Raw genomic sequence first — 138,741 nt, 5'->3', positions numbered from 1 at the left:
GTGTAGATTCAAAGTTATGAAAATCATGATCCCCACGGGTAGGGTGGTGCCACAATGGGGGGGGGGGTGGGGTCAAAGTTTATCAAAGGAATATATAGAGTAAATCTTTAAAAATCTTCTCAGTACTAATCAGCCTGATGATTCTTTATAATTGTTAAGACTTTGGCCCCAGGACAGTTCTTTGGCCTCACAAGAAGGTTCAGAGTTTGATGTAGGTTTATATCCCATATATAAACTATTGTTAAGGATTTTTTTGAGAACTGCAATACTCAACATATGATATAACTATAAAATCACCCTGTTAAAAAGGGACTAATGATTATAAACATAAGAATATCCTGGGGAAAAATGGATTTTATTTATACAGGATCTACATGTATTATTGTACATTGTCCAGATAGTTTGTATAATGACTCAATTAAGCTGATTTTATCATACCTATTGTTCCTCAGGTGAGCGATGTGGCCCATGGGCCTCTTGTTTAAAAAAAAAGTTTTGAAGAAAGAAACCTAGTTTTACTAACGATAAAATATACAGAACCGAATCAATTTCAAAGGAAATATTTGAACTCCGAAAAATACTACTTTTAGTATAACAATATTATTCATCTTAAAAAAGTGTAACAAAACGAAAGGTTTGATATGACATTTCATTTTGGTAACGTGGCGACATTGTAGGCACAGCTGTAAAAAAAATATTTAGGCAAATCAAATATCAACATGAGCGATGGGTATCAAACAAAGAGCATGTCCCAAAAACATGCATATACAATATTACAGCTACACATGCAAGGCAATGTAAGTTAAATTGAAAGGCTAAAGTTCAAACAACATACACGTTAGAAGTTCACGTTTAGCAAACAACAAATTCCTGTTCAACATGTAGGAAGCCTTGGAGGTGCAGAGGTCACTGCTTGGTAATTTGCAGCTTTTATGCCAGTATGCAAAATCAGTGTGGAGAGCAAAACAGCCGAACTTCCAGCGAATGTGATACACAAAACAACAGCTGAAGTAGAAATCATTAGCTGTGATATTTTATAATGTTATGTAAGAAACTACTATTTAGTTGACAAAATGACTCGTGGCAAGCAAGATAAACTGATTCAATGTGTTCATGAATAATATCAGAACCCTATCATTGAAACTTATACCAATACAACATCTATTTAAACAATAACAAGTCACGAACTTTGTTTACAAAACAAAAAAAAATTCAAATTCTGTATCTTGCTCGTAACTCGATATCGGACTTTCAAATTTGGAGGAAGCATTAAAAATATTCATTTTAACCATTCTAGACATTAAAGTGGAAAAGTAAATTTTAAAAATTTGAGTTCAAATCGTCTCCAAGTCCATTTAACTTGGTTGCTAAATGATCGAATCTTATGAGAAGCCTTTTGGACTTTTGGACATAAATTTATCAAGTGACCAATCAAGTTTGTATCCCGGTGAAATTTTGCTTGTCATTTATTTCAAAAATACGAAAGCCCATTAAGCTCATTTTCGTAAAAAAATATTTTTTTCGCAAATAAACGCGAAACCTTCGCGAAAAAACGCGAAACTTTCGCGAGTAAACGCGTAACTATCGCGATATAACGCGTTACTTTCGCGAATAAACGCGAAACTTAAGTACAAATATTGTTATTTCATAGAAGAACCCCTATGAAGAATAATTACTGAAAACAAATATATCAATTTAAATAAAACAAAATAATATTATATAAAGATGTAAATGAGTTAGATTTAACCTTATACAAATTAACATAAATTCAAACGTAGGAAATCTTTAAAATCTTAGTACTGATTTTCAAAGGACATAATGCATTGCGCTTCTCACATTCCAATGGACGCTATATTATTAGTCCCCTACGGGTTTTCACCGGAGGGGACTATAGCTTTCCTCTGCGTCCGTCTGTCCGTCCGTCTGTCCGTCTGTCTGTCCCACTTCAGTTTTCCACACTTTTTTTCTTTAAGCGTTTGAGGAATAATATGAAATTTGCTGAACAGCTTCAAAATGTCAAACTACAGATCAAGTTTACACTTTTGTGGCGTCTGGTTGACATATTTTTGAGAAAATTAATTTTTTATACTCAAATTTTTTAATGTTCGGGTTCGATATTCTGCACAACAGTGCATTGTTTTCACAAATTTCTACAAACCGGTAGGGGACGTGTATTGCTTATGCAATACTCTCATAATGCTTGTTGAAAATTAGGCAGCAACATATCTTAATTATCACAATTCTAATTCGAATTAAACGTTTTATTAAGTATCATTTTAGAATTTAAAGGATATCATTGTTTAAAACGTTATAATATAATTATATCGCTGCGACATAAATTGACGTCTAGTTTAATCTCAGAAAGATAAGTCAAGCTGTGAATTGAAATTTTTAAGCTTTTGTTCAAATCTAGATGACGTAAATTCGTCCTCCAAATTTATCACATATGTAATTTAAAAATTAATACTAAGATTTTAAAGGTTTCCGATGGTTGAATTTATATCAATTTTATAAGAAAAAGATAATCAATGAATGCCTGTTCGAACACAGGGTCGGCGACAAATGAAAATCGTAATATGATGCTCAAATTATTATCTACTTGGGACATATAACATATAAAATGCTATAAAGTTTTATCAGATTTATTAATATCTATATGAAAAAAAAGATAATGTTGTCCTCAAAAATCAACGTAACACGGATATTATAATAATAAGTATTCTATGATATAAAACTTAAATGTGTTTATTTTAATCGGCTTTCTTCATAAAGACTTTGTATGAAATGACAATATTTATATAATGGTTTCGCGTTGATTCGCGGGAGTTTGGCGTTAATTCGCGAAAGTTACGCGTTCATTTGCGAAAGTTACGCGTTTATTCGCGAAACTAACGCGTTTATTCGCGAAACTAACGCGTTTATTCGCGATAATAACGCGTTATATCGCGAAAGTTTCGCGGTAATTCGCGAAAGTTTCGCGTTTATTCGCAAAACTAACGCGTTATATCGCGAAAGTTACGCGTTTCTTTGCGAGAAAAAAAAATTACCTACGAAAATGAGCTCAATGGGCTTTTGCACAAAAGAAGTCTAAAACGAGATCGAAATAATGCATTTGGCTAATACAACTTTTCAACTTCGTGGTTTAAATGTTTATTATTTGAATCTCAATTGGCATTCATTACGATTTATTATACTTTGTATTATCCAAGTAGTCTTAACATCGTACGAATAGTTGGGGAAAAAATGAATGCGGTCTTCCCGTGTATCATACATGTATAAGTCAATTACCTGATCTATGTAAGCAAACAAGAGAAAAACGTATTTAGTCCAGATACTACAAAGGATTATATACTTGCTTACTACAGAGTGCAGTCAAGTTTCTTTTACCAAGCAAATTATTATTCAAGTAAACAAATTCCATTATAAATTTTCTAATAATTTCTTTAATAAATTGTGAAAAAATCCTGGAAACACACAAAATAAGATGCAATATAATATCAATTTTTACAGTCTTTAATCCGATGTCCAAGTTTTACTCAAAAGTTAATATAAATTTTTTAGCAATGTTTAGTTACTGATTGACGTTTACACTGTTCTTAATCCGATTGCCATTTTTGTTTATACATCGGAAAAGTTTAATACTTTCACATCCCGATCAGATTAAAGGTCAACGCACTCTATCATAAGTACATTGTAAAGTGATTAAAATGTTTATTATTATCAGGTTAAAATAATTGTCTTGAACTTTATATATTTACATTTTCCAGTGTCTTTGCCTTTGATAACACTACGTATCGATTTTTTACTACCGGTATATAACTAATAAAGGCAAATTGAGGCGCTAGCGGGGTCTGCTTATTTATCTTTAATATATATAAAATTATATAAATATAAGTAATAAGGAATCATTCTTTGAATATCATAAGGTGATAATTTCGGTCGGAACGTGATCAAATCTATCATAAAGCCCTTCGGGCTTTATTTGATTTGATCACGCCCCGACCACAATTATCACCTCATGATTCCTTATTCCTTATAGAATTACATCAGATTCTGTAAAGAAAGACAACAACTACATTTTTAATGAAAAGGGACTGCAGTGTTCGTAAAAAAATATCGGATACACTGAAAGAGATTACAACAGGAACTGGTAGTCCCAGTGCGATAAATATAAATTAACATTGGGCAGTGGGTATGGTTTGTTTTGGGATTTTTTAATTTGAAGGGGGGGTGTCTCATGGTACTTCTGAAATCTTGATTCACGTTTTAGTCACAAATACTTATTACAATAAAGTATTATTACATATCGGAAATTTTACATTGTTGTTGATTTATCACTGGTCAAGAAACATGTTTTCCAATGCGTCGTTAATTCATTTTGGTTTTTAGTTTTTTCTTTGTGTATGCAACAAATACAAATGACATAATTAAGGGGATAGACAACATACCGTAGGTAATATATGTCTTGCGTTGCTTGACAACTGCTTGTTCACCCTTCTTTTTGGGGAAGCTCGGCTACTACTGTCGGGCATCTTTTTCTGTCCGCCACAGTCTGATGACAACGATTATTTATAGTGAAATGTAAAGTTGACACACACATTATAAATGTAGGAACATATCAAATCGGTTTAATGCAAAAATGCAATGGTTAAGAATGTTAAACACACTTTAAATTAATGATTATAGATTAAAACTTGGTCATCATTGCAGGGTTTAAAACATGTGTAGTCTTCGGAGCAACATTGTTGTAGAGCTCTAGGCAGAAAGTTTGGTGTAGAGGGCACAGTCTGGATACATATGAACTAGTAAGCGAGATAATTTATACCCGCACATGGAATCAAAGTACTGAAGTACTGAAACCCGGGCTCTTTTGGTGTGTCTTCATGCTTATTGTGTAGTAAAGACTGAAACTCTCTCTCTCTCTCTCTCTCTCTCTCTCTCTCTCTCTCTCTCTCTCTCTCTCTCATGCTTTTAATGTCGGCAAAGCATCAGAGAGCGACCAAATTTTGTAAGCGGCTATAAACAAAAAATAAGTCTGTCTAATAGAAGTTAAAAAGTTTAACAGTTTGCAACAAGCATTATATTTTCAATCCCCGTTTCTTCATCATGCAGCAAAGTAGTTCATGGAAATTCATGCGCATTGTATGTGTCCAAAATGCATAGTAATGTTTTTAAAACACTTTATTAATAAGAAAACTAAAAAAGAGAGACACTTCATTCGAAATTTAAAAAAAGAAACAAAATGCCAACACTTTTGACAAAATGTGGCTCTTTGGGTTACTATTTGGTATAGCGGAAGCTTTACATTGACGCTGTTTGGTTTTTTGTTTATTTGTGCTATTTATAGTAACATTGGTGATTAGCCTGCCTATAGCCAGGACTCTGCTTTCAGCAGAGCCCGGCTAAAAATAACTTCTGTATGCCTCACTGCAGGCGGTACCTGATCGCTACAACCTGTAAAAAATTATTACGGGTTTGCTTGTATAATTAGAACTTATACATATGTAGCTAGACAATTGATTGCATTTAAATGGTTACAATATCTATTAGGTCATCGTAGTCACTGAGTGATCTGTTGCCATTGGTCTTCGTCTGTCGCCTTGCGTCGTGCGACGTCTGGTATTGAGTTTAACTGCTTCTTAAACTACATGGCCAATTGTTACTTTTTTGGGTTGACCTAAGGATTTACTCGGGGACTGCTTTTTGAAAATTTGCGTCCACTCGGTGTTTATTTTGGGGGCAGAAGTCTGAAGCAGACCTCTCTTTTATCTTACCGCCAGTAATTTCCGCCCATTGTATATTCCAATAGGAAATCCTTATACTCAATTTCCCAGAAAAGCATAAACAAACTTTTTTAATAAATCATCAGTTTTATTATTTTTGTACGATCAGTTTTATAATTTTTGTACGATTGCTATACCTTCTTTTAGCCCATCCGTCAAGATAACAAAGAATATTTGTAGCGGGCGGCCGAATTTCACCAGTGACTGTTTAATGCCAAGTGTAATACCGCAAATTTGAACTCGTGAAATCTATGTTAGGTTGAGAAAATTAAAGTGATCTTTTCAAGTTCTTTTTTGATTGTTTCTTCATATTATAAAACAAATGTTGACTGTGTTTTCGGGCAACATTAATTATATTGGTTCCCTTGAATATTTTTATTTGAATAATAATTTGTCCCTCAGTTGTTTTTTGGCTATTATAATATATGGTTTGCACAGTGGCCGCTCAGAGCAAGGGTTCCAGATGTCGTGAGTTGAAGACCCGGCGGGGGCGGAGACGGAGTTCCAATAATATCTGAAATACTTAAATATAAGTAGGTACATTTGTATATGCCAAATTGAAAACGATTGCAATGTTTGTGTGTAATATATATGTATTTATCTATGCAGTGTGTATCGTACTGATCCTCTCAAATTGTCGTTTAACTGTATTCAACCTCTATCTCAAAACGCGCTAGATTTCGTTCATAATCGAAAGCTAGAGTTTTAGCTCACCTGAGCTGAAAGCTCAAGTGAGCTTTTCTGATCACCTTTTGTCCGTCGTCCGTCTGTCTGTCCGTCCGTCTGTCTGTAAACTTTTTACATTTTGAACTTCTTCTCTAAAACCGCTTATCCAATTTCAACCAAATTTGGCACAAAGCATCCTTATGGGAGGGCAAATAAAAATTGCAGAAATAAAAGTCCAATCTATATTCAAAGCGGAGAAAACCTTGAAACTGTAGAAAAAGGGGGGTGCATTTTTAAAAATCTTCTACTCAAGAACTACTGATTCCAATTCAACGTAGTTTAGCGTAAATTATCCTTATGGGAAGGAAAATATAAATTGCAAAAATTAAGGTCTAATTCTGTTTCAAATCTGAGTTATTACGAAAATAATAATAAAGGAAAGGCGTGTTTCAATCGGGTTCGGCATCCGGTCAAATGGGTAGACAAGACTTGGCCTGAGCAAAACAAAAGATTGGCAGTTATTAATCTGCCAATCTCATTAAAATTTCAGGATATTTGATGGACCAGTATGTATTGTTTACAAGATTTTGTATGATTGTGTATTTTGCTGAAGTTTAATTATTATCTAAAAACATTTAGAGTTATCTTCCATTATTATATTGATATGTATTTTCTGCAGTTATCTTTCTTTTTTGAACCTAGAGTTATCCTTTCATTATATGATTTAGAGTTACTTTTCCTAATTGTTGACTTCCTGTTTTGTTGTTTGTGTGACCCACACAAGGACACTTAGTTCACCCAACATGTTTTTTGTATTCCTGTGCTGCCACACACTGCAAGTAGTTTTCTGTTGATTTATATTACATACGCGGCTATTCATTTATATGTTTACTGTTTCGTATTTTTATATAAATGCAGTTTATAAGTAAATTTCTCATTATCTCTAAAAAGTATGGAACGCCATTATTGTCATTGTCAATCTAAGTAAATAACGTACGTTTGTTACAATTTTCTATGGAAACCCATTTGTGTTAAAATTCATTGTTTTGGACCTTATCTTCAATACTGTTATTTTTTCATTTCTATTCTTTCATTACAAACTATTATTATATGCATTTTGTCTTTACATGTACATTGTTTTTGAGAACGTATGAGTAATTCATACTTTGTTTTTGTTTCAGTTTTTTACCGCATACACAATAAATACGAAGCACTGGATTGTTGTGTTGGTTAACTATCTGTAGGCAAAGGCAGAATAGTAAAAAAAGTGTTCAGCTATGGATTACATGGACAGAAGGATGCGTACATTGACTTCTGGAGGCCAAGCCATGTACCAATCGAATCTGGACTACTACCTACGGAATCTCAAGAAGGATTGGAGAGAATTCGAAACTATTTTGACCGACTTTGATGATTCTTGCACCGACATCAAATATCTACGGAACGTGGAGAGCAGAGTAGAAATGGCCAAATATGGATATATGGATAGCTATCAGTCACTCATTTCATTTCTTAATCGAACACGCATCGATGAAAGTGAACTTGAGCTAGATAATCAGATGATACGTCACCAGAAATGTTTAGGCATTATCAACAACTTCGAGAGGCAACTTGTTGGCCTTCTTCTAGATGCGGCTGAAATTCTAACAGAGAGTTTTGAATACCGAACAAGATCAGAAGCATCCATTTCGACTACCAGATCAATGGAATTCAGGAATAAACATATAAGTCCTACACGTAAACCTGAAAAGACGAAATATTCTTTCAATGAAAAAGAAAATCTTAAAATACAAAAGGAATTAACTGAAGCAAAAATGGAACAATTGGAACTTGAAGATCAAAGATCACATGTGCCATTGTCAAAGCAACACCTTCTCAGTAACTATGAGTCCCCAAGAAGAGTAAGACAACAATACACTGAGAGATACGTTAGTGAACAATCAGTTCTAAGTGAACCGAAAAGCCACTAGGTAGATAATCTGTGTAACGATTGACCAAGAAGAATTCTACATGCTGATGATGCATATTAAACAATTTTACTTATAGTTATATTTATACAATTGATTCATTTTACTGCGTTCTTTAACCGCTAAACGTGTTTAAGATGTTCCTTCCCGCAAAAAACCTCCATTATAAACTAAACAAGAGAAAAAAAAAACCACAACGAATTAAACTTTCCAAACACAGATTATCAAGCATCACGAACATTGTAAAAAACTTAACTGTTAGACATATTTCTTATTTTCTTTATTTGAAATAAAACTAATAGAACGAAACGGAACACGTGGTAGAGCTTGCGGGCTGATTTGATTGACAGGTGCAGCACGTGGACTTAAATCTGAAATTGCATGATGGATTCAATCACAGTGTACCATATTCTTTTATGAACACTACTTTTATGAGTATTTTGTATTGGATATTTATATATTTCACTTAAGTGTACGTTAAATTACGCCTAGACGCCCCCCCCCTCTCTCTCTCTCTCTCTCTCTCTCTCTCTTTCGCTCTCTCTCCTCTTCTGTAATGTGTTGTGCGATTAGACGAAGGCGTATGCGATTTAGACTTTTTCTTTTGTCGTGGATAGGTGTGAAAACCCTCAAGGGCATGTCGTTTTCTACCCTGGGTTTTTTAATCACTACATGTATACACAGGAAATGATCGTGACTTAAACTTTATATGTATACACAAGAACGCAAAATGACAAAACAATGTCCTTTAAGGCAGCACCAACTTTATATATGAATGATAATTTTACTATTGAATGGAAAAATATATTTGTTAGTTGATTCCCGACATTTGTTCATTTCTCAATTAAAAACATACACATGTATTGACATTTTACGGCGCTATGCGTGTCAACTAATAAACCGAGAAGATGAAATTGCTCTGCATTGGTACAAGTTTATCTAATGAAAATATTCAATTTTAAGATTGTTCTAAAAACTACTTATAGAAGAAATAACTGAAATGAGCACGTCAAATAAAAAGATGTGTTCTTATGTACACATTACAAAATTTAACAACGTAATCATCATGTTATGTTGTAATTCGAATGTAGTTTCCAATTTCATGAAATTCTATTTCATAAAAATGATTTATTTATTTTATATCATTATGAACCACAATATATTTACAATGCAGCTGTTATGCTTAAATCTGAAGTAGCATATTTGACGTGGATTTACGCGACCCGCATTGCCTGTAATGTACAGTACAGGTAAAATAACAACAACAAGCAGCAGCAGGAATAACGGTAAATCACACCGTCGCGGTGTCATCACGGTCGCAATCCATACCGCGATCAAAAACCGCGATGGTGTATCGCGGGAACGATAAAAATACCGTGACGGTAACGCGGGCCAATACGGGATCCGCGTTGCCTGTACTGTATCATTTGAGGAATTGGACAAGCAGAGCGACCTAGATGATCATTTCCATAGTAACACCAGAAACAGTATACCAAGGAAATCTGCAAGTGTACAAGATAACAACAGACCTTGTGCGACAGCTCCAGAAACTCTTCCAGTTTCATCTCCTGGAGTAGTTGAAAACTTGACGCCGTTTCTCCTAAAGAAAGACCTCCTGATGTCACGATTTAGTCCATTTAACGACAGACCTGACTCGTACCAGACGTGGAAAGCCAGCTTTACAAGCATAGTGAAAGAACTGCACTAAACATCTCCGCGTTTGAAGAAATGGATTTGTTGATAAAATGGTTGGGACCAGAGTCAAAGAGATTTGCAAGCAGCATTAGAGGATCCAACATCAACGACCCAGTGAAAGGACTCTATCGTATATGGGAACGTTTAGAAGAGCGCTATGGAAGACCCGAAATGATTGAATCCGCCCTAAAGAACAAACTCAACAAATTTCCCAAGATAACTATGAAGGACCCAAAGATGCTGTATGATTTGCTTGATATATTGACCGAAATAGAATCAGCGAAGGAGAATGATCAATATGCTACACTCCTCTCATACTATGACTCATCTTCTGGCGTCATTCCTATTATCAGCAAGCTTCCCCCAAATCTTCAAGAAAAATGGGTATCTCAAGCATCAAAGTACAAGAAATATTACGAAGTTCCATTCCCCCCATTTAAATTCCTTGTGAGTTTTATCCGGGATCTCAGCATTGTAAAAAATGACCCAGCTTTTCATACCGATATTTCATCTACACTAACTACATCGGAGAAAAGAACTTACGAACCAAAGCGATCGTTTCCTGTCAACAGTCGAAAAACTGATCTTGAAGCTGATGACGGAAACATACAAGAAACACAGGAACGAACATCAAGATGTCCAATACACAAAGCAAGTCATTCCTTAAATCAGTGCAGAACCTTTCGAGCTAAACCTATACAGGAGAGAAAGGATTTATTGCGGGAATTTCAATTTTGTTATAAATGCTGTGACTCTAAACATCTGTCAAGAAACTGTACAGCTACCATAAAGTGTGACGTGTGTGGAAGTTCTCGTCATGCCACAGCGTTGCATATCGACCAAAAGAAGTTTGAACCCAAAGCATCTTGTGGATGGGAGAAGACAGAATCAGGATCTGGACGTGTTGACGGCGGGGAGAGGTCTGCAAGGAGAACTGACGTTTCAAATAAATGTACTGAACTCTGTGGCAATAACTTTAATGGTCGATCATGTGCAAAAGTTCTACCTGTCAATGTTTATCCTTACGGCAAAAGGGAATGCGCTATCAAGGTGTACGCAATCATCGACGAACAGAGCAACTGTACCCTTGCTAGATCCGAATTATTTGACTTCTTCAACATCCAAAGTGAATCAGAAGCATACACCCTGTTTTCTTGCAGTGGTCAATCTACATGCAGTGGAAGAAAAGTCAATGGATTAGTTGTTGAATCTATAGATGGAAGTTGTCGTTTCAATCTTCCTTCAGTTATCGAGTGTGACGAAATTCCTGCTAATCGACAAGAGATAGCAACCCCAGAGGTAGCAGACACTTACCCTCATCTACAAGACATAGCAATTCATATGATGCCACTTGATGAAGACGTCAACATTCTTCTCTTGATCGGACGTGACCTTGGAGATGTACATCATGTTCTCGAGCAAAGAGTTGGACCTCCAAATACACCACATGCACAGAAACTTCATTTTGGATGGGTGATTGTTGGAGAGGTTTGTCTCGGAAGAACTCACAGACCAGATGTTGTTGTTGCAAACAAAGTCTCAGTTATGTCTGATGGAAGGAATACTTTGGCTACCCCATGTCCAAACAATATCATTGTCAAGGAGACCCTACCTAAACAAATACAGTGTGATGCACTCCTTAAACATCGAAAAGGAAACGAACCAATTGGACAGAACATTTTCCAGACATCTCCTGACGATGACAAGCCAGGACTGTCTGTGGAAGATAAAAAATTCCTAGCCATCATGGACAAGGAGTTCTATCGTGATGAAAGTGGCCAGTGGGTTGCCCCATTACCATTCCGAGAACCGAGATACAGACTTCCAGATAATAGACAGCAAGCATTGAAAAGAGCAACGATACTAGATAATAGCCTGAGGAAGAATCCAATTAAATGTGAACACGCACTCACCTTTTTGTATATTTGATGCAAAACATGCAGAGCTAGCACCACCATTAACGGAAGATGAAGAGTGTTGGTTCTTACCTATTTTCAGTGTATACCACCCGAAGAAACCTGATCAAGTTAGGATGGTGTTTGACTCATCAGCCCAGTGTAATAGTGTGTCACTGAACAATGTTCTTCTGACAGGCCCGGATTTAACAAACAGTCTTCTTGGTGTTCTACTGCGGTTCAGACTTGATAACATCGGTGCCATGGCTGACATACAACAGATGTTTCACTGTTTTAAAGTCCGAGAAGACCACAGAAACTATCTACGTTTCTTCTGGTACTTAGACAACAATCCACAGAAGCAATTGGTGGAATACAGAATGTGCATTCATGTTTTCGGCAACAGTCCATCACCCGCAGTTGCAACATATGGACTTAGAAGGACTGCACATGTTGCCGAAGATAAATACGGAAGTGACGTTCGAAGTTTCGTTGAACGCAACTTCTATGTTGATGATGGTTTGCTCTCGATGTCATCCCCAGAAGAAATCGTCAGTTTGATGGAAAGAACAAAGCAAGCGCTACTGGAAGAAGGAGGGCTTAGGCTTCACAAATTTGTGTCTAACAGCAGTGATGTTATGAGCCACTTTCCCACTGAAGACTTAGCCAAAGACTTGATGTCTTTAGATCTCATTAAAGAGAATCTTCCTATACAGCGAAGTTTAGGGTTAAGCTGGAATCTCCGAACAGATTCATTCACCTTCAGACTTTCCTTAGATGAGAAACCATATACACGCCGCGGAGTACTTTCCTGTTTAAACAGTTTCTACGACCCTATAGGATTTGTTGCCCCAGTTCTCGTTAGAGGTAAACTGCTGTTAAGAAAGTTCATTGAGGAATCTACTGACTGGGATCAACATTTACCTGAACAGTATCAAGTGGAATGGGACCAGTGGAAACAGCAGCTACCATTTCTAGAAAACCTGGAAATCCCTCGTCCTTATCTCCCTTTATCTCCTGAAAAGCTTTTCAAGAGAGAAGTCCACGTGTTTACAGATGCGTCTGAAGAGGCAGTTGCAGCAGTTGCTTTCCTCAGAGCGGAGGACCAAGATGGCAATCTACATTGCGGCTTCATTATGGGAAAAGGAAAAGTTGCACCTAAGAAAGCAGTCACCATCCCTCGTTTAGAGTTATGCGCTGCAGTGCTTGGAATTGAGATATCCAAGATCATCAAAGAACAGCTGGATATTGATCCCAAAGAAATGCATTTCCATACTGACAGCAAAGTTGTTCTTGGTTATATCTACAACAGAACCAGGAGATTCTATACCTATGTTAGCAACCGAGTTGAAAAGATACATAAAGTTTCTTCACCGGAACAATGGAGCTATGTTCCTTCAGAACGCAACCCCGCAGATCAAGCGACCAGACCAGTCTCAGTTGAAAGCATGAAAAACAGTCTGTGGCTTTGTGGTCCAAAACAATGGTTCCATCAATACCAAAACACAGTGAAGACAGCCGACGAAACAGTTCCACTAGAGCACGAACTCGTAGACTCAGAGAGTGACAAAAAGATTCGACCAATACTTACAGTGAAGAAGCTACACATTGGAGAATCATCTCTTGGAACTGGGAAATTCACTAAATATTCAACAAAGAATGGTTTGGTAGCAGGAATCGCACGCCTGAAACACATAGCTAGGGCTTGGAGTGGAACATCACAGTGCAGAGGTTGGCATTCCTGCAATAAGGCAAAGGATGTCAAACTGTATCTTGAGACAGAGAAACACATCATTAGAGAGGTCCAAAATGAAGCATTCCTAGAAGAAATTAGATGCATTAGAGAAAACAAAGATCTCAACAGAGGAAGCTCGCTCTTGAAATTACACCCCTTCTTAGATAGCGATGGTATCGTACGTGTTGGAGGCCGATTGTCCAAGTCAGATTTGAGCAACCATGAAAGGAACCCCATCATTATTCCTGGGAAACATCATATTGCTACACTGTTGGTGCGCCATTACCATCAGCTCACGAAGCATCAAGGACGCCACTTCACTGAAGGCTCGATTAGATCAGCCGGTTATTGGATAACCGGAGCCAAGCGAATCGTATCTTCAGTAATATACAATTGTGTGACATGCAGAAAGATGAGAAGAAAACCTGAGCATCAAATAATGGCGGACTTACCTCAAGATCGGTTATCTCCAGGACCTCCATTCTCAAGCGTGGGAGTGGATACCTTTGGACCCTGGGAAGTTGCTGCACGTCGCACCAGAGGAGGACTGGCTCACGCAAAACGTTGGGCAGTGATGTTTTCTTGTCTTTCCTCAAGAGCTGTCCATATAGAAGTGGTCGAAGAGATGAGTTCCTCGTCTTTCATTAACGCTCTGAGAAGATTCGTCGCTATACTAGGCAGAGTACAGGAATTTAGATCGGATCGTGGCACAAACTTTGTGGGTTCAACCGAAAGTCTAGGAATTCATACCATTAATGTAGAAGATGGACCCGTTGGACAGTTTCTGTTGGATAACAGAGCTGTATGGATATTTAATCCTCCACACTCATCCCACATGGGCGGTGCATGGGAGAGGATGATAGGCCTTACAAGACGAATTCTAGACTCTTTATTGATTACTGGTACAGCAAAGAAGTTGACACACGAGACCCTCGTAACGTTCTTAGCTGAAGCTTGTGCCATTATTAACTCAAGACCATTAGTACCAGTTCCAACCGATCCAGAATACCCATTCATTCTCACTCCATATACCCTTCTGACCCAGAAAACAGACAAAGGAGGAGAACCGCCTGGACCATTTGATGAGAAAGATGCCTTCAAAGCTCAGTGGAAAAGAGTTCAACTACTTGCAGACCTCTTCTGGAAACGATGGCGTAGGGAATATTTAGTCACCCTTCAAAGTCGACAAAAGTGGACACAGCACCAAAGAAACCTATCCGTCGGTGATGTCGTTTTATTGAAGGACAGTTCAGCCCATCGCTGTGACTGGAAGATGGCAGTAGTGGATCAAGTGTTTCCAAGCGCATCGGACAAGAGAGTCCGTAAAGTACAACTTCGTGTGAACAAGAATGGCATTAACACATTCTATACGCGCCCGGTTACAGAGACTGTACTCTTGATGGCAATTTGAATATTTGTAACAGTGCTTCATGTTATTCAGAACTGTTTGGTATTTCGTTTGTTTGGAATATTTTGGTTATTTTGTAAATATGTTGGATAGTGATATCTAAAGATATCAGACGGGGAGTGTATTGTTTACAAGATTTTGTATGATTGTGTATTTTGCTGAAGTTTAATTATTATCTAAAAACATTTAGAGTTATCTTCCATTATTATATTGATATGTATTTTCTGCAGTTATCTTTCTTTTTTGAACCTAGAGTTATCCTTTCATTATATGATTTAGAGTTACTTTTCCTAATTGTTGACTTCCTGTTTTATAGTTTGTGTGACCCACACAAGGACACTTAGTTCACCCAACATGTTTTTTGTATTCCTGTGCTGCCACACACTGTAAGTAGTTTTCTGTTGATTTATATTACATACGCGGCTATTCATTTATATGTTTACTGTTTCGTATTTTTATATAAATGCAGTTTATAAGTAAATTTCTCATTATCTCTAAAAAGTATGGAACGCCATTATTGTCATTGTCAATCTAAGTAAAGTTACAATTTTCTATGGAAACCCATTTGTGTTAAAATTCATTGTTTTGGACCTTATCTTCAATACTGTTATTTTTTTCATTTCTATTCTTTCATTACAAACTATTATTATATGCATTTTGTCTTTACATGTACATTGTTTTTGAGAACGTATGAGTAATTCATACTTTGTTTTTGTTTCAGTTTTTTACCGAATACACAATAAATACGAAGCACTGGATTGTTGTGTTGGTTAACTATCTGTAGGCAAAGGCAGAATACAGTATATTTGTATTTGCTGTTAATATTGCTGCAAAAAAATGCGTATTTGGAATTGACGATTGCCGATCTGCCCCGGCTTTTATTTTGCCACGGCCCGGGTTTGCATACCCATTTTACCAAGACTCGTATTCCATACTTCTTAAACGAGGTTCTTTGTTTAAAGCAGCCATGACACTATACGAAAAAGGGTCGATCTGACTATGATGAAATTGCTTGTTGTGCAACAGTTCGCGAATGAAGGGAAATTTTGAAACATGCAAAATATATCTGTGCCGATTTTGTGAAGTAAATTGAGGCTAAATATTTCAATGCGTTGACAGTTTTCACACATGACGTTGGTGTTAGCTTGTTCTGATTTTCGTTTCGTTTTTCATTATTTATGCTTTGTAACCTGGGAACTATCGTCTGTATTTCGTGATTTTTACGTATCAAATCAAACAGGGACTTCGGTAAATCAAACAGTTAACTGTTTACCTGCGCAAATTAAGCAAAATCTGATATATCAAAAACGTACTGAAATACAATTCATTCTATCGGTAATTCGGCATTATCTTTTGCGTAATGGTAGATTAATGCAATAGGTTTTGTTGAGATGCTCGGCATTTTCTCGAGTTTATTCAGTTTAAATAGAGTTTGATATCGCTCTCGGAAATACGTAGGTACATACATGTATATATATGATTCATTTCGAAAAAATAAATTGTGTTCTTTATTTGTTATAGTGCATGTTTCTTGTGTTTAATTGTTTACAATTTCTATTTACTAACCATGTTTGAGTGTTAAGCTTCGAATTATAAGCAAGATACAGAGATTTGCTCACAATTTTATGTTTGTACACAGATCTTAGATTAATCTTAGAATTAACTAAAGATTAAAAAAGTAAAAAAAAATTGTCAATATTTATTAAGAAAATTTTCAAAGTCTGTTCTTCCAGAAACCAACTTTAACAACTTATTGTATTGTAAATTTAACTTTTTTTCGTCATTATTATTCCTACTGTACATGTGATCCTTGACTAATTGTATACATTTGTTTAAACTGATTTCGAACCTCAAATACCAGTGAACTGGTCTTGAGTGAATAAATGAATTGAAAATCTTAGGCCATTCTTTTTTTTCCATTTTAAATGCTGAATAGGAAATACCAAGTTAAAAATCTTAAGCTGAATGTAATAAACTCATGTGAACAAAATATGACTCAAATCTAGGCGAACTGTGAGCTCTGTATCTTGCTTATAATTCTACGATTGACGCTGAAATTTTGGTTGAACATTAGAAATTTTATATGAATTAGAGTATGTTAAATACTTGTACAAACAAAATAAAGAATGATATTCTGTATATACCTACTCTCTTGGGCCCCTCTTTATACAGTAAATTATGTGAAATCTACATCAATTTTGATAGTTTTTTCAGACACGGGTAAATAAAAACGACATCTTTTAAAACAGTTTCTATAGTTCTGACACATTTCTGTTGCGGGGATAAAGTTATTATCGCTATTCCTAAGAAAATATCACAGCGGAAAATTATCCTGGTTTGTACGCGAAGTAAATAACAGTCATTTAATTATAATGGAGAAGACAAATAAAATTTTTGAAGGTTTTAAATTTGAGGAATTGAGCACATTGAGGTACAATTTTCTTCTTCACATCTATACATGTAGGATTTTTAAAATAAAAAAACAATAACTATTATATTTTTTTTAAGAATACAATAACTAGTAAGTAGTTGATGAAAAAAATGTACCTATATGCTTTCATATATTTTGTTCGCTTTACAAAGTGGGGGGGGGGGGGGCAGAACGAAAATATAGGGAATTGGAAGTTAACAAATTAACAGTGTACCCCTACCAATTGTTTAGTTTTATATCTTGCGTAGGATTTCTTATTCTGGTAAAAAAAAAATAGTATTTCATGAAAGTACAATGTCAAAGATTACGTGTATGCAAAAATAAGTGTAAAATTCGAATACTAGTACTTTACAATATTTATTTTTTGTTATTCTACCGAGGGACCATACGGCACAATATCTTTTGAACGCCCATTGTTGCTCAGGTGAGCGATGTGGCCCCATGGGCCTATTGTTTCTTGCCTAGATTGTCCAGTGGTAGGCGTGGTAGCCGTCTCAGCTAGGAGAATTGGTTCCAGAGATTGAAAGTATAAGCCTCGGCCGGGGCGGAGGTGGAGCAATAGTGAATTGCACAGTGCTTTATGTATATCTAATATACTTCACTATGGGCAGGTATATGTAGTAAAGTAGTAAATTTGAGAGTTCTTTAAATGTTTGTGCATTATATATATATATATATATATATATATATATATATATATATATATATATATATATATATATATATATATATAATTATAATAAGCTCGAATGGGTTCCAGAGGTCGTGAGTTCAAGCACCGGCCGGGGCGGAGGTGGCGCTCCAACAAGGTGAATTTCTCTGTGCTCTCTCTCTCTCTTTCTCTCTCTCTCTCTCTCTCTATATATATATATATTGGAAATCCACGGAGAAGTATAGGAAGCAAATTCATAACACCAAAATAAACTCAATTAGTTTCGTTTTAAATCATCAGGATTTGATGATTTAAAATGAAACTACATTGTAGTTGAGTTTTTTTCGGTGTTGTGCTTTTTTCATATATATATATATATATATATATATATATATATATATATATATATATATATATATATATACTCGATGATTTAAATGAAACTTTGGACCCTGTTCAAATCAAATAACTACCACATACATTTTATCTAAAACTAAAAAAAAAATTCAAAAACTTATGATAATACATGTATATGCTAGAACCATTTTAACAAGAGCTTGGACGTTGGGTAGTTGTGTCAAACAGCAATGTGACGTAGGCATGTTTATTACATTTCTGGCCATTCAGCCATGGCTCTTTGAGATCATCAAGTTAAGACTGCGCAATCGGTGTATATTTCGCTTGAAACCGGCTTCATTTCGAACTTGTTTTGACGCAAGAAATAGATAGTTACATCCTACTGAAAGTCCAAGACCTTTTTGAATTGTTCTAAATGTATTCTATTATAAATAAATAAAACAGTATTCTATATTAATTTCCGGTAGAAAATGTACTGTGCTTTACTTTTTTCTTGTAATGCTTACACATTAATAAGCTCTATATCAACTTAGGCAAATCACATGTGACCAATTCCACAGTAAGTCATTGTCCGTGCCTAATCAACAATCAAACATTACTGGTCATAAAAACAAACGCCTTGAGTTAATTATTGATATGATTAAACTGTTGATTATACAAACATTTTATTCAATGAATAATTGAAGAAACGGAAACAAGAAGAAAATAAATAATATTTTTTAATTATATTCACTTTACTACGAGTTATCGACTAAGAAAATTTTATCGAGGAACGGTGTGACCAAGCGATTGTCGAGTACTCGTTAACACCTCAAAGAACAAAACTAACGAAATATATATCCTTATCTAAACTAATCAAAAATGTATATGCATTTTATTACTTCAACCAGTAAAACGTATATTGATATGTTACAATACAAACAATATTAAAGTATTGAATATGTAAAAGATTAGTGAAGGTACTCCAAAAGCTTTTGAATGAATAACATATGTCGAGTACTCGTTGAAACCTCAAAAAACAAAACAAACGAATATATATCCTTATCTAAACTAATCAAAAAAGTATATGCATTTTATAACTGCAACCAGTCAAACGTATATTGATATGTTACAATACAAACAATATGAAAGTATTGAATATGTAAAAGATTAGTGAAGGTACTCCAAAAGCTTTCAAATGAATAACATATGTAAGTTTTTCATTATATAAAATATGTTAATCTTCAGAAGGTATTTCTTTCGTTGCAGATATTTAATTCGAATAAAGAGCCACCACATATCAGTAACACAAGTTTTGTTCACTCTTATTTGTGCGTATGTACTAAACTGGCGTTGAAACTAAGCTCAGTTTGTCTTTACATGAAAGCACTTGAACAGAGTCGCGTATGGCCTGTTTTAGTTCTGTGCCGATTCTATCCGTATATGGTATATATTTTGGTTTTATAGCAGGCAACTCTGAAGATGGGCATTTTTTAATACAATCTTTTATTGCTTTCCTCATTGTTGATTGAGAATATGAATTTCCCCTCAATAACGCTGTTACGGATGGGAAACTTTCGTCAATAGTATTGAAGTCCAAATAAGCAGTTTTTGTTGGCGATTTGGTATTTGCTAAAATGATACAAATGCGAACAAGAAACTCAAGTTCCAGGTGTATATCATAAACAGTACATGACTTTATCTGTGCAATGACCCTAGATATATCCACTTTTGTTTTCCGAGATAGTGTTTCATTTCGCTTTCGAAGTATTTCGAGTAAACAAACTATTCTACTACGTCTTGTTTGTTCTAATGCACAGTTGAGAAAATCATTATTTTGAAACACATTATCCCAATCTGTGTCATTAAACAATCGGGAAATAATACAATGTGCCTCATAGTCTGACCTTTCTGAACATAGAACAAGGTGCAAAATGGATTTTCCATCTGAAGATCTAAAGTCCCAAACTTTTTTTTTCAAACTTTCAAGATCTATTTTTGCGGTATCGTCATCAAGATATTTTTTTTCTTTTTCGCAACATTCACCGTATCTTGATTGGTAAAACTGGTAACCCGAATGTTCTTCTTCAAGACATGATGCAATCTCTGTTAATTCTCTTCGACCAAACATGCTCGTCCAAAATGTGAAGCGTAGCTCTTCATGAAAAAGCAATTTTTTAAAGAGGGATCCTTTTTTCAATTCTTTGCTAAACTCGATTTCAAACCTTTCTTTATCAAATATTTTACAACTCAATATTTCGGGTGTCCTGTTCTTATAGGCACTGTTGTTTAGCTCTGTTTCTTCTATTTTGATACTTTCTTGTAATTCTCTCGTAAATCGTTTAATTATTTCTCTCCACACGACTGTAAGGGCGTCAGGAAATGCATATGGGCGCAGAATATCTAAAGGAAAAAAATGCACAGCAACCTCCGCATGCCTTCTGAAAAAATAGTCACTTGCTCCATCCAAATAAATTTGATGCTTAAATTCATACATCGAAGACTGTTTAATCAATATTGTATATCTTAAGCTTTCTGCTATGTTAGGTAGATTTTCAAAATTTAATGGTTCCATCTTAGTAACAAGATCTTTTGGAGCTACTCTGGGATCTTCCAGATATTCCCGTATATCATTACCATATTTAAGGTCCAATATTTTGTTTGATTTAAAGCTGCTTGGACTTGTATAAAATAATAAAAAAAGGAATAAAGTCTTGACACCATGAGTTTTGTCGTTGTCTATTTCCTTTAGAATATGACGTATAACATAAGTTCTTGGATCGTCAAATACATCTGTAGTTCTCATGTCCTTTTCAAAAGCATATAAGTGAGCACACAATGGGAACCCCATCAAACTATATTTGTCTTTAATGTCTTCATACGTCGAATTTATCTCAGGTGTTCTTATTCCCATTTTTTCTGCAAGTTGGAACTGGAGTTTAAGAATATCCTTTCGTTCGTCTTCTGTTAAAGGGAACGATTCCACATTGAGATAAAATGTCATCTCAAAAATATTTGCTCCAATATGATCACATGCCTCTTTTATTACATTATCTTTGGCTGTTATCAAAAGACGAATGTTTTTTTCAGGTTGTATTCTTTCGAAATAAAAATAACACAGCGAACACCACCATTTTCGCAATTCATGCTGATACATGTAGCCATCAAGTAGATTGTCAATATACACTAATGTTTTTTTTTCTAGCGCTGTTGTCAAAAGGTCCTCCCAGGAGGAAAATTTTATTTTGGTCCAACTTTCGTATGTTTTAGACATAATGTAGGCTGCATTAAAAGTTTTTCCAGATCCTTGTGGACCAATTAAAATAGCAATCCCATTATTTTCAAGTGATTTGACGCTTTTTGTGAACAAACTTGTTTTTGCAAAACATTCCTCTACGTCCTTATAAGCTAGTAGGAAATCATCTGTATCCTCTACAAAAAATGTTTTAATTAAATGGCATACTAATAAAATAACAATTATTGTTTAAAGGTTATTGCAATGTTTAAAGCAGACCGTTTAGGTGAAAAGGAAGACTGTTTTGTTGATTTATTGGGTTTAAATATTTATAAGTTATTTTCAAACAGTCCTGATTATACATTGTATACATGTTTTCGGTGAGATTACATCAGATAAAGAAAATGACATATCCAATCCTCATACATTCACACGATCACAGAGTTGAAGCCTTATAGCAGAAAATAAAATGAAAATAATTCTGACATAGAAATAAATCAGAACACATTTTCATATTCCATGTTACATTTAGCTGTTAGACTTAAAAGAAATCACGATATAATTCTATAAATTGTAACTGAAATCAGGACTAAAACTTCATCAATCCGTTCAGTCATTTTGTTAACCTGCTGATGAGCTTCTTTGGCTTTTGGCGTCAAAGTTGCCTTGACCTTTTTGTGTTTGGCGTTTATTGAAAAGGAGGGTGTATATTAGGTAATATAATAAAAAAATTAACCTCATTAAGTTTTTACATCGTAAAGGATAATCAATTTTGTTTTGTTTATTTTTACGCTTCTTCCGTTAAGTTATTGTTTGTTTTGCAACTTATCGAAAAACTTTTAAGTGTATCGCAGAGTAAATTGAGACCTCATTTGGCTCGTTGACCATACATCTTGGTCACATGGCACGTCATTGCTACTTTTAAAAAAACCGTGATATTTGGATGCACTAAACTTTTACAGACGTTTTCAGTTTCACACTGTTCAAAGCATTTAATTTAAATACAAATATTTAATACACATATATCAAGTTTACGGATTTTAAGATTCAATTGCCGTGTTCAATTATTAAATGAAGAAAAAGGTTCCCTCCCGATTCCTCTAATTAATTAAACTGAAAGTAATGCAAAATCTATATGTTCTGTCTTAGATAAAAGCATGCATTTTTATGTTCAAACTAATATATATGGCGCTGCTTATTTTTCAACTTGCTAGATTTGTTTGTCCTCGTATTGAATGTTGAAAAAGGACGCATGGGTCAGGTACTTAAACTTGGTAAGTATTTTTTGTTACACCGGTAGAAGTCCGTAGGATACATATGATATTACGATATCGGCTACGGTCGAATATTGTTGAAGATTTAATATATATATATATATATATATATATATATATATATATATATATATATATATATATATATATATATATATATATATAGTCCAAAAAGAGTGAAAGGTCATATCACACAGTATAAATAATCAAAAAAAGAAAATGAACAGTTCCAAAGTTTGTACTCACTAGCGTTTTCTGGATTTACATCCTTCTTCAGGTGAACGTAGACAACTTATGTACGTTCACCTGTAGAAGGATGTAAATCCAGAAAACGCTAATGAATAGAAACTTAGGAACTGTTCATTTTCTTCCTTTTTTTTTTATTATATATATATATATATATATATATATATATATATATATATATATATATATATATATATATATATATATTAAATCAAAATCACAATAGTATTTTCTCAGTGTCCGGTAAAAATATAATAAAAGAAAAAAAGGAACACTAACTGCAAAACATAAGCGCTTTCATTGTTAAAAATCTTCAGAACTTGCCAATACATGTATATTTAAGTCGGGAATTTGTTCAAGTTTGGGGACAAGGACTTTATTGTTAATGCGAACATGTATTGTGCCTCAAACAATGTTATTTACCATATCACGTGTAGCGGATGCAACGAATTTTATATAGGAGAAACTGGAACAACTCTACGCACCCGTATTCGTATACACAAACAACAAGTCAATCAACCAGAGTACAGAAAAATTAAACTTAGTGAACATCATGATATTTGTGGCCGCGGACAATTTTTAAATTTTCCGTTTTATAAACTTTATACCAACAATGCAATTGAACGAAGGAAAAAGAAAAACATTTTATAAAGTCACTTAAATCTTCGTTAAATAGCTTGATATAGACTGTTTCATCGTCTTTGATTTTGTTTTACTATATGTTACGCTAAATAACTTTATTCTGTGATTGTTTTCTTCAATAAGCATTATGACGTCATGGTATTATTGTTAGCGTTATCACTTAGCAACGTACTTACGTCATAATTTCAACGACTGTAAAACGTCTGAAGATTTTTAAGCATTGAATCATTATTTTTTGAAAGATATAGTCTCATAACTGCAGCGATGTGTGCATACAAATTGAGTAACGCGCGCTAGCACGTTATGAAAACTTGTATGCACACACCGCTGCAATCTTTCAACAAAAAATGATTTAATGCTTATATTTACATTTTTTAACTTCTTGCCTTGTCTGCAAATGTGATTTAAACGTCAAAATTTCTGTTTTATCCTAAGGGTAAGTTCAAATTAATGGAAGAGCCACTATAACATCCACAAGCGTGAACTTTGATTTTCGCTTGTGACGTTGCATTTTACAGCGTTCAGCGTTTGTGACGTCATAATAAAACTAATCATTCTAACCTTTGAGTACCCTGTGTGTGTTACGGTCTTATAACTGCAGTCTTTTCACACACTTTACATGCAAAAAATATTTGGAATGTAAATATTTAACAATGAAAGCGGTTATGTTTTACAGTAAGTGTTGCTTTTTTTTCTTTTATATATATATATATATATATATATATATATATATATATATATATATATATATATATATATATATATATATATATATATATATATGAATTTGAAATCCACTGAAGGCGAAAGCGCTCTAGAATAAATTTGAGAGAAATGGATTATTGTGTTATCGTGTACTGAAAACATTTTTCTATATTTGCAAATCCATTGTTCTTTCCCACTGTAAGTCCATACAGAGGAACTGCAATTATTTTCCTATAACCACAATTGCGCAGTCTGTATACTACGACGTCATAAAAGTGTGACGTCGTATATTTTTCCATGACGTTTTAGATGTAAACAACTACGATACATCATGTGTTTTTCTCCAACTCCATAAAATTGATGTTTTTAATTAAAACATGTCTCATAATAGCATTTTAAAGGAATAACTGTTATATCATTGATTCTGTTAACAAATCTATATGAATTAAAAAGATACATTACAGTCTGAATGTTTATTTTTGATGCAATAGCTAAATGTCAAGGTCTAGGCTAATACAGGGTATTTGCGAGTGGTAAAATGCATATATAAGTAATAAACAACGATTAGTTAGTGAACATGGCGTTATGAATAGCAACTGCTCTGCTGGCATACTTTCCATAATGCGCTAGCGCGCATCATGGAATATGCCAACAGAGCAATTGCTAATTTTAACGCCATGTTCACTAAATAACGTTGTTTATTTCTTAAATATCGTTACCTTTACCAAGGACTTATTCGTTTATATATATATTATATATATATATATATATATATATATATATATATATATATATATATATATATATATATATATATATATATACAGTAAACCGTATACACCCTGTTGCGTCTTAAAGAGTAGTCAAAACAATCGTTTTTATGCTGTGTAATTTTTTAAATGTTATTTAATGCTTCAAATGTATTTTTCTTTTCTGAATTTTGCTATAATTTGAAGCACAGAAAATCAAACGCAAGGAATTGCATTCGGTTTTGTCTCAAACTTCTATTTAAAATTGCAAAAATATATTATATTAATAGAATATTTCTAGTTAAACATATTAAAAAAAATGTACCTGGAAAAAGATAGCTAATTGTCAACCTTTAAGCCAGAAACATGTAACAAAAATACGTACTCTTTTTTTGCTCTTGTTTAGCTGTCATCTTTGTATCTAGAAATTAGAGAAACGTATTTTATAATTTTTAAAAATTCTTTATTAATTTTCGTTTAAATCAAATAGCATTATATACACCCGTTATAACTATTTTTAAGTTTATTGGCTACTTAATTCAATCAATGATATTATTCGTATGTTATCTGATAATAATATTCTTAAAAAACACACTATTTATACCTTCACTGGACATAGTCTCAAACAATGCTTTTCCTTTTCTTATTTCTGCATAGAACAAAACAAAAATGTGAACATATACATATATATTTTATTCATATTTATTTCAGACCTTCTTAATTTCAACAAAATACTACCGTCTTCATATTGTTGTTTTTTGCATTCTCTTTTATTTCCTGAAGAACAAAGACTGATACTAGAAAACTAAACATCAAAATGATATTTGCTAATACAAATAGAGACAAGTTACAAAATTTGTGAGTTTTAATAAATGCACATGCAAAATGCGTAAAAATATATATACTTACCTGTATTTTTATTTGAAATTGATGGTTTTATCAGTAGTGGTATTTCTTCTGTGTCCTCATCTAAAACCAAAATAATACATTTTTTAATGTTTTATTAAGGTTTCTCGACACACCATTTTATTTGATGGATCGATAAAGAATCTTTTTTGAAATGTGATTTCACAAAACCGAAGCAAATATCGCCTTTCAATTATTTTATATGAATTTGTTGTATATTTTCAGTAAAAATTAAAAAAAAAATGTTTTGACGGCAAACTGATATTTTAAAGCTTTAAACTTGGTCTCAGTTGATGTGTAAAATAATTATGAATAAATATATGCCCAAGATTGTTCAGTCAAGTTTTAAATTTCTAAGTTAAAAAATATTTCTGAAAACCAAATTGTTAAGAAATTGAAACAAAATAGGAATTATAAAAAAACCGCAATTTATCAAATTTGAACCGATCCCGGTGAAAAAAAAAATGATCCCGATCATAATTATTATAAAATGAATTTCTACAAAAAACAAAACAAAACAAAAAAAAACACCCCCCCCCCCCGCAGTTTACTCTGAGTAATTGTTATACATTATAAAATCAGTAAATGAACAAACCACTTTACAGCTGCATGTAAACAACTTGGGGTTTTTCAAAATTATGATACATTCCAACTTTATTTGATTTTGTTCAGAATCAGTTTAATTATAATAGGGATCGGTTCGAATTTAGGATTTTCCAATTTTTCTTTACGGTATTCAATGTATCACGACCGCATTTTGTACCTAATAATTGAATGGTCCGATATTCTTCATCGTGATATCATTTTGAGGGTGTTATCAAATAAATATACTACACCAAAGGGATTTTCAAAATTGTGATTATTGTCCATTTAATTTCACCTTGAATATTGCATTGAAGTCTATGGGCAACGTATGTTTTATTAAGTTATTGTAAAAAGTAACTTAAAATTTGTAAAACTCTCTTGGTATATACATGCATAAACTTTTTTTTCTTATTAAAATATGAAAAAAAACTGGTTCATTTGCCGCAGATCTTTGATGAGATTAATTTTTTTTTGTTATTAAGGGTAGATAACTCTTTAAAAACATTTAAGGTGCAAAATGATCAGCTTTTTATATGTTGTCAATCATGTTAATTTGGTTCATTTCACTTTCATTGTTATTAAGCGATTCATATTTAAATAGTTTAAAATAATTAAAAATTGTTCAATATCTCTTCATAATACATTGAATACATTAATTTTACTATTTCGTTTCAATTTCTTGTTGAAATATGATTTTTTAGCAATTTTTTAAAGCAAGTGACAGCTGATTTGTATTTTTATCCATAGGTTTAAATAGTATCTACAAATCATGGTTTTTTTAAAAAATTGTTTTTGTTTCAAAAATATTATAAAGCTTATTTTGCCGTCTTTGACATGTATTTATAGATAATTGTTCTGTGCATTATTTGAGCATTAATTGATAACAAATTTTGAGATCGGAAATATCCTGTTCGCAGCTAAAACGATATTTTCGGTTTCTGTATCACAATACAAAAAGAATTCATATAAAAAGAATTGGATGCTGATATTGGTGGCATCATTTTTCAAAAATGTTTCTTTATCGATAAATCAATAAATGCATTGATGTGTCGAGCCCGATACCCGCTAAACTATTTACAATGTACCATTTTTTTTTCTATACCAAGAGTATGATAATACTACAATAAGTACGTCATCATATTGGTCTAAAAAGTCAGGGGGAAAAATTAACAAAACGTGTCTCCGGGGAAAACTATCATAGTCCACCTCTTCAGAAACATCGGTATTTTTCATTTTAATTGTATGAAAAAGCTGAGATGAGGATACGATATTTACGCCTTGATATTGTATGATGATATATAAAGTATTGAATATTATTTTAGTTCTTTATTATCAGGATAGCAATTCAGCTATATATGATTCAAATTTTTGAAAGAAATGAGAGAACATAACATAGAAGATCATACATTCACGACGTTTTTGCTTTTTTAAAAATTGAAAAACTAATAGAGCTTGAATTTTTTTTAATTATTCGAATATTCTTTAGCATAAAAAATATTGCATAAATATTTTGAAAATATGATTATTTATTCCATCAGAAAATAGATTTCCAGGGCGATGCCCTCGAAAAATACGACTTAAAAGAACAATCATTATTTTGCGGAATAATGTAGCATTCAATTTCACAGAACAATAAAGTTTCTCTACCTACCGTAGTTTTTCAATAGGAGGTTCAATAGTATTATACTAGTAAAACAAAACATTCGACTCTAAACATCGTCATATTATACGGAGGATTCTCACAAAACGTTCAGTACAGATTAATTTCTAAAAATTTTAATCAAGGGTACTTTTTCGACCGGAAATGACAAACAGCGTACAAATAAAACAGGATAGCGAGTTGAAAGTATCATTTACCACTGCTGTGAAACTTATTGGCTGGTGTACATGTATGATAACCTGAACTAGTCATTAGAAAAATATCTTAGATATTGCAGAACAATATACCCATTTTGAATATATTATAAAAGATACATGAAATCATTGAATATCAATTTTGGCTAACAGATATTGAAAATATCTAGTTAACATAAGATCATTGTTATAGTAATTGATTGACCTATGTAGGTTTCCTCCGCACATAATTAGACAATATTGAGATGGTGAACATCTCAAAGGGTCCCGATTAAAAAATGAATATGTTGAAAAAGAAATTTAGATAATTTTCCTTCGACCTTGACCAATAACAGAGAAATTTTCCGGCTGGCATAACAATTTTAATTCAATCTCATTATCTCTTACACTCAGGCATTTTTGTTCAATATGAGCAAGATTAAGCAAAAGGAAAATAAACTACGTCTAAAACTGGTTATAAGGTTATCCGCTATAACCTCCACATTGACTTTGTTCAAGGTAACTAAACGCCGTTATTTAAAAAGCTCTTCTTCATTTAAGTATTAGCCAAGTTGATTAAGTGGACTGTATATATAAATGCTTTAAAAAAAGGGACTTGTGTGATCAAATACAACTTTGACACTTAACCTACAAGCATTACTCAAAGTCAATGCATGCCCTTTGTTTAGATGCACCATGTGGGTGAAGTATGAGCCTAATTGTAGGAAAGAGAGAGGAGATATGCTCCGAAAATGGATATTTTTTATCATATACTTCTGATATGACCTTTATATTTGACCTTGAAAATTGGTTCAAGGTCAATACATACCCTTAAATCAAAAGCTGCTCTATTTATGTAAAATATGAGCAAAATGGGGCTAAGTGGAAATTATATTTGCTTTGTAAAAAAAAAAAGATTTTTGTGTGACCCGATATGATCTTGGCCCTTGACCTACACACTTTATTCAAGGTCATTGCACATCCTCTGTCGATAGACACCCTGTACGTGAAGTCACTGCACAACCTTTTTTCAAAGGCACTCTGTTGGTATGAGCCTGTTTGGGCGGTGGGGAGAGGAGATATGCTACACGCGATCTCTGACGGATGGAAGGACGAAAAGACGGGCGCGCAGCAGACTTATTACCATAGGATTTCCGTAGAGCGGGGCCCTAATGAAAACTGAGAACCTGTCTATATATAAAACTTACTTTTAAAAGCTTTTATTTCCTCGTTAACCTTTACCTACTTAAAACACTTTGAAAAAGCTACAAAATTGTTTGTTTTCTCTTATTTCTGTTTCCATGGCAACGGATAACATAAACAACAAACCTATTTCTTCCTAATATTTATTTTTTTACATTTTGAATTCATGGTAAGCAATGTGAGGGGAAAAGTTAAACATGTTTGTCTGTTGCCCTGATAAAACTTTTATTTTATAAGAATATAGTTTATACTTCTACTACTATTACTACTCATACAGCTACTACATCTATTACTACTACTACTTTTACCACTACAACTACTACTATAAGCTATAGAACTCTCTTCAAAAGCACACACAGATAGACTAACACTTGTAAGTCTGAAGTAAATTCCAGGTACTCTGCTCTTCAACTGAAAATGAGAAAGTCGAGATAACTTGAGGCATTTCCTAAAACACTTATGTTAAATTCACCTACCTTCTTCATTAGATGTTTCATTGGATTCTCTTGTACAGCAACCTAAAACATACATTCTACAAGTAACATATTTTTCACACAGTCGACCAAAAAAAGTTTTCAAAATCTCAACTACTGTTTTATGTATTAGAAAAAAATGCAAGTTGAATATCCGCAATTTTCACGGCAAATGCATCAGTATACTATAGTTATCGAAATATATAGGAAATTCTTATTCATCTTGTGTGTGTGTGTGTGTGTGTGTGTGTGTGTGTGTGTGTGTGTGTGTGTGTGTACCCTTTGAAAAATTCCATTTTTTCCTTTTGCAAAAGAAAAACGCCACAACAGTCACAGCAACTCCAAGTAATGGAATTAACACCCCGATCAGAATTGGTAGAAAAACGTTTCTGTAAAACAATTTGAGATATATTTTTAATTAACGCATACACAAAAATCAATCTTTATGGTAGTTGTAATGAGCAATGTTTTTTGTAAATAGAGAACACTGTCTGATTATACCTGCACTTTCTAGAGAAAGTTCGTGTATATTGTTGTTACCCTGTTCCGTCCGTCTGTCCGTATGTCCGTCCGTCTGTTACGTTTTATTTTCTCAAACTGCTCTTACATTTTATAAATCAGCAAACTGAACTCTTGGAGTTTGATTTGGGGTGTCATGTTGTTTAGTAAAAAGTTTTCAAAAATTCTCTGGTAGTTCTCGTGATCAAAGAGTTGTTAAAACTGATGGGTTTTTTTTTTTACAAAAAAAAACCTTCCTCCTCGAACTCCTCCTACATAGACAAGTCATCCCTTGGAATATGTTTTGGGGTGTCCTATAGATTTGCAATAAGGTTTTAGAAATTTCAATTTTGTCCTGGGGGTCATTTGATGGATGAAAAATGACGTTTCAAAAACTTCAACAGTTTTTTGCAGTGGCCAAATGATCGTTTAGAATATGATTGGGGGTGTCATTCTGATGTGTGATCAGGTCTAAGGATTTTTTTGTAACCACGGGGATCGGTAGGCAACAAAACATTTGCCAAAAAAGTGTGATTCCCAGAATTATTATTACATCTTTTGGAGTAGCTACGTCATCTCTTGGAATATGATTGGGGCTGTTATATAGATGTGCAAAAAGGTTTTAAAAATTTTAATTTCATCCAAGGACTATCATTGTAGCAGAAAATTGACGTTTATCTCTCAAAAAAAACCCCACCTACATCCCAGATCTACTCTTATGATTTAATGAATAGACACATCACATTTTTTTGATATGATAGGGGCTGTCTTATTGATGTGCAATAAGGTTTTAAAAATTTAAATTTCAACCAGGGAGTCAAATAATAGCAAAAAATTGACGTTTATCACTCAAAAAAAAAACCTACATCCCAGAACTCCGCTTAGATTTAATGAATAGACACATCATATCTTGGGATATGATAGGAGCTGTCTTATTGATGGGCAATGTGTGGATCTAGAGATGGGGTCAGATGTGGGGGGTGGGGGGTGGGGGGTGGGGGGGGTGTCCAGATCCCCCATCCAAAAATCAAACTTCAAATTTCTTTAAAATAGATTTTAAAATTGCCAAATATGCCCCCTCCCCCCGGCAAACTCAAATAACTGTCCAGGTCCAGATAAAAATATAAAATTGCCAAATATTCTCCTCCCCGGGAGAAAATTTCTGGATCCGCACATGAATCTCTCCTTACACTGTAAATAAAATGACTTTATTTTTTAATTAAAAAAACTTGGCAATGCCATTTATTTTTTCCTTAAAAAAGAATTAAGTTTACACTTTTCTTAGTTGTCGAATGATCTATTAAAATCAAAGTATAATTTGGGGTCTAAAAAGTTATAACCTTGTAAAAAATATTTTTCTTAATAAAAAAAACACATAACATCTTGCATAATTGACAAATGATCTATTGAAATATGACCAGAAGTCTTTATTCCTACCTGGGGATCAGTAACTAACTTTCAAGTTAAAAGTAATAACAATAAAATTAATGATTAAAATCAAATGTTTATCCTCCAGATCCACCCCTTATCTACCTCCCCCCAAATACCTGGTTCTGAAGATTCAAAGTCTTCTTACATGTGTAAGGTAGCAAATTATAAATCATTTTTTTTTATTGGTATTTTTCTCCAGATGCACTTTAAGATTTTGGAAATTGCTCTTTAAATTTTGAGATAAACTTAATATTGTATGTATTCGGGGCAATAGTAAAGTCTCCTAAACACAGCAGGTCCATCATTAGGCTAGGAACTATCCACATGGATCAAACACTGCATATGAATAAGATAAAATACTTTATTATTTCTAGTTCTAGAAAGTCATAGTGTCTCCAAGGGGGCATAACCTATATATCATTTAATGTGCAATGACACAAAGAGCCGAATAAATATGCTTTAGGGATGGGGATCTCAAAAAGTTACAAAATATATAATCATTTCCTATTTCAGTGAGGGGGATGGTTTAAAGACAACACCTGGGGGTCATGTACTTAACTGCATTTGATGCATCATAATGACATTAGAAACAATAAATATGATATATGGTTTTGTGGTGGGGATCTCAACAGTTTTCAAGATATTTGGTATTTTCCTGTTTCTTGGGGTCAGAACAATCCCATAGGGTCATGGCCTTCATTGTATTTGATTCAACATAATGCACTAAAAAAAGACCCCTTTCTTCCTATTATAACTCATATAAACATGCTAATAAATCTCTACACTTACTTATATACATGTCATATCCAAATTTAATACAAAATGTCACAAGGTCAATATGGGATCAACTCAAAAGTGTAAGTCTGACAAATGAAAAATTAGCTTTGCAATTAAAATGAAAGAAACTACAAATGCGAAAGGATAGGTAATGATGATAAGCTTATTCAAATATTAAAAGATGAAAACATGAGACCAAAGGGGAGTTTATATTCCTCTTATCCTACAGAAGCTTAAAACCTGCAAATGGTAACAATTGAATTTGTATTTTTTGAGATGTCAAAATTGTTAAAGGACGAGGACCAACCGCAATCAAATGACCTAAAAATGTTGAACAACTTACTTATTTATTATTTTTCTGTGGATAATGGTTACTTAATTATATTCATCTGTTGTTATTTTTTAGCGCAATGATTAATTAATTTAAAAAAGAAAAAAAAAACAGTAGACACAATAAAATGTGTATAAACGTTTACTTTTACATTGATTAAGATATGTTTTTGCAAGAATCTAAGCGCTCGATAACTAGCGTCGAACAGAAATATGATTGACTTGAAACCCTAAGATAAATAAGTTTTAACGGCTGGTTTTAAAATTTAATGATGCTTGCTATTGAACAATCATCTTAGAATAAAATTATAATTGAGGGTTTATGATATTTCATGCAGTTTCTTTATATCTAAATAACTACTTACTTTGAAGACCCACTGCCAATGTTTTCATAACTGGAGTTCATCTCTTTGGAAGTAATTGCATTGCTATGAATGGTGCTGGGTTCCGTTATAGACATATTCCATAAATGTGCATCTGTTGATGACCGTTGTCTTTTTCTGTACACTACATCATAGCAACCTTGGTCTTGAAATATATAACACAAGGAATAATTCAATCAGACATATCGTATTGTCACAAAAAACCCAGAAGTTAAAAGATATATCAAATAGGTTAAACAAAAATTATGATATTATATTTATAAAATAGTGTTGTGTTGTGCATGTACTATGCTGTTGAGTGTTACGATATTAGGGTCGTGAGTTAAAAACCTACCGTCGGCGCTTGAAAGATTTTCTTTGAAAACTATTGCCGTGCTCTATTTCGGTATAGTATGTTTACCTTATATAAACCCTTTGTAAACTATGCAAAAATAGATGAGCATTGAATATATAGAAAGAAACTGACAGGAGGCATAATATTTCGGCATACTACATGCACAGCACAACACACTTGTTATTATTATGCGAACTGTTGTATATACTTATGTGCCTTTCTATAAGTAGTTGTGACGTTTGAGAGTTCTCTAATCCCAAAAATTATCACCGGAAAGGCAAGCGTTTGTTCTTTCAAATAAATAAGTTGATTTCGTCGATTATTTAATCAACAAGTTTTTGTACAGTAACAAAGATCAACAAACGATTTTGTTCTTTTCAAGAAATGAAACATGATTGACCTTGCAGAGAAAACTATAGTTGTTTAGCAGACGAAATTTCATAGAATTTGTTTCTTGTTAGTTCTTTATCAAGGCTTAGCGTTTTAAAAATCATTTTCGTGATTCTTATATTCAATTTTGTTTGTAAAAAGTTTAATAAATTTGTTTCAAAAGTTTATAAGAAACTATAGCTTTAAAATTCCCGTCCAGAATGAGACATTTTAGAAAGCATAATACTTTTAATTGCTTGATGTCAATCGCATGTATCTACGTTTTATCTATATATAAAAGCCGTCAATTAAATCATCGACTGCTGTGGCGCAAGGGTTAAGCGTTTGGCTGTTGCACGTAATGATTTTAGGGTCTTGGGTTCGGAACCCGTTGACGGCGCTTGTAAGAATTTGGTTGAAAACATTTGCCATGCTCTATTTCGGCATAATATGCTCACGATATATAAACCCTTTGTATTCTTTGCGAAAATATTAACTGCAATTCTATAGCTCCCGGTCTGACCTTGGAGTTACAGCTCCTCCCATTGTAAAAAACTACAATTTACGGCGCACACAAATTTGCGCTAATTTTTGACTGATTTACCTTATTTTCACACAAATTATGTGGAATAAATTAGTTCTATTAAATTTTTCAGTCAATTTACTACTGATATCGGTACATTACTTGGTTCAAAGAACTAGGTACAGTTTCAATCATATTTTGCCCTGTTTTAAAGTGATTTTTAATGATATCTTAAGAAATTGAAATGCAACGTTTATTTACACAAGAATACCCATAGATTAAGAATCTGTATATAGTTACCCGATTAGACTTCCACAAGTTTACTTGTGACGTCACAGACAGTGCATTTTCCCGTAATTTTCATAAAACTGAGCAGAAGACACCAATTCCTTAGTGGTTTTTTGAATAGAAAAATATATCCGCAGCTGCCGCCCACGACAAATCTTAGAAATATGCCAAAATGTTTAAGTCATAACTAGTTGTTGAAACAAGATAAAAGTGTATAACTTGGTAATTTGTATGGACATATGTTCAAGATGGTACATGTGTATTTTGATGAGATTTAAACAACTTTTGAATTTTAGGGCAAATATTGAAAGAAATTGTACCGTCTTCTTTCTCTTTAACGCGCTAATCGACCTCCGAAAACGAAGTACGCTGTATGTTAAATTCACGTCGACATCGAAATTTGACCGTCTTCTTTCTCTTTAATGCGCTAATCGACCTCAGAAAACGAAGTACGCTGTATGTTAAATTCACGTCGACATCGAAATTTGTCATTTTTACATGTAACAAAACTGCACCACTTCATTTTACGGTGCTTGTGATGGTGTTTAAAAGAATATCAAAGACAAGTAAAGTACTGATATCAGTATTAAATTGACGGAAGAACTTAATGGTACTATTTTTTCACATAATTTGCATGAAAATAAGGTTAATCATTCCAAAACTAGCGCTAATTTTTATGCATCGTAAATTGCATATTTTTACTTTGGGAGGCACTGTAGCTCCCAGGTCGTCCATCCAAAATTTTTTCAGACCGAGGTGCTACAGACTTGCAGCTACAAGAATATATAAGTATTGAAAAACTGACAGGAGGGAGGCATAATAATATTCATTTTACTAGGTTGTTGTAAAAGACTATTTAATAAAAGTGCACCATCAACTCAATGACTCAGAAAAAAATAACTAATGAAAGACATGAGGATTAGGAGCAAAAAGTAGAGTTTAAGATAAAATATCAAAAGGTCAATTTAAGTCACTCCACTGTTATTTTTCTTTCTTACAAAGATAAGCATCAGTTGAGTTGTAAAGTTGAGGACATGGTGGGTTCATTTCGCTGCATTTCAAACCACGATGTTGCTGTACCAGCGCTCCAACAGTATTGTATTCTGCACAGTATCCTTAAAAAGAAACGAGAAAAAAACTGAAAAGGCCTACAAAATCGTCAGTAATCTTACAGCGGCGCTAGAAAATCTCTTACTAGTATAATGATGAATAGTGCAATCGTTTAAAAGGAGAATGGGCACGCATGAAAGCATTTGGTGATATCGTACTACAATAAATAGGCATGCGCTTTTCACGGTAAGAATATTTTTTCAGCGAATAGGTACAAGTCAAAGTACTAAAGTAGTACTGAAAGCCGGGCTCTTTTGATGTGTCATGCATATTTTGTAGTAAAAACTGGCGATATCTCTGTCTCTGTCTGTCTCTCTCTCATGCTTTTAATGTCGGAAATGCGCCAGAGAGCGACTGAATTGTTTTGTTAAAATATGTCTGTCTAGAAGAAAACAATCAACAGTTGCATTCTAATTTGAAATAAGCGTTATAAAATCAACCCCCTTTCCTTTATTACTTCTATGTGCAGATAAAAACCAATGCTTTGAAAAGTAGTTCATGGAAATTCATGCACATTGTATTTGTGCCCAAAACGCATTGTCTTGTTTAAAAAAACACGTAATTAAATATACCAAATGTTTTCTTTTTAACTTTTCATCAGTTGGTTATTCTATATTTTAATTTTTAAAAGTGGTGAATTTTTGCTTATATATTTATGCTGTATAATGATTTGCAATTGAACAATTATGATTTTTATCCTGCGAGATATGACTATGCATTCTACCCCAGGACCTAGGTGATATAAAATCTGTCGTCTCTATCAACCCCAAACGTTGTCATTTCTTGAATCATTAATTATTATGATCACATTACAGCGTCATAATTTTTTGTTTAACGAGACACTACAGCTTTTTCCTCATCTTGGCTATATCTCTTCTTACAAACACAGGTCAGTATCTGAATTCAATAGAAGTTATATATGTAATGAAAGTTTGAATCTTTTTGCTGCATCAATAAGCTCGCTATTGCGTGTTAAAGATGATCCGGAATTCAAAATTTATATTATATTGACTCGAACTTTGAAATTTATATACATCACGTGATTTTGAATGACGGCAGTTATCAATGAAATTGGGGGTAATTTATATAGAAACAAATAAACGGCGAAAAACATTCATTCTCAGGATCATGCACATGACAAAAAAGCATATTTGTTAATTCTTGTTGTTAAGAAACCCAGGTAGCACAAAACGTGTTCATAACATTTTATTCTGGTTGTAAGGTTGATTTCCAAAAACGTTTTTATAAAAACAGTTTTAGAACGTTTTAAAAACTTTTTATTTTTGTTGTAAGGGTGTTTTGAGAAAACATTATCAATGCAACATTTTAAAAACATTTCCGTTTAGTTTTGACAACGTTGTAAAAACATTATAGAAAATGTTATGGTTATTTAGCATAAAAACATTTAAGAATACGTTGTAAAAATGTTTTATTTGTGATTTTAATAACACTGTCAATTAGAAGTGCCTGACCAAAATTGCTTTCACTGTATTGGTATTTCAAATGTATATTTCTTTATCGTCAGAAAACTGCTTATAATACAGAATGAAAATGTTATAAGACAGCATAATCAAAACATTACCTGGCAAAGTTTGGAGAACGTTTTTAAAACATCTAAATAATCTTATTGTTTTTTTCTCTTTTAAATGCTAAAGATTGGCATACCTCAGTTATGCATGCTACGGACAAAATAAAAGTTAAGCAATAATTACATTTTAGAACACTTTATATTAAATATCATTATTTAAAAAAAAACAGATTAATTGATTTTCATATTCATACTGTTTGTTGTTTTTTTTTAATTTAAATATTAAAAAGACAGAGCATGAATTTGATTAAACATGCATCTAACTATGGAAAATATATGAAAATACTGAGAGTGCAGGGCATTGGGTTTTCCCCTTCAATGTGTTTACTGCGAGTTAATTGAAAGTCACAGCGGGATGCCATGGCCAGGGTGAAAGCAGCCGATCCTAGTTATACAGTTTTCGCGCTATTTGTTATCTTACAAAGTCAAAATTTTTGGAAAACCCACGCCATTTTACAAAGAGCAAGGATTTAGAATGGGGGTATTGTTGGTAAATGTAAGTATTTTTTTTATTTTTCAATGCAGAATAGTAACTTTGGTAGTGTTTAACGGCTTTGTGCTAAGCCATATCATATCTGTATACTGCTTGTGTTATTTAATCGGCGATATATGTGTACATATGCTAGCGATATACAACTCATTTGTGGTAATTCCAATACCATGTTGTTTTCAACTTTTAAATACAGTTATATTTTACCATTTACTAGGGTCTGCTCCCAGAGCTTGACTACAGTGTAACATTCCAGAGTGAAAAGTTTAGTTTTATTGTGTTGATGTTAGCCGAAGATATGACTTTCATGGGGTATCAAGCATAGAGGTATTTGAAATTTATTCCCCAGCATTATATATGTATTTTTATATATTTACATTTTCCAGTGTCTTTGCCTGTGATAACACTACGTATCGATGTTGTACTATATAACCCATAATACAAATGACGCCAAAATGAGGCGCCAGCGGGGTTTGTTTATTTTTATTTAAGTATTTAATCGTACGATGGGTAAAAATGATATAAATATAAGTAATAAGGAATCATTCTTTGAATATTATGAGGTGATAATTTCGGTCGGGGCGTGATCAAATCTATCATAAAGCCCTTCGGGCTTTATTTGATTTGATCACGTCCCGACCAAAATTATCACCTCATAATACTCAAAGAATGATTCCTTATTCCTTATATAAACTACATGCAATTGTTGATTGAACTTGCTAAATGCATTACAGGATAAACCATTTTAATGATTGAACTCCACTGACCAGATATTTTATTTTTGTTGTGTTTTTTGTTTCAGGGCTAAGAAATTCAGTGAAACACATCTGTTGCAACTATAACAATCGAAATGTGTGAAAACTTTTCAGACAATTGTGAAACTGTGACCACTGGGATGCTGTGAAGTCTTGATATCTAATGACAATGGATTATACTGTGGATTTATATCGTTCATTTTGTGAAGTATAGTTCTGTGATAATACAGTTTACACGTACAACTATGTTGCTTTCCAACGCGTAAGCTACTTACCTAACAGTATGATGTAAGAAGGGACACACACTTCAAAAAATGCGTTTTCGGCTTCGTTAATCAAGCAGTGGTATTGGAATTTGCTAGCATCGGAACAATTTTGAACCAAAGCCACTGATCCACATTTTTTCATGATTGCCCTGTCATTGATATCATTATTTGACAGTGGACAGGAATCAACTTCAACCGCAGTGGTCCTTGACCATGGGCAGGACCGACCATCCGTCAACTAAAATTATAAATTTACAATTCACTAGTACTCTCAGTACAATTTTAAAACTACTATTTTTAGTATTAGTAATATATGTAGTAGTGGCTGCAGTAGTGATGGATTTTTGATACTGATACAGTTGTTGTTGTTTGCATAGATATATACATATAATAAGCACAAACATTGCAATAACTCTCAAATTTCTTTGTGCTTTATGTATATCTCTATCATTCACTATGGGCAGGTATATGTCAATTTGAGAGTTATTGCAATGCTTGTGCTTATTATATACATTATCTATGCAATGTGTATCGTCCCGATCCTCTCAAATTGTCGTTTAACTGCATTCCACCTGTATCTCAAACGACCGTGTAATGAGTGACCAGCGCGCTAGTTTCCCTTCGTCATCAAAAGCGAGATTTTTGTATTGCTTAGATGGCCCAGTGGTTAGCTCGGTGGCCGCTCACTGCTAGCAGAATGGGTTCCAGAGGTCGTGAGTTCAAGCATCGGCTGGGGCAGAGGTGGAGCTCCAATAAGGTCAATTTCTCTGTGCTTTATGTATATCTTTATCATTCACTATGGGCAGGTATATGTCAATTTGAGAGTTATTGCAATGTTTCTGCTTATTATATATATATATATATATATATATATATATAGAGAGAGAGAGAGAGAGAGAGAGAGAGAGAGAGAGAGAGAGAGAGATCTTTAAAAAAATTTGACCGTTCATTTGTAATAAGGAACAGTGTTACGAAATATTTTTTTTTTCTAATTTGAACATTCCACCTCAAACTGTTTTTTAATTGTGTTATTATTGTATTAGTTGTAACTTACCATGAGATGATTTAAAACCAAGATAATGATTCTTAGCGCCTCCATATTAAGTTGTTCCTTTTTAGTTTCTAGACGATATATCAAAATAAATAGATTTATAACATAAATAACATTTCCTTTCAAATGCATTTTTTAAAAGTTTAGGATAAATCATGATTGTATTTCAAAAATATTTTTAGTTCCTCTCTATTCACTGAAAGGAGACTATTTACTTGGATCTGTCTGTCCGTCCGTCCTTCCGTCTATCTGTCATTCTATAATGTATGTGTGTTGTACTTACGTGTTCAAACGATATATTAAAAATCCTATTTTTGTTAGTAATTGCAATGGACTTTTATATCAATATTGTTTGTGTCCTTATGTATGCCCCTTTTTTATGGCAATAGGAAGGTAAAGATCAAATCTCAAGGCCATAAATTCCCCTATTGTTTTGTGCGTAACAGTTTCTTTTTACTCAATATTTAAAATGAAATTTTGCATTAAAAAAAAACAAAAATAATTATTGACTATAATCTTTCTATGAAGAACTCGTATATTGTCTTGAGGCCAAAAGGTCAAGGCCAGGGTCATAAGGTCTTATTTAGGGTAAAACTGTTTTCAGATTTACTTATATCGTAAATGTCTGTAACTTAGGTCAGTAGTGATGTTTGAGGAATGTGATCGTTATTAATGTTATGAAATTGTGTAGAGTTACAAATCATATCTAAATAAAACTCGAAAAAAGTACAACGTTTTTAAATAATAATCTTATTTCTGGAAGCTTTTAATAAAGCAATTGGTCATGGTCTTAAGAAAGAATACTTTTAACATTAGGGCCTAATTTGAAGGTCAATGTCGATCTTATTTTTATATTTTTCTTCATCTCTATTTTTCTGGACTTTGAACCTCTTTTTTCTCAAGTGGGAAACGCACACTTTCTTATATAGCTTGATCAAGAAATAGAATGTATCAACAATCATTTAAAGTTCTGGCTCGTTTTTTAAATTTACGTATTTTTTTAAATACCATTGCATTGTACGACGGGGTCATATTCTTATTTGAAAGAAACAGAGAATTAAAAAAATAAGAGATTGAAAGTGTTTTGAGTGTTCATAATTTATTTTCAGACTTCAGACAAAACCAACGAATTTGAAGAATGCAAATCGAACAATAATCATTTCAAACAATAATGAATAAAAGTACGCTTCTACTTTCGTTTTAGCCATGAAAACCTTTTTATATAGGTTTGATGTGGGTTTTGGATATTATGCTGTCGCTTTTTATCTGCAAATGTGAATAGGCGCATATTATACAAATAAATCACATTAAGGGTTTTAAACTGATAAAAGGGTAGAGTGCGAACTGTTATCTTTATTTATATTATGAATAAATATACATCGTTTATGTTTCATGTCACTAACACAATGTATTTATCATAAAGTTATTATGTTTTCACCATGTACCTCTGCTACTGAGTACTTCAAAGTCTTATATTGTATTTGACCTTAGGTGTACTTCTTTTCACTTTGAAAAACGCCCAAGGCCATATACATGTAACTTGTTTACAATACGAATATTATTGAAACCGAAAGTGCAAATAAATTATAAGATTCTTTCTTGATTTAAATCCATTTAGTATACTTTCGGTTAAATTCGTTTTTTCTCCATAACTTATAGCTAAGGTTATTTTTACTAAATCAAAGTGTCTTACCAAGAAACAAATATTTGAACTCACAGGTCCATGTTGCGTATGTCTACTGTACCAACTTACTATGTGGATATGCCTGGTCGGGTATTTAAATATTACGTCTTATTAAGTTCATACAGATAACGATTTATGGCGCGTTTAAATGGACCGGTGGTATATCTTTTATATACAAATTTGTTTTATCTTGCATATACATATGTCTATGCAATGCAATTCGAGCGAGTGAGCTTGCGTGTTTAAACCAAGGTAGCACATAACATATTCAGGACATTATATTCTGGTTGTAGAGAGGTTTAATTTTAGAAAATGCCTCAATATAAATGTTTTGATAGCGTAATGATAACGTTTTTAAAACGTTTAAAAATAGATTACGTAGAACCAAACGAAAACACGTTTTAAAAACATTTTTTGAAATGATATTATTAACATTGTAAACATCCTATAGCGTTACTAAAACATTGTTATCAACATTAGATATGATCAATCAGAATTTGTTTTTTCAAAATTGTTTTTAAAACGTTTCAAGAAAGGGTGATTTAACTTTGCTTTTTTTTCTAATTTCTTTTAATATGACAGTAATCTTTTACAATTGTAATTACTTGATGATTATGCCGACCGATTTTCCGCTTTCCTAATTAAATGAATTTTTAAGACAGTGAATATATTTACAGTCATGCGCGGATCTAGAGGGCCGTGGTTGTGGTCGGAGGGGTTCTGATACCCCCCCCCCCCCCCCCAGAAAATGAAAAAAAAATTATATTTACATAGTAAAATTATCGCAAATATTCCTCGAACCCCCCCCCCCCCTCCCCTGGCAAACACAATTTTTCTACGGACCCCTCCCCCCCGGGGAAAATTCTCTGGGTTCGCGCATGATAGCGGAATGTCATATGGCTAAATTTGCGTTCAGCTTTCCGCATTTCCATTTCAATGAAGTTACTGTGGTTATCGAGAGTTTTAAAATTCATAAATCGTGAACAGATGCAAAGAGCTAGAGGCAAGCAGCAGTTTAAAGTGAGTATAGATTTTTGTTGCATTAAAATAAAATGTGAACTTGTCTCAGATATATGCGTTTTTCGGATGTTTTTTTCTCTGTGTCGCTTCTCATTCCGGAAAATTTAGGTCCATCATTAGAATTTTAAAATTCATAAATCGTGAACAGATGCAAAGAGCTAGAGGCAAGCAGCAGTTTAAAGTGAGTATAGACTTTTGTTGCATTTAAATAAAATGTGAACTTGTCTCAGATATATGTGTTTTTCGGATGTTCGCTTCTCATTCCGGAAAATTTAGGTCCATTGGGCTTTGGTTTTATTGGGTAGCGGTAGACAACGTCATTCATTTCTCGAACATTCCAAAGAGAGTAATATAACGTGAGCTATATATTCAAACTGCAACAGTTAACTGTTTTGTTTCATTGTTTGAAGTAAGAATATATCTTGTGTCTATTTTGTCTTTGTGTTGATTATCAGGAAGCCACCAGATAGCCCCTGCATTTAAAACACCAGATATACCAAATAAAATTTAAAAAATTAAATGTCCTCAGAGGTCCATGCAAAGGGGCATGTGTAGAAAAAAAAAACATTGTTAAAAAAGTGGGTACCTCGGGGGAATAATTCCTCCATCAGGTACCCACTTTTTTGACATTTTTTTTTCTACACAATCTCCTGTTGTGCATGACAGCAGATTCCCTAATGAGTCGCTTTGTTAATTTTCGTTATATAATCAATAAATCTATCATAACACATGTAAAAGACTTCTCTTTTATCGTAAGATTTTACAGTATATTCCTTATTTTCCGACGATAATGCACATTGAGGCATGACGCATAACTTGATCTTGAAAGGGGGGGGGGGGGTTCTTCATGAAACCTATTTTCACATAGAAAGATTGGTGAGTATATTTTATTGAATATGTTAGAACCAATAATAGCATCAAAACCCTCATGACAAAAGTTATATTTGAATGGATGTTCTAAATTCAAAAACAAAAACGACACACATGTACACTATGTGATCAGTAGTTTAATGAGTATACAAATGTGCCTACATTAGAAATAATAATCTTACCGTGACCAGGCTACGCCCAGGTCACAGTAAGAATTCGACCAATATACTTGCAATGTAGCAGCCGCGAAGCGGGTCAGCATTGCGTCGATTTTAAGTCGGTTAAAAATATTCTGCATTGGAAAAACACATTTTTATACATTACCGACCTTTATAAACATTCATATGTAGTTTAATCCACAAACTACCCCTTTATTAAGCAGTACCATGGCATTTTGTTAATATACACGCTTGAATTTGCCTGCAATTTTGTCGGAAATCGCATTCGAAATGTCTCTGATTTTATCATTAACATGGCGATCATAAACAAATTTTGAAACGTGATGTTGAAAGTGGCAGTGATTTCGTTGCAAAAACAGTTAATGTGGTAATATGGGATTATAAAAGAGCAAAACTGTAGGCATTTGAGACCAATCATATGAAAATTTAGGCCAGATACAGTGCGATATAATTTTTTATTTACGACGAAGCGAGTATATGGGACGAATTTTATCGTGAAACCGGGTCCGTAGGACATCTGTCATTTTAACGATATAACATTCTATCTATGCCTACATATTTCAATTCAAATATGACATTTCATTTTCACTCTATATATTTCATTCCAGGCTTTAAAATTTCATGATCAGTTACTCTAAACCTGATGTTCATCAACAAGATGGCACAGTTATCTGGTCATGCAGTTAATATATGGATAACACTTTACGGAAGAACTTCGAAACTGGTAAATCCAACTTACATTATCTTATGTCATTGTAGTACTCTCTTGGGAGAATTGATTTCACTTAAGAAAATTACTAATTATAATTATTACATTTTGTCTTTGTTGCCATTACTTGTATCAATTTATTAATCCATGTTAACTTTGTAAAATTTTGAATGAGATTATTACCTAGTCTTCACTTTAAGGGGATAACAATACAGGAGAGTCTGGAGATATTAACCAGGGTGAGCGAGTTAATTGTCACTAAAGAACAAAGGGAAAACACACTTTCATTGGCATCCAGCTCTTCAAAATCCTCCTGTGTATGCCACATGCATTATGTTTCTAAATTAAATTGGACAACTGCAGCTATTCTGGTCATCGCTTTTTGCAAATTTACTAAAATTTATAGTTTCATGGGTAATTGAATTCAGTCAATCATTCTTTAGATATACATGCAATCGAACAGGATATAGTATTGACTATTACAGTTTAATATATATTAGCGGTGAATTCGATCAATTCAAAAATAATATTCACAAAAATTAATTGTTGTTCATGAAATATATATGGTTATGCAAGAAATATTGATGAAACTACATTATCCGACACTTAACATGTTCATTCTAAACATTTGATTTTGTTATTTAAACATTCATTTGATAAATTACATGTACTAATTACTTAATTTTATTTATTAGTCAGCTTCTGTTTGCAGGGTTTAAAAGGGGCATGATCACGATTTTGGTCAAAATTTGTTTTTTCGATTTTAATGTTTACAAGGCTTCAGTAAGGCATTTTTAATAGGCAACCAAAATTTGATGGTCATTTGATGAGTTATAAGCAAGTTACAGAGCTTACAATTCTTCGCCATGTAAACAAAGCGTTTGTTTACATTTTGAATGTTGAAGTGAAAATTCCAGTTTTGGACCTCAAATAAATGTGTAACTCGTTAGGAACTTATGATGAATAAGAAGATAGACAAATCAGCTTTAAAAATATTTTTTAATGGTATATTGAACCTAGTATGTAAACAAAAACAGTGCACGAGCCTTGTTTACATGACGAAGAATTGTGAGCCCTTTATCTTGCTTAAAACTCATCGACTGGCACCCAAATTTCATTGATAATTAGAAATGCATTCCTACAGTATTGTATATAATAAAAGCAGACAAATAAAATTTGACCAAAATCGTGACCATGTCCCTTTAAAGAAAACTATACCCCTGAGACCATAAATGAGAGGTGCTGGATCAGGATGTTTTGTGATTTGCTTCTGAAGCTCTCCAACCCAACGATTTAACTTAAGATATGTACATGCTTATGTACTGATAAACATGTGTAACATAATTACATGTGTGTCGTAATAGAGTAGTTGATGTTCTAATAGTATGACCACATGTACTAATGCTATGTAATTAAAGCTGACATGAATTCATAAAAGCATTTGGTCGCCATATTAGTTTCGATCGCTCCTCTACTGCCACTGGGGTATATATACCGGTTGAGAAAGTTACGGTCGGTTGCTTTCCAATCGAGGCATTCGCGTTACACGGACTTCTAAATGCATGAACTACACATTGTAGTTAAATGTAGTAATAAAGAATAAAGAAAACAACAATCAATGAAATACAAAATATATTTATTCTTTGAAAGGATGTCCAAGGTATCCGTATTATTTTGCACAGACAGTGCTGTCTTACTTCGCATGCACATCGAACACGTGTGTCGTTCATACAGAGTGCAGAACGTCTGCATCTTCTTGAAAATCCCGGCGACACTGCATTCAACACAGTAGCTAAATGATAGTAAATCCAAGAAAGTAACAACGTTTCAACCTGTTCCTACAAAAAAGCCCCGTTTCTAAAATCCATGCGTTTATTGACATTGCTCGATCTGCCACAGTGTGTGGTTTGCGCATGTGCGATGTTATAACATACACAGAAAAACGGTCTACAATTATAGAGGAATTTTCGAAGTATCTGCGCCTTGATTTATAGTCTGTCTTGTTTCGTCGTTTATTGGATATATCTTTCCAGTGAAATGGTTGTCATATTATTGTTTATGTTTTTTTTTTGTTCAAAACGCGTTTTTACAAGTCTTTTCGTCCAAGGTAACGTGTTCTGGTGTATGAAATTCCTGAATGCGGTGAAGCATGAATAGTGCTCTCGGCCTTATATAGGGGGTGTGTAGCGATGAGCAGAACAATAGAAATCGACAACTAATATGGTGGTAGTCGGAGATAAAAGGGAAATAATGCGTATTTATGAATTCATGCCAGCTTTAAGTAAGTAAATATATCATTTATTATACTGAACTGTGTATCTTACACAAAAGAGAATATTTTTAATTTTCATAAATCAAATACCAGGCCCATTGGATGTTTAAGTCAGTTAAAACTAATAAATAATATTTCGTCCATGCAAAAGAGTTGAATACTTTGTCTTATTTTAAAGCAAAGCATATAGAAGCTGTTTGTCTTGAAAGAATAAAAATGAGAGTTTGAAATAGGAGTTGAATAAGAAGTGTTTTGAAAACCGATACTTTGATAAAGCTCACTTCTCAGATTGTTAATATATAGGGTATATTATATTTTAGAAGAAAGTGAAATTCTTCCTCTATTTCGTTCAAGTTGCAGAATTTACATGTAACAGACCCCCCTCCCCCTGAAATTATTCAGTCTCTATCCTCAGCGATAGTACCCTGCACCGAAACTGTGCTATTGTTGATCTAATATGTTTAGGAATGTGCATTGATATGTAATTTTCTAGGCAAATGTCCCATAATAATGAGTATTTTTGTATTTGTTCCAGAAAAAGAAAACCGAAGAACATAAGCCAGATTCAGATGAAACTTACAATCACAGCACTCAATGGACAAGCTCCAACATATATTAGTGAACTAATTAAGCCATACATACAGTGTACCTTTGCCTAGCCTTCGCTCTGAATCATCAATTTTTCTAGTTGTTCTCAATCTGTCAGCAAGTACTGTGACATTTAAGCATTGAATGGTTATTTAAGGATATCGTCGGTCCTATATCACATAACGCCGTGCAGAAAAATTGAATACCGCGCAGTTTTATGGAAGTAGACGATTCAATAAAGCTGGGTCTACCTAATGTAACTCTTTCTGTAGTAAAAGGAATTTTACAGAAAAAGCTAGAACCATTTTTTTTTATTTAAAAAGGAATATGACCTGTAAAAAGACTTTATTTAATTATGGACACTGCATTTTAAATGTTTAACCTATTTATCCTTAATTATTACATTTATTGATATTAATGACATTGAAATTTTAATATCTTTATTCTCATGTTTCATATATGACTGCTGAATATTTTTAAATTTTCTATTACAATGATCATTGTTTGGAAAGGTCAATTTAATACATTTATTGGTCTTCTGATACAATTCTAATGTTATATTTTGTTAGAACAGTATGTATTTTTGAAAACGTTACGGTAGCGCTACAAAAACCATACAAAATTACCTTAGCTTTACATTATAGAGAATGTTTTTTCAACTGTTTAAAAATGTAATTCAAAATGTTAATATTTATGTTATGTGAATGTTATAAAAACATCATTTTAAATAACGTTATTACATCGTAAAAAATGTTCATATTTATGTAATGTTATAAAAACACCATTTTAAATAACGTTATTACATCGTTAAAAAACCATACAAAATTACCTAAGCTTTACATTTTAGAGAACATTTTTTCAACGTGTTCAAAACGTAATTCAAAATGTTAATATTTATGATTTGTTAATGTTATAAATAAAACAATTTAAAAACAAAAACCTTATTACATCGTTAAAAAACTATACAAATTCACGTAATTTTAACGTTATAGATTACGTTTTTTTATCATTTCGATAACGTTTAATAACGTTGTGTGCTATCTTGGTAGTACATGTACATTATAATGTCGAAGCATTCTATAACATATTATAGTTATTGCCCTTAATGAATATCCGTATTGATTTGAATCCCAGACACACTGACTAATAACAACAACAGATACCTAAACCTTAAATCAATTGATGAAACAGTATCGGTATATAGTGACAGATTTTTGTCACAATTAACTGACAGGTATATATTTAATAGTCATGGTTCATTCTTATCAAATGAGACTGCTTAAAATAGGATGTGCAAAATCTTACAATATTCCATGCAGAGTCACTTTCGTTTTGATACACATGAATAAATTGACCAATCTAGTTCAAAAAATCTAACAGTGTGATGGCTTTTATTATAACTGGTGTGCCAAATTGTGTATACAACCTGTTCGATTTGCTATTCTTTCATGAATCAAACAAACAACAAAATCACAAATTTAGAATAGACACGGGCCCTCCTCAATGACTTTGTTTCCTAAGCGAAGCAGCCTGGAGATTAACGGTCATCAGTGATGAAGAAATACATGCCCAGTTTTTCATTGGCTAAACGAAAGTTGACGTGGATTTGACCCCATACAGGAATATAGATTTTTTGTATTTTGTCATATTTTATAATTTAACATAGCAAATGTTAAAAAAACACAGAATAAAAGATCAATGATCTACCACGATACCCCCTTATAACACTGAGCACGTCTTTTTCGCGGGACACCTCGGCCGGGTATAACCTAGCGCCTATTTCTAGTGTTGGCCAAGCCCGTTGCAAAGAATTATGGGTAAAAAAACAACAAAATCGGGTTCGTTCGATATGAACAGTGATTGTCACAATTATATCCTCTAGGTGCAAGCGTGTATTTGTTCTAACTTTACTTTATCCTTACATGCTGTGTTTTCATACTTAGCAGCTGAGTACATACCGTTTATTATAAAAGGTAATATAAATTGCATAATACTACTGCTATTGTATTAAACGACAAACTGTTGTGTCCTTGGCCATTTCTGTTGGCGGGTTTTTGTAACATTAATTACATTAACAAAATCAAAACATTAGTTTAATTATTCAGATACCTGGCCAAACAAGGGAGAGGTAAATTCCTATTTTTTTATTATCTTATGAAGTTTTTTCATGTACAGACACAGATTAGATAATAGTTAAATTTACATTTTTAAATACAAAATTTACTTTTATGACTTTATTAAACGAAATTTTAATCGAAGAGGTCTGGTGGACGCTGGCTTGTTTTGGAATTTTGTTTAGAAAAGAAAGCTGTACAGAAAAACAGACTGGGATGTCAATGGTGATATTGCAAAGGTTAAAGAGTAGTCATCTAAGTCATACAGAGCTGTCATTTTCTCAGAAGAAAATGCCTGGGTGTATATATATATATATATATATATATATATATATATATATATATATATATATATATATATATATATATATATATATATAAATGAAGCGACTGTGTAGTGCGCGGCCAGCGCGCTAGGTTCCGTTCGTCATCGAAAGCATCGTGTCTTGCCTAGATGGCCGAGCGGGGAGCGCGGTGGCCGCTCACTGCTAGGAAAATGGGTTCCAGAGGTCGTGAGTTCCAGCCTCAGTCGGGGCGGACGATGGAGCCCAAAAAAAGTGAATTTCTCTGTGCTTTATATATATCTATATCATTCACTATGGGCAGGTATATGTCAATTTAAGAGTTATTGCAATGTTTGTGGTTGTTAAATATGTATGCAATGTGTATCGTTTCGATCCTCTCAAATTGTCGTTTAACTCAAGCGGCTGTGTAGTGCGCGACCAGCGCGCTAGGTTTCGTTCGTCATCGAAAGCAAGATGTTTGTCTCGCCAAGATGGCCGAGTGGGGAGCGCGGTGGCCGCTCACTGCTAGGAAAATGGGTTCTAGAGGTCGTGAGTTTAAGCCTCAGTCGGGGCGGACGATGGAGCTCCAACAAAAGTGAATTTCTCTGTGATATATATATATATATATATATATATATATATATATATATATATATATATATATATATATATATATATATATATATATATATATATGAAAAAAAAATAAAAACTTCAATGACTTACCTGGTTTATATCTAATTAAATAATTATGTATTTGTAATTGTATCTTAGTACATGTATGTAGAAACCATTTATTATTCAATCAAAGGAAATCCATTAGTACCAATTCTTCATATTAAATGCAGATGTTCCTGGATGTGCGTTTAATAAAAACGTACCGATTCATAAGAAACCAGTCTCCATTTTAAACGGTGTCACGTGATCCCGTCTATTATTTTACTGTCAGTCGAATACTCAAACTGGAAGGCGCGCGTGAAACATATTAATTGAATCTACACTTAAAAGAGCACAGAAGTTGCTATGACCGTTCTGTACACAGATTTGATAAATATGAATCAGTATTTGAAAACAGTTGAATCATTTTTTTCATGTTTCTAAGATTGACCGAACAGTTCTTTCAAATTAAGACAAATAAGGTGATATATGTTTACTCTTACTCTGTTTACATCCAGCCATTCTACGGAATGACCCGATAATGTAGGAATGCATTCAAAGAATTTGTTGACACATAAAAAATAGTTCTAAAACGATTTCAAATTAACGATTTTACCTATGAAAGCTATTCAATGAGTTGTTTTGGAAGTCTAAATTAAATACACATCGAATGTAATATTAAAAGAAATTTAATCATAAGTAACGGAACAAAAGAACAGTGTTCGAGGAATTGCAAGAGTATGAATATACGAAAAGGAGAAGAACTACTTCCAGATAGCATAGGTTAAGAAAATTAGGTCTAGCGTGACAAGTTCAACAAGAAGATTCACAAGGAGTGAATTTTCAAAATAGTCTGTTAACATTCTGTTAAAGTCTTCTAATATGGTACATTTCAATTGGTTAATTAATTGCAAAATTACACGGGAAACAGGGTCAATTGTTTACAGACATTTGTAGGCTATATATGTTTGTTAACACTTTCCTGTAATTAAATTTTATCGTAGCTCTGAAGTGTCTATTTTATAAAACTGTAACGTGAGAAAAGAGAAACAAGTTTGTCATAGTAGTGAATGTTAAGGTGATTGAATATGTTGAATATGTTTCTTGTTGCAATTTGCTGTTCATTGCAGAAAGCAATTTTAAAAAAGCGTTTGTTTTTATTGCAAACACCGCAGCCGGAATGGAATTTCAAGGTTAAATTGAACCTTTACATTGAAATTTGAGGTAGATTTAATCATGCAAACCTAACAATTGCTGTTTTTCAAACCAAATTTCAGATATGTACACTGTGATTGTGTTTTTCTGTCAAAATATTTCCAGGTCACCAGGATAAAATTGACAGATTTCTGTGCATTCATATTTGAATTATATAAACTAGAAATTGTAAAAAAAAAATGCTCACTATTGCATTTCAAATATTTTATAATGATGACTATCGCCAAGGTGATGAATTCATTTTCTACGATTTGTCGAGAGAGGGGCAATGTGTTGCAAATTGTGTTGTATTAAAAGCCATTTATGAGATATGTGAATTTCGAAATTGGCGTAAACATGAATTGCAATATGTTTTATATGGAGGTGATTTATTGAAATATTTTGGGACTATTTTATTAAAATATTTAACCCGAAACTTGATCGAAAATAGATTTATCATAATATATATAATTTTTATATGTATTGTATTATATGTCTATGCATTGCTTAACGGCGTTGATAAAGTTCACGCCATCGCTACCTTGATGTACATTGTGACGTCATAATGAACTTTAAAAACACGACGTCATTGACAACGTTACAAACAACGTTTTTGTATAACTGTCTGAAGAGCCGACATGGCTGAAAGCGCTAACAGTAAACAATTTATTTAATTTGGACTGTCGCATTCCGCGAAGCGGAGGACAATATTTTCGTCCCAAGGGGGCTAATATAATCAATGTTGCCCGAAAACACAGTCAACATTTGTTTTGTTATATGAAGAAACAAACCAAAATTTAAGAAAGTAATTGAAAACAGATCGCCGTAATTTTCTCAGCTCAACAAAGAATTCACGAATTCAATTTTTTGCAAAGTTCATTTCCAAAATATCCTCAGCATCAAACGGTCACTGGTGATATTCCGCCGACCGTAAGAATCAACATACAGATGTTCTACCTGATTTTACTTCACAGTAATTCGCAAATCCTTATATCCGTTATGATAGCAAACCGTTGCATTGCGCGTCCGTTGTTGACTTGACTGACTGTCTTTTATGACGTCACCTTGTTTTGGAGTCGTGAAGAGTTATTTACGTCATCGTTTACAAATCAACAAATCAGAGGCGATTATTTGAAATAAAGGGAATGTTCCCTAGATATTATTCCTAGCCGGTCAATATCAAAAAAATATTGACCGGTCAATATTTTTCGGACGAGCTAATATTACAGTTATTGACTATTTGTCTCTATAGAGTTATATAGTGAGAATATACTACTGAATATAACAATATACAATTATTTAATGCTTGAGCAGTCGATAGACCAGAATATTTTTCCCGAGGTGCAGGGAACAGCTCAGTATGATCTATTGCCCGAGGCCAACGGCCGAGGGCAATAGATCATACTGAGCTGTTCCCTGCACCAAGGGAAAAATTCGGGTCTATTGACTGTTCAGGCATTAAATAATTGTTTTATTACCTAATTCCGTTTTTAATATTTTGTGTTCACAATTATAAATTACGGAAGGTTTTCTATACCATTATGCATTCAGGTCATTGTTAATCAATACCAAGATGATCTAAAAGATAAATATTAAGAACAATAGTAAAATAAACATAATAAAGTTATCTTTTAATCTTGTAGCAATTAAACTTTTTCTAAAATATGTTGCCGGTCCAATAGATCGCGGTCTATTGACCGGCGGTCCAATAGATCGCAGTCTATTGACCGGCAGTCAATAGATCACTTTCAAACCTGAATACACAGACAAAATAGACGAAAATATTTAATCTGCAATAAAACAACAAAATCCCTTTGATTAGGTAATAATATACAAATATTGACTGGGGTTGAGGGCAACATTGATTATATTAGCCCACGAGGGACGAAATATTGCCCGACGCGAAGCGGAGGGCAATATTTTCGTCCCAAGGGGGCTAATATAATCAATGTTTCCCGAAAACACAGTCGGTATTTGTTTTGTTATATGAAGAAACAAATAAAATTGTAAGAAAGTAATTGAAAACAGATCGCCGTAATTTTCTCAGCTCAACAAAGAATTCACGAATTCAATTTTTTGCAAAGTTCATTTTCAATATATCCTCCGCATCAAACCGTGACTAGTGATATTCCGCCGACTGTAAGAATTAACATACAGATGTTCTACCTGATTTTCCTTCTCAGAAATTCGCAAATCCTTATATCCGTTATGATAGCAAACCGTTGCATTGCACGTCCGTTGTTAACTCGCCTTGACCAACTCTCTATTATGACGTCACCTTGTTTTGGAGTCGCGAAAGGTTATTTACGTCATCGTTTACAAATCAACAAATCAGAGGCGATTATTTGAAACAGAGGGAATGTTCATTAGATATTATTCCTAGCCGGTCAATATCAAAAAAATATTGACCGGTCAATATTTTTCGGACGAGCTAATATTACAATTATTGACTATTCGTCTATATAGAGTTATATAGTGAGAATATTCTACTGAATATAACAAATATATATATTTGCTGACAAGGTCATTGTATCGACCATAGAACTTACTAAAAGATTACTTCAAACGACACTGTTGATAATCTTGTTTTATCAACTTGTTTGTCAGTAGCTTGCCTCACCTTAGAAACTGTTCATACGAAGAGCATGCCCTTGTATATCGAATAACTGAGAGACAAAAACACCATATGCAGGTGATGAAGGTATATTGCTACATAAGTAAGGAAATTTGACTACAAAAATTGAAGTCATTGCGTTTATCATAAAGTTTTATTGTTAGGTTACCATCAATGTCCATTTCCATTAAAATACTGTAAACGTTCTACATTTGGCTGTGTATTTTTTTAGAGCTTTTGGGGGAATGCAGCTTCCGCTAAATTAAGTACATCGCTAATGCCATGCATAAATGTATATTCATGAATGGTATACGCTAAATCAAATACACGCCAACTTGTTCAAAAACTAATTTCCGCCAAATATCGTTTACGCCAAATATAATACGTTTACACTATCCAAATATGAAACAGATGACGCAGACTTTGTGGTATCTTTTATTTCATGTTTACTGAGATACATGTATATTGAGTCGACGTAAGTATGGAAATTACAATTGTTAATTGATAATAGGTCGTCGATATACCTGAATGATGAATCGAAGGCCAAAGCGAAACATTTTGTTTTCTTTTTCATGTACAAGTTTTGGGTTTTTTTTATATTAAATTCTGCTTCATAAGAATAGGTCTGCTAGCAATTGGCACCCGTGGGAATTCCAACAGCACAGGATGAATAACCATTTGAATTTTCCTTAAAGATAGCGTAAAGGTGCTTAAAGGTAGCTTTAAGACGATCTTTCAGCCACCTTTAAGCTTTAGTGTTGCTAAAATGTGGCTTAAGGGTGGTTAAAGGGGTCTTAAAGAAAGCAAAAAGATGGCCCTAAGTTGCTTTAAGGCAGCTTAAAGGCTGTCTTTAAGCGACCGTTAAGCAACCTTCAAGGACAACTTATAGCATAGGTCTTTAATGTCCAAACTTCTTTAAGCCGAATTTAAGCCATTTAAAAAAACCCAATTATTTCAATATTGTGCTTAGTTTACCAACACAGTGTATTAACTTCTTGACAATTTAATCAGCTGTGATCAATAAGAAAATATATTCAACCTACATGCGAAGTGTTTTTTTTAAAGCATGGGCGTGCGTCTGGAAAAAAACACACCTGTTGTGTATATCCTGTATATTCTGTGTTAGTTCCAAGAGTTTTTTGAGGTTTAACAAACAATAGATTTTAATAAGATATACAAAAAAGAAATAAAAACATGTCTAGACACTCAACGCAGCGACATTGATTATACATGAACATGTACGGGTTTCTAAGGAACTATCAATCGCTTATGCTTGACATTTTAACATCTTCTCTGTTATGGCATGCAATGTGGAGGGTTTTTAAAACTAATTCTATGTTAACTTCGTATTAAATTTAGATTTTGTCTATTTTGTATATTCATATCACAGCGGAGGTATCACTAATGAACATTGGCTCAAAGATATAATGTAGGTAATAAATTGAATAGTTACTGATAATCTGATTCTTGACTACCTTCTTCCATGTCCAGACACTAATGAAAAACAACTTTAAAGAACAGTCATTATAAGGTTTGCAATTTAACTCATTATTATTTATTTAGATTTTTATGCAAAAGTCAGAATGTCCACCACAGATATAAACACACAAAGCCATATCAGTTTGCATCGAAGGAAAAAGGGTTACCTTCCTTTTGGAAAAGACAATGTCCTAAATGTTCCGTTAGAAATGATGGGGACTGCCTATACTACATGTGGGCAATTGGGATATTGAACAACACTCTCTAGACAAATGTAAACCAAGACTTACTAAGAAAACGTTAATATGTTACTCAAATTTGTCTATGCAGTATGTAAAGATGGGGTGTAGTTTTAGTGTCGAGATTTTACTTGGATTAGGATTAGGAACTCGGACAGGTCATATCGAGTTCAAAATTTTGAAACGCTTTCCCATTTTCTGGTAGAATGATATTGTCATGCATAGTAAAAAGAATAGTGAAAATGTTTACCAAAGATATACATTAACTTTATGCATGAACTTTATCAGGGTGCAGTGTTCGTGTATATATATATATATATATATATATATATATATATATATATATATATATATATATATATATATATATATATATATATATATATATATATATATATATATATATATATATATAACTTTCATGGGATTGTGCATTTGAAATTATGTTCAAACTAATGAGACACATTCATATCGTACATAGAATCCTGAAAACCAGTGAATGATAGTGCAATTAGCTGCTTTACATTTAAAATCCTTTGTCATTTTAACATTCAAGCCACACAAGATAGTTTCATTGCTTGATATTTTTTTGTCTTTCTTTTAATCATTAAGTGCCCTATATGCCTATAAACCACCAATTAATATTATTGTTTTAACTCAGTTTCACAACTTTCTATAAATTTGCTTCTTTTGTCATTGCCTACATTTTTGAAACATTACCGGTAGTTGTTCTTTCTTTGATTTTCTAAAAATTGTGTCTGACTCATGAAAAATCACAAACTATGTAATAGTACCAACATACTGTACTGCCATAATCCTCATCTATAATACTGTACCATTTATATGACCTCAGGTATTACAATGCAGAATTTATGACAAAGTACCATTTTTGATGAAACTGTTATACTTACATTGTATATATCATCATTTTTAATATTGTATATTTAACAACATTTTTAAAATTGGTGTAACCATAATATTTTATGGATTACATTGCTCACAACTATGCAACAATATTACATTTTTGTTACATTGTCAAAATTCAATCATTTTTGTCGCCGGAATAACATCCAGTCAGTATTAGTGCCTTTACATTTCTTAGTTATTCAAATATTGACATGCATTATACTTTAAAATTATATATTTGGAACTATCTACATCATATATTTTCACCCTCAAAGAAAAACGATTTGCTTGTAAACCAGTATGTTTATGTTAGATACTCGCAAGTAAATATTTTCCATTTTTATATAAAACTTGTAGTCACAATGTGATAGAAGTTTGGTTTACCATGTAACCAATATTGTTAAAATGTCTCTGATAGGCAAGTTAGTATTTACAGTTTTTTTTGTATTGGTTAACAGAAGGTTTGAAGTGTTTACATGTTCAATGTTTAAAACTTAGCTTGTGATAAAGACATTTAAGCAGGCAATTCGTTTATTTTATAATAATCTAGCATTTTATGTTTGATACAAATGGCAATATCTTTTTAAGTAATTATACATAAAAGATGCATAGCTTACAGTACAAAGTCAAAATTGTGACTCTAACAATAAACTAATAATTTTCCTGACCTAAATTCTACAAAGATGAACAGCTCCAAAACATATTACAATTTCTTTTTAAAACAAACGTATGAGCTTATAAAGCTTTATATATGTTTATTATAAATATATGAAAAAAACATTAATAGATATTTAAATTACCCAATATATAGAGATTAGCAGCGTTCCCGACAGTAGAGAGACTACAAACACCGTAGGCTTTATGCCTCTAATTACAAGCCTTCCTCCAAATGTTTGTACTACTAAACATTTTAAAAGGAAAACATTTCAAAAAAAAAAAAATACAAGGAAATGAACTTAACACATCAATCAGAACCCCATTTCATAAACGAGTGTAGAAATTTGGACAGGCCATTCATAGGTTAAAAATATTTTTAAAAAATGGAATTACTTCTCATGTCTGTTAAAATTTTACAGTCCGGAGACCTTTCACATCAACATTAAATCTCCACTAGTGCTTAAAGTATAAAATTGATTATTTTGACCACGTCTTGAAATTTTTTACATATAGGGGAACACTGACGTAATTATATTTTTATTAAAATGCAACGTAGATAAATGTGCGATGTGACCATGTGATAACTTAAACAGAATTTCCTGTTTGAGTATCGATTTTGGGAAAAAATAACTTTAACGTTAAGCTTATATTGACAACAGTCTGGATACTAGACATTTGACAAAATGATTTGTGCTCCATTTCTTTTTACTTTTACATGGAAAACGGCGTTATCGATATGTGGAAGGTATCTTTTAAATCAATCACACTTTAAATATTAATTTTTTTTTCTGATATTTACCTATGATTTTTTTTCTCAGTTCTCACGGAATACCAATTTGCTGTTCAGGTTCGTTCTGGAACAAAGACATGTCAAAGTGTGAAAGTAAATAGACATGGTTTTTAAAATTCCGTTTTCCTTTTTTGTCTTTGAATTGTAAAGTCCAAATAATATTTACACAGTCATTTATTTTATAGAATGTCCCTTGGGGTTTCACAGTTTTAACTGTTCTGTAGCTTGTAAGTTTCCTAGTTTTGGAGACGATTGTCAGTATTTATGCAACTGTATTGAAAGCTCGTGTGACCATAGGTTTGGTTGTAACATGTTCAATGGTAAGTAAATTAAAAAGAATAATAAACTCATAATATAAAAAATGAACTTTTAACGTTTTTCAAATTGTGTAGCGGGTTTTATTGGTCGAATCAAAATTGGACAAATGAATTGTTATTATTTTTACTTTTATTAAGCTATAAAAAATAAGTACATGTACTGTAGCTTCATGTCTGGGATTCAAATTCAGAAGTCTGATTAAAATCTATAACCAAGAAAAGGGGTTATTGTTAGCACCCAAGCTGAAATAGCTAAAATATCATTTATAAATAAAAAGTTTCATTTCATTTAATCAACATTAAATAATTTTTTTTTGTTTTCTGAAAGGAACTTTTATAAGTGAAACAACCTATTTATCAAATAATACGCCTGAAAGGATTTTTCAAACAACTCAATCATTCACGGAAATACCATCATCTAGTCAAATACATGCAGAGCCGGGAGTACCATTCGCCATTTTATACATTATTATTGTACTAGTGTGTGTATTTATAATTTTGTTTGCATTATTTGTTGGAATATACTTCTACAAACATTGCATGAAGCAAAGTTATATTACCGATGACAAGGGCAAAAATCGTTTAAATCTAAATGAGGGATACAAATGTCTGAATCAACTTGAAAACATTCAAACACGAGACACTTTACGGGATTCAACTTATCTCGAGCCAACTTTTGATGAAAGACTTCATTATAATGAAATTGAAAATCAGGAGGAAATGAATGAACTTGAAATATTTGTTGATTTAATGGAAATACAAAGTAAGGAAATCCTGCAGCCTTGCCATCGATCAAAGAGCTGTAATTTACATATGCATGTGCCTGGCGATTCAAATGCTGATGATGTTAAAATTCAATCAAGCATACATTCTCTGTAAATCAGTTTATATCAAGTTTTTAAGATTTTGACGCCATACATGCTATGAAATGAATGATATGTTAAACATTTTGTTTCTCTCTTTGTTTTTAAATGTTTTGTAATATACAGTATATAGGAGGGTTGTCCCAAAATAGCGTAGACAAGTGGCGTTAAACAATTAATCGAAGACACAGGAAAAAAGAAACTTGTGTCAGAAAGGGTCAAGTAAACTGCAAATAAAATTTATGTTTTTATATCATACATTGTATGAGATTAATTTAGTACAATGAAAGCATACTCGTTTATAAATTCGACATGCGGCGCAATGTCAAATATGAACAGATAAAAAAACAATAGAGTAAAGAATTGCCAGAATGAGTAGCTTATGAATAAACAAAATTCAAATAAAAATGCATTTAAATTGTTAATTATTCAATTAATTGCCCAGTAAATAGTTTGGTCATAACGAAATTTTAAAAGTTTTTAGCACGTTTTGTAACAAGTTGAAGTGTAAAATCGTACTAAAACGAAAACCTCAGCGTTTGAGGCGCTGCACCTGTCCGATAACTAATAAAATTTTGTAATGACATTGAACAAATTCTTAGCCGATTTTAAATTAATTAAAATAGAAAAACATCGCTTAGAAATGCATTATGTGAATTAGTTGTCTTGCAACATTGAAAATATTCGTAAGAGTATGATTCAAAAACAAAACTAGAAATGCATAGTAAATGTGCACTCAGGGTCCATGTTTAAAGAAAGTCTTTTTTTCAAAATAATTTCGGCAATAGAACGTAAATGTCCTCTTGAACGATGTGATTTTTGACGTCGCGCATTGCGCTGCCTGGCAAAATCCAATGATATAAATTATTAAGCATGCATTTTAATTTGGGGTATTGTTTGACAAAGATCAAATGAAGTCGTCTGACGAAATTACAGTGAACATCTCGAGCGCTAGCTACTACGTTAGTCCTTTTCACTGGAATACGCATGCTCGACTCCATAGAAGGGGATTCTGGGAATACTGTGCTACTGTAGATAAACTGTACCATTTGAATTTCGTTTTATCATCTTCAAGTGAAGTTCTGTGTTTTATCGTTAATGTCAAAAAGTAACAGTAGCTTCGGTCTTATAAATAAATACAAAGTTATTTTCAATATTATAATAAATAACATGTAGCTAGCTTTATCTTTAATTCCTTCAAGCTCGGAAGACAATTCGGATATGTTTTCCGAGTTGCCGGAAAGGCCCTAGAAGATACGATTGCTACAAAACAGTACCAATGGTTCCTGAAAAATTTCACCTCGAAATTGAAATTACAGTAGATACATAATGATTAAGGCACGGCCAATGAGCTATGCCATTGCCGATGTGAAGCCCACTCTAAATTCACAATTTTAAATTGAGACCCCACTCCAGCACAATTCCAGTACACCACTGTGCCTTCCTATTGTTAATTAATCGATTCAGAAATTTAAACCAATGTTTTAGAAATCTGCTTATGTGTTTTATGATTGCTACAGCGCTAGCTCACCAATGTTTTTTTTAAAAGATAAGCTTGTGTTTAACTACTGCACTCAGTTTACACAATTTTGGGACAACCCTCGTATTTCAACTAGTTTGTACATGTGTAACGATTTTATGTTATGTACATAATGTAATGTTAAATCAAGCGTACGGCACATGACGACTGTGTTTGTATTGTCGCCTAGCAACCAACGGAAATTGTCACGTGACCCATAGAAGATAAATTGGCGAGCGTGTCGCAATTGCAGCGTTCTTTTTCCCTAGCAGTCTTCAAAGAGACAGAAAGGAAGAACTTGTGATACTATTTAAAGCACGATTTTGGCAGGTGGGTTGTCTTAATGAGAGAGGGACTTGGCACATTGATAATTACAGGACGAATTGGACCAAACGAGGCTGTCCTCGTGAAGACCAGCCTACATGTAAGTTAGTCGTCGAACTCACTCTATTAGTATTACGAAAGGGGTCCGTCTTTAGTTAGTGGTAACAATGTCCGTCCTGCATAAGGCGTTAACAAAGTGCTTTCTTTGGTGAGGGTTTACCTCTTGAGTAGGTTATACAGCTAGGGTGTGTTCACGGGTAATCACTACCACCTGAATAAGGCATAAATAGTGTTTTCCTCGTGTTATTAATAAAGTTTCAATCCCGACCGACCGTATGCCCTAAGAAAGGGAAGGCCTTTTTGTAAATATTCGTAGGCCATTTGTAATCTGTAATCATTTTAGAAAGGAAAATTATTAGTGACGAATATTTATATATTTAACCCCCAAACCCTAGAATTGACTTGGTACGGACCCCTCGAGCTCGACATGTTACGCATCTGTGCTCAAAATCGTACGATTGGTATTTCAAGACTAAATAGATGATTTATGATAGAATTATAGCATGGACAAAGGTTGAAATGCACATATCATCAATGTACAGGGACATAAATTTAGATAATTTAGGGACATTAGTTCTTACATAGGTAAAAGTCTATAGAACATGTGTATGCTCTGTACTTAAATCCTTTAAGATATTGGGAAACTAAAACTAACTTAAACTTCAAGTGCAATTTTGTTAATTGCAGTTATGATACTGGTAAGTTTCAGGGTCAAACGTGGTAAACGGAAGGCCTGCTGTTGTCACCGTCTTTAGGAGTCAACATATACTGATTGAATAACGAATAGAAAAAACACCACTAACACACGCGCATTCTTTCTTGCTTGTTTGCTATTTTCATACAAACATGAATCACCAAACAAGTCATTTTATTTAATAAATAAAGTTTTGTTTTCTAACGTCCTTATAACGTATGCTTTGTGCCACTCGTAACAAAATATCGGTCCTTGCATTGAATGTGTTTATTTCATTTATATCAATACAACATTGTACATGTGTGCAAACTGTCCGAATTGATAACTTTTTGCACACATCCAAAAAAGGAGAACCAAGACTCGTACTCAGTCGTTCTTGAGATAGGGCTGGACGTGTCTTAAAGCTACTTGTATAAACGTATTTAAGCCTGGTTTTGGTATGCTCGAAACTAGACCCAAAGTTAGTTTGAGTAGAGCTGTATAAAAGACAAGAAGCCCATAGGCCTTATCGGTCACCTGAGAAACTGCATTGTGTCTTTTGCATTGTATATTCATGTGCATTATAACTACAGTGCCAATGAAATCATTATTTAATATTCCGGGGTTGTTTAATGCAATAAACGTTCTAAATTCTAAAATAAATATAAATGAATTGTACCATAAAATATAGTGACATAATTGAACAAGTCTTAAGTACAAAAAAAATGGTCAAAATAACACTACCCTACACGATATAATCATTGGAGCCCTGTCCTAACACTGGAACCCCTGACCCAGGGGCCATATAATTTATAATTTGGAAGAGGAACTCTTCCTTATTATTACTGTACACTTAATTCATTAGATTATACCCAGTAGCAGAGGAGGAGATTTTAAACGGATAACTTCAACCATAAAGAGTCACAAACACAAAACACAAACACAAAAACCTAAGACATAGGGGCCATGTACTTCACAGTTTTAAAACAGGCATTTTCCTATCAAAACTCTGTACTTAGTTCATCGGATTAATGACCTGGAGCAGAGGAGGAGATTTTTGAAGAGTAATGATTTTACTATATTATCATTAGAAACCCACCCTAACATCAGAATACCTTACCCGGGGGCCGTGAAATTCCTCAAATTGAAATCCTGAAATTTGCTTCCAGAAAAGAAGCAAAAATGTTCAAAAGTTCACAACTGACGAACGACGTACGACATACACCGACGACAACAGATAGCAACAGGTTACCTGAGCGATTCAGATACCCTTAAAACATTGTGACAAATGCGCCAGTTTATTTATAACTACAGCTTTTTTACGTACGTAGAAATGAATTTTTTCTTAAGAAAGGTACTGGAGAAAAATAGCAAGGGGAAAAGGCATGACAGGAACGATAGAACAAATACTTTTTTGATGTTGACCAAAAAATAATATTATTCTTTCAAAACTTTCCTTAAGATGAAAAATGACAATAACAAAATATCAACCATCTCAAAAATCCATAAAACGAAATACAAATTCAAAGCAGAGCAACAAGGACCTCTAAAAAGATAGAAATAGAATCGGGTACCTAGGAGGAGTGGGCATTCTCTGCCGACCGGTCACACTGTGTGCTCTTTGTCGAAATCGAGAACCCCCCCCCCCCCCCCAGAAAAGTCCGCAGACAATTAGGTGATTAATCATGGTCAAACAATTGCTATGAAAAATGTCTGTCAGCATGCAACCCACCCAGTGGAAGATTATATTTCCTGACAAAGTCTTCGTATCGACCATAGAACTTACGAAAAGATTACTTCAAACAAGAGTGTTGATAGTCCTGTTTTATCAACTTGTTTGTCAGTTTTTCTCGCCTTAGAAATTCTTCATACGAAGACCATGCCCTTGTGTATCGAATTAACCGAGATACAAAAACACCATATGCAATTGATGAAGGTATATTGATATATAAGTAAGGAAAGTTGACTATAGAAAAATTGAAGTCATCGCGTTTATCATAAACTTTTGTTGTTAGGTTACCATCAATGTCCATTTCCAGTAAAATATCCAAATATGAGACAGATGACGCAGACTCTGTGGTATATTTTATTTCAAGTTCACTGGGATATATCGAGTCGACGTTAGTATGGAAATAACAGTTCTTAATTGATAATACGTCGTCGATATACCTGAATGTTGGGTTGAAGGCCACAGCGAGTGATTTATTTTTTTCACGTACACGTTTTTGAAAAAAAAAAAATCTGCTTTATAAGAAAACAAACATTAGTTCTGCGAGCAATGGGGCACAATAAGTACCGATGTGAATTCCAACAGACTGTTGGAAGAATTGATTTCCAAAAACTACATAGATGTTTCCTATCAGAAACTCAAGCATATTTTTAATGTCAACTTCAGAGTACTTTTGTGTGTAATCAGAATGGTTTTTAACAAAAAAGTTTTTTTTATTTTCGAACGACAAGGTAAGTATTTTTACGACTTCCATTTTTATTGAAGAAACAACTGTCGATGATATCAGAAAGCCCAGATTTTAATTTGTCATAGGGAATGGTTGTATAAAGCGTTGGAAAATCGTACGTTTTGATGTTTTTGATTTTGGTAAGATTTTGTGACCTCAAAGTTTCCAATTAAGTTTTTTAGTATCCACATCTGATTCACACCGCTTCTAGAGTTAAAGTTGTACAGTACTCTTGAAGTTTCTCCTTCACTACTTTAAGAATTTTGATAAGGAGTTAAGAGAGAGGTTTGGTGCAACAATTACTGGAACCTGGTATATATCTCTGTTTGTAAGGGCTTTTTTGAAGCTTTGGAATCCAGTAAAAATAAGGTATACCAAATTTGTTTTGTTTATTTCGGATATTACAAACATCCAAGACAGATTAGGATTACTATGTGTAGAATTAAAATCTAGTTATTTGAAAATGCAATTGATGCAATGTGCCTTATAAACAAAGACAGTGTTGCTACTTGCTTATCAGCAGGGACCAGAATAATGATTAAGAATAATTAATTTGAATGTTAAAAATAACAATGAATTCGAAAATATTGACTATCATTTTTATACCTGATCAGAAAATAACTACAAGTAGAATATAATGTCAGTATCACTCTGTTGAGGACTGAAAAAAAGGTTTCTGTCTTTTCCTCTTCGTCATCTTCAAATACGTTAGCCCATAACCATCATGCCTTCGGACCATGCTTTTGCGTCGACCTCTTGTTTACATACTGAATAGGCTTGCGACATCAAGTGCTTGGGAGATGAAGAAAATATCAAACTAGAGCATTTAACAGTCCAGTTGGGAAAGGGAAAAAATTGGAAATTTTATATATATATATATATATATATATATATATATATATATATATATATATATATATATTTTTTTATTTATTCTTAAAGGCAATTGAATGAAATGTAATCATACGAAGAAATCTTCTACTTTTTAGCTTGATAAGAAATGTCGGCGCTAAGTGCTCACCTGTAACTAGTGTTTCAGATGAAAGTGACTGTGATAGTTAAGATGTGTGTAATGATCTGATAAACAACGATGATAATGACTTTGAAATTTCTGATTATGACAAAAGAGAGGCACAGTGTGTTTCTATGGAAACACGTGTGGATGCAGTAGACTCTATGGTAAGCCATGTAGCTCCGTTGTTGACAGAAATGTGCTCAATGATTACAGAAATATGTGTTAAGAGAGAGACAAATCAGAACTAGATATGTTAATAAAGATGCAGCTCTTCCATCATATGAATAATTCCTCAGAAACATCTGCCAAGAAATACAAGACAAAGGAAAGGGAAAGGGCGAGACAAGTTTATCATTTTAGTGGAATCCAGGTGTGTAGAGAGACATTTGCTTTCGCCCATTGGATAAGTAGGAAAACAATTGATTCCATTGCTAGATCCCTTGATCAAGATGGTTTTAGTGCTAGAATTCATGGCAACAAAGGTAAATCCTCTAAACATGCCTTAACAATGGAGGATGTGAAAAGAGTCAAACAGTTTCTTATTAGTTATGGACTTCCCCTACCTGGCAGGCAACCAAATTTCAGAAATGAGAAAACTATTTTACTGCCCTCTGAGAAAGCCAAAGCAGAAGTTCACCAGGAATATTTGACACTTGCTGATGAGATGTCATTGAAAAAGATATGATGTTTATCTCAATTCAAAACAGTATGGCTTGAGCAGAGCCCCCATATTTTGATCATGAAGCCTGCCACAGACCTATGTCACACTTGCCAGTCCTTTTCGTCAACTCTTTCATGCAGCGGCAATTTGAACGAAGAGGAAAAAGAGGATATTTTATCAAAATATCAAGAGCACGCTTGACATGTCAAAGAACAGAGGGACCATTACAGGGATCAGTGTGCTGAGGCCAAATCAACATTTGCCCAACTCGCTCCAGAGCAGAAAATAAGAGGTATTGCATATTCATTCTAAAGTAGGATCATGCATGATGAAATGTATGTGTGAAATCCCTAAATCATATTTGTAAAATATATACATGATATATACATGAATTAAGAATTAGTCAATATCACTATGTATATATTGTAAAATATAAGCTAATTACAATGATTAGTGTTGAAGTGTAATATGTTTATTTAAACTCTACAAATAAATTAACTCAATTTTTTTATATTTGCTATTGAAACATGGCCTAATGAGTTTAGTGCTGCAGAAAACTAAGTTTTGATATTTTGTTTCTTTTTCTTAGGCCAGCCACCCTGCACATTGCAGTCTGAGTTTCATTATAGCTTTGCCTATGCACAACAAGAGCATTATCCTCACTATGCACAACGAATTGGGCAATTGTTTATTAAAACACATAGGAAATGTCAATGCTTTGGCATCTGCTGTGAGGGATCAGGTACATGACTAAGATTCTTATCAATAATCTTTAGAAATACACACTATGAGAATACATAGATATGTATTATGAGATAAAAGATATCTGCCGAGGTCTACTTTTGTGATTTGAATTATTGCAAATTACATAGTGAAATAATTACTTTTATTTTTTTATAAACTGAATGTTATGTTTATACTTTTAGGCACCCAGATATTTTATCTTGTGGATGAAGCTCAACACTCAAAAAAAGGCGCAAACACTATGACCAGTATGCTACATCACCATTTCATGTACCATGGTCTTGGTGAAACAGATGTGAAGCTTCACATGGATAATTGCAGTGGGCAAAACAAGAATAACACAGTCATCGTGTAAATATCTCATACAAAAATGTAAATAAAAAAAACTTACACTAGTTAAGTTTTATTTCAAATATAAGTTCAGTTTAAGTTCCCATTTAATATATGTGTACTGTATTTGATAATGTCAATAAAACATTATAAGCCCCCCCCCCCCCCCCCCCATTTCAATGGTAAGGGTCAAATGAATAGATCAGAAACCTTTAACTTGGAAAGAAAATTTACAGTTTGTAGTTTGTAATAATGCATTAAGTGTTCTCTTTACCTAGAATGATTTTGCATGCTTATGATATTTTTTGCAATAGATATGGTATGTGATGACAGGTCTCCATGAGTCAGTGAAATTTTCTATGATGGAATCTTGCCACACCAAGTTTAACCCAGATTGGCATTTTTGGTTATGGAAAGTCAAATGGAGCCACTCAAATTTTGAAACCTTAGCGGAAATTGCTGTCAGCGTTTGGAAATCCTCCAGGAATGGCCACAATGTCCCGCAGTCGGTTGATGATCCTGTTGCTCCTCTCTTCTTTTATGACTGGGCAACCTTCTTCAAGAGGATCTTTAAACCAATATCCAGTTTGAAATCATATCATCAATTTAGGTAATTTTAATTAATTGATTGATCTAAAGTTAAACATAATATATATCATTTTATCATTTGTATCCAATGTGGGTTTTTTTCTATCACCTAATTTGTGGGTAATTGTAGAAATGCTTTGAATGATTCAGAATGGACAACGATCATCCTGGTATTGTGTTTGTAAGAAGTATGCAACAAGTCAGGAAGTGGAAGTCAACATCCTCAAAGCTGGTGCAGCAGTTGACCTACTGTTCTCCCATTAGTGATTCCTCCATCAGGGCTTGATGCACACAGACAGTGGTACCTATTCAATGAGGTTGCTCCCTATTGTGTCAACAAGGAAAGCTGTCCAAAGCCAACAGTGCAGAAACCCCTCATCAAGATAGACTCACCGTCACTGGCCAGGAAATGCAGCAAATGTAAACTGACTGGACACAACAAAACATCGTGTAGAACATAACTTAAGCTACATGTATATCCATGTAAATTGTGATGATATTTCAATTTCACTTAAATATTGTTTTTGTTTAACTTCTTTTCATATTTTTACAATATTGATTGATGATTGGATTATTGATTGGAAGGATGGATGGATGAATGATTGTTTAATTAATTGATTGATTGATTAAAATATGATATATAATTTTTACAAAGTTTTATTTCTTGATATATTTTTAAAAGAGGTTTAAGTAAAAACCTGGAATTTTTAAAACCTGATTTTTTTCCCAATGATATTCATTTTACTATGACCAGTTGTTTCATAGAATGCTAACAACATAAGATACTGCATACTATACTGAATTTATCTGGGTACAACTGGTTTAGATGGGTAAATGCATGATATAACTAACTTAAAGACTGCCAAACAACAAAGAATGCATTTTAAAATGTGTTTTACATGTAACTTTATATGCGTTACATGTAATGAAACAGATGCAGAAATTATATACAAAAATGCACAATAAGCACAAATCCCTAGATACTTCAGCAATCTTTGTGACGTCATATCTCAAAAACTAGCTTGTATGTGAGAGTAAAATTTCATGATATTAATTTGGACATATAAGGTGTAAGAATAAGCAAAAATCTCATTTTTGAAAAGTTCCTCATTTGGACTCAAAATGTCATGGCTGGTCACACACACACACACACACACACACACACACACACACACACACACACACACACACACACACACACACACACACACACACACACACATATATATATATATATATATATATATATATATATATATATATATATATATATATATATAATGGCAAAAAGCGATGTTTAAATATAATCCAATTATCGATTTTCTTAATGGCATCATATACAAATTCTAGAAATAATCATTATATACAACTGCTTGTGTGTAATTATAGTTGTCTGTGAAGCAATTACGACTGAACAGTGTCATAACAGATGGTCAAGACGAACATTCTCTAAATGTTGTACAGCAATTGTAATACACTTTCTTATTCCTGTGTTCATTTTCTCGGATTGAATCAATTCCTTCTCAGGTATTTCATTATTATGTTTCCAGCTTAATTTTTCTAAAATAGTTTCTAAGGTTTTTTCCATATTTGTTTTGTCTTTTGGATTTTGCAGTATGCTTTTTACAAGATCGTATTTACACTCATCAACTGCTTTGTGTTTGTCATCTGATTCAATTTCCGGAATAGCGCCAAACAATATTAAAATTATGACCCTAATGCAACACTCTAGTTCAACCAGAGAACTTGTTTCTGTGTCTTTAAAACATACCACAGCAAGGTGTAATGGTGAATATCCATCTTCATTAAGTGTATTTAATATATCCACATTACTCTCAAGAAGTATCAAAATACTCTGTATTCTGCTACGTTTTGAACAATTTGCAGCAATGCTCAAAGGCGTGTCTCCGTTAACATCATCTTTCTTCAGCAAAGCATCAACGGCACTTTTTTCCAGAATACTTTTGAGATATTCTGCACAGGTTTTATCAGTATTATCGGAACAAAGGCAATGGTGTAAGATAGTTGAACCTTTGGCATCTCTTTTCACACGCTGTTCGGAAAACTTCATTATAATTTTTATTACTTTTGTCCTTGGTAATATTTGCTCAACAGCAAACATTAATGGAGTAATTCTTAGCTTGTTTTTTGAATGAACATGCATACCGTCATTTATAATATGTTCCATAGCAAAAGCAGCAAACTCATCAGAAAAAGCTGATATCATCAGAAGATGTAAAATAGTATTTCCTTCACTATCTTTAAATTCCAGAACTCGTTTTTTTATCATTTCAAAGTTATCGCAAAGCATTCCATTTATCGTATTTAACAAACTCTCTCTTCTAGCAACACAAACACCATAAAGTAAAACATAAAGTTGGTATTTCAGAGTAATTTGTCTTGTTTTAACAATTGTGTACAACAGTTCTGTTAAATAGGTAAGGTTGTAACGACATGTCCAAAACAAGCATGGAAGTTTTACAATAGAACTTTCGTTTGCGACACTGAAGATGCTATTAATTGTTTTTTGGTCTTTTTTCTGAAGTTCTGTACAAAAACAATCCGCAAAGTGTCTGTTTTGGAAAAGTTTGCACGAAAATACATGCGACAACTGCTGATCAAGTGTTTCATACAGTAAACGTGCAGCAAACGTTAGCATTTCACTCTCTGATAACGATTCATAATTTTGGTGCTGAATTATATCAAGTGGAAAATACTTCGCAGATTCAAGAACATACGTTTCACATAAATAGGCTCCCACTGCTTCATAAACGCTATCATGAACAAATTTGTAAGTGTGTTCACCAACTTTTTTAAAAAACGCTCCCGAGAGTCTTTGTGCCTCACTTTCCAATTCTTTAAAATCGAATGGTTCAAAAGATGGAAGTATATTTCTAGAAACCTTGTCTAAACACTGTCTACAATGAGTTTCATTTTGTATTTGAAATGATTCAAAATGTTCCATTTTTGTATGCCACTCATTAAAAAACAGACAAAAAAAGAGTGATTTTACTCTATTACTTTTGTCGCTTTTAATTTCATCTTTTATTTGAAATTTTAAATATTCAACAGGACGTGAAAAGAATTCAGCACCCGATTTCTGGTATTCTTTACCACAAACGTATAAATGTGCACATAGTGGGAATCCAATGGGTCCATCCGATTTCTTAATTATTCTTTTAAAATTGGTACTTAATTTTGGGTCTTGGTACCTTTTTTCTCCTTTTGCAAATTCAATTTGCCTACCCAATATTTCGTCTTTTTCTTTGTCGGTAAGAATACTTGCATCTACAAATAAATTTTCGTTTAGAATAGGTGTCACTTTCTCCATATATGAACACGCTCTCTCTATTACATCCGGTCGAGCAGTGATCAAAATGCGAAGCCGGTCTGACCCAAGTTCTCTGACATTTCCCCGAAAATATCTGTTATAAATCTGTTCTAATCTTTCCCACCAATTCTCAAGATTCAAATCCAAAGTTCTTTGAAAGAAAATGTTATCAATAAATACTACGGACTTTTCATCTTTCTCTATATATGTCAATTCGTCCAAAGAACGTATTTTTCTAAAAGTACAATCATGCAGATTTTCACCAATCAAATGAACAGCAGCCATTGTTTTCCCACATCCAGGCGGTCCTTTAAATATGACGATACCGTTTGTAACAAACATTTTCTTTGCCTCCTTGTACATATTTGTTTCCACATAGTACTTGTCCATTTTCTGATAATATTTCAAATATCTTTTACTTTCGTCTACAAAACAATAAAACACTGAATAAATGGTACATAAAGATATGGCCCTCTTATTGCATTTTCCACCTTTGCATAATAGCAAATTGTGTCCTACACAATATATGATTGTTTCTTTTATAGATTCGATGTTCTTGAGTGTTGTTTTTTTTATACTATAATTTTTTTATCTTTTTTTTTTATCATATTTTTAGAAAGTCAGTGAGTTTGCAATACAAAGCGTATGATATAGCCATATAACAAATCATTTATATAACATTCATTTAAGCACATACAAGGGTTGTTCGATATGTATTGTGTATTGTAGCACAGCCCAATAACGCTTTGCATGATTTCGTGGATGGTGATACTCTTGACTAGCTATTTTATTACCTTTTGAACGGTATTAACACGGGCCTTTAGTTCCAAAAAAACTCGGTCATTCGGTAATGCAGGTGGGAAGAAAGGTTTTAATCTGACAAGGTACATGTAAATGATGACACAGTTTGTAAATGGAGAAAAACATTCTTACTGGAGAAAAGCATTCTTACTGGCACAGAACGTAAAATTAAAAATGCAGCAAAATTTGACCAACCTATGACTGAATCAGGCAAGGCAAATGTCTCTCAAAGGTCAGGTATATAATTGAAAGCGATCGCAAATACACGATTTGTGATATTGCCTTAGCTGTTGCCATAATGATATTGCTTGGGCATTTCATTTTAAGGATCCTCGACACCCATTGACTTCTGCTTGTTATGACAGTACGTCACAACATCGCGTTTTGAACGCATTGTGAAACAGTTTATATCGTTAACATTTGCCGTCTATCTCTGTGGCGCAATAAGCGCAGTTCAATCTATTAACCTACAGGTCCGGAGTTTAAATACTGCAGTGGATTTTTATGAATAGTAGTACAATTTAAAAAATTGATTTTTTCCACTAAAATAGATTTTTTCCCTGTCATTTCGAGTCCAACACATGCTAAAAATCCATATCTATAATTAGTTGTTAAGAAGTTCGGGTTTCTCTACAGATGTTTACAAATGGTTTTCCAAGTGTGTATTTTGAAAGTACGAAAGATTTCTGCCAGTTAGACAACTTATATACTAACAAATGAATACAAAACGGGTACAACTACAAACCGTTAAGCAAATGCTAAAAAAATTTCGCAAATTCAATAGAATTTGCAAATAAAATTACAGGTAACGAAGCACTGGATCAGATATAGAAATAAGATTGTTAAGGGTTTTTTTCCCCTGTTACATGTAACCCTCCCATTGTTGCTCTTTACTACTCCTGGGAATCATGGTTTAAATAAACCTGAATCTACACTACCTGAGGATGCTTTCACCTAAGTTTGAGCTTATTTGATTGAAACTTACTTAAGAGAAAAAGATTTGTGAGAAAAAAATCAATAATTCAAAATTTCTGCCTTTTTTAACAAGAGTGTGTTGCCCTTTATTTCAACACACTTGAATGCTCATCACTCAATACTGCTTTGTACAAAGTTTGGTTGAAATAAGTAGTTTTGAGAAAATGAAAATGTAAAAGTTTTCGCCAACTACGACGCCGCCGACAGAGAGACAACGAGCGATCCTTTGGCTTAGGTGGGCTTTAAAAAGTCCGTATCTGGTCGCCAATGCAAATTTCAATAAACCCATAGTTTAGCTATCAGTCAGTGTCTCAGATCTCTTTCTAAATCAGCGTACTGTGATGCATTTTTAACATATGATGAAAGATTGATATTACTTTGACTTCATAAATATTCGTTAAATACTAATTTTTGTGAATTGAATTGTTAAATTGATCCACAAAATTTAATGTTCATTGAAGTGCAATTTCTATTATTATACTTTCATGTTAAATACTGAAATCTGATTGGTTTAGACGCAGTTGATAATCCGTTCTATTACCCTCAGCGTTAGCAACACACTTAGCAACGGGTAACACAACAAATTGCTACATGCGCGTAAACTATGCGCGTACGGTTCGCCAAAGAATTCACGTCATTCATATATAAAAGGAGTAAAGTTTTCTTTAAAATTAAGACATTCAGTATAATAAAATAAATAGTGCCCGTTTAGGAGGGTAGGAGTTGAAATTGACATCCCTCGAAAACCATTGTCAACCTCTGCTTTGCGTCGGTTGACAATAGTTTTCTCGGGGTGTCAATTTCAACTCTTACCCTCCTAAACGGGCACTATTTATATACTAACATATTGTATTGATAGAATCATTGAAATAAAATTTACGTTTCCTTGAAACTGTGATTTTTTTTGAGTCCACGAAAATTGATATCAACGAATATTAATGAAACCATATAGTATATTTCAAACCGAGGAGAATTCATTGATAGGATGTAAAGTTTATTTCACTATTTGAGTTCAACGCTTTCAAATATTGAACAATACACATTTACATATCAAACAACCGTTGTGCATGCAAGTAAATGTCATAAGGAAGAAATTAACAAAATAAGTCCATTACAATCGAAAAATTACAAACTTGGAACCAATTATGTTTTGCTTCCAAGGGATAAAGAGTAAACGAAGAATTGCTTGCCTTTGTTTTCCTCGGCATAATCGTCGTCAGTTTTAATTGATGCAATTACTACAAAAACAACAATAACAATGAAGTTAGTTAGATGAAACAATGAAAACAAAACAATGAGCGAAGAATTTTTAAATATATGTCCGCATTCTCAGTGAAAAAGAGGATGAAATTTGTTGTGATGGCATATGCTTCTGTAGCCATACAACATGTCATATCAGTTTTAAACTATTAAGATCGTATTTTTATGCAAATGTATCTATAAGGAAAATATTTCAAAGTATGCAGTGCATGATAAACATCTGTATATCAACCTACAATTGTGGGCCTAAGAACTATATTGGCATTTTTCCTGCAGAATTGGTTCATCTTTAATGTGTTGATAATAATATTATTATTATCATCATAGGGCACATACAATTTTATTACTGACATTAGTTTATTAGCAATTACATGAATTTTAAGGAGTTGTATTAGAATACAATGGTTCTTCTAAGAACATGGTTTAAACCTTAAATCACATTAACGATATGAAATAAGCAATTTCAAATTCTCATGTACGCAATTTAAAGATGGTTTAGAAAACATACTGTATTTATCCGCTCCTGTTGCTGCTTCAAAGACATTTGTTACTGTTGGTTTTGTTTCTACTAAAAATGGTAAAAAAAATTGTCATAGAGTGAGAAAACTAATCAATATTCATTTCCAACTAAATGATTACATGATTCTTATTCTTTAAATGTAACTAAATGGCAGGATAGGCCACTCAGCCGCAGTCCTAGTGGATATTCCTTCACTTTTTTAAGTGGCTCTTATGTACATACATGTATTTAACATTCACTGACTGTTTTATTTACTTTCTGTTGGTCAGAAATAAGGTTCGAATGTGTTAAGCAGAAAAAATAATTCTATTTTAAAATAAACTATAAATTACATTTATTTGTTTATTATATTCAGTGCTACATGTATATCAATTAACATAAAAATAAAAATAAAGTTTTATCTATCATTCTAGTCCATACTAACATTTATTTCTTAACTTAATTGTCTACGGACTTCTCCGCTTTTTCCTTGATTACGACTAAGAGCGCACGGCGGGTGTGGCCGGTCAGCAGAGGATGCTCACTCCTCCTAAGCACCTAATCCTACGTTTATTTTTTTTTTAGGTCCGCTCTGCTTTGAATTTGTATTTTGTTTTCTGGATTTTTGAGATGGCTGACGGTTTGTTATTGTCATTTTTCATTAAATTAGTCAGAATATCTTATGTTACAATCCGGATTTAATATTAGTTTGACTTTTACTCAGCGTTATAGATATCCAGTTTTAAGGTCAGACGACACGTTCTTCGAAAAATGATAATCATTTTTCAAATTTTCGACGGCCTGGTGATTTACCAAATCAAATCATTAATATTCATTCTCATATTTAAAATGATTTAAATTTTAGAAATATATATACTTATGCCACAAATTTAATATCAGCAATTCAAGTGTATTTTCATTAAGATTATATAGGAAATTGTATGCTGTAGTATAAAATTCTTGGGAAAAATTTTATGAAATTATATATATATATATATATATATATATATATATATATATATATATATATATATATATATATATATATATATATCGGGTTTTTTCCGCGTGTATCAAATTTCCGCTTTTAGTTTTGTTAGAGGTACAAATTGCGGGATCGGAGGAAAAGCACCAGATAATAGATTTTTACGCCTCGTTGTTTATTTAATAATCTATTGACTAGGTAATTTAAACGGTCGCTTTCCTTGCGTAAACCGATATCTCATTATACCCGAGCTACTGGTATATGTAATTGTACCTGATTTATTTATTTATGACTGTTTGCGTCTCTGAAAATAGTTACCAGTAATTATTTCACATAAATGGTTTCATTGTCCGAATTTTCTATTACAAATGGCGACAATTTAGATACTTTTCCCCTCTTACCTCACAGGTATAAACAATCGTGAATAATATTTACCATGCGACTTTGAAATAGTGAAAATTTGATTCGCCTAAATTATATATACCGTTTTAGGCTCCGATTCGCGGAAAAAACCTGATATACGGTATATATAAATGCATACGCTTTACCGGTAATAACTTGAAAGAAAATATTCTGCCGTTGTTAACTATTGTATAATTATATAAGTTTTTATATAAAATAGTATTTTTTCTTTTAATCTATTGCAAAATGACATTGATATTTGTATTCACTACAAAGCCTAATAAGGTAATTAGGTCTAACTGACGTATGTAAGGAAGGTAAGCGGCGTAGATCGATGTTCCTTTTCCGGATTGAGACATTTTGAAAGACTGTGGCGCTGATATTTTACATAAAATACCCAAAGAACAATGTTAGTATTATTAAGTAGGCACTTATGAACTCATTCCCGTATATAACTTTATATGGTCAGGATCTCGTTTCATATGACCTTTAAACTTTGAACCCCTCTTAAGGCCTAAGTAATAGTCAGGCGTTCCTTTCTTTCACAACTTAGAATCTACAACATATGAAGATGCTTGCATAGTAATTTTACAAACTGAAGCATTGTAGTTTTCGAGAGGAAGATTTTAAAACAATTTCCTGTACACTCAACAAAACTTTTAAGTGTTCACCTTAATAAATAGATTTTTTTTAAATTAGGAAAGGAAATTATGTGACAATTTTCAACATTTCGTAACTGATATGTGTTCTCATTGATAGCACAGATACATGTCAAAACAAACAAAACCGATTGAAATCATTTACCCGTGACGAAACGTCAAAACATGAAATTAATATTTTTCTGCGCGTGCTTAATATGATTCTCGCTTTTTTGTAATTGAAAAGGAAAACCACTTAACATGGCCAAAATGATATCTGCAAACACACAAGAACCGTTGGAATATTGGTGTCTGCAGTTTTTTCTACAACAGATCACACTCACTTTATTTTGTTTTTCTGTTTCTGAATATTGGTTTAAATATTAAGCAATTCGAAGGAAACTTTATTTTGTTTATCTATTTTATAACCGTTATATTATTTTCATCGTCAACTTAAAACAGAATAAAAGCTCTAAGCATAATCCAACCAAACCGGAAGTGTTAGTAATATTAAGCAAAGGTCAACATCTCGGGTGGCAACCTGTGGTCAAGGTAAATACAATTTAGAATATACATTATTTGAGGATGCTTGCATAGTTATCTTACAAACTGTAGCTTTGAAGTTTTTGAAGAGAAGATTTTTGACCCTTTTCCCTATATATTTCAATGTTAAACTTTAAACCCCTCTTTAATCGCAATTAAGTCCGGAGCTCATAATAAAAAAAAATAAACATTATTTGAGGATGATTGCATACTAATCTCACAAATTGGAGCATTTCTTGTCATACTTTAAACCCCTCTTTGGACTCCAGTATTAGTCAAGGGGTCACATAATACACTTTTTACGACTTAGAAACTACATTATTTGAGGATGATTGCATAGTAATCTAAACAAGAGGCCAACTGGCCTTAACGGTCACCTGAGTAGCATATATCCCATACACAAACTTGTCATGGAGTCTCATATATGCATCTAATTAATTAGGTTTCATACTGGAGTAGAAAAATTATAAATTTGTAATGACGACCACATTTCGAAAAAGAACTGGGAAACCTATAATTTGGTGAAAAACTAAAAGATCTGATCTACAAAATCATGAATTCAGTTTTCCTTTCAAGTGTGTGGGAGTAAAGAAGATGATTTTTTAACGTTATATGCATTAACATCTATACATTTATTTTGGCCCTGTCTTAGAGTCAAAACCCATACCCCAGGGGACATGAAAATTAAAATTTCAGTAGAGGACTTCCTGGTAAACATAATTATTTGTCAGTTTTTTATACAGATGTGTGAGAATAGAGAGGAAGATTTTTAAACATTATATGCATTAACACTATATTGACATATTGCCCCCACCCCCTCATGTCCTGAACCCCTGACCCAGGGGCCATGAATTTCACAATTTAGTTAAAGGAGATTGTGGATATCATAACCATGTATTCAGTTTTTTGCCCACATGTGTGGAGTATAGAAGAAGATTTTTTAAGACTAAAACAGTTTACTATATGGCCATATTGGCCCCACCCAAGAGCCTAATCACCTAACAAAGGGGTCATGAATTTCACAATTTTGGTAGAGGGCCTCATGGACATCATAACCATGCATTTAGTTTTTAACAAATATATATGGGAGTAGAGAAGAACATTTTCTAAGATTTAATACATTTTTACTATTTGGCCATATTTGCCCCACCCTAGAGCCTGAACCCCTGACTGAGGGGTCATGAATTTCACAATTTTGGTAGAGGGCTTCATGGACATCATAACCATGCATTTAGTTTTTAACAAATATATATGGGAGTAGAGAAGAATATTTTCTAAGATTTAATACGTGTTTACTACATGGCCATATTGGCCCCACCCTAGAGACTGAACCCCTGACCCAGGGGTCATGAATTTCACAATTTTGATATAGGGCTTCATGGACATCATTATCATGCATTTAGTTTTTAACAAATATATAATATTATGATAGTAGAGAAGTAGATTTCACAATTTGGTTAGAGGGCCTCATTAACATCATAATCATCCATTTAGTTTTTAAAAAATATATATGGTAGTAGAGAAGAAGATTTTCTAAGATTTAATACATTTTTACTATATGACAATATTGGCCCCACCCTAGAGCCAAAACCTCTGACCCAGGGGCCATAAATTTCACAATTTTGGTTGAGGACCTCATGGACATCATAACCATGCAACCAGTTTTTTCCTCACATGCGTGGGAGTAGAGAAGAAGATATTTGAAAATTTGGCTTTTTTGCATATTTGGCCCCACCTGTGGCACCCCAGGGGTGGTAGAGCCATAAATTTCACAATTTAGATTCTTCTTACCATAGAGATGCTTTACACCAAAAATGGTAACGATTGGCTTGGTAGTTTTCAAGAAGAAGTTAAAAATGTAAAATTGTTAACACACGACGCACAACGACGGACGAAGACCAATTGCAATAGGTCACCTGAGTGACTCAGGTGACCTAAAAATGGTAGCACTGTATTTCTTAAAAAAATGAGTTTTAAATACCATTCCTTTATATTTCTATGTTGAACTTTGAACCCCTCTTAGGGCATCAGCATCGGTCTGGGGGTCACGATTTCTACTATTTAGAATTTACATTTTTTGAAGATGTTTGCATAGTAATCTCACAACTTGTAGCGCTGTGGTTCGTAAGAAAAACATTTTTTAAACAATGAAAAACATGATTTTTAATATTTTCCCATTATACTTCTATGTTTAACTTGTACCCCTCTTGAGGCCTCAGTATTAGTCAGGGGTCACGATTTTAACAATTAGAATCTGCATTATTTGAAGATGCTTGCATAGTAATATCACAAATTGTAGCATTATAGTTCTTGAAAAAAGAGTTTTGAAATATTTCCCCTCTGTATTTCTATGTGGAACTGTTAACCCCTTTTGGGGCCTCATTAATAGTCAGGGGGTCACGATTTTAACAATTTAGAATATACTTTATTTGATTTTGTTGCAGAGTATTCTTACAAATTGGATCATTGTAGTTTTTGAGAAAAAAAAAATCTTTAAATATTTCCCCTATGTAATTTAATGTTAAACTTTGAAACCCTCTTGGGGCCCCAGTATAAGTCTGGCGGTCACGAATTTAAAGATTTAGAATACCAACGTTTGTGTAAATATTGGCATTTTTGGTGCAATTGTTTTTAAGAAGATTTTTAAGACATGAGCCCTATTTTCACTATTTATCTCCCTGATAAAAAAAATTGTTCTTTATTTTTACAATTTACAGTATTTTTTCCATAAGAATGCGTTGTACCAAGTTTGGTTAAATTTGGCTCTGTGGTTCATGAGAAGAAGAGAAAAATGTGAAAAGTTTACAGACGGTCGGACAACGGACAACAGGTGATCAGAAAAGCCCACCTTATCTTGGTTACCTAAAGTTAATAAATTTCTACTGTCCAGTAAAAGGTTCATTCCTACTAGTAGATGTATTTTAACAAACACTCTAGAATTGATTTTTTGTTTATTCAAATAAATTACTTCAAACTGATATACATGTACCATATGTTATTCACTATAAAATACAACGGAACCGAACATCAATTATGGTAACGGTGTCAAAATGACTACATTGACACCGTTACCATAACCGAGCCTTGGTATTCGGGTAAGATGTATTTTACAGATCTGTGTAAATTTAGAAATTAAAAAATTTAATCAATATGGAAAATTAAAAAAATACTTGCCTTTAACATTTTCCAAAACCTTAATTTCTTTTGACTGCCCTGAAAGATAAATGAGTTATATAAATAAAAGAAGTGTAAGTATAATTCTATTGGGTATGAAATAAGATAGCTCGCATATAAATCGATCGAGACACTTTATATTTTGTTTAAATTCATTTAGAAGTGATACAAAAACTTGTTTACCTTTATTATCTTTACCTATTTCTTTAATTAAAGTCATTTCTTCTTCTTCGTGTTTAGTGATGTTTTCAGGTCTTCTCAGAATGTGTCCTGAGTAAAAAACATATATGTATAAAGCACTATAAATAAACATAGTTATAGTTTCCTTAGTAGTTTAATTAGTAGCGCTAAATTTTGTTTTCTTTGTTTTTCCCATGTAATTCATTTCTTTTGTCCTGAAGAAGGGACTGGTTGTCCAGAAAATTTGACAATATCTATTGTTCGTGTCGTTAGCCATTTTTAGTGCTTTATATACAAAGAATTCACTATATCAAAGCTCCGGCGCTCTATCCACACGGCAAGACAAACGAAACCACTGTTAGTAGATTGCGTTTCGAAGGTCGTGAGTTCAAGCGAGGTGGAGCTCCAATATACAAATATCTCGTTGCTTTAAAAATATAGACACACATATACACACAAAGGTATATGTGCGTTATATACAACACTGCTCAATAATGTGAGCTTTCTAGACTTACTTCTTAATGCAATCACTATGATGACCGTAAGACAAACGCCAAGTACCGCTACGCACACTAACGCAGCAACGATTTCTATAGTTGATTCCCTAAATATAAAGGAAATATTAACAAGAAAACGAAGAGGACATTATGCAAGTACATGTATATTGTATGTATGCTCATGAAAAATATTATTGAATTATGTATTACATGTATAAAATGCAATAATAAAATAATAAAGATACTCAGTTCCTACCTGTTCTCCAAAGTTTTAGTCGTTGTTTCATTTTGGGATGTTATTGTTGTTGTAAATATCGTTGATGTTGCACTCGTTATTATTTTCTTGTTATAACAATCAGGATCTATTTCGTATATAATCATACAATACATGAATATGGAATGTATGCATTATAAAGATATCGAGTTGAATTCTTGTCGTATTATTTAATTAAAGAACGTCACATTGCAATTATAAATGTACAATGAAACATACATGTGTAACTGTTCGTACTTAAACTAAACACGGTTTAACGAGTGATTTAAATCCAAGCATTTCTTACACTTGTATGCTTCTGAAGAGTAGTAGACATTAGCACATCTAAGAACTGCTGTTTCGTTGCATGGAGATAAACCATGACTTTGAATAACTCCCCCACCAACATTAAACTCTGTGCAGAATCCTAAAACGCAAAAGCAGAGAATATATAAAAATATTAGATGTAATAGCTTAAATCAATAAAACTATGCATGTTTTAGGCTATTGAATACACTACCTGTCATTAGTCTCTGAGGTGCACAGACTTCCAAAGTTTTATTTCCATATTCGTTTATTACACAATGATATAAAAACGTTTCAGGTTTTGAACACGTTTGCTGGGTTGCAGTACAATTCTTTCTTCTGACGGCGCTTTTCCATTCTTCTTCAGACGTTGGACAGGATGTAACGCTTGTTACACTTTCGACAGCTTCTTGGCAGTACTGAAAGTTACCTCTACACATCTGTTGTGGAAAAATAATCATAAATCATATACATGTATGTTTGATCACAACCCCCCCCCCCTAAGGAACAGCTTTAAACCTAATATCGAAATTGGGGTAGGGGTGCTCTCAATCACTTGTGGCATTTAGTTAGGTGATACTTACATGTACATGTATGATATAAATCGATAAGTTTAAAAATAGAATATAAAGATAGAAAGCCTATGCATACATGTAATAAGTAAAATACCTGTCCTAGAAGCGGAAGTAGTATCAGTGTTACGTGGATACAGGAGGTCATTATACTCGTCTAAAAAATCAAAATATCAATAAATTACTAGCTTAAAGACATATGCATAAAATTTCTCTTACTGTACATTGTACTATTCTGTACAAATATATGTGAGAGTCTTGAATGTGAATTATGAAAAAAAAAATAATAAACCGGCCGGTTACAATGTTTTCAAAAATTACAATACGAGTAGGGTAATCATTTGATAAAAGAAGAGTTTCAATTTACATTTAGGTGCACCAAGGATGGAACTTATCAAAATTAACCAATGGTACGTTGGTGTGTACCCGTATACATTAAAAAAAACAAAAACGAAAGTACATTTTGCAAACAGTGAAAATAAAATTATTTGTCGCTAAAATTTTTATGATTTTTGTTTACTTATTCAAGATCATTGTTTCTTTTAGATTGATAAGAAACTTTAGAACAATACGTTGAAAATCAAATTAAATCGAAAGTAAAATTTTCTTAAAGCACTCATAAAGAATGGATTAATAAATATATTCATTAAAATCATGTAGATATTATACTTAATTAATGAACTCTACGATTGCAATCGATAATTACAAGAAAAATCCTTGTAATAAAAAGCTCTTACTGACTAATAATAATTCAATCTTCTTCCATTTCCTGTGAAGGACACGTCTTGACTGCGCAGGTGCGAACCAACCACCTGTGACCTCCGATAAACACCCCGTGAATTGAAAATATTTACTAGTTATGTACATTTGTTACTTTTTAAGATATATCTTTCAATGATTAAAACTAATTTCAATATTTTAAAACTTAAATTCTCACTCCTGTACGGAAGGTATACATGCATGTGTTTGAATCGTTCTCAATAATGACTTTTTCAGTTAGACATTGGTCGACCCATTTAAATCGATACTTTACACAGAATATCTCGTGTGCATTTACCTGTAGCGTTTTCAACAGAGCGGTTGCTCGCGAGCGCTCGCATTGTCCCTTTACCTGCAACACGTCTTTAAAATACACAACTAGTAAATGATTCCAGAGTGTCTTTTAGGTGCTATAACCAATTATGACGTCATAATTACTTTAAAAAATCTTTTTCCCGTACTTAACGGCTTTAAAAGAATTATGTAGAAAAGTCAACAATTTCTAGACATTCAATATTAAATCATGGGAAAAGTAGTCCCGATATCTATATTTAATTTGACATCATTTTAAATAGGAGGTCAAGAGCTTATCTAATTCTGTTTTTGGAGAGACTGTATGCATTCTATATATGTTTTATTAGTCAAAAATGGACAACACTCCGAAACGTGTTCATTATTTCGTTCATATTATATTGAAAATGTTAGTTTAAAACATGATTTTTCATTGTGTTTAACAAAATTCTTAGTCCCGGTACACCCTATAAAACAAAGTTATTGTTATGAAGTATCATTAAAAGAATTTATATCTTAAATCTTATAAACATGTAGGCACCTTTCATTTACTAGATCTTGACCTCAAAGACAATATGATTTTCTTCTTTTACTTTTATTTCATCTACATGTATTAAAGCGTTTGTATTAATAAATGTTACATTTAATAGTCTTAGTGAGCATCATTAATAACAGGAAGAAAAACTAAATTTATATCAAATTAATGATATGATGTTGATTGTAATGCATGCCGTTAGTTGCTTCCTGATTGTTTTTTTTTTCTAACTCAAATCAATTATGTTCAGACTTGTAACCGTTTTAATTTCTTTTGATTTATTTCACTTCATAGAAAACCGAGAATGTAATGGGTAAGTACTTTACAAAAATAATTATCTTTTTTTTTTTTTGCTTTTGAATGACATATTCAGTCATCTTTCAATAATCTTTTTTCAGAGTAAGTGGAAAGGTATGTTGCGATGGGTATGCGCTGAATGAAATAACCAGGCAGTGCGAAAGTAAGTTGTTAAGATCGCTTTTATTATGATAATAGTGGAAATATAATTAAACACAATTTATGAATATGATATCAACAAAATATCTCAAATCTAGTAAGCAATAACCCCCCCCCCCCCCCTTTGTTTAAAATACAAAATCGTTAAAACAAATAAAATGTTAAAGGGTCTGATGGAAAACTGTTTAATATTTCCGCGAACTTTAAGTTACTTGTATGTGTCAAGGTCTTATCGTAACATATTTCAGAGTGTCCTATAGGGTATCATCGTAGCAACTGTTCTGAGAAATGCGCTTACCCTGTCTACGGAGATGATTGTCAATATATATGTCATTGTAACAAAAATGAATGCCATTTTGTCACTGGGTGTACTTACAACGAGACATCATTCACAGACAATAGGCTAAGTATGCTCTATCATGATTTTGCATTTATTAAGTTTTGACTACAATAACTTGTGCAAAGGCTTGATGTTACATATTATTACAGTCGTTTCATGCATATCTGTTACATTTGTTTAATCTTATGCTTTGCTTTAGTATGTAATTTTGTTGATATGCTATGAGATTACTATGCTATAAAAGATTTGTATCCTATGCTACGTATATGAGAAAAAGAAATTTAAAACGTATTCATAATTATATGGTTCGCTATGAAATTTGAACAAACACACCTCAATGTAGAGAAGAGTTCCAAATAGTTAGAAGTACGTGCAAAGCATTAAATTTTTGAAATACAAAAGACAACCACTTATTTACATTTCCAACATTTATTCTTTGAAAAAGATGTATACAAATATTAAATAAATATTACAAAAAACTGTTGATAGTGCAAAAGTGCGTTCTGAATGTTAACAAATATCATTTGTTTTATAAATATGAACAATTTTTATGGAAATAAGTAAATATTGAGTAATATTGTTATCATAGTTTATTTTAACTTATTAATCTAAAAAATAGCATTTTAAAACCAAGTAAAAATCATATCGTATGCTATGCTATGGTATGCTATGCTATGACGAATGAGAACTGAATATTAAAGGTGTGATATGCGATTTTGATACTGTGCTATAAGATTCCAATGCTCTGCTATAAGATTCAAATGTATGTTTAAAAGCGATGTTTGAATTGAATAATGTATATTATGTCACAGGTCCCATAAGAGAAGACACAACTAAGCGCAACCTTTTGTCTTCAACGAACAAATTGGTTATACACCGCACCATTAATTACGATTTTTCCTTGGACAGTAACATATACAGCGATACCACACTCGCATTTTTGCTTCCAGATACCGACTTGTTAAAAGACTATTTAGTGGTTCGTATTATAATCGGCTTAATTGGAGTTTTTGTCTTCTTCTTTGCCATTTTTGTTCTGACGTATATCTATTTTAAATGCTTCCGGAAGACGACCAATACTAGTGATAGGGTAAAAGAAACGGAGTGGCAAGCTCAATACAAATCTTTGAGTTTTGATGCAGTGGAACCCCAGCTGATTCCATTACACCCAGATCAACAGGGGCGGGTGAATGCAGATTTCACATACCTTACTCCAGTGTTTAGTGGCAACGAGAGTCGAGAAGCACGTCACACAGGTGAAATAAGAAATGAAAATGAGATAATACCTGAGACCCTTCTACAAGAACAGAGAGTTTGCAACCAAAAAAGTACCAGCAGACAGGATGAACCAAACAGTACAAATATGCATGATGATGTTCAAGAGCATGTCTACATTGAGATTACGGAAGAAAAGATTGAAAGTTCGAAATGAGATGCAGATCCTGAAAATGAAAACAAAAGGTTTACCTACACTAAGGCTAACAAGAAATAACTCTTAACGAATCTGATGTAGAAATAGTCATTGGTGTATATAGCAGTGTCTACATGTGCGTACAAGAATTGTGGTTTTTAAAATCATACGAAATAAGAGGGTTTCTATTTTATAAATGCATTATTCCTTTTATTTCTGTATTATATTTATATGTTATCAATTTGTTTCATTTATGTAGTATATGTGATCAAATAAACTTAAAATATTAATTTAAGCAAACCAGGGTGTTGTTTGTATTTGCAATACCAATTCGGAAAACTTAAAAACTTCTACAGGAAACACTTTGTTCCATATGTTAAACATTAAAAAAAATCTTAACTAAGAAACCCCCAAAAAATTATTCATAGATACTAATGCAGAGCCTCGTCTTCATGAACAATATATTCTAAAGAGTCAACTCCGAATAAGCTCGAATCACCCACGTATCTTTTGAATAAAGTATATACATGTGTATATATATGGCAGAGCTTTAACATTGGTTTGGATCAGGCATGATAGTGGGGAGGTATTATAATAATGCTCAAGACAAACAGAACAGATACATGTAAAAAGATTCCATAACATCTTTCCTCCAAAACATAAGCAGCAGTCCAATTTTTGAAACAAGGCATGGACTTAATTAAAAATGCTTTCCATAAATTATACGACTGATCTTTGAAGTATATAATATATAATGCATAATATCATTACAGATGAATCAAAATCCATTTAATTCAATAATTTTAAACTGCAATTTTGCTAGTAAATGCCACATTATTACTGATAGTCATATTATCAACATCAGTTTCATTAACTTCCACAACACATACCTCCGTGATCAGACTTGCTCAAATATTTAACAATAGATGTAAACTTCTTAAACAAAAAAAACATACTAATTGCATGATTCAAGTATAGCATAAAAATTAATGTTTTCGGGGGGACGCCTCCTTCATATATAAAATCCTAAATATTCATGCATTAATAGGAATTAACAACAATAGATATACAACATATTTTTGCATTCATTCTGGTTATTTACTTTTAAATTTTAACAATTAAATTTTTAATATATATTATTACAGTTTATCTGCGTGTGCAACAATTTTTACATCGTTCAGATTTCCATTGGGAAAATATCAAATCGATCAGTAATGCTCTAAATCAACTTAATCTTAATTGAAATCACTATTGCATAAAAACTATTTTAGTTGATAGCGCCGTGTACAGAATGGTATTGAAGTCTTCACTACAGGGTTTACAGCGATATTGCTAATTACAATCCGAAGTCTCCATCCTTGATATAATTCCGCCTATGGCTTAGAAAGTGGTTATTTCCCTTCCTCATTCCGCTCGCACAGTCATCGAAAAAGTACAAAAACAGAATAAACAGGAACATTTCAATTGGTTTCAAAGTTTTATCTTGTTTTTAAAATCATGAAGAGGAAGGGAGATGGGATTGAAAGTTAATTCATTGATTATTCAATTATGTTTTATTTAATTAGATCTGTATTTCACTAATAAATCCGGATATAAATCTTGAATTAATATACACGTACCAGTCCGAACTAGAATGATGCAAGTATTCATGATTCAAAGTTATAAACGTGTGAGAAAAATAGTCGGAAAACTATAGAAATTAATACTATGAAATTAGGAAATTTATCTCCGTAACGTTTTAAGGTTGGAGTAAATAGTAGGTAATTTATTCTTGGATATCATGATGTGTAACATATTTTTTTTATCCTTTTGTTTTGTCATTTATGTTGTGCAGTTGCCGCCATGCATAGTGAGTGACGGGGGACTCATCCAAAATATCTAGACAAGCAAATAAAAAAAAAAAAAAAGAAAAAGAAAAATGAAATTGGCAAATCATGTGAAAGTTCTTATCGGAAAAGGGGGGATATACCTTTATACTTCAATTTCCCTTTTGATTTCCTTATTTACATGTCGATTTCTCACATCTACCCAAAAGAGGGAATGGCAACTACATGGTAATTAAATTTTCTATATGTATGTTGACACCCCCCCCCCCACCCCCCATCACCACCACCTGATGCTACGTGCCTGACTTTATACATGTATACATGTAAACACATCTTATAAGACTCACTAAATGGCAGAATTCAATGCAAACAATAATTAAGTTCCTGGCATAACTAAATTGTTAACCTCGGGATACATGTACATGACAGAAGGTCCTCAACCTGATCTTATTTGCTGAAAGGAAAAAAAATTATATTACCGTCCAATCTGTTATTTTGATCTTTATTTTTTGGTTAGAGTAATTTTACCAATTTGGCATACATGTACGTATAAATTTCAGAGAGTTCTGGCTCAACTCGGCAATATTTAAATATAACCATGGAAGCTGCTTTATCAAGATATTCCGAACATCATACGTTTTTTATAGCTTTAAAAAGTGATACGACGTTTGATAACTGTTTTTTTTTAAATGCCACTGCTTTCGACGATTTAAAAATTAAGTCATTAGCACATGTATATATATGGTTTCGATGATACAAGAAAGATAACTCTCCTTGGTGGAACTATTTCACCGAGTATTACATATTCCAGAGTTATCCACCTGTCTTGAAATACATCGAATGTATACAAATGATAAGTATTTAAATTACTGAACGTCGGAAACAAGAGACTTTCCTGGAATCACATGCATTTGCTTGAATCATTGTTACCAAAAATATGCCTGTCCATAAAAAAAAAATTCGCATCACACAAATTACAGAGGATCGCACAGCGGCGTAAAGTCTTGTATAATAAAATTCCTCTTTGTCAATATCGGTGCGTTTCGTTATTATTTGTGGTGAAAAAAAGTATGAACATGTCCAATGCTACCATTAATTGTTATTTTTGCCGGATTGCAATATTGTAAATCAGCACCGTGCCGGTATCATCCGGTTTCTTTATGAAACTATTACCTATGCATGTAATTTGTGTAAATGGTTAAAAAAAATCGTATCTGCTCATTTGGTATGCGGGAGGCAACATGTATGTAGTCTATACCGATTCTAAAAGAGTCAAAGAAAGTAAGGTTGAAGTCACAGTGCTATACGTGTCACATGATTGATTATTTCAAGTTAATTATTTATCATAGTTGCGTTCATTCATTTCAACATTTCATGTTTTCATTTCCCATTGTTCATTTGTTTCCCATTCACGCCGCTTCATTTATACAATCATTCATAGTATGATAGTAGTACGAGAGGGGTCGATTAGTGAATAAATTGGTGTGTTAGACTGGTTTTTCGCGTTTGAGTGAGTGGGTACGCTTGTCAGTTTATATAATCTAATTTTTAGCACGAACTTTGAGATTTTTAAAATATCACGACGCCACTCAAGACAGACGGTTGATGACTCGGCTTCAAAACTTTTTAACTCGATTAGTTATCTAGTAGTCTGAAATTGCTGTTATACTTCGTGAGTTATTTTAATCAAATATATTTCATTTAAATACTATTTAACTGAAAATAAATTTAATAAGTCAATGTAGAGAATGAGAGTGTTTAAGTAATATCAAAATTGTATATGATCATAGATCACCTGTGGAAACCATTTATTCATTTCAACACAAAGAAACACAATAAATTCAGAGTCATTTCATGAAGAGACCTTAACATTCTTGTTCCCAAATGTAGCTAAGAAAATATATATTCGCTACCCCTTGATATAAGAATTAGCACGATAAATGTGCCGCCACGATAAGCCTGTTCAGATGATTTAAATAGCTTTTTATGAGCGTATTGCAGTAGTCAATTAAAAATTATTAATCTGATTTTGTAGCAGTCAATTTTAACTGTAATATAAAACAAACCTTTAAAAAATAACCATTTGATTTCAAAATCTTTATTAAGAGTTTTAACTCCTCTGAAGATTTTATTAAAACAAATTTTTAACATCAATTATAAATAACATGTATTTCACATAATCAACAGTCACACGTGTAATGCTGGGACACTAGCCATTATTAACAGTTTTTAAAATTAGTATTACATGAATTGAACAGTGACTAGAAAAGTAAAGAATCTCATGAATAATTTAACAAAATAAATCCACTTAATTTCATTTACACTTATCAGTTTTGAAAAAAGTATTCTACAATTCAAAGATGGAAAGCTGAAAACATGAAATAGGAGTTGTTGTTCATACAACAGAAAGACTAAATAAACGAGTTAACTGGATTAGGTCATAGTTACATATATCTAGTAACATTTGTATCAAAAGGAATAAAAGTTATTTTTTGTTCCATAACCTAGCTATTTTTATGAAAAAAAAGAAAGAATTTACGTTTCTTTTTTGGACAATCCGATTGAAGCGGTTAAGTGCGGTAAATGGTCTTACAATTGTGTGGCGATTGTGTGAGTGGATGAAAGATCAAATTTTATTTTATTTTTCTCAGATCATTCTAAATAGATGGTATATATATAGTTAAAATTCGCGAGGAAAAATGAATTTCTTGCACAAAAATAATGAGATTTCACAAAGGATTTACATGAACAAATACAAAGTTAACTTTAGCTTAAAATCTACATAAACGCATGCTATCTTCACCCACTATCATAGCAAACCATGGGAAATATTTATATAAACATGAACTTTAGGAGAAGAATACAAATGACCGTGTTAAAAATTATTTACGCTTTATGTTCTGAAAAGGTAGTCAATACAGGAAGCATAAAAAAAATACAAAATACAAACGACTCCAAATATATAGATTGTACTTATAAAAAAAGTTCGCCACGTAAAAGTTATATACAATATTCTATACATATATCCATTAAATTGCTTGCATACCTACGAAAGATCATTTGGCAAGCACAATCACATACATGAATATACAACCATGCAAGTGTACAAAAAAATGCATGCATACCTAGGGGATAATGGTATACGTTTACAAGCACAATCAAATACATGTATATACAACCTTCAATACTACAAAAATTGCACGTATATACATTCAAAATCACATGTTTTTGTGCACTGGTATACTTTCGACTGTTCTACACATAATCGTTTGTTTCTTGGCACGCTGAGCAAAAATTCCATCCACACTCTAGGACTATATCGCCGATATCAAGAGGAATACGTCCTTGTGCGTTTGCAGTCCGGTGGATCTTTTGTCTCTGCAAATGAAATCACCAAGACTCTTTCATTTCAGAAAGAACAGTTTTGCCCATATGCAATCCATAACATATTTTATAATCGTCATGAACTCGTTATTTGTGTACAACAGTGCCAACTGGTTCAGAGAGAGTTCTAATTTGTATTTAATATTTTAACCTAAGTTGTAGTTGTCTTAATTTTTAAAGTCCAAATTATCTGCTCTGATAGGGCATTTTAAAATAATTATTGAATCAAACAAACAATGAAATAAAAACAAAAGTTTAGTTGAAGCAGAATATGTTCTCATTCTATAATCTCCCAGCATAACTGTGGAGAAGCGCTAAGTTGTAACGCACAAACTATGAATATGAAGAATTGTTTTCTTTTGAGTTTTTAGCAACATTTTAAAATAATAAAAAATGTCTTACGAGTATCTGTTGCAGACTTCTGACATTTGTTCTGTTCCTCTTCGGTGTCCTTTACGTTATCTATAATAGAGATGAATGAAAAAACTATTTACTGATTAATAGAATTCCATTGCAAATTCTCATTGTCACTATGACACATGCACGAACAAATCTTTTGTACGCCTTATACATTTGGTTTGGTGTATTAAGATTTTATTTTCATTTTAATTATGTCAGCATATTAAACAGTTTGAAATTATTTTTTTTTTTTTTGTGTAAAAATATAAACCGTTTGTAATGTATTTATATTTGGTTGAACATCATTTTAACTTAGTTTTAAGGTAAGTAATCAAAAAGAGATTCAAAGACAGATGTGCAATTCAATATTAACTGTCTTTGAAACAATTGTCCCGGTATCACACATGGGGGTATTAGTATGATAGAAACGTGTGTAGTATGATATTGACGAATAGCGAGAACAGAGCGAAAAATAAATGCATAATTCGCTGCATTATTATATTTTTTACACTGCTTTCTTTTTCATATCCTCAAAAACTTTCATTCAATGGTTTTAATAACTTTAGTTCACTAATTGTTTTTTTCTTATTAAATGATCTTATAAAGAGTTACATTGTCCATTTTGTTACTTTCTTTTAAAAAAAATAAATCAAAGGTAAATATTCTACTAATATCTTACTGGCAATAGTCAACGCATCACATCCTCTCTGGAGCATGCCTACCTCTTCTGTGCAATCTATTAAAATATTTATCAAATATGAATCATAATACAAATGATTATGGCCCCGATATAATTACTCTCTCACAATTACATTATTAACAAGAAATATACATTGTAGCATTATTTTTCAGAAATATAAAATTGTACAAAAGTGTTATTTCTCTCTCTCTCTCTCTCTCTCTCTCTCTCTCTCTCTCTCTCTCTCTCTCTCTCTCTCTGTGTGTGTTGTAAATTTATTCAAAATGTAAAAATGCATACTGATCTCTTCTTGTGCTTCTCCACCAAGTACTACGCCATTAGGTACTTCGCCATTAGGTACTTCGCCATTAGGTACTCTCTGCCTTCTTTTTTTGCATCGTCCTGTGAACAACAATAAGAAACAAAGGCGGCGAAATATTAAATATAAATATAAAAAATATAAATATAAAATGTTTTATCATATTTTAAATAATGACAACAAATAAATCCATGTATTTTGGCAATACAATTTGTTTGTTCGATTCTTTTGTAGTTCTAGATAATTATAATTCAATTTTCGTATGTCATTATTCAATATTCGCATTAAGTTTTGTGAAATGTTTTATATCTCAATTAAATATGTTGCCACACACAACAGTGAGTGCCAAAACGCATGAATCGTAAACAGTTTATGTGTAGCTACTTTACACTGTTATTTATGAGAACTGTTCATCAAATCAGAATTAATTGTAATCAGTGATAAATTTAAATTTAAAGAATGAATCAACCGAATTATACTTAATTAATTAAACGTTAACCGTGACAATTTACGTTTCGACATAAGTGAATTTATCACGATGTATGTAAGTTTAAGAACCGATATGAAATTAAACAGAGACAAGTGTATTTCATCATAGTAGTAGATGTTGACCAAGTATATCGCGTAAATCTTATGCATTTGGCCTCACTTGATTTTGCCTTTTATATTGTGCTTTCTGCATGTACTGTCTTACTCGCATGGAGTGTTTGGTCGTCAACTTTATCGTTAACACTTAGCCATTTAGGAAAAGATTTAGACTGTTTTCCCCATACAAAATATATAAGATAACATTTGTGAGTAATGGACTTACTTTTCCATAGAACTAATATGATGGCAACAATAAGAATTATGGTAGTCACAGAAACAACAGCTGCAATTATGGCAATATTTTTCCTAAAATGGAAAAAATAAATCACATCAATTGCTGAATTAAAAAAAAAATCATGAAGGTGTATCAAAGTACATCTGAGTCACTAAAAATTGTGTTACAAATTAACCGATATATATTAACATGCAAGTTGCTCGAAAAAAAAATGTACTGAAACCCCACTGTATAAAATGTCATGAATTTGTGATTATTTGTGAACACATGGTCTTACGCCGAGTCTGATTCATACGTTGTTGTTTCTTTTGTTGATGCCGCGGCTGCTGTAGCAACAGTATTTGTACTGCTGGTTGTTGTTGAGTATAATGTATCGCTCAGGGAAACGAGCTTATAGCAGTCGGGGTCTGTAAATTATCAATTAAAAAAATCAGTTGATTAATTTGATTTCTTGAATTAACGTATTTACCAGTATATCATTATTTTCTTGTAGTTTATTCTTTTTTGTTTAAAATAACTAGTTTAAAAACTATTTTTTTAAATTTTCAATATAACATGTATCATCCATTTTCAGTAAACAAAATGCAATTTTATAAAGAGTATTTGTCCTTCAACAAAATATTATATACATGAAAAACATAATTATGATTTTTTTTATTGTATTACATTTGTAGGCATCAACTGAGTTATAAATGCTCTCGCATTTAGGGAATGTATCGTTGCATTTAGCCGATCTCTGATCTTGAATTACTCCACCACCAACATTGAACTCTACGCAATGTCCTAAAGTCGCAAAAAAAAATTAAATAAAAGATACATGTAATCGAAAAATGTTCAGATAAAGAATAAACAACTAAAGAATGTTTTTTTTTGGTAAATGAAATTATAATTACCGAAAATTATTCTTAAGGGTGCGCAGACTTCAAGCGTTTGGTTCCTGTAACCGTTGATTACACAGTGGTATACAAATTTGTCAACATCTGAACACTTTTGAGTGGATGCTATTCTGCTACAGTTCTTCCTATGTGCCGCAGCGTCCCATCCTGCTTTGGTCGTAGGACAGGATCCCACGGTCGTCACACTCTCTACGGCTTCTTGACAGTATCTGTTCTCACTTGTGCAAAACTTGAAAAGAAAAGTTGTATATACTGTTATCACTGGCGTCGGAAGCAAATTGAAAGTGGGGGGGGGGGGGGGGGGGGGCTAGACTAATCCTCAGAAATATTGAGAAAAAAGTAATTCCCAAAATCATGAAAATCCTAATCCGTGGGGGGAGGGGGGATACCTATACTTCGAAAAGAAAAAAAAATGTACTTACCCAATTTTTTTTTTTTTTGGGGGGGGGGGGGGGGGGCTAGTATGCTTCTGAATCCAACTTCTCAATCTTTCAAGGTAAATTTAGGAACAATAATCTTTCCTGCGAGAAAAAGTGGGGGGGGGGGGGGGGGCTGAACCCTCTATCATATTATGTTTCTAATGGTTAGTGATAACTTTGCAAAAAAAGTGGGGGGGGGGGGCTAAGCCCCCCCCCCCCCCCCCCAGCCCCCCCCAGTTCCGACGCCTATGGTAATTCTTCTACTTGAATTTTAAAAGTTTAACCTTTATGATCAAGTTACATGATTCCAAAAAATAATTTATAGAAATCACTTAGTACGTACCTGCACGAGCAGAAGTAGCGGTGTGAGAAGTCTAAGGGCACTAAAGTTCATTTTGAAGATTCTAAAAAATACACACACATTAAGTAAACTATAAACAAAAGCATATTTCAAAATTTTAATTGTGTTCAGACTGTAGGTTACATGTAAAGCACCCTCTATCTGCAGAAGTGAAGCACGAGTCTGGATTAGCTTTTACACATTTATAATGGCCATCCTCAATTTTTAGGTTTGAATAAAGTAAGTAAAGGAGGTCAATATTGTATAAAAATGGCCCAGAATGATCATCTGGTTCAATGTTTGATGCAATGTTTATTGATAAATGCATATTATTTTGTTGTTCTTTTATCTGAAAATGACAACTGGTTTTTAAACAAGAGGGTATTTATGTAGAACTCTCCTGTGTGGGGAGATAAAATAAAAATCCAACGCTAACAAAACGAAAATAAAATGCGCGGTGTAACTTATCTTTCTTCATCTGGGGATTATCGTAAACACTCAAAATATTGAAGGTAAGTTTGATGTTCATTTTGATATGATTATTTTTAAGTGTATGTTTTAAACATCCCATGTACTTTTAAGACGCGTATACTTTATTAATATATTTCATAAGATCCTGTTTTATTATGTGTCAAATCAGACGGTTTCATTTGAACTATAACAATTTTGAACTTGTTCTTATATTATCAAATATAGTGATTTACACCTATGCAGTCTGTTATCTATTCATAATCCGTCTCAAACTCTTATTTATACTAGTCTTTTAAATATTGTTTTGTCAGAAATAAAAATAAACGTTAGTATGTAAATAAATATCACAATGATTTTCAATGTGTTCTGCGACATTAAAAGTTCAGCATCTCATAAAAATTATAATGGTATGAAATGTTGCATATATTTTCATATAATTGATTCTTAAAAGTAAATAATGTTCATATATTAAGATACGTGTATCTTTCTGAATAAAGAAAAAAATGTTTCTTTTATAAAATAAATGTACACAACTCATTTCAAGTGTACAATCCAATAATAAACTTGTCAGTGTACATCTGTAGTTGATGATAATAGACAGTGAATTTTACGTGGTTGAAATGGATAAATTAAATTAAATTTGTTACACATAGTTTGACTTGACATGCTTAATAATATACGCTAGGTATTTTGATAATTTAATGATAGGCAACATAATAATAGTACGGTGGTTTTTAAATTGTTAGGCAGCGCATTTAAATTAATTGATGCGTGAACAAATCCAAAGATTTTACCGGGGGGGGGGGGGGGGGGCGTCCGACAGAAAATTTGAGGCATGTCCCGAGGCATAGTTTCGACAGTTTGACAATGTACATTTAAGAAATTTGGATTTTGAATTTTTCTATTGGGGATCGAGGGATCTCTGACCCCCCCCCCCCCCCCCCCCCACCCCACCCCACCCCACCTGCACATTCGATGAATCAATAGATTATGCATTTAAATGCAATTCTTTGCATTGTCTCATGTGGTAATGCTTTTAATACATGTCTTGTGAATTTTGATTAATCTTCAACAGCTGCTCAGTATCACTTCACTCGTAGACTTTTCTTTGTTTATATCGTAAGCTATTCATAAACTATATTTTATGATCGGAATTCCCCTTTACTATATTTGTATAACATATTTATTTGTTAACTTTCAACTTCAAATCGATAGTGACATGCTACATAAGAGAAATTAATTTCTATTATTCAATGAAATACGTTTAAGATTTACATTCTACGGAAACATATGCATGCATACAGTCGATCAACGGGTCGTTTCGGTGCCTAAGCGTTTCGGTTCCGTTTCAGAATTTCTCTTTGGAATTGAAAAAAAAAATCAAAAAAAAAAAATCATCGCCATTTTCATGTTAGTGGGACATCTCGGAAAATATAATATTATTATAAATTAATTTCCTTGTGTGACCTACATATAAACAAAACTGTTACATGTGCATGCATGTATATACTCTAATCATATGAATGATTTATTCATCAAACCAGTTCATATAATAACTCTACTAATTATGTTATCCCTTGAATACATGAACTGTCAGTGTCGATGTGCGGTGTGCTTATCAATTACTAGTTTGAAATCTTTGTTAAGAGTGTTTTGTGTTTGAAATAGTCTAATTGAAAATTGGTCGAACAAAAGGAAATTTAATCTTTAAAAATCCAGTGTTCCTTTTGTTTTGTTTTGTTTGTCTGTTTTGTTTGTTTGTTTGTTTATTTGGGTTTTTTTTTTAAAAGGGGGGGGGGTGTTATTGCATCGGAAGGTCTTATGTAATAATTGGATGAGAGTGATATTATTTCATTTGCCAATACGGTTCACTTGGTTTTTTTGCTTCTTATTTTGTTTTGAATACAGTATATATGAGCATCAGGTTTGATGGTTTAAATATTGTATCCAATATAGGGTGGTAAACTCGATCAATTTTCAGATATGTTTAATTTTCTATTATGTACTCTGATCATTTTTTATTTTTATTTTCGATAACACATTTAAGATCCATTCTACATCTGCAAAGCTAAGAATCAAAAACAAGTTTTAAAAACTCAAAACGATGATCTAATTTTATTTTTATCTCAGTGCATTCCCATACGCGCGTTCAACCGGTTGCTTCAATGTCCAGACGGCAAATTCGAAAGGCTACACCTTGAATAGGACAATATAATATGCCCTAGTATGCACATGGTTATACAGACGTGTAACTATTAGATATATTCTATATATATGTAAAGAAATGTACAGCATCTGTTTAAGTCAGTTTTGACATGTACAATAAAGTCATGTCTGCAAAAACAACCAAATAAATATAAAACCCTTTGAATGTGAAGATTTATGTCAACGTTAATTGCAGTGAGTGCGCTAGATGGTTGTTTTAATGGTGATATTATTATGCTTATGTTACACACAGTCAAAAGTGTATTGTATGTATACACTGTGCATCTATTTCTTATTTACGATACTGTGCTAATTATCATTTTGTATGAAAGAAAGCGTGTTTGATAAATCAACAAATGATTAATATATTTAAATTAATCTTGAATACACACGTATATAACATTATGTTGGATATATTAACATGTATCTGTGTTGCATACAATTACCAACGTGATTAATTAAATATAAAACAAATTGAATCAATTTACCTGTACGTTTAGTGGCAGTTTAATCTAAAGACTGGACTCTCCCTAAACTAAAAATAAACAAATTAAGATTTAAGTAATAACAATATCCAACAAACTCTACATTCAAATTAAATCTTATTTTCACATGCATTTCTTCACCTTAATTACTATTATTCATTAATTATTCAATGTTTAAGTTATTAATAGTAAAGAAAAATCATTTTCATAAATCATCGAAATGATCAATGGGTCATTATCAAAATATGCAGACTTTTGAAAAATGAAAAACATGAGAAAATGTTTGCTGAAAAAATTACTTTGATTGCAAAAAACACATTTAACATACAATGAAGTATAACATCTAAAAATTTGCAAACATTGGAATCTACCATTTGGATGATAATTAGACTGAAATGTAATGAATTGTGAACATTTTGTCAGTGGTGTAACAGGTATATAGTATAGGAAAAAACAGAAAATATTTGACACATTTAAATAGTGACCAACATAACATTTGAGACAAAGCCTTGATGTTACTCAACAAATTTTTAATTTGAGCATTAATATAATAAGAACACAACTGGATTTTTCTTTCAATGGAGCATAAAAAAGACATTACTATAAATGCAATGGTGTTTTCAAATATACATGTATTATTGTCAGTTAATTTTATTTGGAGAAAAATGTACATGTTACACCACTGATTATTTTGTTTTACCACTGACATTAAAGTTACACCACTGACCTAGCGATTATAAATGAGAGATAAGCGTGTTAAATTTTGTAAAATAAACTAATTTCTATTTTTGATTGCATTTAAAAAGTGATAAATTTGATCTTAAATAAAAGTTTTCGTGCCTCATTCTTTCATAAACTGAAGATATAGACACACTGTTACACCACTTATAATCAGTGTTACACCACTGACAGAAAAATTGCATGTAGATGTTTTTTACATTAAATCACTCATTCTTTGATGTAATATTTTTTTACTATTGGCATCCACTCACTTTTATCCACCTTGTACCGAGTTCGAACTTTCTTTGCCTCATCAATCTCACAAACAACATTGTCAATAATATACCAGCTCATATCAATCATACATTTTGGACAATAAAATTGAATTTTCTCCAATTTTCTCCAAAATCAATGCATACAACGCATATACACTTCCTCTTTGTCTATATATGTTTGCTGAAGCTCAGCTAGCATTTGTTACCTTTAAGCATTTGAAAGATTTTAGTATAACATAATAGGGAATGTGAAATGTCAGTGGAATAACATATCTTATAATACACTATAAGTCATTAAAAAGTTTGATTTTTTAATAGAAATAAAATTTGGATAATTATACCCCCGCTCCGAAGGAGAGGGGGTATACTGTTTTACCCTTGTGTGTCTGTCTGTCCGTCCGTCTATCCATCCGTCTGTCTGTCTGTCTGTCCGTCCGTAACAAAAATTTCTGTCGCATTTATCTCAGCAACTATTTATCGCAGATGCTTGAAATTTTAACACAGTGTTTGTTAAAGCATGCCATATCGTGGGATATATTTTTGTACCAATCGGACATCAACTTCCTGTTAAATGACGACTTTGCTTATTTTTTAACCAAAATTTTCAAACAAATTTTCGTCAAAGATTTCTCAGCAACTGTTTATCGCAGTTGCTTGAAATTTTTACACAGTATTTGTATAGGCATGCCATATCGTGGGATATATTTTTGTACCAATCAGACGTCAACTTCCTGTTAAATGACGACTTTGTTTATTTTTAGCAAAAAATTTCAAACAAATTTCTGTCAAAGAATTCTCAGCAACTATTTATCGCAGATGCTTGAAATTTTTACACAGTATTTGTATAGGCATGCCATATCGTGGGATATATTTTTGTACCAATCAGACGTCAACTTCCTGTTAAATGACGACTTTGTTTATTTTTAGCAAAAATTTTCAAACAAATTTCCGTCAAAGATTTCTCAGCAACTGTTTATCGCAGATGCTTGAAATTTTTACACAGTATTTGTATAGGCATGCCATATCGTGGGATGTATTTTTGTACCAATCAGACGTCAACTTCCTGTCAAATGACGACTTTGTTTATTTTTTGCCAAAATTTTCAAACAAATTTCTGTCAAAGAATTCTCAGCAACTATTTATCGCAGATGCTTGAAATTTTAACACATTATTTGTTTAGGCATGCCATATTGTGGGATATATTTTTGTATCAATCGGATGTCAACTTCCTGTTAAACGACGACTTTGTTTATTTTTAGCCAACATTTTCAAACAAATTTTCGTCAAAGATTTCTCAGCAGCTATATATCGCAGATGCTTGAAATTTTAACACACTATTTGTTTTGGCATGCCATATTGTGGGATATATTTTTGTATCAATCGGACGTCAACTTCCTGTTAAATAATGACTTTGCTTTTTTAGACAAAATTTTCAAACAAATTTTCCTCAAAGATTTCTCAGCAGCTATTTATCGCAGATGCTTGAAATTTTAACACACTATTTGTTTAGGCATGCCATATTGTGGGATATATTTCTGTACCAATCGGATGCCAGCTTTCTGTTAAATGTCGACTTTGCTTATTTTGCATATTCACATCAGAGCGGGGGTATCACTAGTGAGCATTGGCTCACAGATATCTTGTTCCATTTCTTTATTAGAATAAATTTGATTTTACTTTTATCTTTTAATCAAGTATTTAAATGAGTAAAACATAATTAGAGCATACAAAATGTCAATGGTGTTTCAAATAATGTCAATGGTGTAACAGGTCTCATTTTCCAGATTAAGAAAACACGATTGCAATTAAATAGTCAAGCTTTCTTTATTGTGACAGTGTCTAACTTGTAAAATTGATAAATAACAATTGTTCAAAATGCTCAAAATATAAATGAAATGGAAGAAAAAGTAAAATAATCAAATAATGTCATGTGGTGTAACAGTTTTTTCAGTGGTGTAACAACAATTTTTGGTTACACTACTGACCGTTATACCACTGATGTATCCATAGTAAATGTAGCAGTATGACCCAAGAGAACAGATACTACACAAAGCTACATAGCCTATGTTATAATGTGATAAACATTCATCATTTATGTGAAAAACTTTTTTGTTCTTTCATGATAGAAAACCTTAAATAGCGCGTTATCCCACTGACACAGTTTACATTGTATTTTTCGGAGCATACTAACATTTTCTGCCATATTTTCTATCACAATGATGTCATCACTGATACATTTATCTTTTTAGTAGCAGGGAATGATGTCACTATGATCTGGGGGATTCCAACTGTAGTACAATATTATTTACTAGATGTAATTTAAGATATTTTTATATAATTTGCCTTGTAACACCAATGACAAAAATTTTTTGTACACGCATATATCTTATCAAATTCATTGTTTTTAAAAGAGAACTTGTTAAGGAGCATAGCAGAAATTAAAATATGAATGTTGTTTTGAAAATTAACTGTGATGTTTGGAATAAAACATCAATATAATTGAAGATATTGTAGGTTAAAGACGTTGGAAAAATTTAATGACAACATAAATTCACTGAAATCTCATAACAAATAATATTTTTTTTATGCTTTAAGCAGTAAAATTGTCGATTTATTTGTTCAACAATATAGGTTTAAGTTTCTAAAATCCAATGGTACTGTATATATTCCCCAGAACATTATTTTTCCCTCTTTAAATTGACACTGACACAAAAGGCTGCATATTTTGATAATGACCCCAATACCAATATATTCTATTGAATACGCACGTGAATGTAACATATCAATGGTTGCATGATATATTATGTGTTTCATGAATATTACTCACGTGTTTGATGAATTTTGAATGAACTAAAATCGAAATTACTGGTACACTCGATGAATGGATGAACGAATGCAACGAAACAATTTGGAATCCCCCTTTCCTAAAAATAAACGGTGCGTCGATTTACCCAAATGGACCCAAATGAACCCAAATGGACCCAAATGGCGACCCAAATGGCGATTAAAGTGGAAAAAAATTATAATAAAATCCTTATTACTAATATTATTACTTGTTTTAGTCATTTCATGGGGCTGTTAGCCGTTATTAAGAAAAATAAAGACCCAAATGGCGATTCAAAAGGCGATTCAAGAAAAATATAAATTACAATAAAATCATTTTTACTAATCTTATTACTTGTTTCATGAGGTTGTTAGCCGTTATTCAGACGAATTAAAGATAAATCATGATGAATTAAATGAACGTAACTGTTGGGAACAATAACATTTTTATAAATAATTATGAATATTATAGCTCTCTTAATTAGCAGGATAAGAGATGAATAAAACAAATTGTATTAACAGTGTTCAAACATGATGTTAAAAGTGGCAGTGATTTTGTTGCAAAAACATTTAATGTGGTAATATGGGATTATAAAAGAGCAACATTGTAGGTATTTAAGACCAATCATATGAAAATTAAGGCGAGATACAGCACGATATAATATTTTTATTTGCTACCAAGCGAGTATATGGGACGAATTCTATCGTTAAACCGGGTCCGTAGGATATCTGTCATTTTAACGATAGAACATTCTATCTAGGAGGAAATAAACAATAGGACATTTTGAACTAAATAGAAAAGAATAAAATGAAAAAAATAAACAGTTAAAAAATTTACGTAGATATTGCATATAGTCAAACCATTAAATTTTAAAAGTGGGAAATTACACACCGGGCTCTCTCTCTCCCCCCCCCCCTCTCTCTCTCTCTCTCTCTCTCTCTCTCTCTCTCTCTCTCTCTCTCTCTCTTGGGGTAGGGGGTTGCTCTGTATGTATCATAACCATTAAAATTAGTACCTTTGGGATACTTATTGAAAAAACATCGATGTTACGTTAAATATAGTTGCATTGTTTTTAATTTTTTTTTTTAATTTATCACATATTTTAATTTTGCAGTATCTATTTATTCCTCATATGGGCATTTTACACGACTTATTCACCCATCTACTTTATGTTCAGTGATGACTGCCATTCGACATATTGTTTCACAATTATTCTTAGAGTTGCTATTTAGTTAGTACAGCTACTGTTGGATCTAAAACCTGTCTGTTCGTCCCGTAAAACTTTATGCACTGCATCTTTCATTTTGTTTACAATATCTCTACAGAGGATCTTACTAGTTTTCTCATTTCAATTACAAAGATATACTGAAATAATTCTAATTATTGTTTTGGACCTTCGGCTTTTATTTTTCCAAATTTCCCTAAATTATGGCTCTTTATTGGGGTGGCCTCCTCGTGACAAGAGCTGGGCAGCGTTATTAAATAGACAAGTTAATCATAATTCATTTTTAACTTGTCTGAATAACGGCTAACAACCCCATGAAATGACTAAACAAGTAATAGAATTAGTATTGAGGATTTTATTATAATTGTTTTCCGCTTAAATCGCCATTTGGGTCTTTATTTTTCTTAATAACGGCTAACAACCCCATAACATGACTAAAACAAGTAATAATATTAGTAATAAGGATTTTATTATATTTTTTTTCCACTTTAATCGCCATTTGGGTCGCCATTTGGGTCCATTTGGGTCGCCATTTGGGTCCATTTGGGTTCATTTGGGTCCATTTGGGTAAATCGACGCACCCAAAAATAAACATTTAATATAAGTACAATATTTCACAACTAAATTCATGCATTTCAATTATACCCATTCATTAATTATTAAAGTATATATGTAAGGTAAGTAACATAAAAATTTAATGCATGTAATTTACTTTACTTACCTTTTTTGGATTACATGCATAAAGTGATACCGTATGTTGTGTACTGCGAGCGGTGATAGGACGTTTCGGTACCTTTGCGTTTCGGGGGGGGGGGGGGGGGGGGGGCTAGAAAATTACAGCCACACTAATAACCCCATCAAAATATTCCGGCGGCAGATATAACAGATCGACATCCTGTCTGTGGCCTTTTATGTAGACAAAACATTAATGTAACGTTTACAGTTTTTTTTTCTCATATTATTCTATCTTTCTATATGATTTTGTTAGCTCTTTAAAAACGAAGAACTTGTAAGACACAATTAATTGTCAAGAAATCTTTTAATCTACATGTAGTGCAAAATTGTCTGACGTTTAACGATTAAATTGATACCTGACATGCCAGGAAAACGTCGACAGAACTGGCGCCATTACGAAAGCTGGAAATTCACCGATTCGATTGGAAGCGACATTCTAGGCTCGATTTTAAATAGAGAATTCATAACACACTTAAGATTTAAGATTTAACTGATAATCACAATGATTAACAATAGTAACGTATTTTCTCGCGAGATTTCAAAAATAGTTTGATGTGTTAAGCAACCTGTTTATGAGATGTAAGGACCAATAAAAGTGATATCAGTGAGCAGTAAAACATCGTTACATGTATATTAATCACGCGGGCATGTTAAGGCTTCCCGATGCGATATGTAGAAAGTCACTTGTCTGTACTTCATACGATATGACGTCATAATTAACTTTGACGTCACGATCTGCATTCCTGTCGATAGTTCTCAGGGAATGTATCTTAACGTTAAAAGTGAATTATATCAAACCAGTATAATACCGCATGTTTCCTTTATATAGATGTTGCAGTTAATTCTAGACGTACAGAATTCATTCATATTAAAAACCAGTATCAAATAATCGGCAGTTTTAAAGCTTCGTTTTAAGTTAAAGACTATTTATAAACTAGTGGTTTGGAGACTCTCCCTGCTACGTGTAAACATTTGAATGAAGAAATTTTAATGCATGTAAAACCAGCTTGGCGCAGGTGAAAGATCAACACAATTTTAGAATATTGTACGTAAAATTGGTAGAGAATATAAGTACCAATATGAATCGTGCTGCGGAAACCTTCGGATTTACCCCATTTTTTTGTAAATCGCTTTTGATTAGTAAAAATGTGCATTATTTTTATGATTTTGTGGAATGTTTCAACAATATCTTCTATAAACAAAATATCTATTTCTTTCCCAAGCAAGAACTTCAAAGTTTATGACTTAACAAAGGATTTTTCTTAAAACTATGTATGATTTAATGTCATTAATCACCTGCGCCGAAGCGTTTTAACTAGATCATTTGCAATATTAGGATTCGCCTGTCACGTGATTACGAAGTACATATGACGTCACAAAAATGCATCAAATATAATGTTTAACATCGATGTCAATAAATGTAACATAGATTTAAAGAAATACTCCCGGTAAAATTATTTTTGCCATGATTCAAATAATATCGTTTTCCAGCCGTATTTTAGCATCGGGACGCCTTAACAATGCTGCGCAGTTGTTATTGAATCATTTGATTCAAGTCAAAGATATATTCAAAATCGAGCCGATAATTCAAAATCGTTAAAAAATGGATAGGTAAACGTAATAAACATGTACATTGTATATTATCGGATTAATCTACATGAAGTGATATCAAAAGATACTGATATTGTTGTTCAATAAACATACCAGAAAAAAAAAAATTAACCGAAAATACAACATGGAACTTGGAAATATTATTGAGGACATAGGTAATGAACTTTTTTTTAAATATCAATGACTTTTTGATTGTTTGTGTCATTTTTTGCATTTTTTGTTATGGAAATTGTTATAATAGCTTTTAACATATGTTGTTTATTTAGAATATCTTGATCAAGTGCTGGCAAAAGTCCCCCTTTCCCATCAGTTTTAATTCCATTCATGATCATTGTAAGTCCATGATAATTGTGTCCGATATATCTCTGTATCTAAAAACAGGAAGTTGTGTATGTTTTGAATTATAAATTTTGATAATAAAATACATCCGTCTCGAACATAAATGTTTTTCCTGATATTTTCCAATATGTTTCCTGGTTTTCTCTGCCGACGAATGGATGATGTTTCAGTTTGTGACTTTAGTTCTTTTCTGCGATTTATTGCAATTCATAGAAAATCGTATATGTCCAGGGTAAGAACTTTTAAAACTTTTGTTTAAAAAATACCGGTTCTGTGTGTATATATATACGGAAGATATTTATATGTATTACCAGTATTAATTGCATTGCCTGACATCAGACATATCTAATGCATGAAAGTTTCATTCTCCGAAATGAAAGCTACATGTAGCATTGTCATACACGTGTTTTTCTTTTAAAGATAACTCGATTCATAATTAATATGACAACTTTTAAATCCTTAATTTAATTGAACTGTTATATGGGATGAAATATACGACAATGATTAATAGTTTTCAAGAGAAAAAGATGTTCACCATACACGTGTGTAATTCTGAATTCAAAAAAATGGATAGTCATGAAGTCGGGGAGGGGAAGGGGGGGGGGGTGAGGTCATCTCAACACGTTACTATCTGTTGTCTGTATGTACTTTATGTAAGTAATAAGTCATGATTGATAATGGATCATGAATAAACAATAAACAAAATTGGCTTGGCTTGATGAATAATGATAAATTCATAAAATCTGGAATATAAAGTCGAGGAACTATATCATCAAAGCGTAGTAAATGTATTTTGTTTATGCCCAAATTTTCATGAATATTTAACAATTAGTGTTAATGTTTATTCGATAGATCCTCCCTGAAACATTCAATCTCAAGTCTGCATAAAAAGTTTTTTACAATACATGAAACATTCAATCTCAAGTCTGCATAAAAGGTTTTTTACAATACAAATGTTTTAAATAAAATTTACCTGCCCCCCCCCCCCCCCTCCACCAATATTATTGGATAAGTTCATTCGAGCATCGGTGGGCGAAAGGTAAAGCAGGACTTAAGGCGCCATAATGCCAAATTTATAATTTTAACATGCTAAATATACAATGGACGAGTCCAAAATGAAAAAAAATCATATTTTAGAAGAGATATCGATCTGGAGCATGTTGTGTATGCAGCTTTATTTTAAAAAATACAAGTATATCTTATATTCACTTTCCTGATGGATAATCATTTGCTTGAAAATGACAGAAGGGCACTTATTATTTATTACATATATATTTCCATCTTAATAAAACATAAAATAATTCAACTGCAAATAATGTATTATGCACTAAAATGAAATAAAGACGTATTGCTACTTGCAATTGGACCTGCACGTTCCCTTTGTGAATAGCAACAATTTTTTTTTCCAAAGTAATTTATACATGCTTCCAATGGAATAATTTTGTTTAGTCAGGCCAGCATTTTGGAAAGTTATATTTCTTGTTTGTCATTTAAGGATCGATGGAGACGAATGTTGTTTTGGTTTCTCCCTGAATAGAACAACTGGAGAATGTGAAAGTAAGGATCTGAACTAATTCAAATTATCAACAAAAAAAGAGCTTAAATAAATTTATAACAATTACTATGGTTTTAGAAATTCAATACATTAAAAAATACATTAAATGCAAATGGGGATAAGAATAAATATTAGATTTATTCTACTTGTAAAAGTAATATATATGCAGATAATATAAGTATATGGAAAATCGTGGTATTTGGTATTCATGCTATGTGATTTTTAGAGTGTTCCGTTGGCTTCTACGGTACCGATTGTGCAACGAAATGCATTTACCCTACCTATGGAGAGGACTGCCAGTCGAGATGTCAGTGTTCCAATGAAATCTGTCATTTTTCTCTTGGGTGTTTGCCAATCACTGGAACTGTTACAGAATATCAAGAACTAAGTACGTCACATACGCATTTATCGATCGAATAACATGTAAATAAAGATAATAAAATTGAATATGTTTTTGTGATAAAGTTACAAAAGGGACTATTTTATTTATTCCACAGATTCAACAAGAAAGTATTTGGAGAATATAGAGTTTTCGTCTCCAACAACCGTCGAAGACGGCCTATCAACAAGTACTCATAAATCCAGTGAATCTACACGTGAAAATTTACCTCAAAACAACGATTTGTTAAAAAACAATATTGTTATTAGCCTATTAGGAATATTTGTCTTCTTTTTCTCTGTATTTGTAATGTCTTACATCTATCTCAAGTGTTTCCGAAAGAAATCAATTACAAGTGTAATAAACGCAAGTGAATCGCAAGCTCAATATAAGTCTTTAAACATTAATCTAGTAGAACCCGAAAATACGGTACAACCAGTACCCACTAGACGAATAGAAATGGATTCTGCATACTTATTACCGGTGTTCAGTCGTAATGAAGATAGTGAATTTGAAATAAAACTCGAAAGTGACAAACCGATACTTGATACCACTATTCATAGTTATGAGATTACAAATAGACAAGAATTAGACTCTATGACGGATAATGTACACGATCATATCTATATCGAGATTACGAAAGACAATACTGACAATCCAAACACAGTCGTTGACAGTTGCTGAGGAAAACAAAGATCAGTTACATCTACAGAGCTTCGACCAGATTTAGAGGTTATCAAGTATACCTACACTGTTTACAAAGGAATAGCTTAAGGAAGGCGTGTAATATTTGTGAAAGAACATAACTAATTTCAGATTTCTTGTTTTCATATTGATCGTGTAAATTAAATTCGGAAGGTTTTATAGTTATAGTTTTGTTTCTATAGTAGATAGAGTACATGTACTCTGATTTATCTAGTATATTAAACCAAACATTTATATATGATACAAAAACAAACGGTGGTGTCCAAGTAGCACAATGAACAATGCACCCACTTCTCACTGCTGCAATTAGAGCTCGATCCCCGTAATATTAATCGACCGTAGTTTTATGTGAAAGGGTATGGTGGTCGCATACTTGTAGCAATGGGTTTTCTCCGGACACTTTAATTTCTCCCACATCACTACCCTGCTCGCCCTAAATTTGATGGCAACGAAAGATAATTAATATTAGTTGTAGACATATTCTCCACTAAATTGCTGTACTCATGAATTTACAATGTAAATAACAATGAGATGATTTTGACCCTCCAAACATTTTTGAATACAAATCTAAAATTAGCTCTCGATATCCCGTGATAGATTGATATTCAAAAGGAGGCATTACTTTCACTTTCTTGCCAGGAAAATGAATATTTTCTTTATTGTTAAATTTTTTACGTGATCGAATTGAGCATTTTACAGCATGAAGTTAATAAAAGACATGCATCTAAAATTCAAGCAAATTAAAGCATGTATAGCTTAATTGTGATTTTTTTCCGCATTTTGTATTAATGAGTATTTCAAAGTAAAAGATAAACGAAGATTGTCGATAATTCTAGATTAGTTTCCTTATATATGTTCCATTCATTGACAAACTTAAAACACATTTGAAAAAAGGATGGTCTTCCTCGATCGAAAGTTGTATCATAATTTTAACAAATATTGTTTTGTAAAACCCAAAGAGGAAATCTGACGGAAATATGAAATAATTGTTGATAATTTTTAGATCTATTGAAATAATTATTATGTTGGTTTATAGTAAAATACTTATCGTCATTGTTATCATCATTGATAATTTAAATTTATATATATAGATACGTCAATTTAAAAAAAAATATACATAATAGCTTCATTTGTATTGTACATGTAGTTGCAGTGCTAGATTTTGTTTTCTTTGTTTAAGTCCCATGCCATGTAATTTATTTCTTGTGTCCTGAAGAAAGGACTGGTTTCCCAAAAAATTGACAATTTCAATTGTTCTTTGCGTTAGCCATTTTCAGTGCTTTATATATTCAATTTACTTGCTAAGTATCTATATATTACAACCGACTATTTAAAGATATAATAACGATCCACATGAATGAAACAAGCTATCGTCAAAATGTGACCAATGTATCTGTCCAGCATTGTGAATGCATCACGCAGGAAACTCATTCTTTCATGATAACAGTTTGGAGTTTTGCTCAATGATCATTTTGCTGCCCTCTAATAATCCATGAGAGAAGAGTGTAAAAACTGGTGGGCTTTTCACCCCGTAAGCATTACTTTTAACATAAACAACTAAGTCACATTTAAACGTTCAACAAACAGATTTGTTCATGTTTATAACATGGTAATTCATTGTTAATAATTTCCTGTTACCTTCAAAGTTCTTAAACGTCCCACAATAAATCTAAAAATAACGAATAACTAATTGTACTTTTTTGTTAAAATATACCATAAATTTACTTTCTCCGTCAGGAATCCTCTTTATTGCTTTGCTCCGTAATTCCAAAGATTGGCTCCAACTTTAATTTTGGGTTTTCCATGTTTTCTTATGGACCTCTTACTATGCATATGGGCTTCCCACAGAGGCATCTGAGTTATATTTAGTGGGATTTTGTATTGCATTTGATCTTAATGATTATGGGGCTGCTTGGCCTGTTAAGGAATGGATCTGACCTTTTGTTTTCGGCATCTGCTTCAAAGACTACTAGTCTTAAAAGAAAACAAGCTGTATAGTTCAACAATTTTACTATGAAAAAACTGCAACAAATGTAATAACAAAAAACAAGTTAACAAACATCAATACCTTTTGTAATTCAAGCAATTAAACAAAACATCCTGAAAATGAATAAATGATAACATTCTAAATTACAAAATTTTGCAGCTAAGTTGTGTTTCCTAGCAAATCATATTAAAAACAATAATATGATAATAACTACACACACGTAACTTAAAAGAAAACAAGTTGTATAGTTTTAAAATTTTAGTATGATAAACTGTATAAGAGGTTTTCAGGGCACCCTCGGCCGTTTTATACCCCATGCTTTGCTAATTTATAAAACAGTGGCATAAGCATTTTCAAATTATGAAACGTCATTATTGATGACAAATTTCCGTGGGAGATAAAGGCCATTTGATTTTCGACTCTAAAACATGTATTGATACAATCTATTTGGTACAGTCATTTCATGCATATCTTTTACAATTGTATGCAATGCTATGGTATGCGATTTTTATGATATGCTATGAGATTTGTATGCTATGCTATGAGATTTGTATGCTATGCTATGAGAAATTAAAATGAAGGACTTAATGATATGGTATGCTATGCTATGCTATGGTACATGTATGCTATGATATTTTAACAAAAACGCCTGCATACACACACGATTTCCACACATTTCGAATTAAAATAATAGGAAGCCAAAGTTTACCACAAATCTATTTAGTGAACATTTTATTTTTTCAAATAAAAACAATTATAACCGAGTTAAAATAATGTTGTATGCTATGCTATGGTATGATATGACGAATGCGATTCTATGAGATTGTATACTATGGTATGAGATTCCAATGCTATGTTTTGAGATTTCAATGTTATGCTATGAGATTTCAATGCTATGCTATGCGATGGTGTATGTTGTAAAAGATACGCTTGAGCCGACTGTATATGCAAATTACAATGTAACAAATCAAATGAGATGAAACAATCACGTCACATATAGACATGATAGTAGCAGCAAAATGCTTTATAGTAAGTAACCACCTGATCTTGATAAAGATCGAATTTCATAACAATATGAAATGTACCTAAGTGGGTCAAATTAAGAAAATGGATGACCTAATACATAGAAATTAATCTCTTAATCTTAAAAAAACAATTGTATTTGATTCAAAATGCTGTTATATTTCTAGCATATTGATCAATATAAAGAATGACATATGGACCCAAAAACTTGTCTTTATACTCTAAAAGCGGAAAAATGATATCAATACAATTGTTTTCAAATAGTCGACAAGGGCAACGAATATGAGTATAGTTTAAAATACCAGCTCATATTTCAAACAAATGTATTGATAACACTATTTGACCTGTTATAGTTTAATAGGAGTATGACTAAATTAATTAAAATATCATATGTGTACTATATATTATTTCCTTCTAAATAATTTTGGATATACACTCATAAACACGTCTTTCAGTTCTATCATCTTCATTCTTTTCATTTTTGTTACGATGTCCGATAAATGGTAGTAATGGTGCTCTCTTGTTTTCAAAGCTCCTGTGCACGTTTGGGGCTACAAAAAAATATTGCATGATAACATGTGTAAATGTACAAAACCTCCATCCAAAAGGTGACATATATGTAATAGGACCTAAGAAGAGGAAGCTACGAATATTATTTTAGAGAAATTTAAACAATATTTTTTAATTGATAAACACTACATTTAATGCGTCTTTTAAGATAATTCTGAAGCTGACATAACACCGAATTCAGAAGACTGTATGTAGTTATCAAATGAACCTTATGCATTTAAAACAGTTGACTGCCTTTATTAACAATCAACAAATAATAACAAAAACAAAATATATTTTTTTCAATTTATATTCAATAATATAAGTTTTTTTGTTTTCTTGTGGGTTTTTTTTTGTTTGTTTTTGTTTTTGTTTTTGTTTTGTTTTGTTTTTTTGTTTTTTTTTTGGGGGGGGGGTCTTTTAAAGAAAGGGAAACTTATGCAAAAATTTACAGAGATTTAAAAAAAAAAGTAACATATACTAAACGGTGCATGTAAAAACCATACATTCAACATGAACTTCTATGTTCAATACTTTTTTTTAATTCATTTGTCAATGAACGCATACCAAAATCCTTTTAATTGTCCACTCGAAATGCTTTAATTACTTATGTAATAGCCCTATAACATAACGTCTTATCAAAGATATTAGTTAAACTAAGTTTAAATAGAATGATACCAAAAATTTTACAGACAATCCGGTCTCTCCTTCTTTAAGTATTTATCTTTTTTCTATTTTGGTTACTCACGGAAGGCTGATGATTCACTGAGAGAAGAGCGCTGCCTCCCTGAGAGGTTTGTTTTCTTGGTGTACGCACCTACTGATGAACAGATATTATGTTTGAACACGTAAAATATCTATATTCATATCTATGGAGAAATTATTATACATCAATTCTTTATAACAACAAAAAGTCCAAAGGCCTTGACAATCACATAAGTACCAAAACCCTTAGATTGACATGGTCGAGTCTGATCTTGGCATTACACAATATAAGCTTTATTTTGAAGTCTAGTGAAGTCAGATGTGGACGGACATACTAAACATTTTTTGTTACTTACTGTAAGCTGATGATTCACTGTGAGAAGAGCGTTGCCTTCTTGTGGTTTTTGATTGTTTGTGACGCAGATCTATAGATACAAAAACAAATGTTGCGGTTAACACTCGAACAATGTTCATTTTCTATATAAAGTCTGTGTAAATATAGGTATAACACTGTGCCAGATAAATAGTCTGGTGCTACGGATAATTATCTTCATATACGTCAATTGCGCAGCTCTTCAAAAGTCTATTTGGTAAAAATATCATTTAAAACAACCATTGCCTTTATAGTTCATCATCATCTTTTTTTTCTCTGATGAGCTATTTACTTTCAAAAATTGAAAATATCCTAGAAAATTGACGAGAAAGGGATACAATTTTGTATAAGATAGTTTTAAAGAATCCTATATATGAAAGAGGATTTAAGATCGACAGTGTGTCAATTTGTCAATTCTCACACGCCTCGACATATCGACAATAGCGGTTCGCGATCGGCGCTCGAGTTATAATTGACCAATCTTTGAAATTATCCGTGTCAATCAAGTTTTGTAAAACATAATTTGGGCATTGGCTGCACTTTAACAGATAGAAGTATCATCATCAGATGACTTACCTTGTCTGTTTTTAAATTCTGGTAACATTAAACTTCTTTCCTCCTCCTGTGTTTCTTTAGAGCTAGGTAACCTAGGTAGGCGTCCTGCATAGAACGAATTTTCTTTTGTATAAATTACCGAGAAGTCAAAAATTTACATATAACACTTAAAAAGAAAAAAAACAACTTACTTTTAAATTTCAAAATTAAGACACCGATGATAACCAATATAGTCACTACTAAAACAGCTGAGATGATGCCAATAATAGTTCCACTAAAACAAAAGAAAAAAAAATCACTTACATATTAGTACAAAAATGCAGGCACCATTTGTTAGCATTTTACTGGATATATTTAAGAAGTATATCCATAAGTCTGTTGAAGGATCTTTTAACACCAGTTTGATAACAAAAACAATAAAAACACTAATTATCTCTGTGTTAAACTCACTTTTGTTTTTGTTCTGTGTCGGAATCCCCGAAAGTCGACGATATTGTTGTCGAAGATTTAAAATCTCCCCCGGACACAAGAGCGGAATCCCCGAAAGTCGACGATATTGTTGTCGAAGATTTAAAATCTCCCCCGGACACAAGAGCATAACAGTCAGGATCTAATATATTAAGGAGAATATAAAAATGTAATATCAAATGAATATAAGAATATTAATTATAAATCGCATACATGTATAAGCTAAAATTTAATAAGAGAACTAATTTCGTTAACGTGAAGGTTTAATATGCATGTTCACGATTAAAAGGCACTTTAACGAGATATACACACGTATAACGAAGTAAGAGTTTTTTTTTAAAAATAAACATTACATTTGTAAGCGTCTGTTGAGTGATAAATATCGTCACACTTAGGAAAGCTGCTGTTGCAAGGGGCTGACATTTGATCTTGAATGACTCCACCTCCAGTGTTGAACTCAACACAGTGTCCTAAAAATTGAACGTTATGACAATATCGCCATTTTTTTTAAAATGAATTTTAAATTTACGTTCCATTGAAAGTTATTATCAGATAATATAAGTACACTTCTCAAATGTTATGATGACAAATATTTGAAACAGTGTTAAAACTTTACAAAGAAGTGGTTTCCAGGTAGTAAGGAAAGCTTTTCGTGACATGAAGATAATTATAGTAGGTGACATAATTGCATGGAAAAAAATTTATACAACTCAAGTCAACATTATAATCTGAAAGTGTTAATCTGAAACAATAGATATGCTAGTAAACATATTCAAAAACATCTGTTTAATAAAGATTATCATATAAAAAGGCGCCATGTTTCTTTAGATGTATTTTGAGACGATCAATGACAAATATATATTTTTTAATCATATAATTATAATACATAAACCTGTCAATGTGTTGATTCTTATTTCTCTGTTTCTGTTTTTTAACGTGGTATTCGACACCTATAGATATTAATGTTGAAAAAAGTATATTATAATAAAAATACTTTCGTCGTTTTAAAATTAGAGATGTGAACTTTAACAATATTTGACGAAGAAATGCGTTTTAAAATTTTTTGAATAGGTAAAAATTATTAAAGCCCCAGCGGATTTCGACACAAACAGATTCGTACAAATAGTTTATACTTTTACCCATTACGCCAAGCCAATATATATATATATATATATATATATATATATATATATATATATATATAAAGCACAGGGGTATTCACTTTTGTTGGATCTCCACCTCCGCCGTGACCGAGGCTTGAACTCACGACCTCTGGAACCTATTCTCCTAGCAGTGAGCGGCCACCGCTCTACTCACTCGGCCATCTAGGCAAGACAAAATCTTGCTTTCGGTGACGAACAGAACCTAAAGCGCTAGCCGCGCACTACACAGTCGCTTGAGATACAGGTGAAATACAATTAAACGACAATTTGAAAGGATCGGAACGATACACATTGCATAGATACATACATATATAATAAGCGCAAACATTGCAATAACTCTCATTGCTTTATATATATCTATTTTATTCACTATTGGCAGGTATATGTCAATTTGAGAGTTATTGCAATGTTTGCAATTTAAATTTGAGTTACATCTTTACCGAAAATTATCCTTGTTGGTGCGCAAACCTCCACAAATTTATTTCTGAACCCGTTGATCACACAATGGTACTGGAACTTGTCAGCTGTTGTACACGTTTGTCCTGCTGCCATTCTACTACAGTTCTTTCTATGGGCAGCAATGTCCCATGCTTCTTTAGAATCCGGACAGAATGACACAATTTTAACACTTGCGACTGCCTCATGGCAATATTTGATTTCACTCTTAATCAACTGTTAAAACAAAATAGGCGTTTTAATGTACTTTTATAGTGTTAAAGCAAAAACAATTATCAAATATGCAAAGATCTGATCATTTTCTAAAATCGTTTTTGTTTTCGTTAAAATATTACCTGTATTTGGAACAAAACCAAAAATACGTGGTAGACGTTCTTTTTATACTTCATATTCACCACCCTAAAAAAATAGCTATTTTAAATTTCCATTTACGACAAAAAATGTACCTACAAAACTTCGGCTGTGTAGAGTGGGTTGGAAGAACTAAATCAAATCAAAGAACTACTGTTGTGCATGCAAAATACATCTATTTCATTGAAATATTTAAGAAGCTATTCACAAAGTTAGCCTTTTATAGTAGGCTTTCATGATCACACACTGTCTGACGTCATTCTGTCAAGCCCTAAGTGCACGTGCTTAGTGACAGGACCTACTTCAAAATTAAAAAAAAAAATGAAAGTTGGTTAATTCATAAATGACTGTGACAACTTTTTTTCCCCAAAAACTGAAAAATAATTAAAATAAATAATGCATTTGATAAAAGGTCTTTTTTAAGAATTTGGAATGCATATATTCATACGCCGTAAAGTCATATTTATAAATGGATAGTGTTGATATCAGTTTTGTCTGTTTCTGTATGAATAACACCCTTTCTCTAAAAAAAAACAGAGAAAACACTAGTAGTGGATGTAGATATTACCTATTTATCATGAAGGTTATATACAGCGAAATATAAGATTCTTCCTGCCTACTCTTTACCCGTGTAATTTTTTTTAAACAAAAAAGCAATTTAAAAGTATTTCAACATATAGAAATGCAGACAGTGGTTTTTTTTTATCGTCCTGTGCAGAAGCTGAATTAAGAAATAGCATTACACAATTATGGGATAATTATTCTTTCAAACAGTGCAAGCTATAAAAACTTAGTAATCCGTTTTTTCGAGTCCAATCCAGTCATAATTTACTGATTTACTTTATTTAAAGTTTTAGACATCTTTGGGATAAACAGATAAACAATGTTTTTATATAGTTTGTTTGTTTTAAAAAAAGAAAGCTGTAAATGCCAAATTTCTGGAAATGAGCGATACTAAATGATTCAAAGAGATGTTTAAAGTTCTGATTATTATAAATGGTATAAAATAAAACATCAGCTATTTATCAGATCCCCTTTAGAAATAACTTTCACATTCCCACTTTAATAACAGCATTCCGAATCAAACTGTGATTTTCTTATCTGTACGTATACATATTTTCTAGTGCATGCTTTGAATTATACCTTAATCTCACAACGCCAATGGTTTAAAAAACATACCCGAACCACATATTAAGTATCGACAACAATTCTAAACAATCAGATAAGCACATACATGTACTTTAGCAACTGACAAATAAACATAAGAATCGAAACTATTCTCTTCAACATTAATTTTGCCTAAGTTAAAAAGTTGTGTTAAAAACATAAAACAAACAAACAAACAACAAATAAATAATGTTGCTTTAAAGTAAGCAGCTTAATTTAGAGATCGATTAACACTATCATGTGAATTGATTTGAGATAGGAAATTTAAATCGACCATAACTACATGAGGATAACAAAACCATTAAATATATTATACAGTCATGAACAGCAAGATTACTAAATAAATCATAAGTTATGCTATCATTAATTATCATTGATTAATTGAATTTCACAAACCATACACGTGTATAATTGAACATGCTTACCGGCTACAAGGTAACGTCTTCTACTTTCGTTTTACGATATAAGTTACGCAGTTACAAGCCACACCTTCTTCCCTTGATTTCTTTGATGTGTATTAACTATTATTTATATAAACTGTGGTATTTTAAAAAAATAATCAAATTCATTAATGGAATTTAAAAAAAAAATGTAAATGATGCAAGATTTAAAAAATAAAAGTTTCATATGTTGATCGGAATATCAATATCACACAATGGCACAAAAGAATGTACATATCGTCTTAGATCCATTTAATAGTGTAGGTGCACCGAAACCCGTATCTAACAAACTTACCTTATATAAATATGAGTCACTGAAAGCATATGACTCTTCTCTTCTTTGTATTTTATCGGGTGCTTTGTTAAACGGTTGCGTCAGATAATTCAGATGGTGTTTAAATGCACTTTTTACACATGGAAGGTATTTATAGTCTTATTATTATATTTTCTATGCATTTTTAAGACAAAACCAATAGCACTAAAACGTACGATTTTTCAACCTTTATACAACCATCCCCCATGACAAATTAAAATCTAGGCTTTATATTATGAAAGTTGCATAACACAGTTATCATACCGTTTTATAAGAAACGTTCTTTTTAACACTGGGCTAGCAAAACGTGGAAACCCGATATCATTCCACTTGACGGAACATTAGCTTTTTTCTCGTTAACGGTAAAAGTCAAATTGTGGGATCTTGGATGTGAACATTCAAGTATTAGCAATGTAATAACAGTAATTTTCAAAATGTCTTTTAAAGCGTGTTTCATTTACGAACTAAGCAAATTTATATAATGATTAGTCAGATCAAATTAATATTTAATAAAATATTTACGTGAAACCGACCACATAATACTGTGGACATTGAATAGCAAAAAACTTCTTATTTTACGATTGCCATGAAAAACGATGATGTTGACCTAGGTATAATGTTTGATTATTATATTAAAATATACGATCAACAGATAAACTAATCTGATTTGACTAAACAAAAAAATGTACCTACAAAACACCTGCTATGTAGAGTGGGGTTGGAGAACTAAATCATGATCAAATCAAAGAACTACTGTTGTGCTTGCAAAATACATCTATTTCATTGAAGTATTTAAGAACCTATTATAAAGTTAGCTTGTTATAGTACGCTTTCATGATCACACACTGACTTCATTCTGTTCGTCATATATATATATATATGTAGTGTCTTGTGCAAGCTTTGAATTATACCTTAATCTCAGTATGTCAAGGGTTTTAACAAAACATACTCAAACCACATAATGAAGTAGCAAAACACATTCATAAACGATTAGATAAGCAAATACGTGTACTTTGGCAACTGGCAAACAACCATACGATTCGAAACTACTCTCTTCAACAATTTGCTTAAATTAATAAGTTGTTAAAAAAGGGCCAAAAAAACCAACAACACAAACAAACAACAAATAAATAATGATGCTTTAAATTTATAAGCAGCTTAATTTAGAGATCGATTAACACTATCATGTGAATTGATTTGAGATAGGAACTTTCAATCGGCCATACCCCAAGAGGATAATAAAACGATTAATTATTTTATACAAGTACAACAAAACAACAAAAAGAATCATAAGTTATGCTATCATTAAGTATCATTGATTGATTGAATTTCACAGACCATACACGTGTATAACATGCTTACCGGCTACAAGGTAACGTCTTCTACTTTCGTTTTACGATATAAGTTACGCAGTTACAAGACACACCTTCTTCCCTTGTTTCTTTGAGGTGTGCAGTCGTTAACTATTATTTATACAATCTGTGATGGTTTTAAACAATAATCAAATTCATTAATGGAATTTAAAAAATAAAATGTAAATAATACAAGATTAACAAAAAAAAAATAAAGTTTCTTATGTTGATCTGAATAGAAATATCACACAATGACACAGCAGAATGTACATACCGTCTTAGATCCATTTAATAGTGTAGGTGCACCGAAACCCGTATCCAACGAACCTACCTGTAAAGATGAGTCACTGAATGATATGAATCTTCTTTCCTTTGTATTTTATCGGGTGCTTTGTTGAACGGTTGCGTTAGATGAAATCAGATGGTGTTTAAATGCACTTTTTACACATGAAAGGTATTTATAGTCTTATTATCATCTTCTCTATGCATTGTAAGACAAAACCAATAGCACCAAAACGTCCACTTTTTCAATGCTTTATTTAACCATCCCCAATGACAAATTAAAATATAGGCTTTGTTGCATTACACAGTTATCATACCGTTTTATAAGAAACGTTCTTTTAAACACTGGACTAGCAAAACGTGGAAACCCGATATCATTCCACTTGACGGGACATTTGCTTTTTTCTCATTAAAGGTGAGAGTCAAATTGTGGGATCTTGGATATGACCATTCAAGCATTAGCAATGTAATAACAGGTGTTTTTTTTAAATGTCTTTTAAAGCTTGTTTAATTTACGAACTAAGCAAATTTATATAATAATTGGTCAGGTTATATTAATATTTAATAAAATATTTACGTGAACCGACCACAGAATACTGTGGGCATTTGATAGCCAAAAAACTTCTTATTTTTATGATTGCCTTAAAAACGATGATACTAACCCAGTATTAATGTTTGATTATTATATCAAAATATACGATTAACAGATAAACTTATCGGATTTGACAAAACAAAAAATGTACACAGAAAACATCTGCTGTGTAGAGTGGGGTGGGAGAACTAAATCATGATCAAATCAAAGAACTACTGTTGTGCATGCAAAATACATTTATTTCATTGAAATATTTAAGAACCTATTATAAAGTTAGCTTGTTAGAGTACACTTTCATTATCACATACTGACTTTATTCTGTTCGTCCTCTCTCTCTCTCTCTCTCTCTCTCTCTCTCTCTATATATATATATATATATATAAACATGTATATATATTGCATAGTGTCTAGTGCAAGCTTTGAATTATACCTTAATCTCAGTATGTCAAGGGTTTTAACAAAACATACCCGAAACACATAATGAAGTATCAAAAAACATTTATAAACGATTAGATAAGCAAATACTTGTACTTTAGCAACTGACAAATAAACATAAGTATCGAAAGTACTCTCTTCAACAATTTGCTTAAGTTAATAAGTTGTTAAAAAAAGGCCAAAAAACCAACAACACTAACAAACAACAAATAAATAATGATGCTTTAAATTAAGCAGCTTAATTTAGAGATCGATAAACACTATCATGTGAATTGATTTCAGATAGGAAATTTAAATCGACCATAACCTCCTCATGTGGGTAATAAAACGATTAGATATTTTATACGAGTACAACAAACCAACAAAAAGAATCATAAGTTATGCTATCATAAATTATCATTGATTGATTGAATTTCACAAACTAGCTATACACGTGTATAACTTAACATGCTTACCAGCTACAAGGTAAGGTCTTCTACTTTCGTTTTACGATTTAAGGTACGCAGTTACAAGTCACACCTCCTTCCTTGATTTATTTAAGGTGTACACTCGTTCACTATTATTTATGTAAGTCGTAATATTTTTAGGTAATAATCAAATTCATGAATTGATTTAAGAAAATAAAATGTAAATGATACATAATAAAAAAAAATAAAATTTTACATGTTGATCTGAACAGAAATATCACACAATGACACAGCAGAATGTACAAACCGACTTAGGTCCATTTAATAGTGTATGTGATTTAAAAACTAGTGTTTAGCGAACCTACCTGTCAATACATATGAATCTTATTTTCTTTGTATTTTATCGGGTGCTGATATTTCTTACTTAATATTACAACAAATAAACTTTTTCACAAATGATTAAAAACTGTTTATCAAGAATACATCAAATAGCACAAAACGCAATGGGATAATTTAAATATGAGAAAAAAAAAGTTTAACTTGTCTTTAAATTTAGATGTCTTTTTTTCAATTATTAAATATACACAAAATATTATCATTTATGCACTTAATTCACTGAAATCCTTTCAAAATGAACTTCATCAAAGGCTAAGATTTTAAAGTAGAACGTGCTGACACCATCCATTACTCGACCACAACTTCCCCGTCCCAGTTTACTGGTTCAGTTTCCATTTGAGAGTAAACCCTGAGACCTCATACCCCGCTGTAATCGTCTCCCAAGCAAATTTAAAGTTAATTGAAATGTACCAGTATATCCGTCGACCAACTTTAAGCTCTACATATACACGAACTACCTGTAACGCATAATAGTGTTTCCCGTAGAATAGTGACCGGGGTCATTTTTTGACGTAGAATAATGATCCCTGGTCGTTATTGTTAGTAGAAAAATGATTCTTTTGCCTGAAGAATAAATCTCAATATCATAAAAATGAGCACACTATACGTAAAGAATACCCAGGGGTCAACACTAATTTTTGACATCTTTTTACTATTTTGTTTTATGAGTTATGATTAACTCGTTGAACACCAAAACTCTGTTTACTTTTATATAAAATTCGATTGAAACTATGTATACGTTAAGAATACGTTATTAATAAGAATATAATCTATAATGTGAACTACATGTACTTGGTATTCTTTAAAAATCTTATCAACGCTTTAGATATATCAATGAGTCATTTAAATTCTTGGGGTCAAATCATTTTAGACTTTATGGGTTTTCGCTTATTTGTTGAGATGTACTTTCGTGGACATTAAGTTTCAATAAGAAAACTAACTCTTAAGGATTTGTTTTTGTGGAGGATGTTAATTCGCGATTGAAGGTTTCCCACAAAAAATGAGCTACCACGAATTCTTATGAATATACAGTAATCTGTTTTGTAAATATATGTGATCTGTGCTTAATATCTATTGTTTTTTTATTCAAGATATTTCACTACAGTCAGGCACTCTTCACACAATCGTTCGAGATTTTCTATTCTTGTTTACGTGGTAATTTTTCTATGGGGGTCATTACTCTTCCTGTATCACATTTAATTTTTCTACAGCTTGAATGTCATTGTTTTTCGCCGGAAAATGACCCCGGTCATCGTCCTACGGGGATTGCTATTCTTTGTTACATTGTCTGTGCGGCGGAATAACCAACGGATCTCCTATAAATCTATAATGTCAGAATTTGTCTATCTATTTTATGTCTTTTACCATCAACAATCAAAATTGTTTCAACTTTAGTTTATTATTTTTCTTCTATCCTGAAAATTTTATATTCAAATCATGTACAATTTCTTAGAACTTCCCTGCACTTATTAAAAGGGCAATAAATAGTAACGTAATGTGATGCCATAAATATTGATAAAAACAAATAAAATCAAACAAAAACCACAATTGAAATTCACGCAATGCATGACTATATGTTGCATTAAAACAAGGACATTTTTAAGGAAAAGAAGTTATTGGCACAAAACAAAACGGAAAATATACAAACAAATTTTCAAAAAAAGAGAGGGACATACATAAGAAAAATAGCATTTTTATCACACGTAAAACTAAATCCACTAAAATCACCCATAAATATCAATCGATAACAAGCTTATTGCATTAAACCGTAATTAAATAAACTTACAAACGTTAGTAAAATCTTTTGATTTTTTTCAACTGAGTATAGTGTTAGGGAATGTTTTCTACTAAAGTCCATTTTCTGCCACAGTTACTCTCAATGTGGTTAACACTCGAAAAATTAATCCAAAGCTATATTTATATTGTAAGTATTTCGTTATAAACATTTTCTGATTGATCCTCTAAAGACATGTTTGGCCCATTTATTGTGTACATTTGGTCGGTAGCACGAATCTGTCCGCTTTTCATAACTTCAACAACACTATTGCTTACGTCGTTTGCATGGCGACTAATGGTTTCTGTGTTCTCATAACGATTTGAAACCGGGTTTAAGTAAGCAGGTGAAAGGTACGCAGAATCACTTACACGATAATGTGCTGGTTGTACTGTATTTTCAGGTTCCATAATTCCTGGGCTCAACGATTGATATTGTGCCTTCCACTCACTCATTGTCATCTTGTTATCAATACTTCTCTTTCGACAACATTTGAAAAACACATACGTTAAAACGAAAATACAGAAAAATAAGACAAAAATTCCAAGTAAGCTTATCACCAAATTGTTTTTGAAAAATAAATCCTCTTTGACGATAGTAATCAATGTAGCATCTCTGAGGTTGGTTATCTCCGTTGATATACGTTGGGTAACCAATCGATTTGAAACCGTTAAGTTTGATAACAAACTTGTTGAAGTGGTTGTCCTTAAACCTGTAAATCATATCTTGATTCATTTATAATTTGAAGAAATGGAATTACATTCTAACGATATTGTGTTGTTGAAAAGGCTAAACTATTAAACTACATTCAATTAATTGAAGTTACAACAAGGCATGCAATAAAGGAACACGTACTCTTTGTTTCATACTCTGTATCAATTGTCGTGTGTAGTATACATCCCCTAGAGTAGTGACATTCATTCTTTAAACATTTGCATTCAGATTGGCAGCCTTCTCCATAGGTGGGGTACTGGCATTGAATTGCACAATCTTTGCCATGATATCCACTTGAGCATGCTAGATACGAAATGACAACAACAAACTGTTAACCGTCTCAAAAATCCAAATAGCGAAACACAAATTCAAAGCAAGCAAACACGAACCTCTAAAAAGATAGAGGTGAGATCAGGTGCCTAGGTGTATTAACAACAAACGATATATTAATGAAAAGTCAATAAACCCTAATATTGTCAGGCTGCTATTTCAGTCGAGACAAAGTCTGTACACATATTCTTAAGCATACGTTAATGTTAAAATAATGTGTAAATTAAAAATGTGAGTTCAACTTGACGTCGAAGTGTACAAATAATACATTTCTTTGAACAAAATATTCTCATGAAATTGTCTTTTTTTTTCAATTTTAAATAAATTTCTTAAATTTGAGAAAGTGAGTTAAATGTACAATTACATGTAGTTTTGTTTTTTAATACGAATAGCTTAAAAGATACAATAATTAAAACATTAACGAAGATCAATAATGAATTATCATCATTTAACAGTTATTTTTAACATATATTTATCAACTTTACTGAAATATTCAATACTCTCTATCCTTACCTTCACATTTTCCAGTTGTGTTATTAAGAAAAAATCCATAACAACAGTTTGATCCAGTAATTCTATAAAAAAATTGCTTATCAATTAATAATACAAAAGAGTTAAAATATTTACGAAGAATCTAGATTTAACTTACCCTGTACATTTAAGATTGTCTACGAATGGGAAAAGATGTATAATGTTAAAAACCAACGCACACGCTAGCATTTTTGAGTTACAAGAAATAGCAGGAAACATTTATAGAAAGCATCGGACGGATGTTATTTTCAAAACATGTATTTTCCTGTTTTCAAGTTGAATATTATTGGTATTCATGAACACGAATTTTTAAATTGTTTACTCAGTATTAAAGCAAAAGGATAACAAAACACGACTATCTAAATACTCAGTATACATGTAAATGTATATGCAATGAAAAGCAAAAAAAAAAAAAAATCCTTAAATCAAATGAAAATAATGAAAAATAAAACATTTTTCAGCAACATGAATGAAAATTTATATGTTCGTTTTACATCTCAATCACTTATCCTAGCGTTGTCATGACAAACCATTTCCGCTTTGACAACAATGTTAAACATGTCTGTAATTATAATTTTTTTTAAATTTCATTTGATTAAATCTAGATCCTTTTTACAAACGAAATTGTCATAACACTTTGGTAACCTTTCTAAAGAGAACGTCACCTTTTAAACATGAGTCGTTGCTACTTTGTTTTGTTAAGAATAAGGAATCATTCTTAGAGTAATATGATTTGATAATTTTGATCGAGGTGTGGGCAAATCAAAAACCAGAAGGACTTTATGATAGATTTGATCACGCCTTGACCGAAATTATGACCTCATAATGCTAAAAGAACAATACCATATTACGTTTTAAATATAAATGTTAATTATAGAGCAATTGTACCATTAAATATTAGATCATCAATCATGCAAACCCCGCGTGCGCACAAACAATACGTTATTATATAAATAGTGCCTGTTTGGGAGGGTAACAGTTGAAATTGACACCCCGAGAAAACCATTGTCAACCGACGCGAAGCGGAGGTTGACAATGGTTTTCGAGGGGTGTCAATTTCAACTGTTATCCTCCCAAACAGGCACTATTTATTTTGTTATACTGAATGTCTTTTTTAAAATTTTTAAGAAAATTTTACTGCTTTTATATAGGAATAACGTGAATTCTACAGCGAACCGTACGCGCATAATTTTCGCGCATGTAACATTTTTTAATGTTACCCGTTGCCAACTGCGTTGCTAACGCTGAGGGTAATAGTAAATATTATTAACTGCGTCTTAACCAATCAGATTTCAGTATTTAACATGAAAGTATAACAATTGAGATTATTGGACTTTATAATACAAAGTCTATTCGTAGTACTTGTGTTATCACCTGTTAGAAAAATGCACTGAAAAATCTAAAAATAATCTAATACCTTCACTTAATTTTAACCTTACTTACATCCTATTCTACACAATGATATTTGCATATAATTCATTCATAGACTGTTTACAATTTGAATATCGTACCTCCTTTGACAAAAAGTTTATATTTATTTCAAATACAGTAGGTAAATGTGTAATTATGTTCTTTTATATATGCCTATTGGAAAGGGAGAGGGCGAATTAAGTTTTTATAACTTGTGCCCAATCCCATTGTAATATATAATGCAATAAAATATGTTCAAATCATAAGTCTATTGGAAATTTCTTTTCTTGAGTGATATTTTACTCATCACTCATTGCATGTAGAGGGTGTTGCAAAGGGCTAGTCGCATTAAATATTTGCTTGTTCGTGCTATGAATAGTGCATATAAAGTATGGTTTACTTAAAATTTTCTATCTGGCCATGTTATCTGAATTCACTGAAAACGCACTTTTTTGACACTTGCATCTCTTTTAATGAACGTAAATTTTATTTTTGTTAATTAGTCAATAATTCAGAACTATGGTATTTTTCAAAACTCTTCTTCTGAAAAACTATTCGGCCTGGAAAACTTAAACTTGTGTGGAGGCATTCTCATGTAGTGTAGATTCAAGTTTGCTCAAATCATGGTCCCCAAGGGTAGGGAGGGGCCACAATGGGGGGATAAAGCTTTACATAGAAGTATATAGATAAAATCTTTATCTATCTTCTTCTCAAAAACTATCAGGCCAGAAAAGCTCAAATTTGAGTGGAAGCATCCTCAGATAGCGTAGATTCAAGTTTGTTTAAATCAATGGTCCCTGGGGGTAGGATGGGGCCACAATTGGGGGATCAAGTTTTACATAGGAATATATAGAGAATTTGTCCGTTGTCTGTCGTTGTCGTCGTTGTTTTCGTCGGCGTCGTTGTTGTAAACTTTTCACATTTTCATCTTCTTTTCAAGAACCGCTCGGCAGATCTCAACCAAATTTGCCACAAAGCACCACTAGGTGACGGGGATTCAGGTTTGTACAAATAAAGGGCCATGCCTTCTTTAAAGGGGAGATAATTGAGAATTATTGAAAATTTGTTGGTATTTTTCAAAACTCTTCTTCTGAAAAACTATTCGGCCTGGAAAGCTTAAACTTGTGTGGATGCATCCTCAGGTAGTGTATATTCAAGTTTGTTTAAATCATGGCCCCTGGGGGTAGGGTGGGGCCACAATTGGGGGATCAAATTTTACATAGGAATATATAGAGAAAATCTTTAAAAATCTTCTTTTCAAAAACTATCGGGCCAGAAAAGCTCAAATTAAAATAGGAGCATCCTCAGGTAGTGTCGATTCAAGTTTGTTCAAATCATGGTCCCCGTGGGTAGGGTGGGGCCACAAGAGGGGGATCAAGTTTTACATAGAAGAATATAGATAAAATCTTTATCTATCTTCTTCTCAAAAACTGTTAGGCCAGGAAAGCTCAAATTTAAATAGAGGGATCCTCAGGTAGTGTCAATTCAAGTTTGTTCAAATCATGGTCCCCGGGGGTAGGGTTGGGCCACAATGGGGGGATGGATTTTTACATAGGAATATGTAGAGAAAATCTTTAAAAATCTTCTCCTCAAAAACAATCAGGCCAGAAAAGCTCAAATGTGAGTGGAAGCATCTTCAGATAGCGTAGATTCAAGTTTGTTTAAATCATGGTCCCTGGGGGTAGGGTGGGGCCACCATTGGGGGATCAAGTTTTACATAGGAATATATAGAGAAAATCTTCTTCTCAAAAACTATTAGGCCAGGAAAGCTCTAATTAGAGTGGAAGCATCCTCAGGTAGTGTAGATTCAAGTTTGTTAAAATCATGGTCCCCGGGGGAAGGGTGGGGCCACAATTGAGGGATACATTTTTATACAGGAATATATAGAGAAAATCTTTAAAAATCTTCTTCTCAAAAACAATTAGGCCAAGAAAACTCAAATTGGTATGTAACCATCCTCAGATAATGTAGATATAAGTTTGTTCAAACTATGATCCCTGGAGATAGGGCGGGGCCATAATGAGGGATACATTTTTATACATAGAGAAAATCTTTAAAAAATTTCTTCTCAAAACTATTAGGCCAGGAAAGCCCAAATTTAGTTGTTAGCATCCCCTGATCGTATAGATTCAAGTTTGTTTAAATAATACTCCAGGGGTAGGATGAGGCCACAATGGGGGATGCATTTTTACATAGATATATAGAGGAAATCTTTAAAAATCTTCTTTTAAAGACTGTTTGGCCAGAACAGCTTAAACTTGTGTCGAGGCATCCTCGGGTAGAATAAATTCAAGTTTGCAAAATCTCAGTCCCTAGTGGTAAGGTGGGGCCGTGATGGCGGTTTGAATTTTAACATATTTTAACATAGGAGTTTATAGAGAAAAAATTTATGAAAATATTCTAGGAAAGTTGTTGGTCCAAAACTCAGTACTTAGTGTGAAAGCACAGGTTATGCAGATTTAAGTTTGATGAAACCATGATTCTCTAGAGAAAAGTGGGACCACAAAATAGGAGGGGGGGGGGGGTACATAGGAATAGAAAAAAATCTCCTAACAGGTACAACAACAAAAGGGGCTTGGTATTTTACCAAAAAAAAAAAGAGGTGGATAAAAATTGTTTCAATTTTTTTAGCAAGATCTACTGTACTTAGTTGTCAAGATATTTTGATACTGTAATGCTAATTTGATCAGAATTAAGGCAATTGTTGCTCAGGTGAGCGATGTGGCCCCTAGGCCTCTTGTTTAAATTCTATTGCATGGTCAATATGGCGCTAGTTGTATCGATCATTAAAATTGCTATCATAAATTATAAAATATCAATGGTTTTTTATCTTTATTGCAATCTTTTGTGTTTTATTATATCATCTGTAGAGATTAACCCAATTGTAAATCTATAATTTGGTTTAGAATTAAAATTTCCCATAGAAACGTATAACATTGTACGCCATACAGAGTGAAATTAAACTTTTTATGTGTTGATGGAAATTTTGGTTTATAAGTATAAAAAAACACAATATATTCAATTACACAAATATATGCACTCAAACTAATAGGCATATAATGACAACGTTTTTAATAAATTTAGGAATGGTCCTGCTTTTCCAAATTGACAAATACTAAATAAATAATTTTTGTTTTTATCCCTTCAGAACTATACATTTTTGTTCTAGTTTTCTTTTTTTTTTTTTTAAATAATTTACATTAATAAAATAAAACCTAATCTGATTCAGGTTTACTTAATAATTTTTACTTTCCAGAGAACCGTTTTATGCAAAGAAACCTTCAACCAAGCATGCCTGAGTCAGAAAAATCGTATTCTAAATTGCATGACGTCTTGTCTACGTCATGATCTTTATTTTGAAAATTGAAGTTACATTATATACCTTTATTTGGCACAAAACCCTAATTATTTTGTGATTGTTGCAGCACCTGCAAATAAACTACATAGCCAATCGATCAACGTATAAGTGTTAAGGAAATATTTTTTTGAGTGTGCGTGAGATTTTCAAGAGGTAAACGCCAAATATCGTTCAATTGACAAAAATACATATTTATGTTCAATGTAAGTTTTAACATGTTGGGAACATTTTCTGTAAGTCGTGTTCATCATTACATTACAAATTGAAACAAATTAAAATCAAAGAGTTTAAAGCAAAAGCTATTTACTTGAATGAAAAAAAGACTGATCCTTACTCTAATCAAAGTACTGAAGTACTGACGGGAGTTGAATTTATCGATTATCATTTATCTTAAAATCAATTTATCTTGCATGGCAATTAGTTTCTAGCTTGTATTTGAATTACGCACTTTTTATAATATGAAGTTTTAGACTTTTCCGACAAGAATTTCGAGAAACCCCATTTGAACCATGTTGTGTATTATTTAAAGATAGATTTCAACTACTAGTATGTGTAAGTTATCGAAACACAATTCTAAAAATTGTATGGATCTAAGCACTATTGATATCGAACTCTAGTCTCGCTCGGTTGTCTCCGTTAATATCCGAGAGCCCCCTCTCTGCTTGTCGCAGATTTACGGAGACAGCCGAGCGCTTGGTTGAACGAGACTATATTTACTCCGGCGTAGGGAAACATGACACTCCACAAATATCTAAATTGTTCATAGTATATAAAATTTGACTATTTTCAATGTGTTTATAGATAAGTTTCCTTGAAAAACCATGCTTCAGCATACATTACATCGAAAAAAAATTCTATTATTTTCAAGAACTTAGTCTTGTCAGCGGAGATGATTTGTGCTTGGGTCCAAACACTGTTTCACTTTCGGTTTGCCAGAGTAACTGCATAGGAGAGTTGATTAAAATCAACTCCCAAAAAGCAATCAACAAGTCGCTTGTTTTGCTGTTAACTGTGAAGACAAGGCTAGCCAAACTAGTTTTGAAAGTCTTGATGTAATATAAATTAAAACAATATTCTAAACACAATATTATCACATGTATCTATGTCTTTAACTAAACAATAATTTTTTCAATTACTAAATATTCACTTCCTACAGTATATTAGATCATTATTGACTTTTAGATTGTAAAACAGATCCCAGTTAATTTGATGTCGTGTTGACATTTTTTTTTAAACGAAAGTGGTCATATACCGGTAATCACTACCGTCTAAAACAAATGACTATCCGTTGTAATAATATGTAGAGTACACCCGTTTATAGTTTTAAGGCATTCAATAAGGTCAACTTGTAGAGCAATGCAAAGTTAATCTTTTTATTTTTCGCTTTTGGGACTATTACAAACTACTGTAGTAAATATTCATTGAATCAGATAATTTCCTCTGTGTTTGGTTATTAGATAAAACTTTACGATGATCCCGAGTCACTTGACAGAAAGCGATTTTTTAGAGGCTATAAAAGGCCGACGCGCTATTAAACGGAGTTCAGTTGGCGGATAGCTGCAGAAGCGAAAGGAACTATACGGGTAAGAATTATAGGTCTCATCTGCGATGTCTCAAATTAATGCAGACGGACCATGTGAGATTTATATATTCTTCGTTACTGTACAAGTAATTAATACAAAGCCAAGCGAGTGAGTTTAGGCACTAGGTTTCAGACTGCGGTCTGGGAGGCTTTGGTTCAGCACACTTGCTGGAACGTAGAGTTTCAGACAAATAAAGGTTTCAAGCACAGAGGGTTAAAAGGAAAATTTATTATATCATTCAATCATATTTGTGATCAAGGTGAAGTGAGTTTTATTTAATTATTAAACGTAAAGTAACGTTAAGAAAAACTAACATCATTTGTGGTTAGAACCTACAAAACACATTACACTACATTCAGGTTGATCATGCCAAATACAGCAATGGCCAGTAAGAGTCGTTGTTTTTACATGGATAATACACACACTAAACATTTCTGTGTCAAACGCATTTTATTTTCTGCTTAATAAAAGTGTGCTTTTTTACAAAGCTGGCCTTTAGATTTGAGGACTTATAACGATTTCTTCTTTTGATGATATCAGTTTCAAAGTGAATTTTAATGGTGTTACATATATATATTTCAGATTTAAAAAAGCGACTTTTCTAAGACCAATTAACAATGGAAAAGCTCCATATCTTGATAAAAGACACATAAACCGAACTGACTTAAAGGTACAGAACTAAAATTCAAAAATAATTTTAAGTGTCTTGTTTCAAAAAGTGGCCAATAATGTATCAAAAATATTGTTTTTATGTAAGATGAAAGCAAAACTTGTAAAAAAAAAAAATAAGGAAATTAGTAAATGAAAAGGAAATTGCAAAACCAATTAAATCATTTGAAAAAGGAAGTGTCATTTCCGTTATAAAGATACTTTGTACATAGTACCTATTTAATGTTGCTGATGAGGAACTGAAATATATCGAAAGTTCATATTTTCCCCATTTCCTCATTTAATACCAATATTTGACAAAGATGTAAACTTTTATTAACTTACAACTTTTCGTCACTAAGACTAATTTATGTATGCAAATTTTAATGTGTTTGTTATTCCAACGCTAAGAAAGATATTAGAATGGGAACACGACAAGATCAAACTTTAGGCACAGATATTCGCAGAAACAATAGTTTCCTAGAACTATTTACCTTTTCAGTCAGTTTGAGCAGTATGAAGAATAATGAAATGCTTGCTTTATTCACTAGCACAGTGCTGTTTTTATTCGACCACGTTCAACCTATTTTGTCATGTCAGTTGGCCATTGTTGCTCAAACAAGTCATGCCGTCTTGCTTATATACTACAATATACACGTAACAGCAAACGAAAAGACCCTGAGGAGTCAAAACTTGCTCATTGATTATTTCATTAGTTTATGATGTCGTCATCCATTAGGTTTGAATATTCGTGATTTTGATGATCTGGGTGTTCAGGCAGCCACTGGTTGGAGAGAACTATGCAGACTTAAGCACTCAAAAATGTATACATAAACGTTGAACAATGACTAAGATATTGGAAAATTTAGAAATCAAAAATGAAAATAAAGGACCCATGTCATCAAGGTTCTATAGGATTTTTTCTTAATTTTTAATACATGTTGTAGTAAGGTACTCTTTGGTATTAGATAAAAATATGGTTTGGATAAGCTAATTGTTGAAACACAATGCACTTCTATAGCCTTATTCTAAAATGATTTAATACAAACTTTAAAAATTAACATTCTACTCTATTATCTGGGTTCAGGATTAGTGTCAGATGGACATAGCAAAAAATCAAATTTAATGATTCCTGTTGCAATAATTGGTACACTGTATCATTTTAACACTAGAATAAAATAAAACCCAAACAAACTAAAGGACATATTTTAAGTGCACTTAAGCTTATTTGTCTGTGTTATGTACAAAATGGCATCAGATAATCAAAATAACTAGCTAGAACAAATGTCGGTAATAGGACCACGTGTCAAGTATTGGGTGAATATTCTGAGTTCGTCGCTTAAATTTGAGTTTCGTTGTGTTTCCTGTTTCCGTTGCATAAAAATCCGAAGGAAACATGATAATTATCTGGTTTTAAAACTAAATATTTTGCTATCATTCTGTGGGAAAAATGAATGAGAATGGAATTGTGAAACAATTTTAAAACTATCTTTGAAACAATTTCTTTTTAGTTGATAATACGATAAGCTATAAAGGTACATTATCAACGAAAGAAAACAGTAAATCCCTGACAGACCATTTGTTTTTCTTTTCAGAAATATAATTGTATAACTATTTGATTTATAGAAACTCTTAATCTTCATCGCTCCCAAGAGCAACTCTGTAGGACATCTGCCACAACATATCCATATTGCACACTTTGATCCCCTACTGTCTAATCCATTGGGAAGAAGATATTTGTTATGTATAGGCAATTTTTGTAGAATGTATGAAATATTGTATAGGACGTTCGTTTTAAAAATTAAACTTGTGGCTGTTGTCTATTGGCTGCATTCATCATCATCATCTGAAACTTGTTGAATCAAAGGCTGAATGTCTCTGTCATTGTCTGGACTCTCAAGGGCACCATCAGTACATGTTCAAGGCACCTTATTTCCAAAATTCAAACTCTTTAAAAAGCAACATTTGCTGCGATGATATTCATATCATTTGACCTAATAAATATATTTTTGAAACATTACTAACCAATACATGCAAATACTTTTTCAACAAAAGCTTACAGTTTAATATTTCAAAAATTCTTAAATCCATACATTGTCCTAATAGATCAGTGTGTATGCATTAGAATAATTGATATAAGAATTTTTGCTCTTCAGAAAAGTGTTTTCCATACACAGATCTGATGAATCAATTTCATTTGCTCCAAATAATGTAAAAATACAAATGCACACAATATAGCTGTGATATCAAAACTGGGCTGATAGTCTGGGTCATCATCATCAGCATCATTAGCATCCACTTCTGACTCATGCATGGAGATGTCAGTTGACAACTTAATAATAATTCATGATAGATTCAGGTGACACAAAAACATATCAATTAATTATTAAAAGTACATTTACAAATTTTACTTTAAAATATCTTACTTAAATGGATCACACACTAATCATGGTGTTGACAACTGCTGTGGTTTTTTAAATCGAAGGATTGCCATTCTGACCAATAACCTCATAGGTCATACAAGTATTCTTTTAATTTAGTTATTGTTTTAAACATTTGCAAATACAACAATAGCATAAAGAACCTAAATTAAATTGTCTATTCAAGTTATCAAAACTCGCCCTCAACTAACTTAAAAATTTTACGTTTCCTATTAACACACTCTGTATTCTCTGCACACGATCCCAGCAGCTCTTCAATTCCTGACATAAGGTCTTTAAAGTAATACAAATATTATAGATGATTATCTACATTATTTCTAAAATCATGTAATTACTAAAATCATATGACATTTCATCATCCTATTTTATCAATGACATAATCAGATCCAGCACACTCACACTTCAGACTCTGCTGAGATTTTTGAGACAGATGGAGTTCTTTGGGTCTGGCTCAAACTACATATAACTTTGTTCGGGGTAGCGGGCGTTGAACTGTTTTTACAGGCTGTTGACACTTGAAGGCTTTGCCTTCCAATGATATTCGGTTGAAAATTAAGTGTTCCTTTACTAAACATTAAACATTGAAACAAAAACCTCTCCGGCAATCTTCGGATGTTCTATCACACCCCTTTTCGTTTATAATTTTGGTATACAAATATCTGGCAAAAAAAATTCAGGAATGTTTATTGAAGAAGATTAAACATATAAACATGGAGAGATTTGTTAACAAAAAGTATTCATCAAATGATTTTTTTATTGTTTCTTTGAAGATGTTTCTTTAATGACACAGGAATCATTATATTGCTATTTTTCGTTCCATATTAGCCCGAGTTCGCTGTATATTAGCCTGAAAGCCGACAGGCCACTTAACTTGTTAAATCGTGACTCCACAGTACAACAAATGATTACATAATTTCCTTTTAAAAGAACAATGAAAGGAAGTTAATTTAGCTAATATAATGAAGACCCAAAGGATTCACAAACTGAATAGAAAAAAACATATTTCTGGATGGAGTATACCCAAATCTATACTACTATATTAAAATAATAGACTCGAATTTTTGGTCTTTAATACCGAGAAATCGGAAGAATACTGTCTTTTGTTTTATATATTTTAAACATCATTGGTACTTGAAGATTACCAATTTGTTTTTATTTTTTCTCAGTTAAGCTTCGCTAATTAATAATCAACGAAAATTCCTCAAAAAATCCCGGAAATCACCTTGACTTTTTCGATTTTACAATCTTGCGCTTGTGCAATACATTTACGCTAACGGGATCTTTAGTTTATGTTTCCACAATATCACATCTGAATGAATAAACTCAGAAATGATAATACAAATACGAGTAAATTTTCATTGGACTTTTGCTAATATATACACTGTATTCTGTTCATATAATTTATTATATTAATGTTTTCTAATGAGAGAAAGTATAAAATAACAAATATACATTTCAGCTAAGTACTCAGTCTTACTTTTATATTCGTGAATGATGACAAAAAATATTTGATTACATGCAAAGAAATTATAGTTATATTATATTTGTTAGGAGAGTGAAGATAGAATATGTTTTATCGTAAAAATGAATAATGTCCTACGGACCCAGTTTTACAAAGAAAATACGTGTACGTTGGTGAAAAGGTGTTGAATTCTTCCATTCTATGGATTAAATTTTTAGTTGAAAGGTATTTGCAGACTCAGAAAGGTTTGTTGGGATGAATTTGACTGTTATTTTCAAGGCAACCTCATTAACTCTCTCCAAAATCGTTCCGGAGAGATTCTGCAATTTTCTGCTACATTACGGGTATAAGGGAAGCATTCTAACTGTGGTGAGGGCTATTCGTTATTAATACACAATTAGATTATTCAAACAAAGGAAAGAGTAGTGAAATTAATAGCATTATTGTAGAGTTATAGCTTTGTTATGTAAATTTCAAAAATAAGGTGTGTCGATGTACCCATTTCGTAAATGTCCGATATGCAATGTCAACCCGTGCACGCACGGGTCAAAGTCTTGTCCTATTAAAGAACCTTGGCAATATGAATCGCTAGCCCTGATAAGAAGTGTTTCTGGCTATTTGATAAGCTAAGCACTGTACACACTCACTATATTTATAGCGAAGTAATACACATTTTATGCATTGTTTTCTGTACGCTTGTGGTAAAATGTTGATTTTTTTTTTGTTTCAATCATAACATTTATTCGTTTTTTTTCAGGATAGCATCCACCTCTAAACGGCGTCGAACACAGATATCCAGATAACAATTGAGCTGCTTAACGCAGGTAAATCAAACAGACGACATCAGTCAATTGGCGAGCACCTGTATGGCAGCCGATATTTCCATGGTCAAAGAAAAAGTGAGACAGTGTAGTTTGAGTGGGAACAACAACAACAGGAAACTCCAACAACATTAGCATCTGGATCATCTATCCTGAGAGCAATGACTTGAACATGTAAATCCACCATCCCCTCCAGTTATATTGAATACTGGCATATTTAAACAAGTTGACCTTGGGGGAGATCCTAAAGCTATTGCAAAAATGTGCGCTAATAAATGTATTTAGCTAGTCTCATTGGTGCTAAGAACCAACTGGGATCAGAACCCAAATTGAAAACTATATGTCCAATTAGTGTTGGGTAAAACCAACGACACGGCTAAAAACAAAACCCCATTTCAGAGGACCCTTTGCTATTTATTCTCAGAAACATCCAGAAGAGGTTAGGCAAAAAAGAGAAATCCTTGCATAAATCCAACTATTACACTTATGCACACATATACCAATCCTGTGCAGGATTACATTCCAGACTGCAGACAAGTCCCACTTACTCATTACATATCTGCCAGTATAAATCAGCACATATTGAGCGTCCAAACAAACAATCAATCCAAAAAAGATTGCAAATCTAGATAGATTTAAATACATTAGCCAAGTATTCACAAGGATGTGACGCAGAATTCACTCAAATTTTGTTCTGGGGTTTTATTCAGGATTTGAAATGTTAAAAGACGGCCCAGAAAGGAAATTCAATGCATTTTACAAAAACTTCTTTTAATGGACAATTATTTGGGGATAATTGCAAAGCTAGAATAATAGAGGAAGATGCTATGAACAAACAACCCCTAGACTATTCCATCTGGCAAAGTTTGTTTAATCCTTATAGAAGTGTTTCAAAGCTATTCAAACCTCCACGGCGCTGTTGGACAACTGTTCCAACATCAAAACCAAAACCATGGTGTCAAAGGGTACCCCAAAACAGAACTTATCGAGCTAGCAAAAATTATAAAAATGGAAGAAATCCCAGTTATTACCTGATCAAGAAAAAAGGCTACCAGAACCAGCTGTGTATAAATGAGAGTCCTTAATGGTGATTATTTGTAAGTTTTTATTGATGACATGTTGATCTTCAAAACTGTTTGAATTGGCCTCAGCACCACAAGTCTTCAATTAGCTTGTAAACCCTGAATTGCATGCCTTTAGAGCAAACAATAGAAAATGTTTATGCTAATTATAATCTATTGAAAAATATAGTTAGAACTAGAGCAAAGATTTCAAGAACGACTTAACAAAAAAATCCGAATGTGTTCAAGTACGACCTAACAATTATTTTTGGTACGAGTTAACTTTATTTTGAACATTACGCTATTTTTTAAACCAAGGACGCGGAATCAAAATTTCCGGAAAAATAAATTTTT

The 138,741-nt window shown here is 32.5% G+C and overlaps 9 protein-coding genes and 1 pseudogene across 14 annotated transcripts; 5 read left to right on the top strand and 5 right to left on the bottom strand.

Moving 5' to 3' along the window:
- The first annotated feature begins 10,144 nt into the window (after positions 1 to 10,144).
- Positions 10,145 to 12,040, top strand: LOC128185323 (uncharacterized). The gene has a single exon (XM_052854950.1). The coding sequence runs from the start codon at positions 10,145 to 10,147 to the stop codon at positions 12,038 to 12,040; it is 1,896 nt and encodes a 631-aa protein (XP_052710910.1).
- Positions 12,041 to 12,143: 103 nt separating this feature from the next.
- LOC128185322 (uncharacterized) lies at positions 12,144 to 15,152 on the top strand. Its single transcript, XM_052854949.1, has one exon. The coding sequence runs from the start codon at positions 12,144 to 12,146 to the stop codon at positions 15,150 to 15,152; it is 3,009 nt and encodes a 1,002-aa protein (XP_052710909.1).
- Positions 15,153 to 36,333: 21,181 nt separating this feature from the next.
- On the bottom strand, positions 36,334 to 42,355 carry LOC128185321 (uncharacterized). The gene is made up of 4 exons (XM_052854948.1): positions 42,306 to 42,355; positions 40,616 to 40,683; positions 39,571 to 39,799; positions 36,334 to 36,467 (listed from the first exon to the last, which is right to left on the bottom strand). The coding sequence occupies exons 2-4, from the start codon at positions 40,658 to 40,660 to the stop codon at positions 36,334 to 36,336; spliced, it is 408 nt and encodes a 135-aa protein (XP_052710908.1). The 5' UTR covers positions 40,661 to 40,683; positions 42,306 to 42,355.
- A 24,404-nt stretch (positions 42,356 to 66,759) lies between these two features.
- LOC128182803 (uncharacterized) lies at positions 66,760 to 68,970 on the top strand (annotated as a pseudogene).
- Positions 68,971 to 81,274: 12,304 nt separating this feature from the next.
- Positions 81,275 to 83,611, bottom strand: LOC128185320 (uncharacterized). Its single transcript, XM_052854947.1, has 6 exons — positions 83,576 to 83,611; positions 82,932 to 82,991; positions 82,477 to 82,702; positions 82,264 to 82,383; positions 81,960 to 82,065; positions 81,275 to 81,296 (listed from the first exon to the last, which is right to left on the bottom strand). The coding sequence occupies exons 2-6, from the start codon at positions 82,980 to 82,982 to the stop codon at positions 81,275 to 81,277; spliced, it is 525 nt and encodes a 174-aa protein (XP_052710907.1). The 5' UTR covers positions 82,983 to 82,991; positions 83,576 to 83,611.
- Positions 83,612 to 84,607: 996 nt separating this feature from the next.
- Positions 84,608 to 86,916, top strand: LOC128184750 (uncharacterized). Of its 2 annotated transcripts, XM_052854334.1 has the most exons (5): positions 84,608 to 84,732; positions 84,818 to 84,879; positions 85,124 to 85,282; positions 86,028 to 86,194; positions 86,285 to 86,916. In XM_052854334.1, exons 1-5 carry the CDS (start codon positions 84,662 to 84,664, stop codon positions 86,645 to 86,647), a joined length of 822 nt encoding a protein of 273 aa, XP_052710294.1. In that variant the 5' UTR covers positions 84,608 to 84,661; the 3' UTR covers positions 86,648 to 86,916. The 2 variants fall into 2 exon arrangements, with proteins under 2 accessions (XP_052710294.1, XP_052710293.1); XM_052854333.1 differs by having other exon boundaries at positions 86,028 to 86,916.
- Positions 86,917 to 91,409: 4,493 nt separating this feature from the next.
- On the bottom strand, positions 91,410 to 102,791 carry LOC128184751 (uncharacterized). Of its 2 annotated transcripts, none has more exons than XM_052854335.1 (11): positions 102,695 to 102,791; positions 98,876 to 98,922; positions 95,715 to 95,775; positions 94,950 to 95,181; positions 94,723 to 94,839; positions 94,334 to 94,463; positions 94,045 to 94,127; positions 93,215 to 93,316; positions 92,915 to 92,971; positions 92,239 to 92,298; positions 91,410 to 91,830 (listed from the first exon to the last, which is right to left on the bottom strand). In XM_052854335.1, the coding sequence occupies exons 3-11, from the start codon at positions 95,763 to 95,765 to the stop codon at positions 91,781 to 91,783; spliced, it is 882 nt and encodes a 293-aa protein (XP_052710295.1). In that variant the 5' UTR covers positions 95,766 to 95,775; positions 98,876 to 98,922; positions 102,695 to 102,791; the 3' UTR covers positions 91,410 to 91,780. The 2 variants fall into 2 exon arrangements, with proteins under 2 accessions (XP_052710295.1, XP_052710296.1); XM_052854336.1 differs by having other exon boundaries at positions 94,352 to 94,463.
- On the top strand, positions 96,078 to 109,297 carry LOC128184752 (uncharacterized). Of its 2 annotated transcripts, none has more exons than XR_008243776.1 (4): positions 96,078 to 96,223; positions 108,097 to 108,158; positions 108,383 to 108,544; positions 108,654 to 109,297. XR_008243776.1 is itself a non-coding variant. In XM_052854337.1 (4 exons), exons 1-4 carry the CDS (start codon positions 106,760 to 106,762, stop codon positions 109,217 to 109,219), a joined length of 864 nt encoding a protein of 287 aa, XP_052710297.1. In that variant the 5' UTR covers positions 106,734 to 106,759; the 3' UTR covers positions 109,220 to 109,297. The 2 variants fall into 2 exon arrangements, 1 of the variants encoding a protein (XP_052710297.1); XM_052854337.1 differs by lacking the exon at positions 96,078 to 96,223 and adding an exon at positions 106,734 to 106,833.
- Positions 109,298 to 111,785: 2,488 nt separating this feature from the next.
- Positions 111,786 to 117,418, bottom strand: LOC128182883 (uncharacterized). 3 transcript variants are annotated; one of them, XM_052851649.1, is made up of 9 exons: positions 116,855 to 117,412; positions 116,504 to 116,735; positions 115,254 to 115,370; positions 114,883 to 115,042; positions 114,624 to 114,706; positions 114,454 to 114,537; positions 113,861 to 113,929; positions 113,548 to 113,616; positions 111,786 to 112,801 (listed from the first exon to the last, which is right to left on the bottom strand). In XM_052851649.1, exons 1-9 carry the CDS (start codon positions 116,906 to 116,908, stop codon positions 112,665 to 112,667), a joined length of 1,005 nt encoding a protein of 334 aa, XP_052707609.1. In that variant the 5' UTR covers positions 116,909 to 117,412; the 3' UTR covers positions 111,786 to 112,664. The 3 variants fall into 3 exon arrangements, with proteins under 3 accessions (XP_052707609.1, XP_052707608.1, XP_052707610.1); XM_052851648.1 differs by having other exon boundaries at positions 113,548 to 113,619; positions 116,855 to 117,411; XM_052851650.1 differs by lacking the exon at positions 115,254 to 115,370 and having other exon boundaries at positions 113,548 to 113,619; positions 116,855 to 117,418.
- A 6,678-nt stretch (positions 117,419 to 124,096) lies between these two features.
- On the bottom strand, positions 124,097 to 125,807 carry LOC128186249 (protein draper-like). The gene is made up of 4 exons (XM_052856044.1): positions 125,722 to 125,807; positions 125,586 to 125,647; positions 124,884 to 125,045; positions 124,097 to 124,740 (listed from the first exon to the last, which is right to left on the bottom strand). Exons 1-4 carry the CDS (start codon positions 125,790 to 125,792, stop codon positions 124,172 to 124,174), a joined length of 864 nt encoding a protein of 287 aa, XP_052712004.1. The 5' UTR covers positions 125,793 to 125,807; the 3' UTR covers positions 124,097 to 124,171.
- Between the last annotated feature and the right edge of the window lie 12,934 nt (positions 125,808 to 138,741).

The sequence above is a fragment of the Crassostrea angulata genome, chromosome 5 (assembly GCF_025612915.1).
Source record: "Crassostrea angulata isolate pt1a10 chromosome 5, ASM2561291v2, whole genome shotgun sequence".
Classification (NCBI taxonomy): Eukaryota; Metazoa; Mollusca; class Bivalvia; order Ostreida; family Ostreidae; genus Magallana; species Magallana angulata.
The sequence above is the reverse complement of the archived record's forward strand: the minus strand, read 5'-3'. Positions and strand labels throughout refer to the sequence as shown.

Excerpts from the sequence above, each read along its gene's own strand:
- LOC128184750 (XM_052854333.1), top strand. The coding sequence starts at position 84,662 with ATGTTCAGACTTGTAACCGTTTTAATTTCTTTTGATTTATTTCACTTC. Across the intron at positions 84,733-84,817 it reads GAAAACCGAGAATGTAATGG|AGTAAGTGGAAAGGTATGTT; the intron begins GTAAGTACTTTA and ends ATCTTTTTTCAG. Across the intron at positions 84,880-85,123 it reads AATAACCAGGCAGTGCGAAA|AGTGTCCTATAGGGTATCAT; the intron begins GTAAGTTGTTAA and ends AACATATTTCAG.
- LOC128182883 (XM_052851648.1), bottom strand. The coding sequence starts at position 116,908 with ATGAAGTATAAAAAGAACGTCTACCACGTATTTTTGGTTTTGTTCCAA. Across the intron at positions 116,736-116,854 it reads TGGTTTTGTTCCAAATACAG|TTGATTAAGAGTGAAATCAA; the intron begins GTAATATTTTAA and ends TTGTTTTAACAG. Across the intron at positions 115,043-115,253 it reads CTCAACAGACGCTTACAAAT|ATCCTGACTGTTATGCTCTT; the intron begins GTAATGTTTATT and ends TTAATATATTAG.
- LOC128186249 (XM_052856044.1), bottom strand. The coding sequence starts at position 125,792 with ATGCTAGCGTGTGCGTTGGTTTTTAACATTATACATCTTTTCCCATTC. Across the intron at positions 125,648-125,721 it reads GACAATCTTAAATGTACAGG|AATTACTGGATCAAACTGTT; the intron begins GTAAGTTAAATC and ends ATTTTTTTATAG. Across the intron at positions 124,741-124,883 it reads TACAGAGTATGAAACAAAGA|GTTTAAGGACAACCACTTCA; the intron begins GTACGTGTTCCT and ends TATGATTTACAG.
- LOC128185323 (XM_052854950.1), top strand. The coding sequence starts at position 10,145 with ATGGATTTGTTGATAAAATGGTTGGGACCAGAGTCAAAGAGATTTGCA.
- LOC128185321 (XM_052854948.1), bottom strand. The coding sequence starts at position 40,660 with ATGGAGGCGCTAAGAATCATTATCTTGGTTTTAAATCATCTCATG. Across the intron at positions 39,800-40,615 it reads TGGTTTTAAATCATCTCATG|TTGACGGATGGTCGGTCCTG; the intron begins GTAAGTTACAAC and ends TTATAATTTTAG. Across the intron at positions 36,468-39,570 it reads TTCTTACATCATACTGTTAG|GATACTGTGCAGAATACAAT; the intron begins GTAAGTAGCTTA and ends TTTCTTTTTAAG.
- LOC128184752 (XM_052854337.1), top strand. The coding sequence starts at position 106,760 with ATGATGTTTCAGTTTGTGACTTTAGTTCTTTTCTGCGATTTATTGCAA. Across the intron at positions 106,834-108,096 it reads GAAAATCGTATATGTCCAGG|GATCGATGGAGACGAATGTT; the intron begins GTAAGAACTTTT and ends TTGTCATTTAAG. Across the intron at positions 108,545-108,653 it reads TACAGAATATCAAGAACTAA|ATTCAACAAGAAAGTATTTG; the intron begins GTACGTCACATA and ends TTTATTCCACAG.
- LOC128185322 (XM_052854949.1), top strand. The coding sequence starts at position 12,144 with ATGGTGTTTGACTCATCAGCCCAGTGTAATAGTGTGTCACTGAACAAT.
- LOC128185320 (XM_052854947.1), bottom strand. The coding sequence starts at position 82,982 with ATGACCTCCTGTATCCACGTAACACTGATACTACTTCCGCTTCTAGGA. Across the intron at positions 82,066-82,263 it reads CTCTTCAGAAGCATACAAGT|ATCCTGATTGTTATAACAAG; the intron begins GTAAGAAATGCT and ends TATACGAAATAG. Across the intron at positions 81,297-81,959 it reads ACTAAAACTTTGGAGAACAG|GACACATTCTGAGAAGACCT; the intron begins GTAGGAACTGAG and ends TTTTTTACTCAG.
- LOC128184751 (XM_052854335.1), bottom strand. The coding sequence starts at position 95,765 with ATGAACTTTAGTGCCCTTAGACTTCTCACACCGCTACTTCTGCTCGTG. Across the intron at positions 93,317-94,044 it reads CATATTAGTTCTATGGAAAA|GACGATGCAAAAAAAGAAGG; the intron begins GTAAGTCCATTA and ends TGTTGTTCACAG. Across the intron at positions 91,831-92,238 it reads GAAGTCTGCAACAGATACTC|AGACAAAAGATCCACCGGAC; the intron begins GTAAGACATTTT and ends TTTCATTTGCAG.